Source organism: Muntiacus reevesi, chromosome 8, assembly GCF_963930625.1.
Source record: "Muntiacus reevesi chromosome 8, mMunRee1.1, whole genome shotgun sequence".
Classification (NCBI taxonomy): domain Eukaryota; kingdom Metazoa; phylum Chordata; class Mammalia; order Artiodactyla; family Cervidae; genus Muntiacus; species Muntiacus reevesi.
The window spans coordinates 54,331,715-54,475,893 of NC_089256.1; the positions used below are offsets into that span (position 1 = coordinate 54,331,715).

Genomic DNA, 144,179 nt, shown 5'->3' on the forward strand with positions numbered 1-144,179 from the left:
GGGTCCTCTATCCATGAGATTCTTCAGGCAATAATACTGGAGTGAGTTGCCATTTCCTCCTCTAGGGAATCTTCCCAACCCAAGCATCGAACCCTTATCTCCTGTGTCTCCTACATTGCAGGTGGATTCTTTAACCACTAGGTTACCTAGGAAGCCTCTCTTAAAGATCAGGTCTCTGTTATTGAAACAACCTGTTTTTCCCTATTTATGGACAAGAGACAACTTGGGTTAAGAATGTGACTTTGCAGTTGGATAGGTCTAGGTTTCACTTTTGGTTCCACAACTTTCTCCCTTTGCCAATAAAGGTGAAATGTTACAACAATTATATTAATTATTGAGGGATTGAGGTGGGAATTAAATAAGACACAGTAATGTGAAGTGCTTAGAATAGGAGCTGACATGGGATGACTGCTCACTGAATGGCAACAATAACATCAGTATATAATATTACTGTGTCTGCTAATGGCAGGCCTCCCTGGTGAGTCAGCAGTAACGAATCTGCCTGCAATGCAGGAGACCCCTGTTCAATCCCTAGGTCAAGAAGATCCCCTGGGGGAGGGCATGGCAACCCATTAGGGTACTCTTGCCTAGAGAATCACATGGACAGAGGAGCCTGGCAGGCTGCAGACCATAGGGTCGCACAGAGTCAGACTACTGAAGCGACTAATGGTTCCAGGAACAAACATGCTAACTTCATTTATCTAACACAGTCAATAGTGAAACTTGTTTTTCTTTGGACAATTAATTTGGCTATACACTCATGTGAAGAATTTAGTAAAATAATTTGATTGTTAGGGAGAGAAGATTGAATGATTTAATGAAAGGTCTTTGTAAGTTTTTTTCCCAAAGAGAATGGGTGGTCGTGAATAAGGAAATTATTTGTCATTAAATTGCCAACATCAACTAAAACATAACAGAAGAAAAGGTTCAGAAAGGTGTATCAGATATCCTGAAAAAGCCTTTGTGGAAAGAAACATAACATAATGTTGTTTAGAAAGAAGTCATCAGTACCTAACCTTATCTGAGAAGACAAGTCAATTATTTAGCCTCTTATTAGAAGGCAAACCCTGTGAGAATAGGGTTCCTTGTTTTGTATAACAGAATTAAAGAAAAAAATTCAGAATAACTTTATTTACATTTAAAAACATTTTTTTTTTTTTAATTAGGGAACCATGAGCTGAACTTGTCTCTAATACAGTTTTAGAGCAAATACATCTTAAGTCTCTTGTGAGAAAAAGTAAATGCCAAGACCAGAGGTCACTACTGCATCTTCAGTCATAAAATTGCAACTATAGATATACCAAAAGACTTTTACTTTAAAAAAAAATTACATTTAAAGCAAGTATTAAAGAGAGTAATTGATGGGACATCTGCCAACTTTGAATTAATTAGATTCAGCCTTAATTTTTAAAAGTGTTGGCTGCAGCAAAATGATAGAGTAAGACATTAATGTTCCCATTATGATTCACTTCAAATTTGAACTCTTCCCAGCTCAAATCTGTTTGGTTGGTTAAAAATGAAGTGATGGTTACAAATAACAACAGTAGCCAGAAAACTATATCCAGTTCTAAATTAGCCAAATGAAAGGCATTGTTCCCATTTCATTGTTATGAAAATCTAACCGACAGGTTCTCTAGTCTTAGCTTTAGCTTTATGAGGTGCATGTGTCTGACCACGTGTGCATGAATAGGGACGCCTGCTTTTAGTGAAATGGGCAGATATGAGATATATTGATTGGGTTCTTCCTGCCATTGAGTGAGTAGAAAACCTGTCACTTCTCCAAGTAGTGAATCATGTTGACAGAGAGCAATACATTTTATAAGGTTTTTTTTTTCTTTGTTCAGATCATTTGTAGTTGAAGCACATTTGCCACCTTTTAAAAGTGATCTCTGCAGCATTCCAGAGCCATTGAAATATTCGTCTTGACCTGGATAGTCAGTTTCTCTGCTAGCACGGAAGAAGATTTTTAACATGAACGTGATTCTATCAACCACTCTTTGTTTTGGACTCCTAACTTTGTTATCTGTAATGATCTTTTTAGAATCGGTGCATGGGCTGCCATATTTTATTCAAGGTATGTACACATGAATGCAAAATCCTACAGGTGGGTAAATAATCCTTATTCTCCTATTTGTGTTGCTTTGATTTTTCTATCATTATGGCAATAATGTTTTAAACATCAATATAGTTTAATCTTCAGACAACCCTTTAGTAGTTGCTGTTTTAAATTAAATATAATCTGTGATGCTGTTCTCAAGTTAATTAATTTTAACTGACACTGTACTAAATTAATTTCAACTGCATTTGAAATTGCATTTGAAAGGGAAATCTCTTACTTATTTCTATTCCATTAACAAAGACGGGGATGTATAAATAGTAATACAGTGCAATGCATATTTCAAAAGAACATCTTCAGGAAAAAATAAGAGTTTCATCCAGTGAGATTATTAGTAAATATCTTATAAAAGGAGAATGACTCCGAGAACATATCAAGACAACACTTTTATGTGCAGAGACCTAGGGAGAATGATACATTGGGATATTTATATAGTACTTTCAGGAGGAGGATGTTAACACCCACATAATTCATTGACTGTGATCAGATTTCTAAATACTTAGGGTACTTATATTAAATGAAATAATGTAATTTTTGACATCTACAAATACCATGATAAATTTAGGGAAAATAAGTTTCTATTCTGGTCATATTGGAACTTGATCTTTTAAAAAAATTTTTCATTGCATTCTGTAGTGGAAATAGCTTTTAATCTGGGAATCAGTGGAATTAGATTTAATGCTGATTTACTAGGCAAACAATCTAACCTCATTGAAACTTTTATATATGTCTTTACCTTTTAAAAATAATAACTTAAAAATAGTGCTGTTTAATATCTTGTCCAATTTGAATCGATCATCTAACTGACCTCTTTGTCAGGAAGAGGGAGACAGACAGCCTTTGCTTTTGTCTTTCTCAGGCAAACCAAGACAGAATTTAATAAATTTTGTTTACATGACTCTGGGTTGAGAAAAGGGATTATTTCCTCTTTCAGATCTAATCCAACTTTACTAGACCGTTTTGCCTCAAATGTGGTTTTAAAAGTCAATGAAAATTAGAACAGTTCTTTTGATAGTGGAAATAAAATTGCATAAATCCTTGTTACTTATTTATAGGAATTTTCCCTTTGAAAAACAAATACAAGCCTGGGACCTAGCTGCAAGACCTAAATACCAGCTTGGGGATAAAAGAATCTGGATTTTATCTTAGGCACTCACATTTTGTCTTTGGCCAGCCAAAATCATTGTACTTGGTAGGCCTTCATTGCTTTTCCTATGAAATAATGAGATTTTCAATGTTCTTAACAGCATAAATGTGTGAGGAAGGAAACATCTGGCCATTTACAGAAGACTCTGCAAAATGAGGATGCTAGTGGTAACTGTATTATAACTTCTGATATCATGTATATGAAATACAGAAAAATCCAACTCAAACTTTTTACTAGATTACAAGTAGATAACATCTCTAACCCCAGAACACCACACACTGATGTCCATATATCATCAGCAACATATAGGAAAGGTTTCTCTCTGGGACCCCTTGATCTCAGTTTCATTGTATGTAAATAGAGAAGACAAGTTATTGAGAAGTTTATTATTTTCTAATCTAAATTGTCCAGGATTAGAGTAAACTTCTCACTACTTTTCAAAGCAACTAAATGTTTGACTTATTTTAGTCTTTTAACACACTGTTTTCAAATAAGCATTTGTCCACTGATAGACCAAAGGTGGGGTACAATCCTCTCTGTGTTAAATGCCACCCAAGACCAAGAACACAATCTTCCAGCTTTCCTATGGTTTTGGGGTCACATGAAAGCGTGCCTCATAAGCCTGAAACTGGGCAAATTGCCTACCGTGAAACGAACAGCTGTGAATATCATGACTAGAAAGACTATTTAAAAATTTTTTTGGTATATTATCATTTGAGGGTGTTCCAGGTTTCTTTCTGGCAAAATTTCTTATCTATACCCCATAAAAATCGTCACATTCTAATGACAAGCAAGGACACAACTGTATCTTTTAAGCTTCAGTGTCTCAGGTGGTAATGAGTCTTTTTTTTCCTTGTATATTGCAAAAGTAATCACTCATTTCTGAGTAACTTTGCCATCCTTTTTGCTAAAGGGACATTGGCACTTGGGTAGTTTTTTTATTCAAACAGTTTCTTTATCAACACTAACTTTTAATTCAAAGACAAATATTAAAAGTACATGCATCTTTTCTTTTAAAGTTGTATCTGTTTTAAGACTAAAAATAAAAATGAGAAAAAAGATTTATTTTCTATTATTTTTCTTATCTTTCTGATGTCTTACTTTAGAAAAAAAATTTTTTTTTTTTAAATTTCTTAAAAAAACTTTTCCTCAGAGTTTCCTTTAAAAGGTGGTTTTCTTAAATGGTAGTGACAAGAATTTCTGAGGACAGTGTGTAGTCACTGGAAACCAAATGGGTAAAGAATGGTAAATACATTAATTTTCTCTTTTGAAAATGTTCCACTTAAACACACAGAGAAAGGGACTGTAAATTAAGCCAACAAAAGGTTCAGAAGGTAACATTTTCTAGTTACCTTCCTCCTAGTTTTATAAATTCCCTAAATTGAAGGCAATGAGTCTGTTTCTTTTATCACAGTTCTCTTTCTAAAACAAATAGTCATTATCACCTGGCTACACAGTGTTCCTCATTTTTTCAATGAAAGCATTTTAGAGATTATAATTTAACATTTTAATGAATAGATATAATAAAAATTGCTATACTATTGCATAGTTATATCTTTTTCTTAAACTAAATTATTCCTGAGGATCTTTGTTTAATTGATGTTAAACAAAAGTTCCATTGATAGTCTATTATTTTAACTACTCAAAGAAAAAAGAACCCCAGAATTTCATAAATAATTTCTATGCCTATGAAGTAATGGAAATTGAGGAACTTTAAAACTGAGGAAATTGAGCAACAATAAATGTGTTTGTCAGTGTAGAAACTTTGATGATGCCACCTACTCCAGGTCATTTATTGTCTTTATCAGCAAATCATTTATTCCTTTAATTAACCATTTAGTTATTTGAGTTCATTAATTGACATTTTGGAGACGCAGGGAATAGGAGACAATTTAAAGGAAGAGTCTAGTTAAATTATGAGCCATTTCTCTAACTGAAGCCTCAATATTCCCACTTTTAAATTTTAAACTCACTACTCTATCTTTTGTCCACACAATATCAGTTATTATGACTGAACTGGAACAGGATCTTATGGTCCTTGCCCCCTAACCCCCTTGCCCATGTCCTCAGACTTCCTTTTTTTTTGTGGAAAAACTTTAGACAAAGAATAAGTTTAATCGGAGAACTGAAAAAATGAAGAAACAAAGGGAAACAGTCAAAGGAAGCCCAGTAACAATAATGTAGTCTTTAAGTATAATCAAGGACCTTTAGTTCCTCCTCAAGGGCCATAGATAATATTCTGAGCCATATCCTGTGAGCTGTCTTATAGATACTGAAACATCAGGTGGAGAAATTAACCACCTGACAACCAGACTGTAGTTATGACATAAGCAGCCACAATTCTGAGAACTGGCCTCAAAGAAATTGAAACAAACTGACACTGGAATTGAAGATTAGCAGTACCTAAAATAAGCAAGATTACACTGGTCAGACCACTGATGACCAATTTCAAGATGACTATCAGAGCTGACATGCTTATGCATGTAGCCCCCTCCTTCAGTCTATAAAAGCTCTTGCCCCCTGACAATTAGGGGGCAGTCAGACATCGGACAGTTCTCTGCCCTCTGCAACCCTCCTGGTTGCTGGCATCCAAAATAAAGCAAACTTCCCTTTCCACTAAGCTGGCCTCTTTGAATGGCTTTTGAGTGGCAGCAGCTGGACCTGGGTTTGGTAACATGAGGAGAAAAAGAGAGGGAAGAATGTTCCTATAGAAATTATATGATAAAGGTTTGATTATTTTAGGCCACCTTACAAAGTTCATTTTGTTTATAAGAAACTAATTATTATTTTAATTGCATTACAATCCTGTTGAATCTTCATTTTTTATAGCTTGAATAAAGTCTATTGTCCTAATTTCTACCCCAGAATCAAAATATTTGGGAAAATTTGGTTGATTTTTTCTGTTTTTAGAGTGCTGAGTGAGTGGGCTGGGAGGTAAATGGACAAAGATCTAAAGCTATGAGCACAGAAAAACTAGGCACCATCTGACCACTTCTACAAGGTTGCCTTGGATGGTTCAAGGCAATTCCCAGAACACAAAATGGCTCATATTTATATGTGTATGAAATCTCAAAATCAAATTTTACATTTTTATCTTAAAAACAACTTTTAATTTATATTTTTTATGTTAAACACAATAGTAGAAAATTTTTTTTAAATACAGATGAAAAAACAAGTACAGCTTACTGTAATTCTACTAAGGCAGAAATAATTACGGGTAAATTTTAGACTGTAAACTTCCAGGTATATTCTCCATCTTTGCTTCCTTCTCTTTCTCACAATCTCTCTTTGAGGGTTCATAAACATTCAGTGATTTTTAAAACAGTTTGTCTTTTTATATTACACATCTCTCTCTATACACATTTTATTGGCAAGTATACACACTTTCCAGGTTGTGCAGTGGTAAGGAATCTGCCTGTCAATGCAGGAGATGCAAGAGACTCAGGTACTATCCATGGGTCAGGAAGATCACCTAGAGGAGGAAATGACAACCCACTCAATTATTCTTCCCTGGAAAATTCTATGGACAGAGGGGCCCAGCAGGTTTCACTATAGTCCGTGGCATCGCAAAGAGTCGTACATGATTGAGCAACTGAGGACACATACGCATTAATAGTTACCTGTAAAATCTATTTAATCAGAAACACATTCAAGTGACACAGACTGAAAAGAGCTTTCACTTCACTGAGGTAATTATTACAGGAAATGAATTGCTTCCAGATAAAGAAGATACAGATGGTGAAGAAATATTGCGGGCTTTACTGAACAAAAATTTTGGCTTCCAAAGACCTTCCAACCTTGGTGAGTTAAGAATAAAGTCAAACATTATTTATTCCATCTTCTGACCTGTTTTCTCTACATGTTAATTTATATTAAAGAAAGTAATAATTACTAATTTAAAGCTGCACTGAAGGCTTAAGTGTCTGTTATTTCATATTCATGCTAAAAGCAATGGCATTAATAAAAAACATTAAAATCTTATTTTGTTCAATTATAGTATTCTAATGGGGTTAGTAACTGTCGAGTTACAAAACAGTTATCCTTACTTATATTTTTCCCTCTCATCTGTGTCACTCCCCACAGGTACAGTTAGTATTTTCTTTTACTAAATGCTTCCAGGGTATTATTAAATGTTTTGAAATAGGTTTCCACTAGAAATATCTCAAGTTAACTGTGGTTTTGTGGCACTTTTTTTGCAATCAGATTCTTAGAATTTGGGAAATGACTGGAGTAGAAACCATTGAGAAATTTAGGCTCCACCAAGCTTTTCTTTTCTTTGAGGTACAGGATAATCCGATTTACAATTATGTATCAGATTGATCTCCAAGAAATGATAGATACTGTCAGAAATTTAGCAAGTCTAACCTGAGAGACAGTGTGACAATATGATAATGTATGCTCTCTCGGAAAACATCTCTTCTAAAAAAATGTCTATTCATGGGACAGGGTACTGGTTAAAATAATACCTTAATATATACTTAAAAATACAGGATTTAAAAGTTAGAAATAAGATGTTTCATTGAGGAAAATGGACATGATTATAAAAAGAAAAATCTGTACTCAAATTGTAAAACCCAGAGAGATTACTATTAGCATTTTGGGAAATTTCCCTCTTGATTACATTTTACAGATAAGATTTGTGGCCTACTGTTTTTTTTTTCACTTAATATTTTTTTCATGAGAATGTCCCCATGCCAGTGTAAAAATTTACTTCAAAATAGTAGTCCTGATTAGAACTATGAAAAGTCCCTATTTAAGAAAACTCCATATTTATGATAGAAATTAGATGCTTGCTCATTATATTACTGATTATATTTCAACATTACAGGCACTGAAAAAATGTTTGGGCTTTATATTGGAGATACATGGATGATTTCAAATCATACCAAAAAGATACCTTATCTTTCTGAATATGTGACCTGAAATGAATTAAATATTACTTGCAATGTACATTTTTCATATGACAAATGTGTCTTGCAGATATAGAACTGACTAACAAGTTGGAGGAACTTAACCAGGTGAGAATGTGAAACACATGAAATCTCAGTTTTCATAATTATTATAAAATAATTTATTTTGAAACAGTAGTTTTTAAAATTATGAATACTATATTTTAAAACTATTATTCTTGCTAGAAAAAGAGTGAAGTAATTCACTAGGAAAAATAATCAAATTCTACTCAAAAAAGAAGAAAAGGAAAACAAGACAAAACTATAACTGAAGTGATCATGGGATAAAATGTCTAGAAATCTGGATTTTAGATCCAGCTCTCCAATTACCTAGGAGACCATGGAAGAATCAAAATTCTCTGGATCTAAATCTCCTCATCTGTAAAATAGGAGGCTATAATTAGATTGGTGGTTTTCAAAAGCTATTATTATTTTTCAAAGTGGAAATATTTTTTTCCAAACAAAATTGTATGTGGTCCCAGTAACTGAAACATGTAAGAGTGGAGCTGTTCTGCTTGAAGCAGCTAGCTTGGGAGGAGAGGGAGTGAAGGGCTGCATTCTTGACCTGTTTTGGCCTCGGATCAGGGAACCCCTTGGCAACCTTATCCCCCAACTTCTCTCTATGAGGAAAATTGGAAAATCATTGCATTAGGTTACTTCTTAACTCTTTCAAACACAGCTACATGCAAATTCATTATCATATAAAGCATGTGGCTGTTAGAGAGAAGTATGCCCCACCAATTATTAGCAGCTAGGACATGGATACATGCAGCAGCTCAAGCTGAATTCTGTTTTGATAGAGTTAGATCTCCAGGGTTTAGGCAATCAGTGATCTTGCTAAAGATCAACTTGGCTTACACTCTGGATGGAAACCTTAAGGTCTCAAAATACTTCTCCTTTCCCACTAGGAAGGACAAATATTTCAGGAAATTCGAACATATACATAAGTCTTTGAAAGTCCTTGAAAAGGACTGATCATTTTGGGTGACATCAAATCAATTCCAGCTACACAGGCTGTGTTTACAGGCTTCCCAATAATGAACACTGAGACTTGACTTCCTTCGCCATAAACCTGTTTGTTCCTGATTGTCTGTTGAGTCATGGACCTTTCCCAGCCAGTTACTAAATGCAAGTTTCCTTTTATTTATCTGTTTAATTATTTTTATTTTTTTATTACTCATTTCTTTTTCTGTTGCTCTTTCCTCCTTCCTTTTGTCCATCTTTCCTTCTTCCTCCTTTTCTTGCTCTTTCTTCTTTCATAGAAAACAGTATTGCTGTTATTAAAGACTAATTATTTTCATATTTGATTTTTAACAGCTGGAAAAGCTGAAAGATCAGCTCATGGAAGCAAAGGATGCTGAGATGTCTTATGCGATAGATGGTCTATCTTCTTCCCATCCTAATAAGCGAGGTAAGTTTTCCCTTCAAAGTCTTAACACTGAATTCTAAGATTACTTTTGCAAGTATTTCTGAGAGGAAGAAACTAAGTTGACACTTCTTTATCTTATGTTGATGATCAGATCAAAGTTCATATTTAAAAAAAAAAATTCCAATGAAGGCTTCCCCAATGGCTCAGATGATAAAGAATCTGCCTGCAATGTGGGAGATCGGGTTTCAATCCCTGGATTGGGAAGATCCCTTGGAGAAGGGAATGGCTACCCACTCCAGTATTCTTACCTGGAGAATTCCATGGACAGAGGAGCCTTGTGGGCTACAGTCCGTGTGATCTCAGGGTAGGACATGACTGAGTGACTGAACACACAGACATTCAAATGAAGGCATTAAATGTCTGTGAACTCTGTCACATATACAACATGGTTAGCAAGGTCATATGTTCCAGATTTAAGTAAAATTAGACTCATTGTTTAAAACTGTGTCTCATCCTTGATATTTTGCTTAAACACTGGAGAGTAAGGAGTACTCTCATTGCTATAACACTTAGTCTAGGTTTTGATTCATAATATTTAATTTTAGAGAGATTTCTCTTGGATCCCTATAACTTTTTATAACATTCCTGGAAAATTCTTGTGTATTAAAAAATTGAATGTATGTCTCTTTATTCATGTTGTGATATGAGATTTGCTAAGGTATGTTTTATTCATCTTCACTTGTCCCCTCCTCTCAGGTTTGTTTTTAACTGCTGTAAAAAAGCAGTTTTTACAATGGAAGAGGATGAAACAGTATTCTTTAGATACTTAGCATATACTAGACATTTTATATTTTACTATCTCAGGTTGTTATGGTTAAGTATATAGAGTCTATAGTTAGACTGCCTGGATTTAAATTGTAATATTGATATATTCTACGTGTGTGACCTTGGACAATAATCTAACTTCCTGTGACTCATTTTCTTTGCTCCCAAATGCAAATAATAATAATCATCTTTATGGGATTGTTAGGGGGATTTTATAAGTTAATATATGAAAGTCACTTAGAACAATATCTGGCATGTAATCAATATTATGTAAGCCTAACTTTAGAAATTCATTTTGATCATTATTACTATAATTATTATTTTATTTTCATCATAATCACCATAAGATAGCTTTTACTATGCCTGTATTATAGATGGGAAAATTACATCTCAGAGGGGTTAAATAGCATGCTGAAAATAACCCAGTTACTAAGTGATTTAACCAGTGAGCCTGAAGGACATAGATAGAGGATATATTGGAAGGTGGAAGGGAGAGAATCTTCAGGCTTTCTAAGGACGTTAGCTTTTACTAACTGTCATACTGGGTAAGACTGAAGGCAAAATGAGAAAGGGATGGCAGAGGATGAGATGGTTAGTTGACATCACCGACTCCAAGAAATAGTGGAGGATGGAGGAGTCTGGTTGCTTCTCTCAATCCTTATAATCAGTTGATAGAATCACAGAGTTGGACACGACTTAGTGGCTGAACAGTTATCATATGGGAAATCACTAAAATTTGGAGCAAGTGAGTGCTAAGAAATGTTTCAACAGAACCACTTTTGATGTTTAATGGAGAATATACTGCTGCTACTGCTGCTAAGTCGCTTCAGTCGTGTCCAACTCTGTGTGACCCCATAGATGGCAGCCCACCAGGCTCCTCTGTCCCTGCGATTCTCCAGGCAAGAATACTGGAGTGGGTTGCCATTTCCTTCTCCAGAATACACTGCAAAGAGGAGCAAAAATGGAAGCAGAGAGACCTTTAAAGAGGCTAATTTAAGGATCTAGATAATAAATGGTGGTAACTTTAGTTAGGTGGCAGTAGTGAATTGATAAGAACAAGTCTGATACTAGATACATTTTGAAAAAGGAAAAAAAGTCAACAAAATTTGCTCTAAAATTATATATGAGTTGTAGAAAAAAGAGGAAGATTTGTAAATGACTCCAAGGTTTTGCTGTAAGTGACTAGGGATAAAAGGGCAATTTCTGTTTATCGAGAGCTTCCCTGATGGCTCAGAAGGTAAATATTCTGCCTGCAATGCAGGAAACTCAGGTTTGATCTCTCAGTGGGGACGATCCCCTGAAGAAGGGAATGGCTACCCACTTCAGTATTCTTGCCTGGAGAATTCCATGAACAGAGAGTTGGAGGGGGCAACATGGAGCACGGGTTTGGTGATGGAAAAGAGTTGGTATAGAGATTTGTTGAATCTTTTCATAGTCAATATGGCCTAGGCTATGATATGTTACAAATTTTAGTCCAAATCTCAGAGACTTAATATAAGGAAATCCATCAAGTTCAATGCACATAGTATTAATGCAAGCCTCTTTTAGTTTGTGGCTGTATCATCTAGATTGTTGCTGTAACTTGATTGCCTCCAAGATTACCAAGATGAAGGAGAGGGATAGAGGCTGCATCTCAGCTCTCAGCTACCTCAGTTCAGGGACATGCATCACCTCTACTGATCCACTGCCTTTAATTAGTCACTTGAGCTGCCACCAAAATATTGGAAGAACAAGCTAATAAAAACTAGAAAGCACTTATAAAAGTACATGGGGAGTACTGCCTCCACCACAGTCAATCCTTTGATCTTTTCTTAACCACATAGATTATACTCAACTGACTCTCTGTTAGAGACAAGCCCAAATTCCTTTCACTGCTGCACCCCAAACAAAGAACAGGCTCTCCAGGAGATACTAAGCTTTGTCAAATACAATGTGGCTCCACTTCATTCACAGACTTATTAGCTAAAAGGACAAATTCAATAATCAGCATGAGAATAGGGAAAGGATAACAACAATCAATCAACTTATTGATTGATTCTTTTATTGATTCTTTTGATTCTTTGATTGATTCTTTTATTCATAAAAGAAAAGAACATGAGACATGAGTGGTAACCTCTAGCAATTCTGAAATCCCACAGGGCAAATATTATAAAGGTCTCTTACCCTGGAGACAGAGAAAAGTTTCTTGCTTAGGACCTACTAGGGTGTAGGAGGAGTCCTTTGTCCATTGTGTTGTTTCTCCTTTCTCTACCTTTTCCGAAGCTTTTGCTTTTTTTTTTTTTTTTTCATTTTTCATCCTTCAACACAGCTTATGTGCTTTTGGGGGACTGTTCTCTTTGAGGCCTGAATGGTTTTCTCAGGCCTCCTCCTACTCTCACAAAATTGGAGGCCCAAGGTTTATTTCATTTTAAAGTGTCAAAGATGTTTTTAGTTCTAGGGTTTATGGTGTCTTTGACAATGATTTCTTTTATCAATTTAGACAGCTTCTCAACTATTGCTACATAGTTTTTAAAAAACTATTTTAACTATTTTGTATTCTTACCCCCAACTGAGTTGCCTTGAAGAATATACTTTGAAAAGTAACACTTAATCTAATTTTTTTGCCCTGAATTCCTTATTTCAATTGATACTTACCTGACTTCACTCAGAATCATTTTAAATCCCTTTTTATAGTTTTGGTGTCTAGAAACAGCTCTTGAAATATTTCAAGGTCTTGTATTTCTGAACTACCTTTACTTCTTTTTTATTTATTTGTAAAGGTACCATTTCCCCCCAGGCTTACTATTTCTTGTAATACCTGGCTAAGTGAATCCACCGGAAACCTAAAAATACTGCCAGTGTTCTATTTCCTTACCTTTTTCTTCTAGAGCTTCCAGAGGAACACATTCTGAATCCGAACTGTTACAGATGTCAGTTTTACCACACATTTTGCTACTTTGTAAAATGACTCTTCTTGTTTCCAGCCTGTGATATCAACTTCCTTGTCTGCCATTAATCAGTTGCTGAGGTTGTGCCATGATTTAGCTTCCTATTAGAGTAGCACCCTCCTTCAAGTTATTAAGGTATATTTTGGGATAAATTAGGCAAACTACATCAACAAAAAAACCTTAAAAATTCAGTGGTGTAACCTGGTTTAAGATTTATTTCATGTTTACATGAAGCTTTGTGTACCTTGATTATTTTCCTTTGCTCATGTGTCCCTATAGCAGGATAGGAAAGTTATGGAGGAAAACGCATCCTTACCTTCCAAAATTAGGCACATGTTCTCAATCTAACTTAATGGGATTAGGGGAGCACCTGGGAAACGTCAAGAAACCCAATGAACAGTTGGAGAATCCTATCTCTACAATAGATATTTTGAGCTTGTTATGCCATGTATAACAAAATCTTCCCAGTAGTGATTTGAGTAAACCCCTGAGTATATAAATTTGGAGCTTAGGGAAGTAGCCCAGACTGGAGATCTAAATATGACAGCTACCTGCATGTCAGTACTGCTTATTGTGATGAGACTCTCTAGGTAACCACTCTCCTGCTGCTGCTGCTAAGTCACTTCAGTCGTGTCCGACTCTGTGCGACCCCATAGACGGCAGCCCACCTGGCTCCGCCGCCCCTGGGATTCTCCAGCAAGAACACTGGAGTGGGTCGCCATTTCCTTCTCCAATGCATCAAAGTGAAAAGTGAAAGTGAAATCGGTCAGTCGTGTCTGACTCTTAGAGACCCCATGGACTGCAGCCTACCAGGCCCCTCCATCCATGGGATTCTCCAGGCAAGAGTACTGGAGGGGGGTGCCACTGCCTTCTCTGAGGGAATCACTCTAGATAGATATAAAACAGAAGACATCCAAGGACAAATGCCAGGCCACACCAAGGTTAGAGACTGGGCAGATGAGAGAGAATTAGCAAAACAGACTGAGAAGGAGCAGCTACTGTGGAGAAAGGCCACAAGGAGAAAAATGCCTCAGATGTCAAACAGAAAAACTGTTTCCAGGAAGACATAGTCTGGCTGTTCCTAAAGCTATGGTAGGTCCAGTAAAATGAGAGCTGAGAATTTCCATCTGAACAGCAATGGGAAGGGTTTTAATTGTTTTGACAAGAATTATTTGATGGGCTTTTGGTTAAGGAGAATATGATAAAGCAACAGAAATGACTAAAATAGACAACTCTTTTGAGGAATTTTGTTCTGAAGGGTAGTAAAAACTGAAATATTAGCTGGAGTAACTTGGAGGAGTCAAGGAAGCTTTGTGGTTGTTTTTAAGCATGGAGATATTAAAGCATTTATGCATGTAGTAGGAAAAAAGTAAATATTTGTGGTGATAAACATATGAATTAGATGCCCAGGTTAGGTGACAGAAACAACCCACATCACATCTGTCATTTTTATTGGGATAACGAGAAACAGTCTACCATGAATAACAATATATGAAGGTGAAATGAACTCAGAGATTCAGCTTAAAGCTAGGATATCTTAAACTTCTGTGAAATAATGTTATTTGTTTAACCATTTAATATATACTTGACAGTCACCCCATAAATCCTTCCTTTCATTAAAGATACAGCTGTCCAACACCAAGCCTCATACTAAAAACAGGGATTAGAAGAGAGAACCAGATAGATGTCAAGAGACAGAAGAATGCTGGCTAGGGTGTTCCCCCCACCCCCCACAAAAGTGATAAATGATAGATAAGCATTGAGGAGTTGATTCTACTGGTGATATCATTCATGAAGATTTCCTTCAACTGGGAAGTATATTCCAGTGTAGCAGAACTGAGCTGCTCTTGAGGTGCAAGTCTTGAATATGTGTAGATTTATATTTTCCTTCTTGATTGAGATATTCAAAGATATCCAAAGGGACAGAAAGGGACTTTCCAAAATATAAAAAGAATATTGGACTAGAGGGCCAAGTTCCTCAGTTTACTGTCTGAAAATAAATTTCTGCTTTAATAGGATTTGAATGTGTTTTGTTGACAGAAAACTCTGGCTCTTTTAGGAATGAAAAGTAAACTCTGCGTACTATCGTTAACACTCTGTGTAGATGTGGTGATGAGTACTAAGGCCACAATTTAAAGAGTAAGTGGAGTTAGGGAGAGATACCTGGGCAGGAAGATAGACTTTTATCATTTATGGCAAAGAGTGTCTTAACTGTCCTATGAGTTTTTCAACTCATTTTTATTGTGCATCCCATTAATCAATAGTGAATCAAAGACCTTTCTCCCCAAGGTCTTCATTTTATAAAACATTTAGTTTGAAGGAAAATAGAGAAATTTTAATTAACTCGATGAAGCTGATGCTAAGTCAGACAATTGATTGAGAACAATCCACAGAAGATTTAAAATCACTTATTCATGCATCTAAAGATTTAAAATGCTGCTTGAATTACTTTGATTTTTTCTGAAGAATCACTTTTATGATCAGAATGTTAGACTCAATTTAACAATCAAATTACATAAATATCATATGGTGGTTTGCAAAGGCAAGTTTAAATTCTCTTCCTTCTTTTTCCTCCAGTAAATAGAAGCATATTTATCACTGATTTTGCTTGTTTGCTTAGTCCTCTTTGGGACTTAAGTTATGCCAACTCTAAATAGAAAGTGAAAGTTGCTCAGTCGTGTCTGACTCTTTGTGACCCCACAGAATAGTCTATGGAGTTCTCCAGGCCAGAATACTGGAGTGGGTAATCTTCCCAACCCAGGGATTGAACCCAGGTCTCCTACACTGCAGACAGATTCTTTACCAGTTGAGCCACCAGGGAAGCCCTCCTAAAATAGAGGAGTACATCTAATGGGATGGCCTATTGTATTCTTTGAATTGTATTACATGCATTATAATGTGAAACAGAGCTGTCCATTAGAACTTTCTTTAATGAGGTGACCATTCTCTAACTTGCACTGCCTATTATGGTCATCTATTGAGCACTTAAAAGTTGGTTAGTATTATAGAGAAGCTGAATCTTCAAAAATTTATTTAATTTTAATTAATTTAAAGATCCATATGAGTCTGACCACCACTAAATATCTGTTTTAGAAAACTTTCTCATACTCAGGCATACTGAAACTATTTTATTTAAGTGTAATATTTTTATCAAAAATCTTTCTAATAAAAATTTTTTTTTTTTTTTTTTTAGCTTGTTTTTGGAAATACTGTGTCTAAAGTTTTTGCTCTGGGTGCAAAAAAGGAGGAGAACATTAGAAAAAGTTACATATCTACCTACTTTACTGTTTAAAGATCAAAGCTATTTCAAGCATAAAAAAATAGTGGCAGAATTTATACAACTTGCTACATGCTTAAAGTTTATGTTGTGAATCGTGGTGACAAATTAGTTGCCCTTAAATGGCATGGACTATCAGAATGACTCTGTAGAGCTAAAGTTGAGAGTTCTGTACCTAGTGTATGCTTTCCATAAATTCATTGTCTACATATCATTTTGTTCAGTGATGACTAAGTGGTTGAGCTATCAATTAAAAAATTTAAAAATTGCTTTGAAAAATTATATTGTCTGAATCTATGTGGAAAATATGTATCTTTCTTCTTTCTCTTTTTTGTGTGTGATTCTGCTGGCTACTATCTCTTTTCTGTTCATTAGGATAATTGTTAATAAGACTCTTGGTACCAAATGAATGCATTACTAGGGAGCAGAAGTCTTGTTTATCCGACTCTAGGGAAAAGTAGTACAAGGTGTTTGAGAGAGAGATATTAAGAACATTTTCTTACATAACAATTTGCCTTTGGGCCCCTTAATTCTTATCTCTGCCTTCATCACAGTATCAGAATTTAGACTTTAGCATGTCTGTGAGAGACTAGATTCAGTGTGCTAAAAACATCAAACAAAACACAAAAACTCATTGAGTTTTTTTTCACTCATTTCTTTCTCACATCTTCACATTAAACTGCTCTTGCTTATGTCTAAACAAACTTATTTAATCAATTCAAGGCTAGGAAATCAACCTCACTTTTATTTGCCACCTGTGGTGACACCGAAACATTGTCAAAGAAAGTTTATAATTTAAAAATATCAGTGGTAGACTATCAATGGCCAGATAGTCTACAGGCATTCCCTTATATCACAGTAAGGGGGAAATGTAGTTTAACTACATATGTTAATTGTGTGGTTCTTAACAATAAAACTATCTTATGACTTAGAATGAGCAATATTGCTTAAGTGAAAAACAATTTAAAAATTCATAAATCAGACCAAGTTGAGTAATATACCTGTAGTGCTTTAAATAAACTTGTTAGGAGGCACTTGAATGTACATAAATATATAGTTGTTTAATAATGCCTGAATGTTTCTCACATATTTACACCTGCTATGAACACAAGCATGATATTATTGTAAACAAAGATAAAATGCCTGTTTTCATTATTTCATGTTTATTAACTTTGGCGCAGTTGAATGATATTCAACCATTTTTAAACTTTAGGGGTAATGTTATTCGAAAAGTTTCTGATACTTTTTCCCTTTAGAGAAAGTTATTAATAGTTTTTCTTAAAATTTGTTATTTTTTTAAATTTGCCTTAAGAAGTTTAATTCCCTAACAATATCTATAAAGTAAAAGTAGAATTCCCTAGATATTTTTTGTTTTTGTAGTCAGCAATTAACATCCCCCGTGAAAAATTAGTTATGTAATTAACACCAGAATTCAGAAATCCCTATTCACTGCTTCATGAAGCTTCACACAGGAACAAAGAGGAAGAAAAGGTAATCTATTTCTTTGAAACTAGATGAAAAGTCCCTTCAAGCTGGTAACTTTCAATGACATATAGCTGGATTTAGTAATACACAATACATTGTACGAATGGATGAGATGACTTGTCATATTCTTAAGAGAAATTATTATTTAATTTCCTGATATGTTAAACAGATATCTTATTTTAAACTAGAATACCGCTCATAATTTTTCTACTCTATATAAAGTAGTTGTAGAAATTAAAATATGAAATCAAATAGTTACAAGTAGAGAAAACATTTTTCTTTTTTCTTCATGTAAATCTGGTGTATATGCTATGAGACAAATGCATTGCACATCAGAACAAAGTGTAAATCAATATATTGTGACTTCTTACTTTAGTTAAAATGGAAGCACAAAAGCATAATTTTGAATTTAAAAATTAAAGAAGATAGGAAATCAATTTGTTTAATCCAACTTTAAATCTTTACCATGATAAATTTTTAGGCTACGCTAGGTTTTAATACCTTTTGTCAAAGCATGAAACAGCAGCACCCAGAGTGTTAATCACTCAGTCATGTCCAACTCTTTGTGACTCCATGGACTGTAGACTGCCAGTCTCTTCCGTCCATGGGATTCTCCAGGCAAGAATACTGGAGTGGGTAGCCATTCCCTTCTCCAGGAGATCTTCCTGATCCAGGGATCAAAGCCAGGTTTTCTGCATTGCAGACAGAGTCTGACAAATATCCAAATGGGAGAAAAATGAAAGAGTTGCTAAGGAATGGGATACATTTCTATACATCATCACAAAGTTGGGCAAGATAAATTATAACTTAAAAATTCTTTCAAATAGTAAGTCCTGCAGGATCTTTGTCTGTGTACCACTGCTAAATTTCTAGTGCAAGAATATGAACAGAAATCAAAGAATCTGTGAGCTTTCTCAAAATTTACTTTTCTTTGCTAAGGCTCCTCTATTACAATTCAAAGAATATCTCGTTTTCAGTTTTTTTTCTAAATTAAATTTAAAGATTTTCAGCAGTTAGAAAATTTCTCCCCCAAAGAAACTACACACAAAATCACTTTGTGTACAATGCTAACTATATATGTTCATTTCTGTGTTTTGAGTTTATTTTATTCTTTGGATTGTATGTTGATTTATTTTTAGTTAAAATCAACAACTACCCACTTCTCTCCTCTTCTTCCAGTATAACTGTACCTTCTCATTACGCTCTTCCTTTTTAGCTAAAATAAACCTTTCTCTACTGGTCAAACTTTTTTTTTTTTCTCACATATCGGGTCTGCTTGACAGTGATTACTAGAGTTTAAAGAAGTGTTTTCAGAGGCTATTTAAACTTCTGCTAATTTATGCTAAATCTCTTGTTCAAGAGATAAATTCTCTGTATGTTTTTAAAGCATATACAATGCACAATGGGCTTATGCACTTAAATTACAGCAACAGTGCAGTTTTTGCTGAGGACTGCTTCCCAGAATACCAAACCTTGTGCTTTCATAGGCGAATTAAAAATAATTTGAATCATTTTAAAGAAATCATTCTCAAATATATTATACTCTTCAATGCTTTATTAAACACAATATATGAAACAGATTAAATGGATTCATAGATGGGTGGTTAACATTAAGAAGACTGCTTATTGTAATGTGCTAAAATGTACTGCGCTTCAATTAGGTGAACTGAACTGGCCCCAAGAGCTCTGGTGGTTTCCTATTTGACTTCCCCCACAATTTCATGTTATTTCTGTAAATAGCTCTCCAAATCAGCCACTGCTACTCTCAATTAACTATAAGTTATTATTTAGAGAAACGGAAAGTTGTTAGGGAACATGAGATTGTCAAACTTGGCAAATGAATAATATTCTTCGATTCCTGATTCTAAGTCAGTATGCTCTGACCTGCAGTGTTTCTCAATTTATAGGGAGAATAAAATTTATGGGCTTAATTACTGCTGTTTTTTCTTGCTCAGAGAGTTTTTCTCTTATATCTGGAACTGGGATTGTGTTTTATTTGGTTGAACTGAATTGACATTTGGATGTAAAAGAAGCCTAATTTCATAATCATTACCCAAGAGGCTCACAGACAAAAGATAAGAGAGGAGTAAAAGTCTTCGAGAGAAAATACACAGCATCGTCTTTCCTTGTTCCCCAGTGATGATCAAATGGATTGTACCTAAATTCTACTGAAATAAATCAGTCAATCTTTAGTTATTATTCCTCAATTTCATATATGTAAATGGTAAAGGCACACAGAAAGCATTTCAATGTATTGTGTTTCTTAGAAAAGTAATAATTGGGGTGTAGTAACCATTCATGAATAACTAAAATACATATTTAAAAAATATCCATGCACTGAAATTATCTGCACAATTTAATTGAAGTTATAACAATACTGTGATGTGATGAACAGAAGTTCAAGCTCTGGAAAGGATGACAGAAGTTTCCTTAGAAGTTTAATCATTAAGGAGTGTGAAGAACTTCAAAATATCTTCCATGTTTCTGTGACATTTCACCCAAGGAAGTTGTGTCTGCAAAAATGAAAGTTGAAAATGTTACAGCTAATGAGAACTCTGCATAAGGGGAAATCCACCAACTTCAGTTGAGAAGAGCTAAAACTTTAATTACATGAGGTTTCATTATAGCTTTTATTTAAGTGCCATGTCTTTTATGGCAGAGACAATAATGCAAAATGATAATTTCAGATCAAAATTTATTAAAAAGTGTATTTTAAACGTAACAGGTAGGTGCTTATGCTGTAACCACACCTCCTTTCTTCTCATACCTCTTTCTTTTGAGTTTCCAATCGTAGGTCAAAGGATGTTGCCGTTACAAGGGAAAGATAAAGAAAATTTGATTACTACTTTCTGTTTATTGTTAACATGTTGATAACTGTTGTATATTTTGCTCTCTTTAAAGGACCCAAGTATATGCTGGTATTTAAGCATAGTATTTCTGTTATTTGAGAGATATGTTGCTTTATCAGAATGATGTGTGTCAATATTGTTCTAAAATAAAAATTGTCAGTATAATGCAGCAACATGTGTTTTGCATTATTAAAAGTTTTAAGGTACTGTAGCAGCAAGGGGGAGCACAATTAATGATAATATTTACCACATTTCATTAAGTTGGCATCCTGTTTCAACAGCAGGGACCTAGAACTTTGCTAACTGCAGCTAGAGAAGCTGTGTCTTACCATTCTGAATTTGAGTTGCTTAGAACTGAAACCTATTAAAAACTCAAAAATTTGGTCCAATATATTAACAATTTGATGAGGACATTGTGTAAAAAGAAGATTATCATCCTTTCCAAAATGTGTATCAGGAAGAGACAAACATTTATTCTGGAAACTAAGTAACACACAGCAGCTGTATCTAGACTTGACCTCAAACCAAGAAAAACTTCCATGTTAGTACCAGTTTCATTATTAGTGTGAAGACTTAACGGTGAAACCCAGAAGGTGAAAACCCACAAATAAAACTGCCCCCAAAGAGTGTATATTAGCTCTCACAGAAGTGAAACAAAGATTTTCATAAAGTCTGAGATACTATTTCTGTTTGTTTAAGAAATGGATAATCAATGAAGTCAGCAATAACAATTTAGCACACAGATCTTATGGGCCATGAAGAGAATGTTGGCTTACAAGTCCAGAGGTTGGGACCTGGAGCTTGCTTTGTCCAAAAGTGTGTAAAATTTTTGGCAAATCAGTTTCTTCTCAAAGTCTGTGTTCTCATTCATTTACAAAAATGATTTAGGTTGAAGGAGACTTTATATCCTTGGATCTCAAGTGATTTCATTGCGTGATTATGTGAAAATTATTTAATTATTCATGTTATCTATTAAATGATTCACATATTACATCTCCTGTTTAAATCAAAGGAATATTGTGACAATAAGAAATAACACAGCAAAAATAATTTTGAAGAGTTAAATGGAAATTAAAAACATATTTTGATAGCCTTTATTATTCTTAAAATATAAAAATATGAAACTTTACATAAGGAAGTCAAAAAATGTCTGAGAAATCTTGGTGATAGTGGCAGGAAGTAAAGAATAGAAACAATGGTTGAGCAGGTGAACCCACAATGATTAAAGAAAGGGAAAGAGAAAAATATATGATATTAAACTCTTTTCTCAACATATTTTTATGATATTGCTATCTTTAGGTTTTAATAATAAGGACAGTGATGGGGATCTTCCCTAACCAGGGATTGAACCTGGGTCTCCTGCATTGCAGGCAGATTCTTTACCAACTAGGGAAACCCTTGATGCTCTATAAAATCTATTAAGTGAAGGACATAATATATTAATTTGTTTTTCACATAACAATGATTCAGAAAACAGTAATTCAACTCCCTTTTCATAGTTTAGTAACTCTGGAGATTTTATGGTCTAAAACATATGTAAAATTTATAGGAAAAATGAAATCCTTATATGATTTTTTTGTCATACACGTGTTTTGGTTAAACTCAGAAATATTTAAATGGGTGATAACCCAGAGTTGCAAAGGTGATGAGATATATGTGGAAAGCAACTGAATTTAATTATTTTAATCTCAGTGTCATAATGTTCTCAATACATCAAGAAACTGCAGGGTTGTGGTCCCCGATTTCTAGGAGTTACTTAACTTTTAATAGCAATTAGTTCCTATTCAAATACAGTGTGGTGATTTTTTAACATCCCTGAAGAGTAACCATCCTTCTTAGTATATCTCTAGAAATAAAAAAAATTTCAACCTGAATTTTGAAGATGGTGCTGTTCAAGTGGCAGTGTCATTGGTTATTTTCAGTAAGTCCTCCTGTAGTTATGGAGATTCAGTAACCTTGCCACTTCACTGACCAATGATTCCATAGAGGAAAAAATTATTTTAATTGACATTCTGTGAATGAGATAGTTGAGGTAAAATACTGATTTTTCATTGTGGTTGAGAGTATTTGATGAGGAGGCAAAACAGCATGGCAAATTAAGAGGGTCAGGCTAATGTGGTGCTCTGGGCCTCTTCATCATTGGTCTGAGGATTCTCTTGAGAAAAGCAAAAAGCAGTTTTCTCTCTGTAGTCTGAAATTGTCAAAACAGTTCTGAGCTGTTTTAATCTGGGAGAAAGGACGCATCCTCTCTGTAAGCCTTATTGGGAGTGCCTAGATTGTGTGTCCAAAAAATATTTACTGTTTAAAACATATAATATGTACAATTAAATACATTTAAAATATAAGCTAATCATTTAAGCTTTCTGGAATTGAATTCTACTTGTATCACTAGCTGTGGGGCATTGTGAGTTAATTAATATAAGCTTTCCACTTATTTATACAATAATAATTATTATTGAGTACTTAATTATGTCTGGCACAATTCTAGGTGCTTAATGGATACCAATTCATTTATCTCCAGGACAATGCAATGTAGTTGAAATTATTATTATCCTCATTTTATGAAGGAGGATTTCAGAATTTAAGCAAGTTGCCACAGCTAATAGATAGATGGCCCAGGATGTGACCCACAAAACCAGACCTGTCCATCTGGTAGTTGTACCCCTTATACTGTATTACTTTTCAAGATATTGGAATAGTAACAGTACTTACTTTATGGAACATGATGAGTAAATAAAACTAAGTATAGGGCTCAGCATAGAGCTAATTTTCAGAACTGTAATATAAGCTCTTTTCACTTGCACATATTGTGTGTCTAATACAATTTAGAATTAGTACAGGCATCTAATTTAATCTTCACAACACCCTAAATGTTATTATCTAAATATACAAGCTGCAGAGAAATAAGTTATCTTGATGGAAATGAGATAATGAATGACAGAACCAGGATTTGGATTAAATGTCCTGATTTCAGGCCTGATACTCTTTCTGCTGTATCATTTTCTCTCCTGGTTCATGATGATAATTGGGTAGTTTAGTTATGAGCAACAAGATGGAGTATATCACCAGAATGTGTCTTCTTAATAATAGAGGGATGGCTACATGTTTATTTATATTTATGAAAATGATTTATTGCTAATTAGAGCTTTAATCTTTGTCTGCATATTCATATTTAATATGTGAGTTTGTGAGAATAAGTCTTCTTTTTAGAGCAAAGTAAATCTAGGCATTGTTTTTTAATGTCATTTAAATTATTTAACATTAATATACTAATCAAGTAAGAAATGCTTGAAAAACTGAGTTTGTAAGCCAAGAGATCCAAAGGGGGATTTATAAATCAAGATGGATCAATTAACCCATTGTGAAATATTAATCAAAGCCTGCAGGTATTGTTATTTCTTCAAATTTTACTCACGATTGGAATCCATTAGCCTCTGGAATTTGAAAGCCGGTTTCTTCCAATCCGATCCACAGGGATACCAAATCGCCTTTTTGGATGATCAACTACTTTCCTGAAACAAACCGAAAATAGCATATTTAAGCTAATGTTCATTTAGTTTTGCTTTTTTTATTTCCCGCAGATCTGGGGCCTTTCTTCTGGAGTAGGAATGACTAGTAGTTCTTATTCATCAACACCCAGTATATGTCAGACACTATCTCTTATCTTTTGGACATCTGTTGAAGTAGGTATGCCCACTTCCATTTTACATCTGAGGACACTGAGGCTTAGAGAAATTGAACAACCTATCCAAAATCAAATAGATGAAAAGCCAGATCTTACCAGCATACCAATCTACTAAGTGTTTAGTTTGGGTAAGTCCCTTTCCCCTCTTCAGATTTGGTGTGTTCCTCTGTCAGTTGAGGGAGGTTGCACTGTCAGTGGTTTTCCCCAATCTCTTCCTTACAATGGTTTTCCTGGGGAAGGATAGTGGTGGAAGAGGAACAGATACTGAAGCCAAGACTGGATATGGAGTAAGTGAGCCCCTCAGGTCTTCACTCAGATTTTTCCTAGAGAAGCTTTGTGTGTGAGAGTCTATATTTGTTATTTATGTTCAGATATTGTTTGGGGGAAAAAAAGTTTCATTATTAAAATAAAGTTAAAAAATTCTACAAGAGGCCTTACAATTTGTGTGTTTTATGAATTATCTCTTTAAAAAGACACATTTTAATTTGATTTGTTATTGCCATTACTTGGTTCTATTGTCAAATGCTAATAGGAAAGACCCCAGAGCTGTGAATGCATAACTTTCACTGGCCTTGGATTTAAAAGTTTTTATCTTCTTAAGAAAGATAGAAATAGGGAGAAACTAAGAAAGTCATGTAAGTAAGTGACTTGTCTCACAGATGAGGGGAATTGACTTAACAGATTTTTGGGCTTTTTTATTGACATAATATGCATACAGAAAATAGGATAAGTATTTTGTAAGTGAATAATATGAGATATATACAGATTATAAACACAATTACTACCCAGATCAAGAAATACAACATTACCAGTTCTACCAGCAATCAAATATTTTAGAATAGGAAAGAGTCTTAAAGTTAATTTTTGCACCAAACATAAGAATATCAGCTCCAATTTTTGATCAGCGATGATACACCTTATCACTTGAAAATCTCAATGAGGAAGATCTAATCGCCTCTCAAGACAACTTCATCAATATTCAACAGCTTAAAGAGTTTCAAGATTTGTTTCAGAGCATTTTCAATAGTTTTTTTAATTACTTGCATTATATTGTCAGTATTAGACTACATAATTTAAACACTAAAACTACATCATCTATAACGGCTTCCAGGTGGAAAAGTGGTAGAGAATTCAAATGCCAATATAGGAGATGCAAGAGACGGGGGTTCAATCCCTGGGTTGGGAAGATCCCCTGGAGGAGGAAATGGCAAACCACTCCAGTATTCTTGCCTGGAAAATTCCATGGACAGAGGAGACTGGCAGGTTGCAGTCGATGGCGTCTCAAAGAGTCAGACACAACTGAACGATTGAACAAGATGATATACGGCACTTCTGACCTACACAGTTGTAAGATAATATATAAATCTGTGGGTTTTTTAAACCCAAGTGTTTGTGTTAATTTATTACCACAGCAATAAAAAACTGAATATGTTTGTTTGTATGTTTTAGGGCTGATGTCTGAGTGTGTTACAGCTAATACCTAAAAACAGGAAATGTGATTTTTATTCCTTGAGTCCGCAAATTCCTTCATGAACAACTCCCATTATAACTCCAGGGAAGGAATAAGGTAGAAGCCATCCTGGGATAGAGAAGAATGCTCTGGGGAAGTCCCAGACAGTAGAAGAGGAAGTGAGAAACCAGCATTTCCAGGTGTTTAAAGGACTGAGAAGAGAAAGGAAATGGCAGCTGGGAAAAGAGTAGTGGCCCACATGTGAACTGACCTCTGAAAGCTTCTGTGGAGTGAATACTGTCACCAGAAGTAATCTTTTTACTTTTTTAGAGAAGTGTGATGGTTTCAGGGCTTTCCAGGTGGCCCAGTGGTAAAGAATCTGCCTGCCAATGCAGGAGACACAAGAGGTGGGTTTGATCCCTGGGTGGGGAAGGTCCCCTGGAGTTGGAAATGGCAACTCGCTCCAGTATGCTTGCCTGGAGAATTCCACGGACAGAGAAGCCTGGCGAACTAAAGTCCATGGGGCCACAGAGAGTCCAACACGAGTGATCACAGCACAGCACGGTGCAACGGCACGGTGGTTTGGTTTCATGCATTATTATAAATTAGAACAGAACGTGTATGGGTCCATATTACCAACATATACTTTCAAAAGTGAAAGTAAAATAAATGAAAATAGCATTTTTTTCTTTCTGTACTACAGTTAATCAATCTACTTTTCCTGCTCAAGTAGATGGGAGGACACTACAGTCTTTCCTGGTGGCTCAGACAGTAGAGAGTCTGCCTGCAATGCAGGAGACCCTAGGAGACCCTAGGTCAGGAAGATTCCCTGGAGAAGGAAATTGCTACCCACTGTCGCATGCTTGCCTGGAAAATCACATGGAAGGAGGACTCTGGTGGACTACACCCCATACGGTCGCAAAGAGACACTACTGAGCGACTAAAACACACAATGGTCTGACAAAAAAAAAATAAACTCTTTCTCATTTTCCTTCATTCCCTGTTCTTTCCTTCTTTTCTTTCCCCCAGATTAGATCCAAAAAAGTAATAGAAATCAGGAGATACTGACTTGTATTCTATTTATTTCTTCTCCTTACCAAAAAAGGAGAATAGCTAAGTCAAATAATTTCTATATAGTTTTCTATCAATTCAGAAGTAAAATGGTAAGCTAACATTTATCTTAACATTTTTGCTGATATGAAATATATATAACAATACTACACTCTTCAGCACATACACTGACATGAATACAGAGTGTGTGAAACTTAAATGCTAACACAGAAAAATAATCTTAAGACCAAAAGGGAAAACTATACTTTCTAACCATCTAGTCCCTCTTGTGACAAAATAATGGAATGACATGGCTTATATATTCATTGAAAACAGTCCATCTTTTCCATTCTAAAATATTCTGAAAGTAGTATAAGGATTCAGAATATAGATCAAAGTAATATAATGAGGATGGATTATTTTAAATATAATTTTAAACTTCGCACTAAAATATAGACAGCCTAAGTCATTTATATTCTTTGATAATTCAATTTCTAAAGATGTTCACCATTCTAAAACAACTGTTGGAAAGCTTGTATTAATACTTTTTGTTTAGAATCACACATACCAAAGAGTCTATAAATTTTTCTATGTTCAGTTTTAGAAAATAAAACAAACATCCTTATTGGTAGCACCAAATTAAGAAATAAAATATTACCAATACTTAGAAGTCCTCAGTGTTCTTCCTCCCAAATTGATTCCCCCCATAACTTAGTCACAGAGGTAATCTGAAGGATGAATTTTTATTTAATAGTTCCTTTGATTTTCTTTATAATCTATATGTATTCTTCCAAACTCTCTTGATTAGTTCAGATGGTTCTAGAATTTTATTTGGAAGAAATGATGTGTGAATTCTTCTTGACTTCTTTCAACAAATATGTCTTTCATGTTTTGAGATTTGTCCATGTTCACTTGTGTAGATGTAGTTCTTTTATGTTCACTGTTGTATAGTATTTCATTGTAAGGATAATGAATAGGCAACCGCTTATTAACACATTTTACTGATAGTAATTTGAGGTATTTCCTTTTTTGTTACTTCTGTTATGTACTGTTCAGCTAATTTTTTTCATTCACATGCCTGTAATGCACATTTGAGGATTTCTCTATGGTAAATTTTTAGTAGAATTGCTAGCTATTCTTATACTTATTTTTATTATATAATGCCATACTGTTTTTCAAAATGGTACCTATTTACACAGCTAAGAGCAGTGTATGACAATTTCTATTGTTTCAAATCTATGCCAACCCTTACATTGTGGACTTTTAATTTTGCCAGTCTATTGCATTGTCAACTTAGTGGTCATTGCACTGTGACTTCTCCGTGATCTTAGTTTGGTTTCCATGGCTACTATTGAATGAATTTGCTCACCTCTTCCTTTGCTTATCGACCACTTGAATTTCTTCTTTTGGAAGTACTTATTTGTCTGTTGCCTATTTTTCTCTTGGTTTGGTTTTTTTTTAAGTATTGATTTGTAGGAGAGTTTCGTATCTCTGAATATTAGACTTTGTCAGTTATAAGCAAATATCCTTTCCCATTTGTGGTTAATTTTTTTTTTTACCGAATCCTTATGAAAATCTTTAGTATTGTTTTGAAACATCAATATTTTTACATTCGTTTGATTAAATCACCTCTAATGGCATCACCGACTTGATGGACATGAGTTTGAGTAAACTCCGGGAGTCGGTGATGGACAAGGAGGACTGGCGTGCTGCGATTCATGGGGTCACAGAGTCGGACACGACTGAGCAACTGGACTGAACTGAACTGAATGTTATAAAAGCACCCCACTCCAGTACTCTTGCTTGGAGAATCCCATGAACAGAGGAGCCTGGTAGGCTGCAGTCCATGGGGTCGCTAAGAGTCGGACAGGACTGAGCGGCTTCACTTTCACTTTTCACTTTCATGCATTGGAGAAGGAAATGGCAACCCACTCCAGTGTTCCTGCCTGGAGGATCCCAGGGATGGGGGAGCCTGGTGGGCAGCTGTCTATGGGGTCGCACAGAGTCGGACATGACTGAAGTGACTTAGCAGCAGCAGCAGCAGCAGCAAAGTTATAAAATATTTTCCTATGTTGTTCTAAATATTTTTTTCAGTTCTGTCCTTCACATTTACATATTTAATCCTTTCGAAGTTATTTTTTATTTATGCAGTGACATGGTCACGTTCCTTTTCTTTTTTTTTCCAATATTCACACTTAATTATTTATATATTCCAAATTCAGTGTCAAGTTTCATGGGAAATCCTCTTGCAGTTTTACCTGGAATTGTGTTGAATCAAAGGTATAAATCATTTTGGAGAAAATTGAATTCTTTACAATATTGACTCTAACTATCCAAGATTAGCTGTTTAGATTGTTTTTAATGCCTTCTCATGTATTTCTATGATTTTATCTATAAAAAATTTATTGGATTTGTTGTTGCTTATCATTTAAGAATATGTGTTGTAGGTTTTTTAATAGTTGGTCCTTCCTTGGTTAAAAAAGATTTCCTTCTGTTATTAGTCCACTGGTGATTTAGATCATAAATAGATGTTTAGCTTCATTGAGTGTTATTTCTGGATCTATTGGATGATATGACTTTACTTCTTCAATTTGTTAGTTCTATTAGTTGGCTTTCTAAAGCAAATCAAACTTTTATTTATTTATTTATTTATTTAAAAATACACTCTTTTGCAAAAGAAACAAAAGAGACCATAGCAAAAATCAACAAAGCTCAAAGCTGGTTTTTTGAAAAGATAAACAAAATTGACAAACCATTAGCAAGACTCGTTAAGAAACAAAGGGAGAAGAACCAAATCAACAAAATTAGAAATGAAAATGGAGAGATCACAACAGACAACACTGAAATACAAAGGACTACTACCAGCAGCTCTATGCCAATAAAATGGACAATTTGGAAGAAATGGAAAAATTCCTAGAAAAGTATAACTTTCCAAAACTGAACCAGGAAGAAATAGAAGATCTTAACAGATCCATCATAAGCATGGAAATCGAAACTGTAATCAGAAATCTTCCAGCAAACAAAAGCCCAGGACCAGATGGCTTCACAACTGAATTCTACCAAAAATTTAGAGAAGAGCTAACACCTATCTTACTCAAACTCTTCCAGAAAATTGCAGAAGAAGGTAAACTTCCAAACTCATTCTATGAGACCACCGTCACCCTAATTCCAAAACCAGACAAAGATGCCACAAAAAAAGAAAACTACAGGCAAATATCACTGATGAACATAGATGCAAAAATCCTTAACAAAATTCTAGCAAACAGAATCCAACAACATATTAAAAAGATCATACATCATGACCAAGTGGGCTTTATCCCAGGAATGCAAGGATTCTTTAATATCCACAAATCAATCAATGTAATACACCACATTAACAAATTGAAAGATAAAAACCATATGATTATCTCAGTAGATGCAGAAAAAGCCTTTGACAAAATTCAACATCCATTTATAATAAAAACTCCCAGAAAGCAGGAATAGAAGGAACATACCTCAACATAATAAAAGCTATATATGACAAACCCACAGCAAACATTATCCTCAATGGTGAGAAATTGAAAGCATTTCCCCTAAAATCAGGAACAGGACAAGGGTGCCCAGTCTCACCACTATTATTCAACATAGTTTTGGAAGTGTTGGCCACAGCAATCAGAGCAGAAAAAGAAATAAAAAGAATCCAGATAGGAAAAGAAGAAGTGAAACTCTCACTGTTTGCAGATGACATGATCCTCTACATAGAAAACCCTAAAGACTCTACCAGAAAATTACTAGAGCTAATCAGTGAATATAGAAAAGTTGCAGGATATAAAATTAAGACACAGAAATTCCTTGCATTCCTATACACTAACAATGTGAAAACAGAAAGAGAAGTTAAGGAAACAATACCATTCACCATTGCAACAAAAAGAATAAAATACTTAGGAGTATATCTACCTAAAGAAACAAAAGATCTATACATAGAAAACTATAAAACACTCATGAAAGAAATCAAAGAGGACACAAACAGATGGAGAAATGTACCGTGCTCATGGATTGGAAGAATCAATATTGTGAAAATGAGTATACTACCCAAAGGAATCTATAGATTCAATTCAATCCCTATCAAGCTACCAGCAGTATTCTTCACAGAACTAGAACAAATAACTTCACAATTTGTATGAAAATACACAAAACCTCAAATAGCCAAAGCAGTCTTGAGAAAGAAGAATGGAACTGGAGGAATCAACCTGCCTGACTTCAGACTATACTACAAAGCCACAGTCATCAAGACAGTATGGTACTGGCACAAAGACAGAAATACAGATAAATGGAACAAAACAGAAAGCCCAGAGATAAATCCATGCATCTATGAACACCTTTGACAAAGGAGGCAAGAATATGCAATGGAAAAAAAGACAACCTCTTTAACAAGTGGTGCTGGGAAAACTCGTCAACCACTTGTAAAAGAATGAAACTAGAACACTTTCTAACACCATACACAAAAATAAACTCAAAATGGATTAAAGATCTAAATGTAAGACCAGAAACGACAAAACTCTTAGAGGAAAACATAGGCAAAACGCTCCTTGACACTAATCACAGCAAGATCCTCTATGACCCACCTCCCAGAATATTAGAAATAAAAGCAAAAATAAACAAATGGGACCTAATGAAAATTAAAAGCTTTTGCACAACAAAGGAAACTATAAGCAAGGTGAAAAGACAGCCTTCAGAATGGGAGAAAATAATAGCAAATGAAGAAACAGACAAAGGATTAATCTCAAAAATATATAAGCAACTCCTGCAGCTCAATTCCAGAAAAATAAATGACCCAGTCAAAAAATGGGCCAAAGATCTAAACAGATATTACTCCAAAGAAGACATACAGATGGCTAACAAACACATGAAAAGATGCTCAACATTGCTCATTATCAGAGAAATGCAAATCAAAACCTCAATGAGGTACCATTACATGCCAGTCAGAATGGCTGCTATTCAAAAGCTTACAAGCAATAAATGCTGGAGAGGGTGTGGAGAAAAGGGAACCCTCTTACACTGTTTGTGGGAATGTAAACTAATACAGCCATTATGGAGAACAGTGTGAAGATTCCTTAAAAAACTGGAAATAGAACTGCCATATGACCCAGCAATCCCACTTCTGGGCATACACACCGAGGAAACCAGATCTGAAAGAGACACGTGTACCCCAATGTTCATCGCAGCACTGTTTATAATAGCCAGGACATGGAAGCAACCTAGATGCCCTTCAGCAGATGAATGGATAAGGAAGCTGTGGTACATATACACAATGGAATATTACTCAGCCATTAAAAAGAATTCATTTGAATCAGTTCTAATGAGATGGATGAAACTGGAGCCCATTATACAGAGTGAAGTAAGCCAGAAAGATAAAGACCAGTACAGTATACTAATGCTTATATATGGAATTTAAAAAGATGATAACAATAACCCTATATGCAAAACAGAAAAAGAGACACAGATGTACAGAACAGAGTTTTGAACTCTGTGGGAGAAGGTGAGGGTGGGATGTTCTGAGAGGACAGCATTGAAACAAGTATACTCTCAAGGGTGAAACAGATCACCAGCCCAGGTTGGATGCATGAGACAAGTGTTCAAGACTGGTGCACTGGAAAGACCCAGAGGGATGGGATGGGGAGGGAGTTGGGAGGGGGGATCGGGATAGGGAACACATGTAAATCCATGGCTGATTCATGTCAATCTATGGCAAAAACCACTACAATATTGTAATTAGCCTCCAACTAATAAAAATAAATGGAAAAGAAATGATAGTGGGTTATCTTTTGATACATTAGTAGAATTGTTTTGCTGATTTTTTTGGGGGTATAATTTATATCTGTAATTATTGATGAAGTTATTCTGTAATTTTCTTTTCTTACTCTTTTCACGCATGATTTTGGTGTTCAAATAATGCTATTCTCATGAATTGAGAACTATACCTTCTTTCTTAGGTATTATTTTGTTATTTATTGAATTTTTTCATGCTCTGAGACTATGTTCTGTATGACCACTAAGCTTTTAAAAATGATAAAGCTTATTTGTGAACAGATACTTATTTAAACAGTTGTTTCATGTGAACGTATTCATTTTTTCTCACCAATTGTAGGATACACAACAACTTGTATTGATTCTGCTTATAGTTTTGAGTTTCAAAGAAGGAAACTTAGGACTAAGTTTAGTGTGGAGAGTGTTCTCTCAAAACAATGATTTGCTACTACATCTTAAAGGGACAATAAAATACCTGGACTCTTTCAAGAAGGGCATATAGCTCCACCAACGCTGAGTAACAGCAAAAAGGGGTAAATACTGTAATGGCTAACAGAGGATGCTCATTTAAATAGTTCAGTGATTGGGACTTCCCTGGCAGTCCAGTGGTTAAGACTACGAGCTTCTACTTAGGTCCCTGGCGGGGGAACTAAGATCCTGCATGCTGTATGGTGTGGCCAAATAAATAAATAAATAGTTCAATAATATAGATTAGTAAAACACAGAATTAAATATGTATACTTTAAAGGTTAGGTGCATATAGTAGCCACGCTCCAAGATAAACTCCCATAATTCTATTATAATGCAGTCTCCTCCCACATTGAACAAGATTGACCTCTGTCACCAATAGCATATTGTGGAAATGACTTCTAGAGCTAAGTAATGAAAAATGCTGCAGCTTATGCCTTGCTTTGTTGGATTACTCACTCTAGGGGAAATCACTTACCATTTTCTAAGGCCATCCTACAGTCCTTTAGAGAGGTTTACATGACAAGGAACTAAGGCTTCCTGCCAAGATCTAGCAAGGGCCTGAGACTTCCTGCCCTTAGCCTTGTGAGTGGGCCATTCTGAAAATGGATATCCCCAGGCCCCATGCAGCCTTCAGATTACTGCAATCCTGGCCAGCTTCTTCACTGTAACCTTGAGACAGACCCTGAGCCAGAATCACTCAGGCAAACTTTTCCTAGATTTGTGAGGCACAAAAACCGAGTGAGAACATAGATGTGTATTATTTTCTTGCTGCTGCTGCTCAGTCACTGAGTCATGTCCATCTCTTTCTGACCCCATGTACTGTAGGCACCAGGCTCCTCTGTCCATAGGATTCCCTAGGCAAGAATACTGGAGTAGGTTGCCATTTCCTTATTGTCTTAAGCTGCTGTATTTGGGTAACTTGTTTGCATGGCAATAGATACCTAATACAGTAAGACTCAAAGGGCTGTGGGATTCCACAAGAGAAGAGATCATAGCCAAATTTGAGGGTTCTAGGAGGAACTTGAGGAACACATGAAAACAATAAGACAAACGGTGACCCCTGAACTCTGCAATCTTGTTTATCACAACTTAAAATTGTAGAATTAATAAATGACATAAGAAGTTAGATATAAATATAAGAGCTTAGAAAAACTAATATATGAGACAGACTAATATGAAGGAGACTCAGCAAGGGCCTGTAAAAATGAGAATGAATGAAAGGTTAACTTTTAAATGGATTTTTAAATTTAGAAGAGATCATTGGGCTTTCAAATTCAAATTCCAGAATGTTCTGATGAAAGACCACACAAGTCTGAGTGATGATGTAATCTTTTTAGGGACCAATACATAATGCCCCCCACTTTTTCTGAGTCCATCTTTAGACACAAAATAGAAATAAGATATGAATGATCAATGCATAGAAATCAAAACATCATTTTGTTTAAGCTGAATGTAGAGTAAAACTTCAATTTGCATTTAAATGACTTTCCTACATTTCCTCTGAGGATTAGACAGATTTACACAATTAGTCCTTATTATCAAATAAAAACAAGAAGAAAGGGGATGAACTGAACATGCTCAACTCTTCCTTCCAAATTAACCTATCTGGTGCATGATTACTTCTCTTTTGGGAAAGAATAAATAAAGGATTAGTGTTTGGGGTCAGTATTTTTCTAACTGGAGTTTCTCTACTTGGAAACATGAGGCTGGAAAATATGACTTAATAAATGTGATATGTTTGGAATGATGAAAGAAACTGCTACTTCATTAGCACACAGTTGACTTATGACTTTTGGAGTTCTACCTCAAAAATGGTAATTAAATATTAAGTAGATTCTATTAAATTTTTGATGATGGTGCTGACTAGGCATACTGTCAGCTTCTGAAATAGTATCTCCCAAATGGGCCATATTAACAGCCATTCAGAAACAAACCAGGAGCTCTGGAATTATATAGTGAGATTTAAAGGGTTCCAAATCAGACATGCCTGATTTGGAAACTACTGTAGATTTGTAGGACTAGGCAGAAAGGACTTTCATTTACTTGGCTCATGAGCCTCTTTGAGGGTCTAATGACAGTTGAAATTTCTATCCAGCAAATGAATTTACACAAAAATATCTTCTATAATTTTCTTTTGTGGGGAGTAAATAGTGTACATTTCAAAACCCATATATGGAATTAAGTATTATCCCTTTTGGGGGAAAGTTTTAAACCTTCATGCATGAGTTAGGTTAGAAGTAAAAGGTAAAGAGACTGTTTCTTTTCACGGACCTGAGTTGGGGTGTAAGAGGCAAGCAATAAAGAACAATTATTGGGGAAAATGGCCCAAGATCAATGCTCAAGGGCATTTCCTATAGAACAGAGTTTTGAATATGAGGATGGAAACATGAAAATAGGGCACCACATTCTGAGTTCTTTCTCTGTGTTCTTCACCATGAAATTGAGCCCATTTTGAACTATCTGCTTTAGACATTAACAATTAAAAGCTGGAAAGGAGAAAAAAATCGTGGAATAACTGGATTGGCCTTAGTCTGTGGCATTGTTTTACAATGAATTAAAAAGGTGAAATCTTAGGATTTTTTACCCTTAATCTTTGGCATGGTCAAGAAGGGCAATTGTGTCTGACAAATTGAAGTTGGAATTGCTATTCTCAATTTAGTTTAAACTTTATGTCTGGCTTAGGATAGAAACATATATATCATTGGTACAGTTTTTCCAAAATTATTTATTTAATGTAGTCACTCTAAGTGAATTTCACTTTTTCTGGCCTTGGACAAGTGCCTTATTCACATATAATTTAATTTCTTTATCATAAGCAGCTTATTTCTCTAGAAAGTTATTGAACTTGAGGTTCAAGAACCTGGTCTAGCTAGATTATAGCCAGGAAGTCATTTTATATCTGTGAAAATATACCAATAAAAGGAGGATAATATTTTCTTAGGGTGTCAGGAATTTTAAAAACCCAGTGTATTGGAATGTTAAAATGGGATTCTTTCTGTCAGAGTTTTGGCTGTGGCCCAGAAAAACCGAGGGGGAAAAAAACATGGTATTTCCTCTTGTATTCCAAAGTAGGGTGCTAGAGTTATGCAGTATTTGTGGAAAAGGTTGCTATAAACTATTTTTCCAAACTTAAACACCCCCACCCCAAAAAAAAAGAAAGAAAAAGATAAAAGATTGATACTGAATAGGTAAATAGGGAGAATTTCTCTGTAGCAAGTTATTGGAGAACAGGGACATTTCCCTCTTTTTTCATATGGAGAAAGGGCTTCAAGAAAATCTTGTTTCTCTGTCAGTCTTTATGCTTTGGCGGAGGAGCCTGGAGGGCTGCACTTCTTGGGTACGCAAAAGAGTTGGACATGACTGAGCAACTAAATGACAACAAATACCCTTTAAACCAGGGTAGACCTCATAGAACAGACTATGAAATCTAAAGGGCAGGAAGCTGTGAGAATTGGCTCAATTCCAGAGTGAAGAGATGGTTACATAAGCAACAACTTTACTTTCAGTGACCAGAGTCAAGGATGTGGGTTTTCTGTGGAACAGATGTAGAGCAAGCATGTGGGTAGAGGTGGCCTAGGTTAATTATAAAAGGAAAGTTCCCCTGCTTTTGGCCATGGGTTATGGGTGATGCGGCCTCAGCAGGATGCTGGTGGTGTCAAATGAAGAAACCAAGCAAATAGGATGAAGGTGAGGAGCAAAACTGATCTGCTGGAAGAAAAGCATTGCTGGAGGCAAGGGAATTTATGTCAGTGTTCACAATGGTTATTCAGGGACCCCCACAAAAACAGCCCATGGTGAGGAGTCAGCTTTGAGTATTCACTGAGGGCAGAGAACATAAAAGTCAAGTCATGATAGTATCAATAAAGTAAAGACTTTTCTTTGCACCCTCTTCCCCAGTACTGGAGGAGACTTAAGACAGCCCAGAGTGATAGGGGAAGGGGTGAGGGTAAATTGACACAAACCATTTCCCACTGCAGCTTTCCAGCTTGAAAAGGAAAACATTTTTAATACTTATAATTTGGTCTAAGACTGCTGCTGAAGCTGCAATACTTTGTCCACCCGATATGAAGAACTGACTCATTGGAAAAGACCCTGATACTGGTAAAGATTGAGGGCAAGAGGAGAAGCGGGTGACAGAGGATGAGATGGTTGGAAGGCATCATTGACTCATTGGACATGAGTTTGAGCAAACTCAGGGAGATAGTGAAGGACAGGGAAGACTGGCATGCTGCAGTTCATGGGGTCACAAAGAGTTAGGCAGGACTTAGTGACTGAATAACAGCTAAGACATATGAATAGTTATTTTAATTACTGAAATAAGATTGTTTTTCTAATAAAAGTGATCAGACAAATTTTTGTTATTTCAATGTGACCCACAGAGTCATAGTACCTTCTTTTGTTTTTACCCAAAAGACAGATAATAACAACTACTGAATGTGTTTGAGTGCATATGGGTGAGGGATAAAGCTGCTTTTCTATTTATGTTCTATAAAGTCCTTCTCTTTCAATTAAGTGATTATAGTAACAGTGTTAAAAGTAAAGTGTTTATTGGCCTGAATCTATAGAATGTATGTAACTGTTCTGGGTAACTTCCATCTGTTCTCCAGATACACTCTCTGCCTTTTCAGTCCAGGAAATGAACCTTTCTGGATCCCACAAACATTCCTGTACTCCCTGGCTTTGGTTTGGGGCAGGCAACGGGCAACCTTGGCAGAAGAGACTGGAAGGAGAGAGGAAGTGAAATCAGGGTAATTTTCCACTTGCTCTCTCCTTGCAAGATCACTTCCTCTTAACTGGAGGTCACAGCTTCTCCCAAGGAATCTGACTCTTCAAAAACCAGGTTCCTGGGCTATTGTGCCATACGTTACGATTTGCCTCTCCCAGAATTTCATAGTCTTGCTGTGTCTAAAACCTTCTCAAATTTTCCTGTTTCAAACGTCCTGCCTGTTTCCTGTGGAAATGCTGACTGACACCATGATATTACTTCCCTTCCTGACCTCAAAGTATTAATGGGAGAATTAGAACAATACAGTTGTGAAAATATTTACCCTAATTAAATTTAAATATAAGTATTATTATTGTTAATATTTTACAAGGCATTTTCAGTGTTGTGTGAAGAAGAGAGAGAAACCACTTTTTAGAAAAATTCCAATATCTTCTAATGTTAAAGGTCATTCAAATAGTAGATATTATTTTGCTAGGGAAGTGGTCGAAGCTACTTCCTTTTATTTTTCATAAGCTGAATGTCCACTTCAGGCTTTAAACAAGTGAGCTGAATGGAGAAAATATTTTGAATTTCAAAGCATATTTGAGATAACCCTGCTCTGAGAATTAAAGTAACTTACACATTCACTTGAAGATGAAGCTAGTGTTATAATCAGGTGGGATAAATATTAAATAAAATATAAAATAGGAAACAATAGACGGTTCTTTGCTTCATTTTACTATAATCTGACATAGACTTTGTCCTGTGTTTTTTTATGCTTGTTTTCTGTTTTATTTTTCTTTAGCTGTTCATTCATTCTTCCATTTTCATCTCTTATGGACCTTTCCAAAAGCATATTTAAAAAATTTTCTTTTCTGAATATTTTGTAGTAACTGAAAATAAACCAATGCATTTCATACGCTTGAGACAGAGCTTTAAAATCTGGGGTCATGTACCAATATAATTCAAGGATCCATAAACATGGATGGGAAATGTTACACCTTTAGTCTCATTACTCTCTAATTGAAATATAGCATCGTTTCAGTTATAAATGTACAGAATAAATTGCAATAATATTAGTAGTAAGTACACACTTGTCACAGTAGAAATCACAGATACATTCAGATCACATTTTTGTCATTACAGATGCTTCGAAAGTGCTGTGATACTCAACACTACTTGAAATTATTGTTTTTTAGACATGTCTTTCAGATCTTATTTTATACATTAATAGATTAGTATATATGTTGTCATTACAAATTCATTATTAAGTATTTTGATAATTCTGTTGCTATATAGTTTATTGATAACTTTTCAACTCTTGAAGTTTGTTTATTTAAAAACAGTATTCTGAGAAAAGGTCCATAGTGGCCTTTGACACAAAAAGAACTTATGGATTCCTAGGCTAAGTGATGGGTGAAATCTTTGGGCTACAGTACGAAAAATGGAGCTCAGATCTATAACCTTATATTGGTGAATATGAGATGATAGACAATGAAAAATTATTGAAGAAACCACTCATAATTTCTTTAAACAGTGATTTTCTTCTACTTATCACCACTAAATTCTAACTAGATTAAATTGTATGTTATAATTTCTCATTCTAGTCTCCATATCTTTGTGGTATATTCTGAGTCATTTTCTTAAGATTATTATATGATGAATGTAATTACTCTTTTGCCAGGTCTAATCTGTGGTTTATCTTATTGTTTAGTTTTGTTTCTTTACTTTGTTTTGAAATATTTCAAATACAGTCCAAAATAGAATAGTATAATGGACTCTTATGTAGGTATCATTCTAAATCAACAGTTACTGACTATGGTGAGTCTTGTTTCATTTATTCCATTCTTACTCCTGTATTATTTTGAAGCAAATCCCAGAAAAATACTTTCAGCTGAATATTTAAATGATAGTAAATCTAATTTTAAAGTAGCCACAGTACAATTTTCTTATTTAAAAGTTAACAATAATTAAAATCAAGTAGCCATAGTTCATATTCACAATTCTCTTAACACTTGTTAATTTTAAAACAAATCACTGTTTGAATAAGGACCCCGACCCCTCAAATTGTGACTGGTTAATAACTCTTTTGTTTTTGAGTCTGTAAGTCATGTCCAACTCTTTTGCAACCCATGAACTATAGTTCTCCAGGCTCCTCTATCCATAGGATTTCCCAGGCAAGAACACTGGAACGGGTTGCCATTTCCTTTTACAGGGGACCTTCCGGACCCAGGGATTGAACTCATGGGTTCTGTCATGTCGCTTGCATTGCAAATAGAATTTTTACCACTGAGCCACCAGGGAAGCATAGTAAGTCCCTTAAATCTACTTTAATCTTTTCAATCCCTAATCCCCCCATCTCTTGTTTTTCTTTAAATCTTTGTAATGTATTTATGGAAGAAACTATGTTATTTATTCTTATTTTCTACAGTCTGATTTGCCGTTTGCTTCCTTCTAGTATTGTTTTTAAAGATTTTTTTGATGTGGACCACTTTTAAAGTCTTTATTGAATTTGTTACAACATTGCTTCTGTTTTATGTTTATGATTTTTTTGGCTGCAAGGCAGGTGGAGTCTTATCTCCCTGACCAGGGATAGAATTGGCACATTCTGCATTGCAAAGCGTATTATTAACTAGTGGACTGCCAGGGGAGTCCCAGATTCCCCGTATTGTTTCTGGTCATTTCTCTGTCTTCTCATATTTCCTGAAAATTGGCAGATGGAACTCGAGGCAAGAATTTTCTTTTGCATTTCTGTTATATAAGTAGTACTGAGTTAGTCCAATATAGGGCATATAATGACTTGCTCTTTTTTCTCTTGTGATGCTAGCAGAAAATTGACAATCATTGTCTAGAGCCATCATTTCATTAGGGTTTGCAAAATGGAGACACTCTTATACTATCATTCCTCCTTCACTTATTAGCTGGAATAATTATATAAAGGAGAATTTCAACCTCATCTAATATGTGTGCTGTTTCTTCATTGCTGTAGCTGTACAAATTTTGTAAAAAGGAAATTCCACCTTTTCTTCTTTGTGTTTGCAAGCAACTATTTGTTGTAATATCCTTTTGTGCTCAGTTAATAGCCAAGAAGCAATCAAAAACTTACCTAAATTTTATATGCTCTCGCTAATGACCCTAAATTGCTTGACATTTTGCTATATGTATCTTATTAGACTGCATAACTATAATACACGACACTCTTTTTTGAAACCATCATTGCACTCTAATTCTAAAGTTATGTTTGTATCACTTCTTGTGGGGGTAACTCTAGAGTCATTTTGACTGAACAAATTCATCCACTAGCTTCCTCAGGAAGTACTACTTATGAGAACAATATTCCCTAATCTTTTAAACAGTTGTAATAGTTTATTTTTAGCTTTCAAATGTGAAATACTGTTTAAATGAATATTAATGTTCACCAATTTCCCCTTATTGTCTATAAATTGAGCTATGTTAGGTAGATTACATCTCCTGATAGCTTAAAGAAATCATTATGATGAAACCTCCATGTAGATTATATATATTTATATTTATGCAATATTATAAATTCATATACAAGTTTTACATAAACATTTACATATTGATTTTCAAATTATTTTGTAGACTGTGCTGTAAGATCCAAGAATAAAAGAAATTCTGTTTATTAGAAGGCACAATCTTTTCTCTTATCCTTTGCGCTTCCACAATCTTCTTTATAAATTGCTTTTAAATGTATCTCTTGTTTTGTGTTATAATTGGTTAAAAATATTTCTGCTTTTAATTGGCATGTGATTTATTTGAGGGAAAGAGACTATATTTTTCTTCTTTTTTCCACCATTGTCCAACACAGTGCCTAGAACATAGGTGAAACTAACTTGTATTTCTTAAATTAGAATAGGATCTAAATTTCAAAATACAGGTGTGGAATTTTTGTCAAGTATATGTAGGATAAATCTAGGCCCAGAATGATTTTATTTCCTAGGGTTGCTTTGAGAATCTTTCAGAACAGAAGTCTAGCAATTGCATCCTGTATGTTGAAAATCAAAGTGAAAGCAAAATCATTCATCAGGAACAAATATGACAAGTGCCAGAATTCCAAGTGACCAAGTAAAACTGGACTAAAGGATGTGGAGTTGAGTGCAGGAAGAAATGAGGTGTCAGTAAATGAAACTCTCCATAGGATTTCCTAAGGAGTTTGCTTTTCTCTTGTTAGCAATGGGAACTTTTTAAGAAAATATTTTTGTGTTAGATGATTCCTCTGGTAGTAAAAGATACAATTGGTGATCTAAAGAAGTGAGGATGGTGGTGGAAGAAGAGATGAGGGAAGACTGGAGAAAGAAAAGGTGAAAATATCATTTAGGCCAGAATTAAGAAAGTCTTCATGTGAAAGGCTCTCTCGGAGATATTCAACATATAAAACAAACAAGATTTAAAGAATTTAGTGAAAAATGAAGTGTTTCAAGTGAAGAAGAGGATTCCTGTGAGCAAAAGGGATCCTAGTATATTCCCCAAATTTCAGACTATGGGAACTGTGTAGTCTCTTGGGCCACTGCTAATATGAAGTGTCTAGCACAAGGAGTAGATTTTGAAGAGGTAGAAAATGAATTATGTTTGGTATGACTGCTTTAAAGTACTGACAATTGCTCAATGATTAAAGAGAGATTTAATTACTTTAATTTTATTATAATAATTAACAGTTTGCAAAGTTCCCATTTGATTTTTATGGAGGTAAGTAATTATCCCCATTTTCCAAACAAGCTGAGGAACACAGAGTGTAAGATACTTATACAAATCACATGGCTAGAAATAAAAAGAAATTTGGCATAGACACATCTGTTTTGACTCTAGGTCCTGAGAGATCTTCACTATCTTCTTGGTATAGGAGAGGGGACTTACTCATATCATTTGGAAAACTTTGTTAAAAAAAAAAGGGTAAAAATAAAAATGAAATTCTACTTACCTCTGTTAAAGGGAAAACTTAATTTACTGGAACATTTATCTCACAGTATACACTTTTGACCTTACCTCCCAAATGCTGTATGTCTTTAGTAATAATTACTTTATATCTACATGCAACAGAATCTTCTTCAGAAAATATTTTGACAAAAATATTAATGCATATTAGTGGCAAATTCAATTTTAAGTACTTTGATAATTCAAAAGTGGCAGCCATTTTGTTTCCCAAACTTTATTTCCACAATGATGCCTTTCAACTCAGAAATGGGCTAAGACACTTTCAAATCTGTTTACCTACAAGACTTTCATTGTACTTTTTTCTAGGTAGGATTCTCTCTGTTTCTCCACCCAGTGTGGAGGAATTAGAAAATGAAAATGTTCCTTCTCCAAGAATTCACTTACCTCTGTTTACCTTTATGACTTACAGAGCCAGCTGAGAGTCTGTCCAGGGGAGAACCAAACCCAGAGAAGCTTCTTTTCTTCTTTGTTTCAATCACGTCATTCTCCAGAGATACAAGTTCATCAAGAAGTAAGAGTTTTGCTGCCAGGTCTGTGGCCGACTTCTCTTCTCTGACTGTGGGTGATGACTGAACACCTAAGATTCCAGAATCAAAGGCCTATTGGGCAAGAAAGGTGAGTTCATTCATTAAGAGAAGGAGTATACATGCAATCATCTATATTTGGATTTTACTATTTTTTACCTGACATGCCATGAAACTTGGTTTCTCACGGAGCTATGATCCAGAGAGAAATACTTTTGAGGAGAAAAACACATAGGGTTGAAGTTTATCCAAAAGAAATGAAACCAACACACACACACATACACACAAAGAAAGAAAGGATGAACTCCAGATCTGCCTCTAAAATTTAGTATGTTAACTAATTATTCTTTCAGATTATTTCCCAGTAACAACTGCATTCTTATTACTCTAATAGCATTTTATCTATACTTCTTCCATCTCTACAATTATTACATTTTCCCTTGTATTATATTAACTACAACACATGTATGTTGCATATTAGATTGTGAGTAACTTGAGGTCAAAGACTATGTCTAAACAGTCTGTGCTATTTAATCCCTATTCTGATATTTTGCTCATTATTAATGCACCAATTAGTAATTATTTCTGATGAATATTTATTGAATGAATTCTGAAAAAATATAAACTTCTTGCTATTTTCTTTTCACTACTCATTCATTAATTCAAGTCACTAAACATCCACTATGCAGGTCCTGTATTTGACCGAAGAGATACAAAAATAAGAAAAATCCAATCTGTGTTTTGAGGGAGCTTACCATCTCTATCAGTGTGATTTACTAACAAATAGCAATCAGTATCTATAGAGAGTCAGAGCTATCCCAAGGATTTTATTGTCCCATGTCAAATTTCTTATTTGTATATTTACACATATTGCTACTTGGTAGTCCATCCAAGTCATAAAAGTGTAAGTGTCTGGTTTATGAAGTCTATCTTCCTTTCTCAGGCCCAATCACAGCATTTTAAAAAAATGCTCCTATTAGCAACCTGGAGTCATTCTGTAGTCCAGGGGATGTAACTTCTTTCCCAAGAGTTTGAGAATATTCCCCTCTGAGAAGAAACATTGACTACAGCCAGACTCTTGGTGTGAGCAGGACTCATTTTTTTTCACATCCTGTCTTTGTTTTTGAATTGTTTATCTCATTCTCTTTCTCTTCCGTTCATTTTTTTTCCACAATAAAATGAAAGAGTAGCACTTTCTAAACCTTTTCATCATCGACTCAAACATTTTTCTTTTGGAATTCTTGCAGTCTGCCTCAAAGCTCTTGAGACTAATGACCGTTGAACTTTCCTAAACAAGTCAAATCTACTCTAAGTATGGCTAGTTCTTCTTGGAAAACCCCTCTTGCCCTGCTCTTTCTGATTCCTATCAGGAGTGATTGATATCAGATCCTCTTGGCAGCAGAGGATGAGATGGTTAGATATAATCCCCAACTCAACAGACAAGAATTTGAGTACACGCTGAGAGATAGTGAAGGACAAGGGAGCCTTGTATGCTGTCGTTCATGGGGTCTCAAAGAATCAGACACAACTCAGCAACTGAACAACAGCAACGACCTCTTCACTCTGCACACTCTGAATCCCCATATAATTTATTTACCCCCTCTCTCTGTCTCTTTTCTATTCTGTCCTGAGTACTGCCACGAAGTAAATCATCTCCAAACACTACTTTCATCATATAAAAAAATTAAAAATCTGTATAACCCTTTGTTAGTTACAGTGTAAAGTCCAGAACTCCTTTGAAAAAGTCTTAACTTCTATTATTTCCCTACATAAACTTGGAAGCATAGAAATTAAAGAGGGAATAATCATGAGAAAGAAATTATAAAGATCAGGAGAAAAACCAAAGAGTAAAGTTAAGAGATCTTTTATTATCTCTCAGAGGGTCCTCCAAAAAATATGTGTTCATTCTTCCTACTGATATACATACAAAGTCGTTTTCTTTCTTTTTAAAGATATTCTTAATCCTCAGGAAAAAAGGCACAAACCTTTTATAACACTTGCCCTTCAGTAAAATGCATTTCGGATTCTCACTTCATGCTATTTAAGAAAGTACAAAGAATGCATATTTCTCTTAAGATCAAATGAACCAAGTTAACTTTTCTCTGTGTCAAGATGTCCTCACATTTCTTTTTCTTTGTAGTTTAGTATTGGCAGCAAGAAAACATTTGTAGAGTGATAAAATTTTGGCCAAGCGACTCAAATCCTGACATGTAAACAACTTTAAATTTCACATAAAAGCATTTCATCTTTATATAATTCATTCAACTATATATATATATATATATATATATATATATGGCTGAAATTATAATGAATTTTCTCCTAAAGTTTTTGGTTTATGGAATACCAATCTTTGTTGTTACTTACAGTTTCTTTCTTTTTTTTTTCTTTTATATATTTAAATACCGGATTTTCTCTGAATCCATTGTGAGGACACAGCATAGAAAGAAGTGTCTATTTACTTGATTTTTGTGTTATTGAAATTTCTCCATATTTGTCAGCAGCACCTGCTACTGACCTTAAGAAAAATGATTTAAGTTCATTAAAAAATACGGTCCCTGGTTTCCATTACCTCTGTTGTGACACCCACTGGGAGCACTTTTCCTGAGCTCCAGAGCATCAGTGTCATAGCCAGGATAAAATGTGCACTTGCTAATCTCCAGTCCAGCATCTAAGGGCCACACACAACAGGGTTAACATTCATTAGTTTGACATATAAAGATAGGAAACAAAAATGCCTGTAAAGCTTGTTATAGGCAGGTAATAAACTAAATTATTCAGTTTCTCTACATTGGAGTGCACCTTTGCAATGCTTAAATTATACTTAATAGAGGCTGTCAGTCTGCCAGAATGAATTCTATCAAGGTTTCATTTCCATGGAAACCTAGACTGGGGTTGTACAGTTATAATCATAATTTAACTCAAAAAAACCAAAGTCCGAGAAATTTCTAGTTTGCGGAACCTTATTCTTTGAGTGTCTAATCCACAGGCTACAACATCATGTACCTAAAGAGAAATGTGTTAAATTGACTAGGTATGATAAACCAACCCCTGCTGGGGTTTGTGGTGAACAAGAGTGAATGTGCTGTGTCTAAAAGCAATTTTATATGAAATTTCAAAAACACCACTGTTCCAATAGTAGAATATCTTTATGTCCTATGATTTGAAATGATTTTTTGAGCAAGATTCAAAAGGTGAACATCATAGAAAAAATTAACAAATTACACTATATAAAAAATGAAATTTTCCATGTGATAAGGTAAGTAAACAAATTGCAATAAATAACAAATTACAAATGAAATGTATTTTGAACAGATATAAAAAAGTAAGACTAGCATTTGAAACATTTAAGTAACTCTGATAAATAAAATTTAAAAAACAGACACAATTAAATAAAAATGGGCCAAAGTTTATTTGTATTTGAAAGTATTTGTATTTGAATTTGTATTTGTATTTGAAAGTTCACAGCCTCGTTGTTTATAGCAGTGAAAAAATGAATCAACCCAAGTACCTTACTCAGAAGGAAATGGATTTGTCTGTTGAAGTACATACATAATGTGGACTTAACGCAAATAATTTAAGTATATGTGTTATCTATGGTTCAAACAAATGACGTAAATGTTATGTGTAATTGTATGCATGGATTTAAAATAGAGCAGATTTGAGGGGAAATTAGAAATTCTAGAACAGTGTATATGCCATGCTACCATTTACCTAAACTGGAAATACATAAAGCAATTTACTGTATTTTGAAATCTATGAAAGTGAAGTTGAAAATGAAAGTGAAGTCGCTCAGTCGTGTCTCTTTGCGACCCCATGGACTGCAGGCTCCCAGGCTCCTCCATCCATGGGATTTTCCAGGCAAGAGTACTGGAGTGGATTGCCATTTCCCAAATTGGAAATACATAAAGCAATTTACTGTATTTTGAAATCTATACCTATAATTAAAATAGAGACCAATGGAAGTTGATTCATGATTGCTTGTAGGGAAAGTGGGGAAGAATATAAGATTATGAAGAAAACATAAGGGACTCAGGTTTTACCTATATATACACAGGAGAGCAAACAAGTCAAAAGGTTACATTTATTAATTCTGTGTAGTAAGCACAACCGTGTGTCATTGATACTTTTATGAATTTTTACATTAATAAAACACTATAAATTCAATTAAAGCTTATTTACAGTATAGATTAGACCTTCTGACTGCCAGTCTGACTGCTGGTTAAAATGGGAGGCCTTGCTCCTCTGGGAGAAGATCTCTGGCTCTGGGTTACTAATAAAAGTGACTTGACTTCTCCACTTAGCACATGACACTGGGAAGTCCCCCAGCTCATCATTAATAAGAATTCTCAGCAAACTTTTGTTTCCTTAAAAAAACATCATTTGAAAACCTGCAGGGAGCAAAAAGAAGAATTATTCAATCTGAATAATTGTATTTGAGACTCGTATTTGCTTTAGTAATAGTATGACCTTGGGTTTGTGTCACTTGAAGTTTATTTTCCATATTGGTGAAATGAAGAGTAATTCTGACTTCAAAAGAACTTTGAGAGGTTTGGATTAATTAATGTATAAACTCTTCACCCCATATACTGTTGTTCAGTAGCTCAGTTGTGTCAGACTTTTTGCGACTCCATGGACTGCAGCATGCCAGGTCTCCCTGTCCACCACCAACTCCCAGAGCTTGAACAGACTCATGTCCATTGATGACGCCATACAATCATCTCATCCTCTGTTCTGTCCTTCTTCTCCTGCCCTCAATCTTTCCCAGCCTCAGGGTCTTTTCCAATCAGCTGACTCTTCATATCAGGTGGTCAAAGTATTGGAGCTTCAACTTCAGCATCAGTCCTTCCAATGAATATTCAGGACTGATTTCCTTTAGGATCGACTAGTTTGATGTCCTTGCAGTCCAAAGGACTCTCAAAGGGCATTTCCAACAGCACAGTTCAAAAGTATCAATTCTTCAGCACTCAGCTTTCTTTATGGTCCAACTCTCACATCCATACATGACTACTGGTAAAACCATAGCTCTGACTAGGTGGACCTTTGTTGGCAAAGTAATGTCTCTGCTTTTTAATATGCTGTCCAGGTTGGTCATAGCTTTTCTTCCAAGGATCAAGCATCTTTTAATTTCATGGCTGCAGTCAACACCTGCAGTGATTTTGAAGCCCAAGGAAAGAAAGTCTGTCACTCTTTCCATTGTATCCACATTTGTTTGCCACGAATTGATGGGAAAGGATGCCATGATCTTCATTTTTTGAATGTTGAGTTTTAAGCCAACTTTTTCACTCTCCTCTTTCACCTTCATCAAGAGGTTCTTTAGTTCCTCTTCATTATCTGCCATAAGTGTGGTGTCATCTGCAGATCTCAGGTTATTGATATTTCTCCCAACAATCTTCATTCCAGCTTGTGCTTCATCCAGTCCAGCATTTCTCATGATGTACTCTGCATATAAGTTAAATAAGCAGGGTGACGATATTCAGCCTTGACGTACTCCTTTCCCAATTTGGAACCAGACTGCTGTTCCATGTCCTGTTCTAACTGTTGCTTCTTGTCCTGCATACAGGTTTCTCAGGAGGAAGGTGAGGTGGCTTGGTATTGCCATCTCTTGAAGAACTTTCCACAGTTTGTTGTGATCCACACAATCAAAGGCTTTGGCACAGTCAATGAAGCAGAAGTAGATGTTTTTCTGGAATTCTCTTGTTTTGTCTATGATCCAACAGATGTTGGCAATTTGATCTCTAGTTTTTCTGCCTTTTCTAAATCCAGCTTGAACATCTGGAATTTCATGGTTCACGTACTGTTGAAGCCTGGCTTGGAGAATTTTGAGCACTACTTTTCTAGCATGTGAGATGAGTGCAATTGTGCGGTAGTCTGAACGTTCTTTGGCATTGCCTTTCTTTGGGTTTGGAATGAAAATTGACCTTTTCCAGCCCTGTGACCACTGCTGAGTTTTCCAAATTTGCTGGCATATTGAGGGCAGAACTTTCACAGCATCATCTTTTAGGATTTGAAATAGCTTAACTGGAATCCCATCACCCCCACTAGCTTTGTTCGTAGTGATGCTTCCTAAGGCCCACTTGACTTTGCATTTCAGGATGTCTGGCTCTAGGTGAGTGATCACACCATTAAGATATTTTTTGTGTAGTTCTTCTGTGTATTCTTGCCACCTCCTCTAATATCTTCTACTTTTGTTAGGTCCATACTGTTTCTGTCCTTTATTGTGCCCATCTTTGCATGAGATATTCTCTTGGTATCTCTAATTTTCTTGAAGAGATCTCTAGTCTTTCCCATTCTATTGTTTTTCCTCTAATTTTTTGCACTGATCTCTGAGGAAGGCTTTCTTACCTCTCCTTGCTATTCTTTGTAACTCTGCATTCATATGGGTATATCTTTCCTTTTCTCCTTTGCCCCATAGCTTCTCTTCTAAAACAGCATCTAGGCTCTAAAAAGAGCTGATCATGATTATTTCTCTAAATTAGGACAGAAGAAAACTAACAGGAAGAAATGTAAAGGTTATCTGGCAAAAAATACCAACCAAGAACTGCATTACTTATTCTTTTAGAAAATCAGGTATTGAATCTTATTTTTCCTTCTGATCTGATTTTGCTGATGTCTTTGACTTTCCTCAGTTAAAGGTAAGTTATATTAAAAATATAACTTTTTTTTTGCAATGACCTCATATTTCTGGCATATCTTTTAAAGAATAACTCTTCCATTCACTCAAAGATAAGCATATAATTGTGATGTTTTCTTTCCACTCTTTTTTTAAACAGTTCTAAAGTGTGAAATTTTTCAATTTTATAAGCTTTCCTGTGTGGACTTTCTTCATCTATTTTTATGCACATTTTACTAACCAGGTTTCTCTTCATCTCTGCAGTCTTATAAATGGCACAGGATGATGGATGTTTATAATATTGATGATTATGTCTGAGGCATATATTTTTGTTCTTAGGTGTAGATAGGAAAAAAGTCGTAATGTGTCATCTTACAGATAACCACATCCTGATTATTTGGATAGGGAGAAATAAAAATAAATGCTGAGTTTAAATACACACATTTAATGGTTTAAAGCCATGCTTGTAGCCAGTTAACCAAAAGGTCAAGTTCCTAAATATGGCATTTGGTACACTAATGAAAACAAACACCCTGGCACCTGCCACACAAAAGACATTTGATTAACTAGTTGAAACTTGATTGCTACAAAATTAGAAACAGAGGAAATTATAGGGAGGGAAGGAAAAGACCAGGTTCAGCTCCATTTCCCTATTTTGTTGATAGTGGAAAAATATAGTCCATGACTAAAAATCTACTCAGCACCATGTACGCTGCAAATTACAGAAAGAACACTCATTGTGTTGTTCATTGTGTGACTATATGACAGTGGAGGCACCTACAGCCAATTTTCATTGAGAAATTTTTGAATTAAAGTTCTCTAATGTGAGGAGATTCCAAATAGACCGTGGGTATGAGATCTACCTTATAAGATTAGGTATGTACTTAATTTTCAGTCAGTTGGTCTATCATGTGCACATATTGTCACTAATGATTTTGCTGAATAAACAAACATCTTACATTGTGTAACATCTTAACCTTTGCTTCAAAGGCTTCTCACATGCAAGAACTCATTTACCCTGAAGGGATCACCCATTCTGTGGCTGGAGTGGTGATGGGCGGAGGAAGGAAGACATGATGTTTTGTCACTGAAGTTTGGGTTGCAGATAGGCATTTATTATAGCCACAAGGCTTCCTTTGCGGCTCAGCTGGTAAAGAATCTGCCTGCAATGTGGGAGACCTGGGTTGGATCCCTGGGTTGGGAAGATCCCCTGGAGAAGGGAAAGACTTCCCACTCCAGTATCCTGGCCTGGAGAATTCCACGGACTACAGTCCGTGGGGTTGCAAAGAGCCAGACACGACTGAGCAATTTTCACTTTCACATGTATTCGCTTAAAACATTGACAGTGCACACTGGCATATTAAAAATTATGGTTTAATTATATTTAAAATAGGACTAAATGAGAAGTCTGCTAAGACAAAAAAGATGTTTGCATTATTGACCATCAGTGCTGCAGTGAGTCATCGCTATTATGAAAAATAATCTCTAACGTGGGCTGGGCTAGGAAAAGACTGGCAACCATTCTTTGATGGTTGCCAATGTCTTTGGGGGCTGGTGTTGAAGAAAACCAAATCACTCAGGTGATTAAGGAAATTTCTCCTCAACAAGTTCTGACTTAGAGATAGTGGATCTTGCCATTAGAAATTCATGAGAGGACCAAATTTTTAGGTTGAGTCTAGATAATTTTTTGGATGTTTTATTTTACTAATTTCTTAAATGGAAATATACAAAATAGACTCTACCCACCTTACTTTAAACAGAAATTAAAGTCTTAATTAAAGATAAAGTACTTAAAAAAGTAATTAAACTTAAAAATCCCCTCCCATTGTGACGTTGCAGGCACATAAATGAGATTTAACAGGACATGTTGTGAAAGGTCCCTAGTTCTGTCACTGGGAAATGGCCTTGTGAGCCTGCACATAACAGTCCTCAAACCTTCTTTCTCTGAAAACAGGGGCGGTCTTCTAGGCAAGTGGTGGGTCAGCTTGGTCCCACAGTAAAACTGAAAAGCAGAGAAAATTCTAAAGCGTACCCTTTGCATGCTAAGTTGCTTCAGTTGTGTCTGAACCTGTGTGGCCCTGTGGTCTGTAGACCCCCGAGATCCTCTGTCCATGAGATTCTCCAGGCATGAATACTGGAATGGGTTGCCATGCCCTTCTCCTGCGGATCTTTCCAACCCAGGGATCCAACCCGAGTCTCTTATGTCTCATGCATGGGCAGGTGGGCTCTTTACCACTATCATAACCTGGGAAGCCTGATATTGTAGGCTGCTTTTACAGTGTAGCCTTTACCCTTCTCCATAAAGTCATGCTTGCCCGACTCTTTTTAATAATAGAGGAAAGCTTCCAGAATAGTTGATAATAGAGTAACTGCTTTTTTTCTTATTGTAAAGGCGAGTCTAAGGGACAGTGGTGAACACAAAGTCTGTATGAGAGAGACCTGAGCTAGGGGTTCTGAGACTCAGGTCCTGCTCTTGCTTGGCTGCTATTTCACTATATGATTCTTGGCAAACGACCTCTAAAGTTGCTTCTAGCTTTTGTAAAGACTATTGCTGAATCTGACTCTTTTCTGATGGAAGCACAGACATTGTATGGTGTTGGTGTAGGTTTGGCTGAGAAAACCTTTCTGCCCTTCCTCAAATCAGGTGAGTCTATGCATAAGACTGTGCATTTAGGTTTTCACGTAAAATTTCTCCTCATGAATTTTAAATATTTCTAGCTGAAAAGAAAGGGCCTTCAAGTCTTTGATTTTAAGATTTTGCTTGCAGTGATTCTATTTTATAAGTGTATTTTAAGAAAGAAAAAAATTCTATCAATTAAGTTATGACATGCAATCAGGTAAAAGGGCTTCGTTGTGTCTCAGTGGTAAAGAACCTGTCTGCCAATTTAGGAGACACAAATTTGATCCCTGTGTTGGGAAGATCCCCTAGAGAAGAAAATGGCAACCCGCTCCAGTGTTCTTGCCTGGGAAATCGCATGGACAGAAGAGCCTGACAGGCGACAGTTCATCGGGTCGCAAAAGAGTCAGACAAGATTGAGCGACTAAACAACAACAGCAATCAAGTGTAAGGCATTCCAACCTTAGAGATGTTGAAGGTGCACAGAATGGATGAAATATGCTGTTATCTATTTACCTTTCAATTATTTACTTGAAGTTTTTTTTCTCATCTTTCTTAAGACAGTATACTCAGTTCCCCCACACTTTAGAAATAAAGATGTTAGAGCTGAAGGAGGATCCAGATGCCCCAGTATGCGGCAGTTATATCTGCTTTTTGGGGGTGAGAGAAAGGATTGTGCATTATTTAACGCATTATTAGCTTTAAATTAAAAAAAAAAAAAATCACATAATGTTGGGAGTTCCCTGGTAGTCCAGTGGTTGAGAATCCAGCTTACAATGCAAGGGATATGGGTTCAATCCCTGGTCAGGAAACTAAGATCCCACATGCCTCGGGGCAACTAGTGTTGCCCAGGCACAGCCAGTGTTCCCAACAAAGATCCTGCATGCTGCAACTAAGACCTGATGCAGCCAGAAAATGACTAAAGTTTTTTAAAAAATCACATAATGTTAAAAAATTTAAAGATTTGACTGAGTTCCTATTCCTCTGCATTTGTTATTAAGAGTGTGTCTATCAAGGTAGAATAATCATTTGAATATTTTCAGTGTTAGTATTAGTGGATATGCCCAGTCTTTTCAGTTCTGTCCAACTCTTTGCGACTCCATGGACTAAACTCCACCAACCCCATAGACTATAAATAGCCCACCAGTCTCCTCTGACAGTGGGATTCTCCAGTCAAGAATACTAGGGTGGGTTGCTGTTTCTACTTCATATATTAATGGATACAAAATTAATATTACCAGTATCAAAAGTTCTTATTTTTAAATACAAAAATAGGAATTTTTGATAATAGAAAATTTCAGATATACAGAAAACATATATTTCTGTGATGGAGAATGGTGAGGAAAACTCAGAATCAGACTTGAAGGATAGGGATAACTGTCCTTGTTGTGTTAGTTAACCTTGAGCAAGATGCCTAAACTGTCAAGTTGTCTAATAAACCTCATGTTTGATCTCACATTTTAATTAATTAAATTTTTTAAATTTAGAATTGTTTAATTTACAAATAGCACAAATCATTATGGATTTGCCTTGTTTGCTGAATAAGAGCAATAAAACATGTACTTTTATGTTTAGTATTATTATTGAGAATGTATAAAGGTATACATTTATCTGTGGAAAAACACTGCATCTTTCTTATTTGATCATAGGTAAAACTTTTCAATGGAAACTCTAAATTTTGCATGAAACCATTTTGTATAAAAATGATTATTATTGAGTGCAGGTATTTGAAGTCAAGTCCTTCCAGGGGAAGTAAAACTTATACCCACAATGAGTTAGGGAACTTGGGGCCATCTTTAAAGTCAATCAGCAAAGTCTATGTTAAAAAATCAAGAGGATACCTAACAGTTTGACATTATAGGGATAATCTTAATGTTTCAATGAGTGACATTTGAACAGGGCATTAAGGTTGTTCCCAGTTTTGATTGATGAGAGAAGAAACCAGGTGCTTGAGACACTTCCCTGCTTGAAAGCAGAGACTTGGATGCTGGAATCTCTGCTTTATTGGTGCTGCCTTGCCACAACCTTTGGTGCAATTGGCTCCACAAACAAGAGATCTAAACTTAGAACTTCAGAAGTGGGGATTAATTTTAGATCATCTTAAACTCAAATACTAAATTTGAAGTCATCGAGGATTTTCACCCAAGAACAACTGAACTACAACTGGTTGCTTCTATCACTAGCATATGCATTGTCTAGATCATTCTCACTGAAATACGTCTGAGAAATACTCATGGTGTTTATTTTATTTAAAATTCTCTTTGTGAAATTTGCTCTTTTCAGTAGATTGCGTGATGGGCATTTGCTTGATATATTGAGTATGATTTGAAAGGAAGGTGCAAATTGAGACTGAGAAATTTAACATTTTCTTTTTTTAAAAAAATGAAAATGTCAGGAGTGCATTCTTTCTCATTTCTCATTGTTCTTCCATCAGCAGTAGTCAATTTTCCAAAGTCACAAAGCCAGTTAGAAGAGCCAGAACAACAACATAATGCTTTCAGCCTCTCAGTTTCATGCTCCTTCAAGTTTAACTTATTTGTGGAAGTATAAAGCATTTTCCCATCTCCAAAACAAATTGCTTATAAAGTCAGATGTGTATGGATGAGGTGTTCTTAATGTGGCAGACACCTGCATTTTAAAATGACTTTCCCTGAGTACTATAAATCAGGAAGAATGATAATTTACTAGTATACATGTGTTAACTGACTTTATTCTGTCTGGCACCATTTTTGTTCTTTTTCAGACACTACTGCCCTCCAAAATCATAAAACTTTGTTGTTGAATACCTCATTTTTTTTTTAATTTTGAATTTTCAACCATACTGCTAGTATCTTTCTTGTACAAATTTAAGAAGGTAGAAACCTACCATGATATTAGTAAGATCACATTATTAAAAAGCCCAGATAAGTAAAGTATGTAAATGTTGCTGTAAACTCCTTGAGGGTAGGAACTATGTCATGTTCACTATTTTATCTCAGCACCCAACATAATGCCTGGCAGGGAGTCAGTATTATGTGTTGAAAGAATGAATGAAGGAAGCAGCGCTTTGTGGTAGGTAAACAGAAATGTGGGACAGATACCAACTGATATGGAAACTAATGGGAAGAGATTTGCCCATATGTGATGAAGTTACGCCAAACTCCTGGTATGTCTGTTCATGCTCCACATCACAGATTCTCATTCTAATGAGAGGGACATGTGTCCTTATTCCCTAATCATTATTCAGTAAAGTTTAAGATTTCTCCTTATCAAACACTAATTTGCATTCTGATCCCTGAAATATTGTAAATTTCTTCATAGAAAACTATGTCCTCTAGAAATAGAAGAGAACTTCGTGTATGATTGTGTACAATACTGGTAAGGGGACTTGTTGTTTAATTCTAACAGTTAATAATGGGAGAAAAAAGAATCTTCAAAACTAGAGATGGGGAAATGTTGATAGAATTGCACATACACATGCTATTTGGTCATTTGATGCAAGCCATTTTTATGGGGGATGAAAAGGCATTCAGAGAGTAAATTTGGGTAAATGCAGTTAAATATGGCATATATATGCATCGGGATAACGTGGACTATTACCACTCCTTCACTTTTTACTCCACTTTGTACTTGCATATACTATTTAATGGGCTTTCCAGGTGGCGCTAGTGGTAAAGAACCCACCTGCCAATGCAGGACACTCGAGAGACCTGGCTTTGATCCCTGAGTCAGGAAGATTCCCTGAAGGAGGGCATGGCAACCTGCTCCAGTATTCTTGCCTGGAATTCTCGCCTCTGTCCCCTGGACAGAGGAACCTGGGGGGCTACAGTCCCTGGGGTCACACAGATTTGGACACGACTAAGCAATGGCAACCCACTGCAGTACTCTTGCCTGGAAAATTCCACGGACGGAGGAGCCTGGTAGGCTGCAGTCCATGGAGTCGCTGCGAGTCAGACACGGCTGAGCGGATTCGCTTTCACTTTTCATTTTCACGCATTGGAGAATTAAATGGCAACCCACTCCAGTGTTCTTGCCTGGAGAATCCCAGGGACAGGGGAGCCTGGGGGGCTGCCGTCTATGGGGTCGCACAGAGTCGGACGCAACTGCAGCAACTCAGCATGTATGAATACTATTTAATAAAATAGTAAATTGCATTTCAATTACATTAAATTAGACAATATAGTCAATGAAAAAAATACTCTAAAATATAAATAAAAGCCCAAAATATATTTTATAATACTCAACAACAAGATGCATTTATTAGGTATGTGCTGTTTATCAGGCACCAGGGATATAGACATGAATGAGACAGCCTTTCTGTCATCCAGTTGCTCACAGCGGGCGGAGACGAAAACTCCTTGGCCACTGGCCCTGCCCAGCCAATGATTTCTTCCTGCACGAGGAGACTTTTCCTGTAATGCTTTCATTGCCTTCAAGTACAGTTGTTGTAAATAATAATTTTTATTTTAATGTCTGCAAGGTACCTTATTATTCTGAAATCTGTCTAGCTCCTTTCATCCTCCTAATAGTCAAGTTATGATTTATATGGAAAATATTATAATTCCACTTTTTAATAGATGAACTGACCCAACTCAGGTTGCTTCCTCACCTCCTGGCTCCTGGTATTGTAGTTATACTTTCTAATCCAAGAAAAGTGAGTTAGTAGAAAGAGATTGGTTGTTCTTAAGTTACACAGACTTGAATAAGACTCTTGACAGGAAATGTTACTTCGCTTCATTGTTTTAATATCTTCACCAGGAAAATGGGGCAAAAGCTTACTTTTTAGGCTTATTATAAGGATGAGAAATAATACAGGTAAAGGGACAGGCATAATAAGTGATAGCTTATTAAATAATAGCTATTATTATCCTGATATTAGGGGCTTCCCTCATAGCTCAGTCAGTAAAGAATCTGCCTGCAGTGCAGGAGACCTGGGTTCTATTCCTGGGTTGGGAAGATCCCCTGGAGAAGAAAATGACAGCCCACTCCAGTATTCTTACCTGGAGAATCCCATGGAAAGAGGACCCTGGCAGGCTACAGTCCTTGGGGTTGCAAGAGTTGGAAATGGCTTAGCGACTAAACCAACACATCCTGATATTGCCTTCTAAAAATGGCAACTTGTCAAAATATTTCTTTTTATTCTTTTATTTTTATGAAAAAATTTTGTCCTTGTTCATTTTAAGGAATAAAATTGGACCTTGGAATCTAGCATAGTGATAGAAAATAAAATATAATAAACTAATATTGACTGAGGGAAGGAAATTTTACTAAAGAGAGTTATAAATGGCAATCACTTTTAACATTTAATGTTATAGTATACTATGCATTAGCATTAATTTCAGCCATAATATTTCTATTAAAATATTAGTGTAAAACTATGAACAATATCTGGCTTCCCAGGTGATACTAGTGGTAAAGAGCTTGACTGCCAATGCAGGAGACATAAGAGATGTGAGTTTGATCCCTGGGCCAGGCAGATCCCTTGCAACTCAGCCCAGTATTCTTGCCTGGAGGATCCTATGGACAGAGGAGCCCAGGGAGCTATAGTCTATGGGGCCGCAAAGAGTCGGAGATGACTAAAGCAACTTAGCAAGCATGCACACATGAACAAATTGTAATGAAAAGAAGGCAAAGGGAAGAAATCTGTTATACTTAAAATATAATTATTCTTCAAACTCTTATATAAACCAAAGTAAATTTTTATTTGAATTTTAAATTTATATTTTGTTTTATGGTTCATAAAATATCTCTATTAATTTTCTTTTTTAAAGAAATTGTTAATTATGTTGAGTCATGGTTTTCCCACAGTTTTTGTATTGTTGACAGTATAGCAGAGTCAGGCTGGGTAATGGAAGCGGAGCCAACATGGTTGTTATGGTGGTCAAGGACTTCTCTACAGGAACTAGACTGTACGCAAACATGGGAGCAGCCAGGAAGGGATGGACTGTGGAAGAGGAAGAGGAAGAGATGCCACTTTTTAAACATCTTAGTGCCCTGGCATGGATGGACAAGTCAAAGTTTGCAAGGAAATGCAACCACCAGTGTGGGAACACTGGAAGTCATGGAGAAGTCCATGGAAAGGCTCTTACTTGGTGGGCCAACAGCCAAGTTATCAGTGGTGGCCCAGCTGATATTTTAAAGGTGCATTTTTCACAATGGTTAGAGCCTTGTGTTGTAGGGACAAAGAGTTTTAGAAAAGAAGGAGGCTATCATCAGAAACTGGAATTTACTCTTTTCAGCAAGCGTTTCCCTCATAGCTCAGTTGGTAAAGAACCCACCTGCAATGCAGGAGACCTCGGTTTGATTCCTGGGTTGGGAAGATCCCCTAGAGAAGGGATAGGTTACCTACTCCAGTATTGTTGGGCTTCCCTTGTGGCTCAGCTGGAAAAAAATTTGCCTGCAATGTGAGAGACCTGGGTTGGGTCCTTGGGTTGGGAAGATCCCCTGGAGAAAGGAAAGGCTACCCACTCCAGTATTCTGACCTGGAGAATTCCACGGACTGTATAGTCCTCGGGGTAGCAAAGAGTTAAATATGACTGAGTGACTTTCACTTTCACTTTCATTCTCAGGAATTGGAGAGAGCCAGACTCAAAGGTAATTAACTAGTCTAAGGAAGAGGAGATGAAAGGGAGATATAAAATGGATGAAGAGGGGTAAGCAGAAAGAGGTGTGGCAGAAGAGTTGGTTCTGGAGGGAGTGTCTGCTCTGTGCTGAGACCAGAGCTGATGAGGCATTGATAAGGGAGAAAAGGCAAAACTGAGCAACGGCCAGTTCATGCCAACCAAAACAACAGTAATTACTGGTCAATGATGCTAACCACTGCTCCTGTGAGGTGCCCTGAGAATTATTTGGAGAAAGGAGGAGAACTCAGCTAGAAACATCTCTAATCAGAGAGATCTTCAGGGACAAGTTGGCCCATGTAGAGAGGTGCCCAGGGCTAGGAGGGAACTTGTGACTCCTCATTTGTATACACACAAACTCTAGTTTTATTAGGAGAGAAGGAAGCCCCTGGGAAGCTGAGGAAAAGTTGATGAAATCAGGACTGAGATTAGAAGGCTGTGTTCCTGACTTCAAAGCTTGTGTTCCTCTGATAACATTGAATCTAAGCAAAGATTGTCTGGTGGGTACAGATCACAGTGGATGAATTGTTGGTAAGAAGGTTAAATTAGATGATGTCTAAGGATTAGCCCCAAGATTCTGTGATTCTTCATTCTCTAATATAGTGAAAAGGGATAGATGTGGGAGCTTCCCAGGTCATTCTCACATTCAGTATCACTGGCACTTTTAGTTCTTTTGTCTTTTTCAATGATAACAAAATGTTATGGAGCACCGCTCTGTGCTTAAGCTTGCCTGAAGTTGCACAACTGCATAATGACAGAGTTGGGTTAATATTTTGAGACTACTCAGTTCGAGTTCTGTTCTAATCTAATTTTATTAACTAATGTTCAAATCATGAAAATATTTGAAGAAGTTAAAATTGTACCCCTAAGGTCCCCAAAACTAGTCTCTAAACATAACTGCTTCTTTATTGCCCATGATTCATTGTATCAGAATCAGTTAAAAACCCTGAGAAATACAGGGAGAAAGCAAATAACCTTAAATCCCTTAAGTAACTTACTGAATGAAGCCACATTCAATTAACTTATAAAGAGGAGACTTGAATGCATATCTACAGGAAGCTCTCCTTAGAGAAGTTCTATAAGAGTGCTGAAGAGTAATGCCAAATGAAAGAGAAGACACAAAATGTGCCTGATGTTTGTGGGAGGCCATTAAATATACTGCTATCAATTCTATAGCTTACCTGAGCACTGAAATCATCGTAAATCATTGTTTATCTAATTTCTAGAAAGATAACTCAGGAATATATAGTAATCACTTTCCTAAACCTATAGAACATATAATTGGAATTCAAAGGAGTCATATTTTGTTTTGCTAGAACTGAATTTGTAGACTGTACAGTTTCCACAGATTAAAACTTGAAACATTTTAAATTTCTTCTTAAACAGAACTCAAACGTATGTTTCATATTAACACTTAATTCAATCATTAATAGCAAGAGCACTTCAAATACTGAAGAATAAACATGACCTAAGTCTATTTTAAACTAGGTTATTAGTATCATATTTGCCTATTTGAGTTTCATAAGAATAAAAGCACTGGATAGTATAGGTCTGAAGAACATAAAGCATATAATTTGGTTAAGTTAGGGATATTTCTTAAGTTCTAATTTTAATAGACATAAAGATAAGAGAGAAACTTTCTTTTCTACCTAGGTCTTTAGAACCAGGCCAGTTTGTAACTTTAAAAGTTTCCTAACACTGGACATATTTGATAAAAGCAATATTAATATATCTAACACTCTTACAGGATCACTATTTTGAGTTCCCTTTCTCTTTATTTTGAAACAGAATATAAAAGCAAAAATAATATAATAAATATAAAATGCCTGAGCAAACAATTATCTCTACCCTAAGTTTGCATCACAAAATATCTTAGTTTACTCCTTTTTAGAGAGGATAGTATTCCCAGAAACATTTCTAATTTTAACAAAATCAAGATATAATGAAAGCATTTGAAAAGTATTCAAAAACTTTAAAAAGACAATTAAAAGGGAAAAGCCTAACTCTTTATCAGGTTTTGTATTTAACTTACCTTGTGAAAAATCAGGAGAGTCTAACTTTAGAGTCCTGTCTGTGCAGTTTCTCCCAAACTCAGCTCTGATGGTGAGTTTTCTCTCTGCGTTTTTATAGTCTCAGTTATACACCCCTCACTCCAATCCCTGCCTTTGCTTTCTCTTACATCATTTCTACAGATTTTCCACTGAACATTTTCCCAAGCTTCTTCTCAATCTCCCTCTCTCTCGCTCTCATTCCTTTCTCTCTTTCTTTCCTCACCTCTGTCTCTCTTTCTCTGTTTCCCTTCCCTATTCTTCTTTTTCATATTTATTCTATCTATTGCTTTGACCATGGAATTTAAATAGTCATGGGAGCGTGAGCTCTGGAAAATTTAAGTGCACATTTAATATTGTGTTCAGTCTTAGGCTCATCACCTCTTCCTGAGGTTTCAGTCCAGCTCTAATAATTACAAATCACATTTGTGAAATAAAATGCACTAGTATTCATTAAATAGAAAGTCACTAGGCCATTTCAAAAGAAGATTTAGGGAAGCAAAATCAGAAACACAAGCTGATTTATTGGTGTATATTTTGGACTCTTAAATTAAATGATCATGTGTGGAAATGGTGAATTGTTTCAGCCTCAGTCAGGTGCACAAGTTTGAAACTGACAGCTACTTCATAATTAACATTGCTATACTGGGAAGGCTGTCACTTACAAACCTATAAATACTGAACTGTGACATGTGGGCTATAAATGCATACATTGTGCTCATTTTTATCTTGCTTTTGTTCTCTTGTATTTTAATTTCCTTTTAACCAAAACATTCCTGCCTCTGTCTGAAAGTTTCCTTCATTCCCGTTTCTTACTAATCACATTTGAAACTTTACATACAGGAATTATAAAAAATAAGCTATTAAGTCCTTAAAGGAATATGTTGTCAGATCATTATTAGCTCACTTAAGTCACCAGTAGATCTCCATTTGACAAAGACTGAGGCTAGATAAGTGATTTAATGAGATCACACAACTAGGAAGCAGCATTAGAGCTAGATTTCAAATACAGATCTTCTTAATTCCATATCCAGTTCTTTCCCCACAACTTCATGCTGCCTCATTATTTAAAAAGCTGGAAAAGAGAATCCAAACCAGATTAATTGGCACAAATAGAAATAAATTTGTTCTTTTTGGTTTTACTTAAAAAGCCATTTAAAATACTACTTGCTTGTGTAGGAACTATTACATGGTTTACTTAGATTGAGATGGAGAACTGACCAGACTATACTGAATTGATTGGACAATAAAATGCTTCATTTTTATGAAGGGTTTCCAGGGATAACATATGTCTCAACAAGCTTGAAATTTGAGTAGTTGGCAGCAATAGTTCACAAGTCAAGATAAAAATACAACCTAATTGTGGATCCTTGTTTAGACATTACTGCAATAAAGTGATTATGTTAACTTGAATCCACATGATGGAAAACTCTCAATATAGATTTAATGGATTCATCATAATGTTACTAGAAGCTGATATTTTTGATGTACCTTCTACCCTTATTTGCAAGGCCTCCCTTAGAGTGCTGACAAGTGATATCTGTGGCTGATTTGTTCCAGATCTACCCCTGCTTAGACAGTCCAAAGATTCCACCCTATTTGTGGATTTTGTTGACCTAATTCAAAAATTTGACTTAACTGTTCTGTAGCAGTAGAAATAGCAACAGTTTATTCCAGGAACATAACCATGGTACATTTAAGCCATTTATACAGGCTTCTGCACATTATAAAGCCCTATGCAAATTACTTATGCATTTATGCATAATAAAGAAATTGTTACTTAAAAGAGAGAGTAGGAATAAGAGCACATGAAGACGCTGAAGGAGAGTAAACACCCAGTAATAGAGAGACTAAGATGAAAAAGGGAAAAAGTATTACTAAAAACTTACATCATTATTTAATTCTCATAATAACCTTGCTAGTGAGGCATTATTATCATATAACAGATGGAGAAACTAAATATCAAATTTGTGGAAGGGTAGCCAAAGTGCTCGCACTTAAAACGCTACACACTGCTGTGTATAAAATCGATAGCTGGTGAGAACCTAGTCTATAGCACAGGGACCTCGTCTCAATGTGCCGAAGTGATCTAAATGGGAGGAAAATTTTTTTAAAAATGGGATGTATGTATACATAAAACTGATTCATTTTGCTGTACAACAGAAACTAGTACAACATTGTAAAGCAATTATACTCCAATAAAAATTTTTTAAAAAGTGATGAGGCCAGAAGACTTAGCTTTTTGTATCATTCAGGATTCTGGCAATAAAGAAATGATACATTCAAATTAAGTAATTTGAGAATAATTTATTGTGGGCAGGGTGTGAAGGAACCAGAAAGGATTGTACAGTATACTGAACCCCCAATAATAACAGGTATTAAAAGTGAGATTACAGGGACCCAGGACAGAGGGATCTTGGTAGAGAAAGTTGCTTGGGAGAAGTGTAGCTTTTCATCAAGGGACACAGGTAGCTAAGAGTGACCTACAAGGGAGGGAAACTGAGGGAAACAAACACTGAGATTTCACTCTGCTTCCTGGACACAATCTCCTGTTGTATTTACCTCTGGCCAAACCTGACAGATAAAGGACTCACCATGTTGTTTAACCTCAAAATTGCATTAAGAGGCATATAAATGGCATTCCTTATAAAGATCAACTTGAGTGTGAATGCCACCATTGCCCACACTGCTATGCCATACTTCCTGATGCTTTTTTTTAAGTCAGGTTTATTGAAGGAGAATTTACATAAACTAAATTCACCTTTTTAAAGCGCACCGTTTGATGAGTTTTGACAAATGTAGACAGTATGTAGCCTATGCTACAATCTAGATAAAGACCACCCCCACCCCCACTGCCCTTTACAGTTAATCCTCTATCCCACTCCTAGGTCCTGGTAACCACCCATCTGATTTCTGTCTCTATAATTTTGCTTTTTCCAGAAGGCTTTAGGAAATTATACAGTATGTAGTCTTTGGTGTCTGGCTTCTTTTACTCAGAATAAAGCTTCTGAGATACATCCATGTTACTAAATGTATCAGCACTTGGTTTCTTTTTAAAAATGGGAATGTTCTATTGGGTGGATGTGCCACATTTGCTTAATCATTTACCAGCTGGTGAAAATTTGAATTGCTTCCAATTTTTGGTGATTCTGAATAAAGCTGCCATAATTATTAACATAGAAGTCTTTGAGTGGACATACATTTTAATTTCACCTGGGCAAATACAAAGAAATGGGATTTCTAGATCACATGGCAAGGGTATGTTTAACTTAATAAGAAATAGCCAAAATGATTTCCAAAGTGGCTCTACCATTTTGCATCTGCACCAGAAATGTTTGAGAGTTCCAGTTACTCAGCATCCTTGCTAGTATTGGACAGTCATTGCCATTTCCAAAAATTTAGCGTTTCTAATAAATGTATACTGGTATCTAGATGTACTTGAGATTTCCTCAGGGGCTCAGAGTCCATCTGGAATGTAGGAGACGTAGGAGACATGGGTCCAATCCCTGGTTGGGGAAGATCCCCTGGAGGAGGGCATGGCAACCCGTTCCAGTACTCTTGCCTGGAGAATCCATTGACACAGAAGCCTGGCGGTCGATAGTCCATGGGGTAGCAAAGAATCAGACATGACTGAGCACAAGCACTATATACTATCTTACTGTGTTTAATTTGTATCTCCATAAAAACTAAGGGATGTTGATAATCTTTACATGTACTTACTTCTCCGTGTATATCTTCTTTGGTAAAGTGCTGGTTCAAATCTTTTGCTTAATATTCAGTTGTGAGACTTCTCTATACATTCTAGATACCAGATTTTTTAAATGAGATTTGTGTTTTGCAATTTTTTTCACATTCTATAGCTTGTCTTTTCACTCTCATAGCAGCTTTGTTTCATAGAGCAGGCATTTATAATTTTGATGAAATACAATTTGCTGTTTTTAAAAAACAGAGCATGCTTTATATAGCCTAAGAAATCATTTCTTCACTCAGATTTGCAGTAATTTTTTCTTGTGTTTCCTTCTTGAAATTTTCAAAATTATTTGGCTATTCTAAGTCACTTCCATTTCCATTTAGGTTTTAAAATCAGCTTATCAATATGTACAAAACAACTAGCTAGGATTTTATTGGTATTTCTTTGAATCTATAGATCAACTGGAGGAAAACTGACATTTTTCAAGTATTCTGATGTGTGAACTTAGTATGCTTCTCTTTTATTTAGCTCTTTGATTTCTCTTTATGATATTTTTAAACTTCTACTAACCTTGTATTTATTTTGTTAAATATTTCACTAATTGTTTGATATTTTTGATGCTGTTACAAATGTAGCTTCTAAAATTTCAATATCTAAGTGGACATCTCTAGTTTACAAAAATACAATTGATTTTTGTCTATTGATCTTTTATACTGTGACCTTTTAAAACTTATTGATCAGTCCTAGTAGGTTTTTATAGATTAAACAGGATTTTATGTACATATATAAAATCCTATGGTTCAGGAAGGAAACTTGTTTTGTATCTTCTACTTCAATTTGTATGTCTCTCATATTTTTGTAATTGTTTATTGCCTCATCCAGCCCCTCCAGTGCAATATTCAATAGAAGGGGACGGTGAACATCCCCACCTTGTTCCTGATCTTGTGGTTAAGAAGGCATTCATTTTTCATTAAATATGAAATATTTACATTAAATACATTAAATATGATAATGTAGGGTTTTTATAACTGCCCTTTATCAGGTTGCAGAAGTTTCCTTCTGTTATTAGTTTTCTGAAAGTGAATTATAACCTCGCTCTTCTGAGATAAATTCCACTTGATCACAATGAATACATTTAAGGGTATTTATTTGTGAGGGAGATAGGCTTTTTACTTCCTTAAAATGTATTTTTCAGCTTTTGGTATCAGAATTACAGTGGTCTCGCAAAATAACTGGGAAGAATTATGCCCTTGTCTTAGTTCATTCAGGATGTTATAATGAAAGTACTATAGACTGGAAGGCTTAACAACAAATATTTATTTCTAATTTTCTGGAAGCTGGGCAGTCCAAGATTAAAGTGCCTGCAGATTTGTAGTCTAACGGGAGCCTATTTCCTGGTTCATGTGTGATGAACTTCTCAATGTGTCCTCACATGGCAGGAAGTTTGAGAGAGATCTATGGGGTCTCTTTTGCATGTATTCTCAGACTCTCAGTCGTGTCCAACTCTTTGAGACCCTATGGACTGTAGCCAACCAGGCTCCTGTGTCCTGTGTCCACGGGATTTTCCAGGCACGAATATACTGGAGTGGGTTGCCATTTCCTTCTCAAGGGGATCTTCCTGACCCAGGGATCGAACCTGTGTCTCCTGCATTGGCAAGTGGATTCTTTATCACTGAGCCATCTGGGAAACCCACTGGGTCTGTTTTGTAAGAGCACTAATTCCATACACGAAGCTTCCACCATTATGACCTAGTCACTTCTCAAAGACCAGCTCCCCTCCCCCATCTCCTAATACTGTCACGTTTGGGGTTAGGATGAAAAGTGAAAGTGTTAGTAGCTCAATCCAACTCTTTGCGACCCTATAGACTGTAGTCCGCCAGGCTCCTCTGTTCATGGGATACTCCAGGCAAGAATACTGGAGTGGGTTGCCATGCCCTTGCCCAAGGAATCTTGTCAACCCAGGGATCAAACCAGTCTCCTGCATTGAAGACAGATTTTTTACCCTCTGAACCACCTGGGAAGACCCTGCAATTATTGATATACTTATTTTTAAAGCTATAATCTTAAAACTGGTGTTTTTGTCTCACCTATTTTCTACTATTCAACTTTAATTTGGATTATTGTTCATACCTATGTTTTAAGTTGTTGCTATAGATTTACAATATGCCAATCCTTATATTGCCACAGCTTACCTTCAAGTCATATTTTTTCACTTCACATATAGGGTAACAATCTTAATTTCATATTATTCTTCTGATCCTTTGTAGTAGTATTGTCACACTTTTTAATTTTTACTTTTATAAACCCAATTATTTTTTCTATATTTATTTTACAAAGTCAATAATTTTTAGTGATTTAAAAGTTTTTAAATTTATATTTGCCTATATTTACCATTGCTGATACTGCTTTTTGTGTTTGTGTGTGTTTAGATTTACACTTCTAAGTAATATTTTTCTTTTGCTTAAAGAACATTCTTTAACATTTCTCATAGCATTTTTGTTCAAGAGAGTGTTTAACTTATCTTCATTTTTAATTTTTATTACTGCTCATGATATAATTCTGAGGTGATAGCTTTTCTTCTTGAATGTGTTAAAGTTATTATTACTACTTTTTGCTTTGCATAGTGTATGTTTGGAAACTTGTTCATCTGTGATATACTTTATGATGTGCTTAGTTGTATTTTTCTTTCCATTTGTAATCCTGAAGGTTTCTGAGTTTCTTGATTGTTTTCTTTCATTAAGTTTGGGGGAAATTGACCATTACCTCCTCAAATATTTTTTGTCTCATTCTCTCTTTTTTCTTCTGCGACTCTAAGTACATGTTTGTTAGAGCATTTGATATTGTCCTACACCTCTTGGAAGATCTGCTTTTTAAAAAATATCTTTTCTCCATATTATTCAGTTGAAATGGTTTCTATTGACCTAGCTTTTAAATTCATTTACTGTGTGTTTGTGTACACATGTGTGTGCCCATGTGCCTGTGTGTATTTAATTTTAGCATATTATAGACGTAGCAAATGAATGAGGATTTCACTTATATATTGACTTCTCGGAACTCTAAACTCTCATGCCAATGACACATTTACTTTAAGAATTTGTTAAAATTTCAATTGTTCTTTTGTTCTTAACCACTTTTATGTTGGCTTCCTATTTTTCAAATGCTGTACCCAAGATGAGACAATTTGTGCATACTCTCTCCCCTCAGAAGAACTGCAAGAATTTGAAATATACCAATCCTGATTATTATTGACCTCAGATCCCTGATGGTCTCAAACAAAGTTAAAATTTTGCATGATTTTGTGAAAGTGACATTTTCTTATGGCTTCCATATACCAAATGAAAGTATGTTTTCTTCCTAATATTTTATGCTTGTTTGGCTATATAACAATATTTCAATAATTCCTTTCCATTTTGACAATATTGTATTTATTATCCTTCCAGTTTTGTAGATGTTAAAACAGATTTTAAAGCACTCACACAATAGAAATAAGATGCACAGATTGTCTCTTAGCTATGTCCTTTTCCACTGCATTTTTCATCTGTATAAATCATCCCTTTAATGATGAAATTCAGAGGTGTAAGAATTGCATTCACAAGCCTCCTCATATTTCCTTTGTATTTAGCTTGAAGTGAACTTGAGAAGGCTAAATTTCCATACTCTTATCTCCCACATCAGAAGCCTCATTTCTACTTCTAGACTCTATAGAACACCTTGTGTGACTCTGGTTTGCATTGATTTTTGATGTACCCCATGCCTAGGGCACACTGCATTTATATGGTTGCAGTGGTGGGGGCTTTAAAAAATAGACTGGAGGTTTACAGGTTACTTTGGAGCCAAAGTACATTACCTTTCACCTTTATTTTATGGGGCTTGAGCCTCAACCTGACTTGCTGGCCTTATTTCAAGAACTGTTTTTGTAGCCATGACATTTGCTGACCCTGATTGAATGCTCTTGTTTTTGATATTCCTGTCCTTTACATCCTTCCTTTATTATGATCACCCTACTGTTATGTTAACTACAGGAGTCTATCTGCTAAATTATAACAGTTCAAAGCACTGACTTGATCAATTTAAAGGAATACCAGAAGCCACACTAGAAAACCAAACTATCATATATTTCCTCAGTTTCATCACACACACACACACACACACACACACACAGGGCTACAGGAGGAAATCACTTGCCTGTAATGATATGCTAATAAAATAATAATAAATAACCTATTAACTTCTCTGGTAACTCAGCTGGTAAAGAATCTGCCTGCAGTGCAGGAGACCCCAGTTCAGACCTTGGGTCAGAAAGATCCCCTGGAGAAGGGATAGGCTACCCACTCAGTATTCTTGGGCTTCCCTGGTGGCTCAGATGGTAAAGAATCCACCTGCAATGTGGGAGGCCTGGATTCGATCCCTGGGTTTGGAACATTCCCTGGAGAAGGGCATGGCAACCCACTCCAGTATTCTTGCCTGGACAGAGGAGCCTTGGCCATGGGGTTTCGAAGAGTTGGACATGACTGAGTGACTGAACACATTAACACATAGCACTTCAAAATTTATAAATCTTTTTACCTCTATGCACTGGAGAAATTATTATTATCTTCCTTTACCAGAAAAGAAATAAAAATTTAGCTAAAGTCAGTAAACTAGTTAGTGGTAAAGCCAAAATTTAAAGAAAAATTTTCTGACCTTGAAGTTTATGGTTTTAACAACTACACTGTATTGTCTCTCCATCTAATCCTTGATGCATCTTACAAGGTAGGAATTATCCATAATTAAATCATGGGAAAGAAGGTTTGGAATATGTTCAAAGTCATGCAGGTATAAAGGTGAGAGCTGGGATTTGTGTTTGTGAGTGACTCCTCTAAAACTTTTCTTTAAAACTTCTCCAGTACTGCTTTCCACTGTGCTATACCAGTGATGCTGAGAAGTCAGCCTGACAGTCCTGGGTATCCCCGATATTCCTGGAATGATCTATTTAGGTCATCAACTTTCATCATCGTGGAGAAGTCATGTCTCTATGAATTATATACACTTTAAATTCATCTCTACAAATTCACACTGGGAAGGAGACTCAGGTATCACAAAATAAATAAACTTTGCTCAATGTGCAATAGTAAATAAGAGAAGTAAATTAGAACCTCTTAAGTAAGTAGGAAATGCCGCTGGTGGACTGCACCTTTCAGACCTTACAAGTCCTGCACTTGCTCAGCTTCAGGACCAACAAAACAGCCTGGAGTCTGAGGCTGAGATGTCAATGGCCTAATGGATGGAGGAGCTTACATGTCGGAAGCAAGGTCCTAGAGTGACATCCCACTGTGCGTGGCAGATGGGGCAGGACATGGCAGGAGACTTCACTCTCTCTCGAGGGTGGGGAGAAGTTACCAGTTCTGAGGGAACTGACATCAAGTGGGTCCACAGGTTGGGCTTTCCTGGTGGGTCAGTGGTTGAAAATCTACCTATCAATGCAGAAGCCATGGGTTCAACCCCTGAGTTGGAAAGATCCCCTAGAGAAGGAAATGGCAACCCTGTCCAGTGTTCTTGCCTGGGAAGTCCCATGGACAGAGGAAACTGGCAGGGTCTATGAGATCACAAAAACGTGTCCATGGGGTCACACAAGAGTAGGACACGAATTAGCAACTGGACAACAGCAACGACAATGGGCTCACTGGTTACTGGAAAACCGGAAGAGAGGCATGCCTCTTACCCTTCCTTTTGGTAAGAATTATCACTAGCGGGGGCCTGGGGCAAGTGTGTAGAAAAGTCAGTCACGTGAGCAGAGTATTGGTGAGGTATGCACTGTTTGAGCAGGGGATGTAGGGAGGGCAGGAGAACAGCCACCTTAGGTGGCCTGACTATACAGCCAGTAACAAGGTACAAGATTATTAAATTCTCTGTCGATTGTTCAGTCACTAAGTTGTATCTGACTCTTTGCACCTACTTGAACTGCAACATACTAGGCTCCCCTGTCCTTCACTGTCTCCTGGAGTTTGCTCCAATTCTTGTCCATTGAGTTGGTGATGCTATTCAGCCTTCTCATCCTCTGCACCGCCCCCCGCAACCCCCACCCAACCTTGCCACCTTTTGCCTTCAATCTTTCCCACCATCAGGCTCTCTTCCAATGAGTCAGCTCTTTACAACAGGTGGCCAAAGTATTGGAACTTCAATTTCGGCATCTGTCCTTCCAATGAACATTCAGGGTTGATTTCCTTTAGGATTGACTGATTTGATCTCCTCGCAGTCCAGGGGACTCTCAAGAGTCTTCTCCAGCACCACAATTCAAAAGCACCAATAAAGCAAGACTTTAAGTAGGATAACCAGTGCAAATTAACTGTAGTATGAATGCTTAAAAACCTCTAACATAGACATAGTATCTAAAGGATGAAGGTAATCATCCTACTCTACTCTACGCTTGTCAGATTGTACCATACTTTGAGAGAGTTGCAGACAAATTTTGAGTGTCTCAAAATGAGGACCCAGCTCAGGGTGGTATCTGGAAGACGGTTGCGTTAAAAACCATATAGAAGAATGCATATGTTTAATTTGAGGGGCAAAAAATAAAAACAAACTAACAAACTATAGAGGGTCCTAATACTGATTATGGGTCACGAAACACAGGAAGAGAGATTATTTTAATTCGATAGGAATAAAACACTGTCAGTAATATTTTATTTAGATCTTTTGACAATAGAATTATTTCCCTCAAAGAACAATTAGTACCAACATCAAAAAGGAAAAGTGAATCTGTTGAGTGTGTTGAAGAAAGAATTGCACTTCTAATCTCTTAGATTAGAGAACTAGTAAGGTTCTAAACCCGATTCTCTTAACAAAAATTGAAAAGTATATATTGCTACAAACTTGTATTCAAATATACAGAGTGACTTGTTTATATCATCTGTCATATATTGATCAAAGTTATTACCATGTGGAACTTTTAAAATATAAAACACACTCCTTAGTGTGGTTGCCAGACATATTGGACAAGTTAAAATAAATTTTCATTTGATAATGGCCATCTTTGCCCTAAAATCAATTTATATCTTATTACCTAAACAAATACACTAGTTGAATAAAACATACATGTAATATGTGATACAATCATTAATCTCTTTTGCTTCAGAATCATTCTCTTACTATACTTGCTCACAAAATTATAAATATTTTCATTCTAAATGGGAGTAGATAAGGTATAGGCATGAATGTAAGTCCTAGTCAATAATATTTCTTATCAGATTTCACTCATCTCCCTAGTTACTACCTCCATATATTAAATAATAGTAATTTACTCTTACCTCAGGCAGATGGTTCTACAGTAATCATTTTTCGCTTTTTAATTAATTGTTTTCTCAAGCAAAAAAGTATATAAGTTTAGTTTTCTTTGTCTTTTTAATAATGAATTCAAATTGAGGAAGGAGGAGGGGATGACTTACAAGTGACTTTGAAATTCTTCAAACACCAAATTTCTTTTCCTTTCCTTTCAGATTTCAAATTAGGAGGTATATTAAAAGATTCAGTGTTTAGGAATCAGAAATATATTTTAAAATATTCTCTGTATTTATTTATGAAAATAAATATTTAAATACAGGTTAAATATATATTTAAAATTTATTGAGTACTTACCATGAACCATATACTGCTAAGGTGTTTTACATGTATCAGCTTACTTAAAATCATCACAGTAATTCTCTGGGGTTAATTCTTTTATTATGTTAATTTTGAAAATAAGGAAACTGAGATATATTTAGGTTAGTTAACAGATTCAGTTTGGTTCAGAGGCCAGATCCCTGTCCCTCACTTTTTACTGATAAAGTGCATTGTGCCAAGAGAGTGACAAATGAAAATTTTAGCTGGAATGGCAATAGGCTTTAGCCATAAATATTAGGAATTAGTAAAGGTAATATTTTCCTTTTTGTTTTAAAAAGATATTTGTGCTATTGTTTATTTTTATATTTTCACAAAACTAATTTCACATCCAATCTTGTTCTTTTTTTCACTTTCTCTCTCTTTGTTAGACACACAAACACATACTCTAACATTTTTAATGTTTTAATAACTTTGTGACTGGAGGCGAGTAGATATTTAGCAGAGGCAAACAAGTTACCTTTTTCTTCACGTAGAATCTTTACATCCCATGGCCTCTACAAAACTGGACTTTCGGCTGCCAACATGATTTAATTGAGGAATATCCCACAGGTTTTCCCTTTGCATATTAAAAGTAAGATACTCACTGAAAAAATTACCCCTGGCTACCATTTGGTCTTCCATGGACTGGCATAGTTGGGATGGAAGAGTAAGACTGTCTCCTGTCCTGTGCAGGTCCTGGACAAGTCTTATATTTTCTGGGCTTCTAGTTCCTCATCTGTGAAATAAGGAGCTTTTTTCAAGTGAACCCTATAGCATTTTCCAGTTTTCAAATGTCTTTGACTCACTAAGTCAAGTAACTGCTTATCTGCAAATGTGCTTACATTGACAATACAGTGTAGGGTGTTCATTTCCACAAATATTTCCTTAGAGTCTTTTGTGGGCCAGGTCCTTAGAAAGTCAAAGTGTAGGATAAACAATTTGTATGGGACAGCCCACATCCTCAAGTAACTTAAGGTCTTGCAGAGAAGAGTGTTAATTTGAAAAATAATGGCATTTCAATGTGATTAGTGCTATACAAATAGTATAAGAACAGTTTTATGGAAGCATATTTTAAATATGATTTGAGAGATTTACCTTCTGTCATATTATTTTACTTGCCAGGGTGCCTGAAGAGTGACTGACAGGTCTCACCCTAACATTAAGTATGTGCACATATGTTTTCTGAATAAGGATGTATCTTACCATCCGCAAGCTAAGATTAGAAAAAGCCTTCAAGGTCCATGCTATTATGATTGTAAATGAACAAAAGTAACTTTTTTAACATTCAAGATCCATATTATCTTTCGGGGTCCATCAATGTAAAAAAAATGAAGCTATAAAGTCCATTCTTAATATATCTTACCTACAATTATCACCATGAACTATTTTCTTGAATAGAAACAAAATGTGCTTAGCCTTCTTTTATATTTTTTAGTATATTAAAAAAAATTCTGTTTATTTTAAAAAATGTTCTTGGCTATGCCACCCAGCATGTGGGATCTCAGTTCCCTGACCAAGGATCAAACCTGTGTCCTTCACACTGGAAGCATGGCTTCTTAACCACTAGAACACCAGGGAAGTCCCTAAATACTCTTTTTTACTCTTTACATTGAGCCTTTGTTTCAACATTTGTGAATCGTGCTCATTATCTGCAATAAACTCTCACTTACTAGTCTGCAAGGTACTAGAATTCACTTATCTGCCAATGTGAAGCAGAACTATATACCTCTGACTAAAGCATACACTTTAGCCTTAAATCTAATTATAAATGTGAAAATGGTAATGAACTTGAACATTAAGTTGTGGAATTTGATTTTGCAGAGTTGACAGTGAAAATCAAGGTTGTGAGCAAAACCATCCTTGTTCCCAGTCTGTCCCATACTACTTCCCAGTTTCACCCAGTCCTCTCTGAGCAGAACTGGGGCACTAAAATCTCATATTTAGTTTTTACTCATATTTAAAGTCTAGTATGAAATGACAACAAAAATAGGCTAAATCATTGGAAGAAAATTACTTTCATTATTTACATAAAACAGTGAAGTGAAAATCACTCAAAATGATAAATATTGAGGTTAACTATTACTGCATTAAAGATTACTTAATTACTTAATTAAAAATTAAAAATAATGTTTAGCTAGTTCAATTATTAAAAGTTTTAAAACACTTTTTCAAGATTCTGAGTTTGTTAAGCAACAAAACTTCCAATAACATGCTTAATTATTTTATTCATGTATCTTTGAGCATAACCTTATTAAATAATTATGATTTATTAAACTTTGTCTCATTGAAGAAAAGTTATCTATCTATTTAATTATCTATTTGGTTATGATTATTTAAAAGCCTCAGGATCCCCCATCCCCATTCCTGTGAACTGAAGGGTGATATTTGATTAGGGAGAAGGAAATTGGAACAAAGAATAGTTCATTTTCATATTACCAAAATAGGTGTCTAGTAATAATCATAATAGCCATTAACATTTATTTAATTCTTCCTCAGAGTCAGCACTCTGCTGATAGTGTCAAATTCCTTGTTTCATCTTCAAGTAATTTTAAGAGATGGATATTATTATTAGTAATCATAAGTTTGCAAAGCACTAACTTTTCTATGGAATGCTTAAATGCCTTAAGAGAGGTCACAGCTAGTAAGTGGTAAGTGGTGGGGTGGAGGGAACGGGGGAGGATTCAAACCTGATGTGTTTACAGCCTATATTCTAACTACATATCATAAGCCTCCTAAATATAAATAATTTCTACTCACCCTTTAAACTAGAGCAAGTTACCTAGAAAGTATCTTTTCATTCTTTCTTTTCTTTTGAGAAACCTGCTAGGATGAAGAAAGCATCTGCAGAAATTAAGAGAAAGGGAATGGAAGAGGATATACTGATTACATATGTGTATAAAAATCTCCTTTTAGAAACAGGACTGGATATATTAAGGAAGGAAAAATTGGAGGTAGGGCTGTAGAATCTGGCCCAGTGTCTGTTTACTTTGGTCCAAAGAATTCAAGATCCCAAGGAGAAAGCTCTCTACCAATGCAAGGGCTATTGGTATATCAAACTACTCTGAAATGTGTCTGTTGGAAATGTTTTTCTACATTTAATGTCTTAACATTAAAGTTTCATTGATTGAATTAACTCAGGAAGCAAAAATTGATTTTTAATTTAGGACTTTTTAAAGCTCATTTAAAAATACTGATTCTGGGATCAAAACGTAATATCTTAAAAAATAGCTTTTACTTTCTCAAAAACCTTGTTTTCTCTATCAACATACCCTTATTGGGGCAGAGAAAAAACTTTGACTTTCCAAATGCTTATTTTAAAAGATAGGTTTGCACCTACTATAAGAAGGAATTTGCTTCTAAGGACCCTATAAATAGGATAAGTAGACTTAAGTTAATACATGGAAACAAATGTAAAAGGTGGTTTTATTTCTGGCATATTGCTCATATCTCCTAATAAGAAGAATGAGTAACTTTCTGTTCTTCTGAGGTTCTATCAGATGCTTTTGACATACAAAACCCTTACCTGCCTTGGGTTTGGTTACCAGACCCAACCTTGCTCCATTCAGGAGCATTTCCAGATCACTTCCGTTTTGTCCCCTCCACAACTTTTTATCCTTAGTTCTTCTGGTTTCTCAAATCACAAGTTAGTTTTGTTACTCATTGTCACTGGTCACCTTGTTATTTGGAATGACTATTTGGTTTTTAAATTTCATTAAATTTTAATCTTTGATTTGTGACGTCTGGGATCGTTCCTCTATTTGCAAGTTATCAAGGTAAAAGTTTGCCATTTTGAGCTCTACTTCAGTTACAGAGAATGTGTCCTTAACTGGGATCACCTTTCACTCATACTCGATCTGACAAAGGGATAGAAGTTATTGTTTTCTTCACCAGCATGGAGTAAGATATGTGAAGAAAGTGCAGGGGTAGGGTTTGGAAAGAACTGATGTGAAAAGCTTTAATTTATTCACTAAATATTAAGTTATAATTATGGAATTTAATTAGAATTATGGAACTGATTCGATGGACCTGAATTTGAGGAACTCCTAGAATTGGTGATGGACAGGGAATCCTGGAGTGTTGCAGTCCATGGGGTCACAAAGAATCGGACATGACTGAGCAACTGAACTGAACTGAACTGAACTGATGGAATTTCATTTAATTCCATAACTAATTTGCCTTCAAAAAAACAGTCTTCTTACTTCTTTTTACATAGATCTTATTAATACAGAAACCAGGTATGGTTGTTTTGCACTCCAGACTTGGCTGAATTTCAGGGAGAAATGCAAATCATGAGCTAAATTTGTATCTTTACAGGTTTCACTTCTATCTGGGGATGTACTTTTTAGATAAATTATGAAACAGGATTTTGTTCTGTGGTTTAAATTCTGATGATTAATATAATTTGGTCATGTGATAATAATACCTTACATTGGCCTTGAATTCCATCTTGAGGGGATGTGTCTTTTGGATAAACATTAAATAGAATACAGCACATAATTATTTTTGAAAAGACTAGATCCTCAAGAAGATATAGTCTCCTATACACACACACACATATTTCTGTAGAAAGTGGATACCAATACTTATTCCGTAATACTGTAGGAATGATTAAATTTAATAATGTATGTAAAGCAAATGTAAATATTTAATATGTATTCAATAAATGGTGACTATGATAGTAGTTTCACATTGAATTGAATTTTATAAAACAGGTAGTATTTTGAGGTGGTTACTCTCATTAATCAAATTATCTCATGATTTTTTCAATTGAGGACTCGAGACAAAGTGAAGATAAATGGTCAGCTCCAAAACACATACCCAATAAAGTGTAGAGATTGTTTTGAGCTTTGAGCAAATTGTTCTATCTCTCAGATAATGTGCACATTGGAAAGTATCAGCAGAGAAATTAAATGGTTTGATTTATTTCTAACACGCAGAGAAATTAAATGGTTGACCTTTTTCTAAGTAACTGCAGGTTAATGTAGGACTAGACTAGGCAGTGATGGAAATAAAGACACTCTGATGGAAGAGACTCTGGCGACCCAGGCAACTCTCTAGAGTTCATTAAAGACAACAGCGCACAGTTCTCCTGTATTGTCTGTCAATGAATGTCTTCTGTCGTAGCCAAGAGAGAGGCCATGCAGACTGAAACATCTCTTTGAAGTGAACTATTGTAACAAAAAATATGAAATGGTAACTATTCCTCTGTGCCTGAGGCATAATGAAATGCATATGTGGTACTGGGGTGAGGTTTTATGAGATAAGATCCAGAAGGCAGATTGGCTCATTTAACGAATTCTAAAAAAAATTTCTCATCTATGTCCCAGAGTTAGGCTAAAGAAGCCAGTTCTGCACATGAGAAATTCAATCCAAGAGAAGAGAAAAATTAGCACACTCTTATAACAAGTGCTATGGCTGCTGTAAATTCAGGAGGAACATGAAGGAAGTCACTTAACTGTCTTTGCCTGGAGGGTGGAGGATGGTTTTGTAATATAGGAGGTACATGAGTTAAGATATGAAGGATGGTACTCAGTGATGAGAACCACAGAGAGGTATCTGTGGATAAAAGTGCATGTTCTAGGGGGAAGGGGTATTATATTTGGGATGGAATATACAATGATTGCATAATTTCTTAATATCAGAAATGGAAAATAAAAAAATCTTAACAGATAACAAGATGGCCACCTAATATTTAAGATAAATTTAACATACCTCTCTTACCAAGTCCATATTTAATGCACACTTGCCTCATGGCTATTAGAACATTTTATCACAGACCTGGGTTTTCAAACCAACCTATGAACTGATCAATAATCACAACTTGCTTATTTTCATTGAGCTACCTAATACACTCTATTCTGAAGCCAGGAGAACAGAGAAGTATGAGCTATATATAGTCGAAAGACTAAAAACCTCAGTAACTAGAACAGATATTTGCTTATTGGCATAGGTACGCTGAAGGATGTTCTCTCCTCACATTACTAACATGTCAGGATTTTTAACAGATGTTATTAAGACGCCACAGTAATGTGGAGATGTATGTAAGCTGAGAGCATAATCACTATGAGGCCTGAAGGCTGGTGATTTGACTGTGTTGAAATTACGCTGGTGCCCCTCTAATTTGGCACATGACTTAATGTCTAACTCCATTATATGGTTTTAAAAACCTGGGTTCTTGATGATTTCTTTTTCTTTTCATGAAGTGGATAATGATTTGTAAACTGACTCTTCATGTTCCTAAACCACTGAGCATTTAAAAAATTAGTTTCCATGAAATAGATGTGGTTTCGAAGGAAGTCTTGGCTCAAGCAGCTTCTGTTTGTGGACTTTGACTACCAGGATATCCATTGAATGAAAGATGGTGATTTCTAAATTATTCTATTTTTACTTTGATATCCTTTCTTAACTCTTTGGTTTTCTTCATGCTACTTCCCAGGATCTCCTTCTTGTTTGTCCTCATGATATGTTACCACTAGCAACTGTTATTACTGGCCCTCTTTTTTCCATCTACTACCAAATCTTAGGGTAAAAGTGGAAAAACCTCGCAAGTATAATTGCTTAAGGAGATATTTCCACACATAGGGGCAATCTTCAGCATTCTTTTTTTAATATGTTGAAACATGAAAAGCAGGTGAAAATTGAAAAATGACCTGGATTATTTAGCCTAAACTAAGCCAAAAAAATTAATCGTAATAATAAAAACACAACACTGGATTTTCCTGTTGCTCTTTTAAGTGGAATTAATTCTCTTCATTTCTATGAAAGATTGAGCAAAAACATTAACTGAATGCTTATTTGTACTAGGCACTGTGTTAGTGCTTTGAATATGATTAGAAAGTCAGAATAAACATTCTGCTCTTGAGAAATTCACCAGTTAGAGGGAAAGAGAGACACATATAAAAAGATGATTTTTTAATAAGAATATTAGAATAATTAACATGAGGCAATGCTAAATTTCTGTTCTGGGGGTAGAAAAACAAATTTCTTTTTTATGTATGAGATATTCACATATTTTAGCATAAACTGTTACTGAAGATTTAGATATGTTTGGGACATGTCTGGAGATCAATAGTAGGGACTCATCTGGAAATTCTTCGCATGACAAACCAAACAGTTTTATAAGAAAGAACTCTGAGTAGCAGAGTGGGTTGAGATGTGTAAAAAAATTGGTTCAAATCTCTTGGGGAGAGGGGATTTTTCTTTGGCTTTCTCTTGTTAATGTGTTCTTGAGTCTTAATGAGAGGAATAAAGAAAAAAATAAGATCTGAGTCCCTAACTTTCTGCTTAGGGACAGTGCAGAACTTGGTAGATAGCACTTTAGCTATGGAGTCAGACTTTGAATATGAACTCTGCCATTTTCTACCTGTGTGCTCATGGGTAGTTTAGTTTATCTCTCAAAATTTTGTTTTCCTCTTATTTAACACGGAGATATATATAGATTTCACTCGGTCAAGTCTGACTCTTGTGACCCCATGGACTGTAGCTGTCCATGGAATTCTCCAGGCAAGAATACTGGAGTGGGTAGCCCATCCCTTCTCCAGGGGATCTTCCTGACCCAGGGATCAAACCCAGGTGTCCCACATTGCAGGCAGATTCTTTACCATCTTAGCTACCAGGGAAGCCCGGAGATATTGATACTTTACCTTATAAGCGTGTGAAGATGGTTAATATTCACAAAAACCTAATGAATGTCTAGTCTGTAGAGTAAATTATTTTAGGCAAGGAAATAAAAATAATAGGAAAGTTAGATGTGAAACCTGCACTTTAGGGGAAATAATATTGATGTGGGGAATAGAAGAGGTACATGAGATAGTTTATATATATAGTCTCAATTAAGTCATGTAGGTGTATTATGAAGTCTACTGTTTTAGCACTGGTTAAATACTGTAGCCTTTAAATATTTGTTCAGTATTAATTTAGAGGAGATGCTTGACTATTGTGTCAGGGGAGGGATCTGGGCCAAAGAAGAGACGACAGCTGGTACTATTTCCAATCTAACTACCCAAAATAGACTATTTTTAAAAGGAAGAGATTGAGACACCTTTATTTGTCAAGGTCAAGTGCTGACAAATAATTTATCAGTTGCCATAGAGCTTGATAGTATGCTTATTTCAATTAGTGAAAGTAAAGTTGTGTCATATCATACTCCATATTCTGATTATGTATATATATTTTCCCTTATATATAATTATACATTCCTATATATAAATTTAATATATGACACATATATGAAAATAATGTAGAAAAAAATTTATTTGTGGAGTTGAATTAAGTATCACAAAGAGAGCATCTGTGTAATCATCACCCAGTTCAAGAAATGGAATATTACCAGCACCCATTCTACCTTCATTCACTATTTCGTTCCTGCCTCTGAGTAAACATGATGATAATACCAATTTCTAATACTACTCTTTAGTTTTTGAGTTTTGTATAAATGGAAGTATATATATAGTATTAACATACATTATCCCTGACTGAGTTCTTTTGATAAATATTAGGTTGGTAATATTCAAATATGTTGTTGCTTTTGGCTGTAATTTGTTTATTTTCATTACCATATACTATACTAATATATAAATGTATTCTCAGTTAATAGCCATCCTTTTGCTGTTGGATTCTCCCCAGTTCTTGACCATTATGAATACTGCTGCTATGAGTAATTTTATATGTGTCTTTTTGATGCTTCTCTGTATGATTGTTATAACAATGTAATACTAGTGGAATTCCTTTGTCATAAAGTAAGGACATGTTACTTCAACTTTAGTAGGAATTGCCAAGAGTGTGTGCTTTAAATTACTTTGTTTAGTCATTTTCTATGGATATTCCAGAGCTTCCCTCGTGGCTCAGATGGTAAAGAATCTGCCTGCAATGTGGGAGACTTGGGTTCCATCCCTGGGTTGGGAAGATTCCCTGGAGGAGGGCATGGCATCCCACTCCAGTATTCTTGTCTGGAGAATCCCCATGGACAGAAGAGCCTGGTAGGATACACTCCATGGGGTCACAAAGGGTATCAGACACGACGGAGTGACTAAACATGGATATTCCAAGAGTTTTTGAAAGAAGGTATTTTCTACAGGTGTTGGGTGCAGTGTTGCAAATATTTCAGTTGGATCAAGTTTGCTAACCACATTGTTCAAATTTTTTCTATATATACTGGTTTTCTTTTTAAAATTTATTCTATCAGCTAGTGAATAACTTGCATTGAAATATCCCCTTATCATGTATTTGTCTATTTCTCTTCCATACATTTGTTATTTTTTGTCTTACAAATTTTGAGACAATAGCATTGTGTACAAATGTATATTTTTTGTCTTTATAATCCTAGTGGGTAACTTTTTACCATTTGATGTGTCTGACTTTATTTCTAATAATGATTTTTTTGTACTAAAGTTTGCTTTGTCTGATACTGATAGAAGCTTTCTTTCAGTTAGTGTTTGTATTCTATATCTTTTTCCAAATTTTTAACTTCAACCTTGCAGTACCTATATATTTTAAAAATGCTTTGTGGGACTTCCCTGGTGGTCCAGTGGTTGGGGGGACTCTGTACTTTCACTGCAGAGGTGTGGGTTTGATCCCTGGTGGGGGAACTAAGATCCTGCCATGCTGCATGATGCAGCCGAAAACAAATAAGTAATTGATTAATTTGAAAAGATTAGCTCTTTGGAGCTCTGTTGTAAAAAAAACCCCAAAAAACAGTAAAAAATGCTTTTTTTGTAGGTTGTATATTATTATTTTCTGAGTCTTATAAAAAAAAATGAAGTCCGTCCGCCGTGTCCGACTTTTTGCAATCCCATGGACTGTAGCCTATCAGGCTTCTCCATCCATGGGATTTTTCCAGGCAAGAGTACTGGAGTGGGTTGTCATTTCCTTCTCCAGGGGATCTTCCCAACCCAGGGATCGAACTAAGGTTTCCTGCATTGCAGGCAGACACTTTACCATCTGAGACAACTTAAATTAGAACATAGTCCACATATAAGCACTAATTCTATTGATATAGTTGTTTTAAAATCTGTCACTTTCCTATTTGTTTTCTATTTATTTCTCCTCTCTCTTATCTTGTTTTCACCTTCTGCTTCTTTGGGGTAGAATACGTATTTATCTGGTTCCATTTTTTTCTGTGTTAGTTGAAAATTACTTTTTATCCTTCTTTTTGTAAATACTTTAGGGATACAATATCCTTGACTTAGTCTAAATTAATTGGAACTTATATCTTAAAAAACAAAGGGACATAAAACTTTTTAACTCCTTTTACCTTTACATTTCATCTATATGCAGTTGATACATATTTTAATTTTCTTTCTCTCTATATATCTAGCCTAAGACATTATTGTTTGATATAGTCAATCTTTATTTAGACTCACCTTGATATTGACTACTTTTATTGCTCTTCATTCTTTCTTATATCTCTGATTTTCCATCTGAAATTATTTCCCTTCTGCTTAAAAAATACTCCTTTGTAATTAATTTTGTCTGTTGGGAAATATTCTTATAAATTTTAGTTACATGAAGATAATTTTATTTCATATTAATTTTTGAAGATACTTGTTCTTTTTTTTTGAACATGCTTGTTTTTATCATTTTGTTTTTCTGGGTACAGCAATCTAAAGTTTTATTTATTTTATTTTAGTACTATAAGAGTATATGTTATTGTTTTTATTTTATTACTTCTGTTGGGATTTCAGCTCTCAGTACAATTATTGCTCCTTTGAAAATATTTTTTTGTGTGTGTTTTTAGCTTCTTTTATGCTCTGTTATTGTTTCAGGTTTTTAGGAATGTCAGTAAAATGTAATTAGGTCAGAATTACTTGGATCACTTGGATCAGTTACTTGGATCACTTGGATCACTTGGATCAAACATACCTTCTTAACTTTTGTGTCATTTATCATTGGAGAATTGTCCTGTATTATCTCTTCGCATATTGCTGCTGCTTTTGTTCTCTCTTCTCTCTTTCTGAGATTTCAGTTGTACTTATCTGAGACTGTCTCACTAGATCTTCCTTATGTTTTACCCAACTATTATGCCTTTCCACTCACTTTACTCAATGATTGATTAGGATTTATTTCTTGTGATTCACCTTCAAGGTCACTGATTCTCTCTTCAAACCTACTTATTCAAAAGATTTTGAGTTATGTTTTGCTTTTTGTGTGTTTGGTTTTAACTTTTTCCTTTTTTTCTTATTTATTAGGAATATGTGTGGGAATCAGTTGCTATATAAGAGTAAGACCGCAGATAAAGACTCCATATTTTGCCATATTGCTTATTATGGCAAACACAAGCTCTGCTTTTATGAGAGTATTAGCAGGCAATTGGCACAAATTAAGTTAGTAAGGATAGAAAATTATAAACCATTTTTATGATAGGAAAGTGTTATGATAAGAAAAATACAGAAAGCAAAGAGGAATGAAAGAGCCTCCCGATGAAAATGAAAAAGGAGAGTGAAACAGTTGTTTGAAACTCAACATTCAAAACACTAAGATCATGGCGTCCAGTCCCATCACATCACGGCAAATAGCAGGGGAAAAAGCGGGAGCAGTGACATATTTTATTTTCTTGGGCTCCAAAATCACTGCGAACTGTGAGTGCGAAATTAAGATGCTTGCCCCTTAGAAGGAAAGTTATGACAAACCTAGATGGCATATTTAAAACAAACCTAGATGGCTTTTTAAAGCAGAGGCATCTCTTTGCTGACAAAGATCTGTATAGTCAAACCTATGGTTTTTTCAGTAGTCTTGTAGGGATGTGTGAGTTGGACCATAAATAAAGCTGAGTGCCAAAGGATTGATACTTTTAAAGTGGTGTTAGAGAAGACTCTTGAGAGTTCCTTGGACTGCAAAGTGATCAAACCAGTCAGTTCTAAAGGAAATCAACCTTGAATATTCATTGGAAGGACTGAGGTCAATACTTTGGCCAACTGATGTGAAGAGTTGACTCATTGGAAAAGATCCTGATGCTGGGAAAGATTGAAGACAAGAGGAGAAGGGGACAGCAGAGGATGAGATGGTTGGATAGCATCACTGACTCAATGGACAAGAATTTGAGCAAACTCTGGGAGACGGTGGAGGACAGGGGAGTCTGGTATGGTATAATTCATGGGGTTGCAAAGAGTGGGACATGATTTAGTGACTGAACACCAGCAAGGGGGCAGAGGCAGAAAAATCTAAGCTAGCCTGAGGATTCAAGAAATACTTCTCTAAGGAAGAGTAAGCTAACCAATCATAAGAACGGACATGGGTGATATGTATTCCCAGGGATAGAAGCAATGTAAGGAAAATCTGAGAAGTGAGCATGTGGTCCATTTGAAAGTCTTGATATTCTCAGCCATTGACAGAGGTTATCACGAAGGAGTAAGTGGCTTCAGGATGTTAAAGAAGAGACATACAGATCATTACAGCCTCATTGATCTTGGTAAGAAATTGTTTTATAACAAAGGCAATAGGAGACTATTGAAAAATTTTAAGCACATGATGAAAGTGGTCCAGTAAGTGATTTGCAAAGATTGTACAGCTGGAAGGAGAATAAAGTAGAAGAGAAATACACTAGATACAGTAAAAACACTTATAAACCTTGTATGTAAGGGAGGAATGTTAGTAACAAATCAGAGTAGTGGAAGTAGGGACATGAAAAACTGGAATGACTTGAGAGCTATTTAAGAAGCAAAATGACAGGATGAGGTGGTTTGTTGGTAGGGTGGATACTGTGCCATTCAAATCCACTTTTTAGACTGTACTGCTGCTAAACAGCCCTAGCTTCAGCTGGGAAGCTCTCCCTTGCCCAAGATTGTACCCCTTTCTAGAGTGGCCACATCCAATGAATAATCAGGGTGGGGATATAAATATCCATCCACGATTAACCATAGGATTGGGATGGAGCCAGCATCCCAGCCCAACTATTCCCTCTACTAGTCCTGTTTACTTCTTTCTGCCCCCATGCCCTCCCTCCCTTCCCATCCTAGTCACACTTCCTAGTAAACTTCTGAAGGCTAGTTTCTGCCTTAGAGTTTGATTTCTGGGTTATGAGGCTGAAGAGTGTAGTGAAGAATGATGATTTAATAGACTTTTGTCTTGAAAACTTTCAAGATTTCTGTCTTGAAAACTGGATAATAGATAGGTTATTTAATGAGATAGAGAATCCCAGGAAAAAAGAAGGTGTATGTTAAAATGAAGTTTTAAGTGCCCATGTGACATCTAAGGAGTTATTCAGGCATCTCTTAGCTCTTCAGGTCTGCATTCTAGGAGAGAAACCATGGAGTTTGAGAGTAAAGGAGGTAGGTAAGGGAATTAGAGAACTGACTAGTGTTTGAAATAACGATTAAGTGGATGGGAAAATAAATTGACTAGAATATGAAAACACAGCATAAGCTCTGAACTCCACTGTGAAGAACTGTAATTTGGCATTTTTTTTTTTTAATGTGAATTCTTATAAAAATGAGAGGAGTTAAGATGTCATGTCAGGCTAGTTCTTTTTAACATAAGATTTAAATTTCAATACTTTGGTAAAAATACCTTTTACCTTAGCACTCTCTGCTTGTCTTGAGTCCAGTTGAAATGTTAAGCCCAGTTAAATGTTAAATCTGCAGTGCTCAGATTTAACCAGCAAAGAGGGACAAAGAAAGTACTTCAATTTATTTGACAGGAATCTTCTAACAACAAGAATGCATCCCAAAATAAATGTCTCTGGATGAAAAAAACATTACAATACAGTGGAAGTTTGATCCTGTATTTTAAGGTCAAGAGCATATTTTGGCTTGTGTTTGATTCTCAATTCAAAACATCTGTCTTTATTAATAATGTGGTAAAATGGGTCATGTAAGATTTGGCACCAGGGGGTTGACTCCCTAAAAGCCAAAAGAGAAGATACTCTTTAGGTGTTTCTTTGGATCTGCTTTGCTGAGAAAGAAAAACTTTATATATATATAAATATATATGTATGTGTGTGTGTGTACATATATATATATGTATATATATATATATATATATATATATATATTTGCTGCACTGAGAATCGCATGGTCTGAAAATTTTTGCTGCATGGAAAACTATCTCAGTCATTCATGACATTTTTTATTGACCAGAAACTAGATCATAGACTCAATTTTCTAACCCAAGGAAAATAAAACAAGACCTGTGAACGAGAACTCTATCTGAGTGAATAGAATGTGGTTTTTCCATTTTATTTGAGAATATACTAGATACACAGAAGATAAAGATTGTAATTTTGGGTCAAATAGAAACTCAGAACCAACACATGGTATTTACTAACAAAAAGGTATTTATCTGCCTCCCATGGAAAACAGTGGACATAGATCATATTCTTCCAGCCTTGGAAAGTAGAGTCCATGCTGGGTAGTTTGTTTGCCCCTCCAGAACCTCTGTCCATCTTCCTCCGTTTGCACTTTGGCAGGGAGGCTGACCTCTAAGCTCTATCAGTTGGTTCCGTTTTCTAGCATTCAGTTGATTGTGAGGGGTAGCTTGTCCTTAAGGAGATTTGGTGAATGGGAAAAAAGTATCTTTAAGGTTTTATTGCCCCAGTCAGTTTTCCTCAGGGGTTGTTATGAGCTAGCTGTCTATCCAGCAGGTTGCATCTCCCGAAAAGTAGCCTTCCTGTTCTCTCGAAACTCCCTTCACCTCTTTCCCACAGGACTCAGGGTGGTGGCAGAACTCCGCTGTTATTAGTCTTAGGATACTGTGGTGTCTCTTACGGTCTCCCTACATCAGACCCATGGCTTTGACAAGAATCTGTTTTGAAACTCTCCTCCATTTACTCAATTTGAAAGTGCCAATTTTTTTTCCTTTTTTTTTTCTGCCAAGACTCTAGATTTAACTACTCAGATAAAGGTTAATACATTATTCTTAATTGTTCTTCAAACCTCTTTAAAATATTGGCATCAAAAGTGGTGTTTAATCAATCTTAAATGCTATGTTTAAAGTATTTTTGCAGTCCTCTAACAAGGTTTCAAAATAGAGTTGACCCTTGAGCAAAAGTGTCCACTTTTGAACTATTTGGTTCCACTTTTACTGGATTTTTTTCAGTAGTATTTGCTACAGTACTCTGTTGTTCATCTGCATCTGTGATTGGTTGAACTGAAGATGTAAAACTGCGGATACGGAATCGCTAAGGAAAAGTGACTATAAATTAAAGGCAGATTTTTGATTATGTGAAAGGTCAGCACCTATAATGTCAGCATTGTTCAAGGATCAACTGTATATACATTCATCATAAATTGAGAATTTATTTTTTAGTGCTTACTTGGGTGCACGTATCTCAGCAGAAATATACATCAACCATTAAACCAGCTCTCAAGATGCCGACAGTAGGGTAGGAAACATGGAAAATATTGAATATTGTAGATGACAGGCTTTGGAAATTTAGCACACATTCTGTAGTTCTGATTTCTAATTTTATATTTGACTTTGTTTTCAGTGTTTCTTTTGATCTCATTTACTTTTAGTCCATGTTAGTGTTGCTTTATGTGCTTTTGTTTTTATATTTTTCTGGTTAATTTGAGCAGCTGTATTCTGATTGTAATTACTTCTTTATTTAAAACAGTTCCCTAGTTAAAAAAAAATTTGAACACTATCTACTGTTTCTTGCTTTAAAAGAATTAGAAATTTGTGTACATATATCTTCCTACCTCCTCTGCTTGCTTCCATCATCTAAATTTTTTTTGGTGGCATGTTTGCGGGGTACATCCTCTTCAATAACCGTAATTTTCAAAGCTGTTTAATATGATTCATATTTAAAATAATTCAGTGCTAACACAGTTTTCTTTTGTAGCATAACTTCTCCTCTTTAGAGTTATTTGGGATCATTGTTTATTGTGGTGGGTTTCGATACTAATAAATTTTAAGGGCTCTTTTTATACTCTCAAGATAAGATAGTTTTGTGCCATGTGATCAGTCGTGCCCAGCGTTGTGACCTCATGGACTGTAGTCCGCCAGGCTCCCCCGTCCATAGGATTTCCCAGGCAAGAGTACAGGAATGGGTTGCCATGTCCTCCTCCAGAGCATCTTCCCGACTCGGGGATGGAACCCACATCTCCCGGGGCTCTTGCACTGCAGCAGATTCTTTACCTGCAGAGCCTTCAGGGATGCCCATGTTGCAAATATCTCCTCCTAGCCTCTTCCTTTTCTATTAACTCTGCCTATGACATCTGTCGGGCTTCCCTGACGGTTCAGCAGGTTAAGAATCTGCCTGTAATGCAAGAGACTCAAGAGATGCGGGTTTGATCCCTGGGTTGGGAAGATCCCCTGGAGGAGGAAATGGCAACCAACTCCTGTATTCTCGCCTGGAACTTTCTGTAGACCCAGGAGTCTGGCAGACTACAGCCCGTTGGGTCGCAAAGAATCAGGCACGACTGAGCAAAAGGCACATGGCCTGACATCTGTCATGAACACAGCTTCTCAACTTTAAGCCAGTCAAGTTTGTCAAATATATGCCTTATGATTTATATTTTTAAGATTAAAAAAGAAACTTCATTACCTTTATACTTTTGTTGTTCATATTTAGTTTAAAAATTCACCAGTAGTTCTTTGTATCTTTTTTACTAGATAGTAAAACAGTATGCACAATACCATCTACTAAGGGGTACACATTTTCCTTTCTGATATGTACTTATAATAAATAAGGTTTACTGAGCACTTACCCTATGCCTACAACATTCTAAGTGCATAGTTCAACTAATTTTTATAAAAACCCTGTAACAAAGACTTTAAAAAAATAGTAATGTATGTACTTTTAAAATTTCAGATTTATTGAGATATAATTGACATATAAAATTGTAAGCTGTTTAAAAGATACACTGTGGTGATTTGCAATACCTGGAAATCCTCCCATTTAGTGAAAGGATGTGAAAGGATTCCTTCCATCTAGTTATTTAACCACACCCATCATTTTACATGTTTACCTTGAAGAAATGTCAAGTGAAATAAACCTGACCCAGAAAGAAAAATAACTGCATGTTATCACTTTTATATAGAACATACAATTTTAAAAAAGTTAAATTCAGAAGGATAGAGTATAAAAAATTATTTAGTGGGACCTGGGGAAGGGGTGGGTAAAAGGGTACAAACTTTCAGGTGTAAGATGAATAAGGTCGATATGTTCTTTATTTCATATTATTTACTTGTTTTACTGCTTTCCTTATCTTTTGGTTTAAACATAAATATAACTCACACCTGGAGAAGAAAATGGCAATCCACTCCAGTATTCCTGCCTAGACTATCCCATGGATGGAGGAGCCTGGTAACTAAAATACGCATTACTCACATGGAATATATATTTCCTTATTATCATCTGAATGTTCAACATACAGACTTATTATTTGCTAAGTAGGGGAATGAAGGGTTGGAAGTGGGCACAGGGGACAATGTCAGCTAGCCTACATTTTTAGAACATGCTTCACATAATTTGTGGATATATTCAATTTGAGTCAGATTACATTCATGAAGGTCATTATGTCTCACAGCAAACCCTCATAGAACAGAATTCTCTCCCATTACTTAATGATTATTTGTATCTTCTCAGTCATTTTAGTTTAGGGCAGCATAGCTGATTTAACGTGAAGATCACATCTTTGTGCTGTCCCTCTTACAGGTTCATCTTCCCTAACACTCTGTTGAGTGGAAATAGTGGTGTGACCCAACAGGAATTGCTCCTCTTCCATTGTGACTCATTGATAGCTTTCATTTTCAAAAGTAATTATTCCAACAAAGAATCCTGATTATATTATTTAGAAACTTCTCACGAACTTTTAGTAAAATCTGTAAACTCCTTAATTCCAAAAGCAAATATTTGTTTTAATGTACTCCTATGGTTTGCTTCAAATTCTGGCATTAGCGTGAAATTTTGTGACATTTAACAAAATCTGCACTTTAGTTAATGGAGAAGGCAATGGCACCCCACTCCAGTACTCATGCCTGGAAAATCCCATGGACAGAGGAGCCTGGTGGGCTACAGTCCATGGGGTCACGAAGAGTCGGACACAACTGAGCGACTTCACTTTCACTTTTCACTTTCATGCACTGGAGAAGGAAATGGCAACCCACTCTCGTGTTCTTGCTGGAGAATCCCAGGGACGGGGGAGCCTGGTGGGCTGCCGTCTATGGGGTCACACAGTCGGACACGACTGAAGTGACTTAGCAGCAGCAGCAGCACTTTAGTTAATAATTCCCTTTTATTGTTACAAATATTTTCTAATTTTCCTTTATATGGTTTTTTATATTCACCCAACATTTAAAAGTAGATATTTAATTTTCAAATACATGGGGTTTTTAAGTATTTTTGATATTAATTTCTCATTTCAATGTTTTCTTCTCTACAATCACCTTCTGTTTTTTCAGTCTTTTAACTTGAGGCTTTCAATGGCTAAGTGAAAGATCTCTTTCGGTAAATGTCACAGTGCACTTGAAAATGTGTGGCTTTTTTTCACATATCTTCTGATATTGATTTCTAACATAATTCCATAAGTTTTGAGAGTTTGATATTGAAACTCAACTAAAAATCTTAATTTATCTACTTAAAAAATAATTGTAATATATAGAACTATACATAAATTTGTTCTGTATTTTCCAAGTCTTCTGCAAATGTATTATTATACTTTTGTAATTTAAAATATCAAAAGAAAAAAATCAAAAAGGAAAAAAGGGTGCTTGATTACATTTGAATAAATGTCCCCAGAAGGTGAACTGTTTCCTCTCTTTTTAGGTTATGTTCCTTTCATGCCTAAAATTCATTATTTTAAAAATCTGATTTTTATTAGCATTCAAATATAAATTGGTTGTTTTTCTCTTAATCAGTGAGACAATTGAAGATTATATGTTGGAAATTACGTTTTCTTTCAAACCTTTGTTGTTTGATTTACCATATTTTAGTGAAAAAATGAATTTGTTTCATTTAGTATTTGGTATATCAGAACTGGGCTTCCCTGGTAGCTCAGATGGTAAAGCGTCTGCCTACAATGCGGGAGACCTGGGTTCAATCCCTGGGTCGGGAAGATCCCCCGGAGAAGGAAATGGTAACCCACTCCAGTATTCATGCCTGGAAAATCCCACGGACTGGGGAGCCTGGTATGCTACAGCCCATGGGGTCGCAAAGAGTCGGACCCGACTGAGTGACTTCACTTCACTTCATACCAGAACTAGAAGTTGAAACTTTATATTCTTGGGCATAACCACATTTATGTACAATTAGCCCAATTAGCCCACTGTTCTTGTATGGAGAATCCCAGGGACAGAGGAGCCTGGTGGGCTGCCGTCTATGGGGTCGCACAGAGTCGGACACAACTGAAGCGACTTAGCAGCAGCAGCAGCAGCCTCGTGTAACCTGTGGTGCAGTTGAAAGAACACTAGGTGTAGGAAATCTGTGTCCTATTCCCTCAGGTCAATTCACTTCAGTAGCTCAGTAGTGTCCGACTCTCTGTGACCCCATGAACTACAGCACGCCAGGCCTCCCTGTCCAACACCAACTCCCAGAATTGGCTCAAACTCATGTCCATTGAGTCCAACCATCTCATTCTTTGTTGTCCCCTTCTCCTCCTGCCTTCAATCTTTCCCAAAATCATGGTCTTTTCCAATGAGTCAGTTCTTTGCATCAGGTAGCCAAAGTATTGGAGTTTCAACTTCAACATCAGTCCTACCAATGAATGTTCAGGACTGATTTCCTTTAGGATGGACTGGTTGGATCTCCTTGCAGTCCAAGGGACTCTAAAGAGTCTTCTCAAACACCACGGTTCAAAAGCATTAATTCTTCAGCTCTCAGGTTTCTTTATAGTCCAACTCTCACATCCATACCTGACTACTGGAAAAACCATAGCCTTGACTAGATGGACCTTTGTTGGCAAAGGAATATCTCTGCTTTTTAATATGCTGTCTAGGTTGGTCATAACTTATCTTCCAAAGAGTAAGTGTCTTTTAATTTCATGGCTGCAGTCAACATCTGCAGTGATTTTGGAGCCCCCCAAAATAGTCTGTCACTGTTTCCACTGTTTCTCCATATATTTGCCATGAAGTGATGGGACCAGATGCCATGATCTTAGTTTCCTGAATGTTGAGTTTTAAGCCACCTTTTTCACTCCTCTTTCACTTTCATCAAGAGGCTCTTTAGTTCTTCTTCACTGCCATAAGTGTGGTGTCATCTGCATATCTGACATTATTAATATTTTTCCTGGAAATCTTGATTTCAGCTTGTGCTTCATCCAGCCCAGCATTTCTCATGATGTACTCTGCATATAAGTTAAATAAGCAGGGTGACAATATACAGCCTTGAGGTACTCCTTTTCCTATTTGGAACGTCTGTTATTCTATGTCCAGTTCTAACTGTTGCTTCCTGACCTGCATACAGATTTCTCAAGAGGCAGGTCAAGTGATCTGGTAGTCTCATCTCTTGAAGAATTTTCCACAGTTTGTTGTGATCCACACAGTCAAAGGCTTTAGCATAGTCAATAGAACAGAACTTGATGTTTTGGGGGCACTCTCTTACTTTTTCGATGATCCAACAGATGTTGGCAGTTTGATCTCTGGTTCCTCTACCTTTTGTAAATCTAGCTTGAACATCTGGATGTTCACAGTTCACGTGCTGTTGAAGCCTGGCTTAGAGAATTTTGAGCAATACTTTACTAGCTTGTGAGATGAGTGCAATTGTGTTGTAGTTGAGCGTTCTTTGGCATTGCCTTTCTTTGGGATTGGAAGGAAAACTGACCTTTTCCAGTCCTGTGGCCACTGTTGAGTTTTCCAAATTTGCTGGCATATTGAGTGCAACACTTTCACAGCATCTTTTTTTAGTCCTATTCCCTAGATCTGCAATAAATGTCTGCATAACCAAATTATCCTTTACCCTGTTCTAGGCCTTGGTTTTCTTATATAAAAAATAGAGAGTGGGCCAAATGGTATCTGATTCTTGTTCTTAAATCTATGAGCTTAGAGTGTAAATATACTATGGAATTAAAGAAGAAAATTTTAAAAAATCTTTTTCATTTTTTTCTTGAAAATTCAATAGCCACAATTTTTATATTGAGTGTACAAGATTTCAAGTTAGCAGGCAATTGCTTGGAACATTAAGCACACTGTTTTAGCTATCAAACTTACATGATGAGATTTTCCTGGAATAAAGTCTACCTAAACAAATTTCCAAAGCACTTTATGGGATTCTAATCTGTGTCTATAAATTATTATACAGACCTAAGTGTTTAAGAGTCCAAGTTATTTTTACAAGGTGAATTGACATTCAAAAGTATGCCATGCTTGCAAGCCAGTAGCTCAATGAACAACTGCATACACATGATATTTTTAACTCTTTTTATTCACTATCCAGACCACCAAAACACTTACATCCTAAATGTGATGCTTGACATTGTAATCCAATTTAGGAATCTTTAACTAGTAGAAATAACAACTGCCCTGATAAAGATATAAAAGTTAAATGAGCTTCCTCATAAAATCATGTTCCAGGGTTGACATGGTCTTGTGGCTTGCAGAGAGTTATCATATAAACTGACAAGCGAGACTAACTAGGTGTGAGGGATTGTTCCAAAAAAATTTCCAGCCCCAACCATTCTAGCTAATTGAAGAACAAAAATAGGGTAACTTCTCTTCTGTATCTAAAATTACAGCTTTATTGTTTGAAAGCTTAAGCAAAACCCGTAATCTGTGTCTGGTGTAATCATTTCAGAGTCACTGGAGGGGAACAGAAAAGGGTGAACACTATACCAGGTGCTTTTCTGGCTTCTCAAATATGGGATAAAATGATAATCAGGTAAAACAAATCTGGAATAGACTAAAACTGGCCTCTCCTCCAAGGAAATTTCCAGTTCGTGTTGCCCTAAGTGATAAACAAAAACAGCATAGTCTGGGAAGATAATTTTTGTCAGGAATTTGAGTTTTGTAGAAGTTCTAGTTAGTTGTAAAGTCATTGAGATTATTACTTTAATTGATGATGTTTAAAAGGATAAAGAGATATACTTAAGGTCAAACACTAAGTTGAATAATGAGAATTGCAACTATAACTTTTCTTGTATTTGGTGAGACATTCTTGAATCTTGATTTTTTGCCCCAAACCTGCATTAACCTGAGTAATTGTACACTGTCCTGTTATTCCTTCAAGCCCTTTGTCCTGGTGCTTGCAGGTCACTGGCTGATATCTACATTGATATCTTTGAATGGGAATTGATATCAAATTTGGGATGTGGTACTATTTATCCATGTTCTTTCTCTAAACTCCTCTGGATCCACCCTTGTCATGTAAGTCCTTCCACAGAAGAGACACAGACAAAAGAGATCTTCCAGCTTATTTTCTGCCATCAGGAAGGGACTCAGCGCTAACACCTCACAAAGGCTATTTGCTTTCACACTAAAGTAAGGAGACCCTAGGCTAGATATATAGCTATATCACAATGATATAAATCTAATACCAGAGGTACACATGTTGAAGAAAAAAAATTCTATAAATTTCAGCAAAATTTATGAAAGGAGAAAAAAACCCCACCCTTTTCCAGATTTCCATATACTTACAGAATAGATAGACAAGAGAAATAAGATTAACAGATAAGGATTACAATAAATATAAAATGATCATTTCCCCTCTTTCAGAAATAGACACTTTTGAATTGGGTAAAATCAGGTTAAAAAGTTAATGAAAAAACTTAAAAAAAAAAAAAACCCAATTAAACACTGTTCTGAAGAATACTTATAATTTTTACAAAGTTGAAGACGAAGTTAAAATATAACATTGTGTGTGTGTGTGTTAGCCTCTCAGTCATGTCCCACTCTTTGGGACCCCATGGACTGTAGCCCGCCAGGCTCCTCTGTCCATGGGATTTTCCAGGCAAGAATACTGGAGTGCGGTGCCATTTCCTTCTCCAAAATATGACATATGTAAGGCAAATTCTGATCTATATTTAACAAATTCTAACAAAATACAGAAACATCAAATGAGGGATAGAAGATATTTTTATTGTTCTCTTGGGAAATTTTTTTATTTCTTCAGAATATATTACTCTTTGATTTTACTACTTTTCAGATTTTTAAAAACATACTAATTTTAGGAGGTTTTGAATTTAAGCATACAAATGGGATTTTGTTTAGGGTGTGTGTTTGTGTGCATGTTGATGGTTTTGATACCTAGTATCTTAAAATGATTGAGCAGTTTTCTGTCTATAATTTATGATTTAGAAAAGCTTATGTAAACATAGGACCTACTTGTTTCTCTGGGTCAGAATATATCTTTAAATATACTTTCCTGTTCATTCTATGGTATTGAATTTTCAGTTTTACAGCCATTTTTTGTATAAACATTACTCATTTATATCTATATATTTAAGTATTTAAGTATATATGATATATTTAAGTATATATAGATACATAGCTATAAATGAGAAACATTTGTATATTTTAGACATCTATTTTGCTAGATTTTAAAATATATTATAAAACAGTTTAAAGGAGTAGTGCCTCATTTGCTCATTTGTAATTTCATAAGGAACCAATATTATAGAACAAATTGTAGCCTTCTTTTCTTTGGAGATCTGAGAGGATGAAAATTTATGTATTTTCACCTGCTGGGCTTAGCATTTGGAATTTGATAGAAGCAAACAATTTTATGAAGTCCTTATTCAGCGGGCATTTGATTTCTGCAACCAAACGTATGCCTTGTGGAAGTAAGGTATTACTCTTTTTTGTTGCTGCTTCTCTTACTTATAAATTAATAAATGCAAGTTGTTAATTCTCTGCCTCAGTCTTGTACATTTTCTGGAATTGCTGTCATGCAAACTTTTCAAAGAAAACTCCCCCCCCCCTTTTTTTTTTTTTTCATTTTATATTCTCAGAACCAAGCATGGTACCTGGAATATATTAGGTGATCAATATATATTTATTATTTGAGCTATAAACTGACAAAGTGTAAAATGCAGGTTCAATTTCATATTTTTTGAATAATTATCAATATAAGTGATGACAATGGTATCTACTAAGATTATAAGTTCAGAGACTGGAAAGATCATTGTAGAAGAGGTGAAAAGCCAATTACTAGAATATTAATCCCTGCTTCTGAAGGCCTCATGTGCTGGTGCTTTTATTTTATATATCCTTGTCTATTGCCAACTTTGGTGTTTAGTAAACTTTGCCAGTTTATTGAAGGATTATGTATTGAAGCCAGTTACCCTTAGGGGAAGTCAGAAAATCAAACAATCACTTGGGAGCTATTTATAAGTTTGGGTTAGAGAGTGTTTGAGAATTCAGCAACATCCTGAATGTATCATACCATGGCTTCCAGGATGTAAAAATGCTTACTCATCTATAGATATTTATTGCTGTTTAGGTGTCCTAATTTCATGCCATTTCCTGTAAGCCCTTTACATTTTTCAGGAGAGGAAACAATTATTTTGTCTTCCTTTTCAGACCTTTTTTACCAATCACAACCTTAAAAGGAATTTTTCACCACTGTAGTTAGAAGATTTATGAGATGTGGGAGAATCTTGGCCTAGAAACTGAAGCTATTGGCGGAGCTACTAATTCTTGTAGATGGAAAGTGGACAACATTTGTTTTAGCCAAATGTTTGAACAAAAACAAATGGGTTTCCAACCTTAGCTAGGTGCTGGGTTATCTTTTTCAATTTTTTTCCTTTTCTGAGTTTTAGTGTTATTGGTTTATATGATATGCAAGATTTTGGACTACTGTATTATTTAATCTCCTAGGTCACTACTTGATTTCAAGTGACTTCACATTACTTACTTTGAAAACTTTACTCATGTTAAAAGAACAGTAAACTTTATCTTGCTACTCTTCTCTGGCTGAATAATTGATGAGAAGGATTTAGAAAATTTAGGTTGTTTGAATGCTACAAGAATAAAAATATCTCTGGTGCAATAGTAGAGAACCTGTGAAACTAAACTGCTAGTTTCAGATTTTAAAATCATTTAGAGACGTGAAAAGAAGTGCTGCTCCTCTCCATATTTCTGGACCTATGAAGAAAGCATCAGTGTAGGTAACACTGTGGCATTCAGGGGACATTTATCACATCCTAGAACTTTTAATAGGTATCTCCCTCAATGTTCAATGTGGGATTATACTGTTCAAGCTTGAATGTTTATAAACTGGGAGGTGCCCGTCTCTAGTTATGGTAAATATTATTTGGTTATAGATACTTAAAGCTGTAGAAATTTAGAGGAATTCTATATGCAGAGTACATCATGAGAAACGCTGGGCTGAAGAAGCACAAGCTGGAATCAAGATTGCCGGGAGAAATATCAATAACCTCAGATATGCAGATGACACCACCCTTATGGCAGAAAGTGAAGAAGAACTAAAAAACCTCTTGATGAAACTGAAAGAGGAGAATGAAAAGTTGGCTTAAAGCTCAACATCCAGAAGACTAAGATCATGGCATCTGGTCCCATCACTTAGCAGTGTCAGACTGCTTTTTTGGGCCCCCAAATCACTGCAGATGGTGATTGCAGTCATGAAATTAAAAGACGCTTACTCCTTGGAAGGAAAGTTATGACCAACTTAGATAGCATATTAAAAAGCAGAGACATTACTTTGCCAACAAAGGTCTGTCTAGTCAAGGCTGTGGTTTTCCAGTGGTCACGTATGGATGTGAGAGTTGGACTGTGAAGAAAGCTGAGTGCCGAAAAATTGATGCTTTTGAACTGTGGTGTTGGAGAAGACTCTTGAGAGTCCCTTGGACTACAAGGAGATCCAACCAGTTCATCCTGAAGGAGATCAGTCCTGAGTGTTCATTGGAAGGACTGATGCTGAAGCTAAAACTCTAATACTTTGGCCCCCTCACGCGAAGAGCTGACTCATTGGAAAAGACCCTGATGCTGGGAGGGATTGGGAGTAGGAAGAGAAGGCGACGACAGAGGATGAGATGGCTGGATGGCATCACCGACTCGATGGACATGAGTTTGAGTGAACTCCGGGAGTTTGTGATGGACCAGGAGGCCTGGCATGCTGCGATTCATGGGGACGCAAAGAGTCGGACACCACTGAGCGATTGTACTGAACAGAACTGAAGCCTCCAATAAATAGGGTGACTTCACCAAAAAATTATATATGTAATTTATCTTTATATAATCAAATATTTATGTATAATAATATAATAAATATCTCTGAGACATAGTTTTCCACTTACAAAGTAAGGGGATTCAATGATTTCTAATGAAAGAATGGAATTTTCATGGCAAGTGCTCGTGATGAGCAGTGATGAAACTGGAAGAGAGGCAAAGTGAAAGTTGTCTCACTTGGGGGTATAAAAGAAGCAGAATATTAAAAAGGATAAGAATAAGGTATATAGAATTGTGAAAATACCTCCATATCATTAATTATCAGGCTCTAAGGGTTTGGTCAACAGTTAGCAATTTCCTCTGAAATCTATGGTGCAAATTTTCACCCAAATCCCTTGATGATTTTACTCTTTGCTGGTCTTGGATTAAATCCTAATTCCCAATGAAGACAAATTTCATTCAGACCTTTGCTGGTCCTTGAAACACATCATTTTGGTGCTTAGCAGAGACGAAGACAGTGAACAGTGGTTTTATTTTGGTTTTATAATATGACATTTGGTCACTTCACCAGTCCTCACATCTGGTTCCAGTTTGAGATGAAACCACTTAAACCTCATGCACCCACTGAGAGCTATGGTTTTGTTACAAAACTTTGTCACAAAATTTACAAAAATGTATAAACATAGGAAAACCTGGCCAATTTTGTTTTAAAGTTTTGGTTTATTCCTTTGAGTTCAAATGAAATAAATCCAGTAAGAACTGAACATCAAGAAATTATGCTAACCAGACCAGACACCGATGTGCCACAACTATCCTTGAAAATCAATATAGAGGTACTAGCATTCAATATATTAATAATTTTGTACCTATTTAATGTTGGCCTAACAGTATATTAACCAGCTTCTATTTTGGGCAATAGTATCTTACATTTTATTCCTGACTTGGAGAAACAGGATAACTGCTTTCATTTTTTTGGTATGTGGATATTCATAGTGAAATTTTAGTGATAATTTGCTTTTTTCCTTCTTTGCATGGAGTCATCACACTTTCAGACATGGAGCAAATCCTAGAATTATCAAATATGTCCATCTCCAACCTGCCACTATATAAATGTGGAACTGGATTCAAAGAGAATCTAAATGCCAGATGATACTGGCCAGGCTCTGGTTTTGCTCCTATCACATAATTGTTAATCAGTTTCAGTTGTGAGAATGTAATAGTGATGAGGCCAATGTTTCCAACTGGGTTACTGGAAAGGAAGGCTCATTATATACTCTTAATAGGCAAGTATTTTAACAACAACATCAATTTAAGTTGTCACTCATTTCATGGGAGAGCAGTGTGACCAAATAAGTTCAGACTTATTAAAACAAGAGAACACCATTCTCTTAGACACAGGCAAACATGCTTACTGTACACAAACAAGCATACACACATACAGACAAAACCTCTGAAAGTACACAATTAAAACTTTTAGTGAATACTCATTACCCATAGAAAAAAGGTCCAAATTCCTTAGGTTGCCATTCAAAGTTACTCGCAACTGGCTTCAGCTTCTAAGTCTAGCCTTATTTCCCACTATGTCCCCTCTAGCATCCATGCTAAGACGTATCCAAAACAGCACTATCTACTAGACATGTCATATTATTACACTGCTTAGATATTAAGCTTTCTCTTCTCTCTACTGAGCACACCCAGTTCTACCTTCGTCTTTTTGGAAAATGACCACTTAGCTTTCAACCAACGATTTTGTCTTCAGTTTAATTTTTCCTTTATCCCTCAATTTTGCTCATTGCAGAACTGTCAGAATTGTTCAATTCCCTCTCGGTATCTATATAACATTTTGTGCATACCTGTGACACAGCGTTTATCACATCTGGTCAAAATTATTTACTTACAAGCCTATCTACCTTATTTGAATGCCAAGTTCTTGAGACCGTGCATCCAGTCTGTATGTTTCTTTACACAACCCAACTTCTCCTCAGTTTTTGCATTTGCATTTTTGCTCTGTAAGTTGTTTTCAGACTGCTCATTTTTCTCTCCTGCTTCAGTTTCTGTCCACATCCCCTTCCCCTGATTACCTGTTTCAAAGTACTTATCATGGCACTTTTCTTAAAAATTTCAGTGTATCTCACATACTCTAAGATGAAATCTGTGGCCCTTATTTCATATATTGGAAATTAATCATTTTATCCTGATTTCTTTACTGCTTTGTAAATGATTTCATTTTTTTGTCCAACTTTGACTAGTCACTTTGAGGAAAACAACTAGAATTTATCAAATATGAGTAATCATATCTTCAAACCCACCAGCTCCAAATCAGTCTTCCTTGCATCTAAACTCCAGTATTCCAGGAACTATACTTTTTAGATATTATGTTTCCACTGTACTTATATCCCCTATGTCTTCAAATAGCTTAGAATTCTTCCATGCATCATACGGCCCCTCACATCATACTAATTTTACAAAATTAAAGTTGATTAAATTCATTACTGCTTCTGCAATCATAATGAGTAAAACATATTCTTTACTTAATGACACCACTTTTAAATACATGCTTGCTAATCTTAGACATTTTACACTGACTTATAGTCCATTTAGGGAAACGTCCATTTTTTTCTTCCTACTTCTTTAGAGGTCTCCTCTAAATCTTCTCTATAACCACCTCCTTTCTGGCCTCGCTCTCAGCTGACAAAATCGCCTTCTATTTCAATGAGCAGCAAAAAGCAATGAAAAAAAAAAATTCTACAAACATTTTCTACCCCATCTGTGTGCGTGCTCAGTCCCTAAGCTGTGTCCAACTCTTTTGAAGTCTGTGGACTGTAGCCCACAAGGCTTCTCTGTCCGTGGGATTTCCCAAGCAAGAATACTAGAGTGGGTTGCCATTTTCTTCTCCAGGGGATCTTCCCTACCCAGAGATCAAACCCACATTTTCTGCATGGTCAGGCAGATTCTTTACCACAGAATCACCAGAGGGGTTAACTTTCAATAATTCTTCTCTATCTTTTCTGTCTTATTCCTACTTTGGTGCGGTTTTAATTATTACCACTCCACTCTAACTGTTCTTGCCAAGTCACTAATTACTTCCCCAATACCAAATCCTATGGGGACTTTTCAACTCTCAAGTTACTTAAATGCATTTGTTGGTGTTGATTACTCTTTGCTTCATTAATCTATTGGCACACTAATTCCTTTTGACTCACTTTTTACCTACTTCGTCATTAGAACTCCTCTCCTTGCTGATTTTTCCTTCTCTGTTTGGTACCTTAGGACTCAAACTTCGTCTTTTCTCCGTAGATTTACCCCACTGTTCAGATAATCCAGTCACGAGGTGTTAAGGCCATGTATCTCCTGATGACTCCCCAACTTTTATTTCCAGCCCAGTCATTTGCCCTGAACTCAAGACCCTTACATTCAACTGCCCATCAAAATCTCTACTTAGTTACAAATTGGCATCTTAAACTGTGTTTATAACTGTCATTTAGATTGTCTAACAAATCCCTGTTCTTCTGGGGTTTTCCTCTTCTGAGTGAATGTCAACTGTACCCTTCTAGTTACTTCAGCTAAAAACTTGGTGTCAATCTCACTCTACTTTTATCAGTATTTGACCCATTGTTAAACTTTATTGTTCAAAGTATTTCCACGATTTGACCTTTCTCTTCACTTCCTCCACCATGATCCAGATCCATGTCACCACCGCCTCTCACCTGGATAATGTCCATAGCCTGCTGCTTCTGTTTCACGCTCATCTTCTCACTGCATGTGTCCTAGTGTCTCTTGGCAATGAAAGCCAGAACACTCTACCATTTTGTTCATTGCCCTCCACTGGCTTCCCAACTTGCCGTCACCTACCAGATGCTCATGTCTATATCCTCTCCTTCCCAAAGCACTTCTGCAACCTCATTTCCTGTCACTTTCAACTCATCCAATACTGTAGTTACACCTGTCTCTGTACTTGAACACTCCTGACATGCCCTCACTTCAGGGCATTTCTACTGTTTGCTTCTTCTGCTTTGATACTCTTCCCCTGGTGTTTGCATGAGTCACTCTCTCATGTCCTTTAGGTCTTTGCTATAATGTCACTTATTAGACAAGTCTTTCTGATCACCCTTTGTGAAAGTTTAACTACCTATAAACTACCTTCTCTTGCTTTCTGCTTGATTTTCCTCCATAACATTTACTATCACCTTGCAATCTGTATTTACAATAAATAAATTTATTTATTATAAATATAAATATAAAAAATAAATTTACTTACAATAAATAAATATTTATTGTCTACCTACCCGCCCTCCATAAACTGAACTGCTCCATAAGAACAAGAATGTTATCTCATTCACTACTGCTCACTAGCAGCTAGTATGACACCCTTTACATAGTACTCGCTCAATACTCACAGAATAAATGAGTGAACTAACAAGTTTCACTTCATTGTCTCATATATAAGGCCAGTATCAGCAACATGTAATTAAATGCTGTTCACTGAATTCCATAAAGTGTCTTGTATTTTTCCTTCTGTCACAATCCATTTTCCAGAACCTCCCCATGCCCCAATTTCCATACTCAACTCATCTATATTTCAAGGCTCAATTTACATGCCATATTATATGAAAAGATATTACTGACTGGAAGGTATATCAGCCTTTAGATGATCCAAAACATTTTATAAATGTGATCTAATATGCTTGGAACTTTTAGTGCTTTTCTTCTATCACTCTATAAATTCTTAGAGAGTAAGTACTGAGTCTATCCTCCTGTCTACTTTCTTCTCTAATTCCAGACTCTAGCACATAGGAGTTCTTCATCCATTGCTGTTTGAATAAATATAAACATTAAACTTTCACTTCACTAATGTATACAAAAGTATGCAGACATCCTTACCATGACTTCAAATCAGGGCTTTACAAAATAAAATCCAAACTACTTACATATACTACACAAATTTGAAAGATCTTCCTTACATCATCTTAAATGATGTTGCTAAACCCCACAATTACACTTTGGAGCACCCCCCACCTCAGTCACCATGCTTCTGCTCTACTAGCCATTTTTATTTTTCCCCCTGGAATTTTCCAACCTATGTTCTGCCTTAGGGTCTTTGCCCTATCTGTATTTGTGCTTGGATTGTTACATGGCTGTTGTTTTGTAAATTGGTTACTCAGGCATCAGCTCCAATGTCACCTTCTTATATATGACTCCCTTCCATACCCACCTAACTAAAGGTCTCTGCCAATTTCCTCTTTATCAGATAACCCTGAGTTATTGTCTTCATAGCACTCATCACTATTTGAAATTAAGTTTTGAAATTTGTTTGCTTGTTAATCAGTTGCCTTTTATCTCCTCTCTTCTCCAACCTCTTACCTTCTCTCTTCTTGTAACCCATAGATCATAAACCTGCAATGTGTCTTGTATGGACAGCATGGACCATTTGCCTATTTCACTGTAATGTCCCTTGTGCCTAACACTGTGGCACTTTTAGGAATTAAATAAACATCTGTTATTTTTTTAAAAAATCCATTGCTCTGCTTGACATTTCAAAAAAAACGACTATATTTATCCTTCGTTAATGACAATGTTCCAGCATGTATTAATTGAGCAGGATTTCTTGGTTGCTTCTCCCTTCATCACAGGAATAATTCTATTTTTTTAAAGAAGGAAAGTGCATCTGGAGTAAATCTCTTAAGATACACACTAAAGGCAAGAGGAGCCCTGAAATGAGTTGTAATTGACTCATAAAGTCACCTCTAGCCCTTCCCATGTGTGAAAGACAAATATAGCTCCTGAAATAAGCGCTTAACCCTCCTACTCATGGACCTATTTTGTGTTGATGAAGTCAGAGAACATCAATAGTTTCTGAGGACAAGATAATCTGAAAATAATTCCCCAAATCTCAAAGAGAGAACTATTCCAGGATAGGAATACACACAGTAATATTCTGAATCACTAATATTTAAGAGTGCTGTTATCTTGTGGCAAATGCAACTTTCAGTGATTTTGTGTGCATAAATTTATTAAAATCTCTTTCATGAACCCAAGAAAATAGTCTATATAAACATATAGAATTGACACCATGGAAACAGATTCATGATGAAGGGTTTTATACTTAGATGTCTTAATGTTTTTCCATTATGGTTGACATTTGCTGAAGACAAATGGAAACAACTTGCTTTAATGCGAAGCTTTCTGGGATCCTCCCAAGCAGGCACAATCTTTCTTTCTCTCTCTTTTACAGTATGTCACTGTCTACTTTGTATTATAATTATGTCTCTCTACTCCAAAGAATGTATTAATATTTTTTCCATCATTTTGAATTACCATCTATAATTTGAAGTACATGGAAGGTATTCAATAAATGTTTGTGGAATATACAAATAATATTTGTGTATGCAGTTTCTTTTTATTCCTCAAAGGTCAAAATTTCCAGAGGAACAAGTTGAAAATGATTGCATTTTTTTCATTAAACTTACTTCCAGGAAGAGAAACTTACATAAAATCATGTAGAACTTTGATTTCCAGATTCCTAGAAAGCCAAAATATCTGTTTAACTTTGTAAATTTTAAACAAATACCACATTGTACTTAGTATTAATTTATAAACCTATGGAAGAAAGCCCATCTGTGTGTATATTCCTTTCTATACGCTAGTACAATGCTAAGCAAGATGATTATAGCACACTTAGATGTGGCAGAGTGCAATATAGATACATAGAATTGCATTGCAACCAAGCAGACTCAGTGGTTCTAGGAACTGGAAATTTTAGGTTTTTTCAGGAACGGCAGGTTGCCTGTTTTGTTTAGAGAGGAGGTTGAAGAAAGAAAAACAGTGCAGGACACTTGGAGAAGGAAGTTGCAGATGTTACAGGCACTGGACTGTTTGAGTGAGGTTTTTGGGTTCACTTCTCAGGCCATGAACAACTCCTGTTGGTTTCTGAGCAGGATTGTGATGTGATCAAAGATGTGCTTTAGGAAAATAATCAGGGAGTATATGCTTGATAAGTCAGCTAGAGACAACTGATGAAAAACCTTTTCATAAGCTTTTTGCAATACTTCAAGTAATTTTTTTTCATATGGGAAAGTATATGAACTAAGATTTTGTTGCTTTTTGACTCCCAAGGGAAAAGTGACAATAATGAATGGATTGTATATGTGTATTTTTCTGTGTATTCATACATGTATATAACTATATTTTGTTAGAAATATTGCTGACTACTTAGACTTACAGACTAGAGCATTTGACAGTATATAAGATTTAGATCTTAGGTATAAATATCAGAAAGTTTTTGTTTTAATGGATTGCATGACTCAGAGCCCTAGTCACAAAATCAGTTTTAAATTTCATCTGATTTTGTTTTAGGAAATTTCATTATGAAGTTGCTAATGGCAATTGATCTAGAGTAACGATTTTGCATTATGTGACTATGTCAGATGTGATGTCCATCCTCATAATAAAGGATTTTCACAGCTTTTTGAAGAATCTACTATCAAAGGAAAACAGGTATCAGGCAAGAAGATTTAATTAACGAGTCAAGTTAACTATACCATATGTGTGTGCGTGTATGCTAAATTGCTTCAGTCATGTCCTACTCTTTGCGCCCCTATGAACTGTAGTCCACCAGGCTCCTCTGTCCATGGGATTCTCCAGGCAAGAATACTGAGAGGATTGCCCTTCCCTCCTCCAGGAGATCATCCTGACCCAGGGATTGAACCCACATCTTCTGTGGCTCCTGCATTACAGGCAGATTCTTTACCTCTAAGTCACTGAGGAAGCCCAACTATACCATACACAGGCCAGTAATATTATTTAGCTATTTTCTGAAAGGATGGACATATTAAGAGAGTTGATTTTACAGATTTTATAGCTCAAAGCTCAAACTTAGGTACCAAAAAAGTCTTTATTAAACTGTTATTGAATCACTACTCCATTCGGATCTCTTGTCAGATATAAAGTGCTACAGAACTTTGCCAAGAGAAATACCTAAGAGACTAGGGTAGAAGTCATAGGTTTCCAGTTAGCGTTAGTAGCTTATTTTATTATTATTATGTTTTTGTCTTATCAACACATGCATCAACCAGTATTAGCTTATCTCTTTGCTTTGTATTTATTTTTAGTTGGGGAAGTGTATGCCATGCAATTTACCTTAGTCCTCTAATCTTGACTTTTAAAATTTTTTTAGTATTTTTAATTGTGGTATGCTAGATATAATATAAAATTAACCACTTTAAGTGTAGAGTTCTGTGGCATTAAATATATTTACATTGCTGTGCAACCATCATTATCATCCATCTCCAGAACTTTGTCATCTTCCCCAACTGAAACTCCATACCCATTAGAGGCTAACTTCCTATTCCCTCCTCCCTAGCCCTTGGTAACCACCACTGTACTTTGTTTCTAGAAAGGTGACTACTCTAGTTACCTCATATAAGTGGAATCATACAACATTTGTCTTTTTGTGAGTGGTTGTTTTTTGCTTAGCATACTGTTTTCAAGGTTTATCCATGTCATAGTATGTGTCAGAATTTCCCTCTTTTTAAAGACTGAATAATATTCCATTGTATGTATATACCATATTTTGTTTATTCATCGTGTTGCTTCCATGTTTTAGCTATCGTGAATAATGCTACTATGCATGTATGTACCTGTGGAATACCCATTTCAATGCTTCGGAGTGTATACCCAGAAGTAGACTTTCTGAATGATACAGAAATGCAGTGTTTATCTTTTTGAGAAACTGTCATACCACTTTTCACAGTAGTTGTATATTTCCATTCTCACCAGCAATGTATGAGGATTCCATTTCTCCACATCTTGGTCTGTCTGTTTTAGATGGACACTAGCTATTTGTTTTACACATGGTAGCATATGTATAAGGTCCATCTAGTCAAAACTGTGGTTTTTCCAGTGGTCACGTATGGATGTGATAGTTGGACCATAAAGAAACCTGAGCACCAAAGAATTGATGCTTTTGAACTGTGGTGTTGGAAAAGACTCTTGAGAGTCCCTGGGGCTGTGAGGAATTTAAACCAGTCAATCTTAAAGGAAACTAGTCCTGAATATTCATTGGAAGGACTGATGCTGAAGCTGAAGCTTCAATACTTTGGCCACCTGATGTGAAGAACTAACTCATTGGAAAAGGCCCTGCTACTGAAAAAGATTAAAGGCAGGAGGAGAAGGGGACGACAGAGGATGAGATGATTGGATGGCATCATTGACTTGATGGACGTGAGTTTGAGCAAGCTTGGGAAATTGGTGAAGGACAGGGAAGCCTGGCCCTGGTGTTGCAAAGAGCAGACATGACTGAGCAACTAACTAGTGTATATACGTCAGTGCAACTCTCCCAATTCCTCTCACCCTCCTCTCCCCGTTTCCCATGTCCACATGTCTGTTCTCTACATCATTGTTTCTGTTTCTTCCTTGCAAATAGGTTCATCTCTACTATTTTTCTAGATTCCATATGTATGTGTTAATAAATGATATTTGTTTTTCTCCTTCTGACATACCTCTCTCTGTATAACAGGTTCTAGGTTCATTCACCTCACTGCAACGGACTCAAATTCATTCCTTTTTATGGCCGAGTAATATTCCATTGTATATATGTATCGCATCTTTTACCACATCATTTCAAGTAAGTAACTGAGTGATTAAATGATTTAAAAAAATCAGTATAGTAAGAGATTTGATCTATTCCTTCTCTCCGTTAACCAGATGAATGCTGCCTTGAAGCTGTGAACGGTGTGCATCCCATGTAGCTACAGTGAGTTTTGTTCATGATAACAAATAGAAAAAAAGCAAAGAATTGTGATGATACTAACACCCACATAATTTTACTGATTGTTCTGTTTATCCTTGCATATTGTCTACCTGAATATTGCCTAAAATAATGAAACCAAAAAAAAGGGTAAATAAATATGGGAGGAGGACTTACATATCTATATAAAAGATAAGGTAACTGAAACTCAGATTGCTAATTAATGAAAGAATTAGTCTTAAAGATCTTTTAATTTCTGATCTGTGCTCTCTCCACTATTATGAATGCTTTCTCCATAATATTATGAAATATTTTGACCCTCTGTTTATAGTTTTAGGCCCTCAAATGCTGAACTCTTAATTTAAACAAGTATCTTAGAAATTTCCCTAATGGTCCAGTGGTTAAGACTCTGTGTTTCCACTTCAGCAGGCCTGGGTTCAATCCCTTGTTGCAGAACTAAGATCTTGCATGCTATACTGCCAAATAAATAGATATCAGAGATAAATCAAAAGCCTTGGAACCCATTGCCAATTGTTTCTAACGCTGTCTTCCTTTCTGTATCAAAAAAAAATGTCTCTCCATTATCGTGTTTATTTCATTTGACTCCTCTTGCCATTGGTTATACACACCTGCCCCGTATAGCTCATCACTCATTGTGGCATAGAGGTGATTCCTTACCCATCACCATGAGATTCACATAGTGCTGAATACATTGTTTGGCATATACGTTTGTTATATATTTTGGTAGGAGCTCAAGAGACATCAATTAATTTAGTTCAAAAGCTTCAGAGGTATAATTTGTTTTCTAAAATGTAAGCATATACTATGTTTTTTCTTTAGTATAGTGATGGTTCAGAGGGTAAAGAATCTGCCTGCAATGCAGGAGACCTGGATTGGATCCTTGGGTCAGAGAGATGCCCTGGATAAGGGAATGGCTACCCACTCAAATATTCTTGCCTGGAGAATCCCATGGACAAAGGAGCCTGGAAGGCTACAGTCTATGGGGTCACAAAGAGTCAGATATGACTGAGCAACTAGCACTTTCATTTTTATAGTGGTAAAGAACACAGATATAGGACTGAAATGCTGGGACTTGTATCTAGATTCTGCTGCTTACTAGTTGTGGAAAATTTGGAGATATGTTTTTTTAAATTATTATTTATTTATTATTTTAAGGGGAGGTGGTAATGTAGTACTTCCTCATATGTTATGAAGAGTGGATAATATTTATAAAGCAATTATTACAGTATCATGTGGCAAAGCACATGATAGGCACTATCATGGTTAAACACTATGTGTTGCTACTATAGTTGTTGATTTCACCTTGGCACCTTCAGAGATGCAATGATGCTTCATATACAGATTTCACGGACACTTTTTCCATTAGAAGAATGCTGGTTCTACATTTCTGAAAAATAAGCCTAACTCTGAGGCCTCCATTTTCTTGATGAGTATAACACTGTTGCTTGTTGCTTCATATTTTGAAGTCTGGCAGATATGTACATATCTCAAAAACAAACAAACAAACAAATCTATGCTGTTAATTGATAGAGAAGTAGTTACATTGAGATGTTGGTTCTGAACCGTTTTTTGCTTTTCCATGTTGGAGAGTAGTAACCTACGTAAGACAAAGAATTACCTATCTTTTCCACCTTTTTCCAGTTTTGATTACTTACCATTGTGCTCTTTTGCAGGAAGAGTAAGTTTGCAAACTCCTCTAGCAATGACAAGACTTCCTTTCCCCTGTTTGTGTGTGTGTCACTCAGTCGTTAAACACAGTCTGAGTTGGAGGCTTTGAAGCAAGATAAATTCTCCATACAAACTAAGAAATGGAAGCTTAGCTCACTTTTTGGTGAGAGAAATGATCAATTCATCCATTCAGTCAGTATTTTAGCAAGCATTACTTTTAATGTCTTCTCTGAGCCCAAGTTGGTGATGGACAGGGAGACCTGGCGTGCTGCGGTTCATGGGGTCGCGAAAAATCGGACATGACTGAGTGACTGAACTGAACTGAACTGAGCCTCTTTTTGGTATGAGGGTTGAAGAGACGAATAAGAAATATGAAAGTCTTCCTCCTGAAGAATTTAATTTATTGAAAAATTTAAAAATTCTCTCATGTATTTTAGCCAAATGCATATCAATGCATGGCTCCTAGGTCAGACAAATAGCTCTTGGATTTTGATGGGTGCAAAAACAGAACAGAGGGCTGTGATAGGTCAATGTGAACTTAATTACCCAAATTTAAGTGAGTTACCCTCTGCAAACAAATAGGAACTTACCATAATGTTTCAGGACTAAACTCAAAGAAATCAAGTCCAAGTTGAAGTACTTATTAAAAAAAAAAATCAGTTCCTTCTCCTTAGAATGCTAAGACCCTCTCCTCCATCCCACTACTTCCCTCTTCACCCACCTTCCCCCAGACCCTTTTGCTCCCCTCTCTGAGAAACACACACCCTGAGATTTGCCTAACTCTTGATGAGCAGACTTGTCAGACTGTTTCTAGAGTCTCAGACTGTAAGGGACTAGACATAATCAGAAAAACCATAACATATGAGAAAAAAAATGACTTTACCACAGAGAGTAATGTTTATAGTCTTTAGGAACACTGAACACTAGAGGTGGGAGTAAAGCTGGGGCTCCCAAGGAACAAAGTCCTAAACCAATAGAGTTCTACGTTACTTTCTAAGGACAGTGAGTCCAGACAAATGCAAGGGATATAAATTTCTGTGTGGAATATGAAAACTTGGACAGAGCCAGATTGTTCATGGCCACAGAGGAGTGGCTGGTTGCTTTTGTGAGTGTCCCCCAGAGAGTACTTAGTCAGCTCCTGAAAATAAATGGTAACAGCTATCCCTGACCAGCATTTACTATGTGGCAAGAACTGTTCTAAGTTTTTACATGTATTAACTCTTGAAATCCTCACAGAAATACCTCTGAGGTAGGGGCTAGTATTATGATCTCCATTTGATAGATGAGGAAAATGAAGCCCACAGAGCTTTAGTAACTAGCCCAAAGTTACACAGATAATAGTAGAGTAGAGTCTGATAAAGAATTTACCTGTGATACAGGAGACTCGGGTTCAGTCCTTGGGTTGGGAAGATCCCCTGGAGAAGGAAATGGCAACCCACGCCAGTATTCTTGCCTGAAAAATCCCATGGACAGAGAAGTCTGGTGGGCTACAGCCCACAGGGTCGCAAAGAGTTGGACATGACTGAGCATAGCACAGCCTGAGTCCAGTCTATGTTATTAGCCACTCAACATGTTGACTGCTAAGGTTGTCAGATATTTAAGGAGTATTTGCCTGAAAGGGCTTTCAACTTACTAGCTTATTCTGAAGACCAACTTCTATTCATGCTTTGAGTATGCATTGAAGTCTCTCTTGGACCACTTCAGGCTATGTTGGGTACCCCTTTCATCACAACCACAACGTCTAGAACACCGTGCTTTAGAAATGTGACTTACTTTTGGAATTCCCAGTGCTTGACACAGCAATGGGGGCTAAAGAGGAGCTTGTAAAATGGCATACTGCAGTAGGCAGGATATTTAAGCATAAGTGGTACTTCGAGATCCAAAGAAAATTGAGTATGACCTTAATAATTTACAGTTTGTGACCATTCTAATAAGCAGTTAGTATTTACACTAAATGTATGTTCATCATCGTCATCATTTACTCTTCAAATTTCTTCAGTTTATAAAGTAGACAGATATTAACTACTACTTAAGTATTAATGCTGTTAATGTTTCAGTATTAGATACTAATATTAATGTTTCAACATTAGATAATAATACTGTTAATATTTCAGTATTAGATACTAAGATCAGTAGAATTTTGCCCCTAGAAAAATAGAATCTACTTTATTAGTTACATAAAACAAAACTCTTCTGCTTTCCTTTTATAGAAAAGGAAATCTATCCATCCATTTATCTAGTTGTTGTTTGACAATTCTCTGTAACTGATGATACAGACTGAAACTTTTCCTTTCTTCCTATCAAAATTAATCCTGAGTCCTCTTGTTTCAAAGTTAGCTGTCACCTTGAGAAGTAACATGATAAATAATAGAATGATAATCTATTATCTATTATGATAATGGCTCAATATATTTCAACATTGACATATCATATATTCAAAAAGGAAAAATTTTAAAGAAAACTCAGAATTATACCTAGGTTATTAATCTTTAAAATAATTATCACCATTCAATAGGTAGGCCCTACCGATGTCTTTGACACACACAATGGTTAATTACTATGTGTATCATATTTTCACTTCCCTAAAAATTCTCTGTGCTTTGCCTATCATCCCCACCTCAACCCATGCCCTAGCCACTGGAAACCACTGATATTTTTATTGTCTCCATAGTTGTGCCTTTTCCAGAATGTTATGTAATTCTTTTCATGTCTTGAAAACTCATTTTTAGCACTGAATGACATTTAAGTGCTTGGATGTATCACAGTTTATTTATCCATTTACCTACTGAAGACATTCATGATTGCTTCTAAGTTCTGGCAATTATGTTCTCAGCAAAGTTTTAAGTAATTTTTGTTATTAATTACAGTAGCATTCAAATACATTTGATAAGCATTACCCCAAAATATTCAACATATTACTATATTTTGTCTAAAGAAAAATTTTGACAAACATTTTAAACCTTTTGCACTGGTAAATTTGGAATATTGGTACAGTAGAAAGAATCCAGGACTTGGAAAGTTTGTATATATATCTCGATCAGTCAGTGAGTTTATTTTCTCTTAAGTAGAGATATGTGCTTGGGAAACTGACTTGATGTCAGATTTTTGCTTGATTATGAAGCCAGCACAGAGTGTGTGATATTAAAGGAAACTAGCAATAAAATAGACATTTAATGGAGAAAGTTTTGTCATGGATCTCTTTCCTAATGATTCTGGTCCATTCTTACTCTTGGTTCTTCTTTTTTCTAATTATTATGGACCATAGACACCTGCTCTGATAGATACCTCCTTCCACCAAGGATTTGGAGATAAGAAGAATAAAGTAGTTCTCTAGCTAAAACTAACCATCCTTTATTGGAAGAGGGCAGAATGACTCCTAGGCTTAATCAGTGTTATTTAAAACTCTGAAGAAATGCCACACTAACCTAAAGCCCAGGATAACAACAAAGTATCATTTAGAGAAATTCATGAGGTTGTGACAGCACCATCATTCTGGAAAGAGAAAGAGATAGAGAGAGCAAAAAAGAAATTAGATCAAGCCTGGCCGATGCATGTGTGTGTGTGTGTGTGTGTGTGTGTGTGTGTGTGTGTGTGTGTGTGTGTGTGTATGGGCTCATGCAGCAAACCCACTGAGAGGAGGTGTAGAGTTTGGGCACAGGTATTCAGCCCCCTTTCTACAGGGACAGCAGATGCCTAAATATGCTAAAATTTATTTTGCATGATCTATAAATTAGTTCTGAGTTTAAATAGAAGCTAGGTACTTAAAATGCTCTACCACAAATGATATAATTTAGCATTTTATTCTATTGGCCAACCTTATAAATTTAGTTAACAAGAATCTGTAACCAAGAGTTTGATAAACTATTTATTACAAAGTTCAAAGTAATTTTAAAAAATGCATTTTAAGTCCTCTCCGAAGGTGCCTTTTTAAATATGTGACTATGTATACCCAAATTCTAGGCCAATGTTTTGATTCTTGTAGCTTCTGGAAGACAAATTCTAAGCACAACATAATTTTTTAAAGTAAAAAGTAGGTATAACATACTTTTTCATTGAGTTTGAAGGCGATGTTCATAAAACATTGTGATTACTGTGCAAAAATGTCTTCCTGAATTCAATTGTGGGAAGAAAGAATTGGATAGTTTGGTGAAACTTCCCAATTTTTAATTCACTGGGCATGTTTCTTCTTTTCCTTTAACAAGTACTTTTATTTTCCCCAGTATATGCCACTGTAAATGTATATAGAAAAGAATCATAACTGAAAATAATTCTCAACTGCCCTGACTTCCTGCTAAAGAAGAAAAATAAATATTTGCATTCCTTTCATTTTACAAAATAAATTTAGAAAGGAGAATCTATCTAGGTAGCCTGTGTTTTCATTCAATGATTCTGACATAAATATGCTTTAATCATATTTGAAATTTTTCTCTCTTATACAGAAGATGTTGCATACCTCTTCAGGTGTTTATTACAACATACATTTGGGTGAAAAATAAAATTAAATGAATTTCAGCCAAGCAAGTGACTTCATAGCACAGATCTAAAGTTCTATTGGTACTGGATTAAGTATATGTTATAAATGGGAAGTTTTACAGTGGTTTCTAATCTATTTGGTGGAGAAGTTAACTTTCAGGCTCTTGAAAACAAACCAGAACATAGTTTTATACATTGCAGCTCTCTGCTGTGTATAACCGATTCACTTTGCTGTAGAGCAGAAAGTAACACAACATGATAAATCAACTATACTCTGATAAAAAAAAATAAAAATACAACCGTGCCCATCACTAAAGGAACAGAGCTAACGTTAGAAAAGCACTTAAGCTATGACCTTTTCTTTTGCCAGTGATAAGACCTAGCTTTCCAGAAGGGCAGTTGGAAGTTTAATATATCTAGGTGCTCTAGACTACAAACAAGCAATTGCAAAGAAGATGACCACTGTACTATTAAGCAGTCTGGAAATGCTATCATATGAGAAAGACAGAAAAATGAGGCCTCTAAAATATCCTCTGACATTTTTCCCTTTTTGTGCTCATTTTAATGTAGACCTGCATCATATCATACTTGAACTTTTATAATATCCTTCTAATTTATCTTCTCTCTCCAACTTCAACATATCTCTAGTCATCCTTTTTGCCACCAGAATTATGTTTTCTAAATTAGGAATCTGGTAAAATTACTTCCCAAGTTGGTGAAGCAATCTATCAACTCTTGGTGAAAGTTCCATCTTCTTTCCATAACTTTCTCTTCAACTACATTACTATTTTTTTCTTCTTTCTTTACCCTAACCTACAATAATATTTAACTGTGAGTCATTTATCAAGTGTTCTTAGCAAATGCATCTCATGTAACTGTGAAAAAATTTCAATACTATATACATTAGATATTTCCTTCCTTCCAGTTTGCCTAAAAGTTTTTGGCCCTACACAAAAAGTATAAGCTCTCATGGTCTTTTCATTTGGATTAATTACTATAATATTTTGTCACATTTTCTTTCTCTCCAGGTATGTTTTTCTCCTTCTGCTCCTCTTCCTTCTTCATATTATCAATGAAACATTTGGAAGTAAGTTACAGGCATGATGACCCTTTGCACCTAGATAATTCAGTGTGTATTACCAAAGAAAAGGATATTTAATTTACATTACTAAAGCATAATTTCCAAATTAAGGTAACAGCAGTGCAATAATATTATTTAATATACAGTTTGTAAAACTTTTCTAAGTTGTGCAGTTTTCAAGTTCTGATGGCTATAAATAAATTTTGACCCTCTTGGGGAGAATTTATAGAGACCGATTCATATGGGAAATTATAAATAAAGCATTGACTAGTATTTGAGCTCTTACTGCCCTATATTTGGTACAATGTTGATGATGGTGACTCACTGGAGAAGGACAAACTACCCAAAGAAATATAGGTACATGTTTGCAGGCAGCTCCACCACACTAAAAAGTCCTCTAGGCCTTATGTTTAAAACTGATGAAGAATGAAAAGATGCTACCATGAAAATGGATCAGCAAATGCCCCATATTAAGGTAGATTCTTTTTTGAAAAGCTGTCATTGTGTGATTCAAGTTCAAATAAGACAAAGAGACAAAATCCTAGTCTCAGATGGAAGCAAAATGGCTATGACGGCTGAATGAAAGTCCTCTCAAAACTGGAATAGATGGTGTCACTAATGATGACCTTGTTTCTCAATATGTAGAGTTTTGGGTGGACAAAACATTGGAAATTCATTTGGTTGGGTTGCAAGCAGTTGCCATGTAGCACAAAATGGAAAGTGAAAGCACTTGCTTCCTGGCATATAGTAGCTCGCCTACCGTTTTATCTTGATTTCGGTCACTTTAAAGAGAATAATGCTGAATTCTCTGAGGAAACTATAAGCAAAGTGAAAAGGCAGCCTTCAGAATGGGAGAAAATAATAGCAAATGAAGCAACTGACAAAGAATTAATCTCAAAAATATACAAGCAACTCCTGCAGCTCAATTCCAGAAAAGTAAGCAACCCAATCAAAAAATGGGCCAAAGAACTAAACCGACATTTCTCTAAAGAAGCCATACAGATGGCAAACAAATGCATGAAAAGATGCTCAACATCACTCATTATCAGAGAAGTGCAAATGAAAACCAAAATGAGGTACCATCTCACGCTGGTCAGAATGGCTGCTATCAAAAGGTCTACAAACAATAAATGCTGGAGAGGGTGCAGAGAAAAAGAAACCCTCTCACACTCTTGGTGGGAGTGCAAACTAGTACGGCCACAATGGAGAACAGTGTGGAGAGTCCTTAAAAAACTGGAAATAGAACTGCCATACGACACCTAGCAATCCCACTGCTGGACATACACACTGAGGAAACCAGAATTGAAAGAGACACGTGCACCCCAATGTTCATGGCAGAACTGTTTACAATAGCCAGGACATGGAAGCAGCCTAGATGCCCATCAGCAGACGAATGGATAAGAAAGCTGTGGTATATATACACAATGGAATATTACTCGGCCATTAAAAAGAATGCATTTGAATCAGTTCTAATGAGGTGGATGAAACTGGAGCCTATTATACAGAGTGAAGTAAATCAAAAAGAAAAACACCAATACAGTATATTAATGCATATATATGGAATTTAGAAAGATGGTAATGATGACCCTATATGCTAGATAGCAAAAGAGACACAGATGTAAAGAACAGACTATTGGATTCTGTGGGAGATTGTGAGGGTGGGATGATTTGAGAGAATAGCACTGCAACATGTATATTATCATATGTGAAATAGATCGCCAGTTCAGGTTCGAGGCAGGGTGCTCAGGGACGGTGCACTGGGATGACCCTGAGGGATGGGGAGGGAGGTGGGAAGGAGGGTCAGGATGGGGAACACATGTACACCCATGGCTGATTCATGTGAATGTATGGCAAAAACCACCACAATATTGTAAAGTAATTAGCTTCCAATTAAAATAAAAAATAGATAAATAAATAAAAAGAATAATACTTAGGGGCAGGACAATTTCTCCCTGTCCCCAACGTGGACTAAAATTCAAATGCACTGATTTCAATATGCTAAAAAATATCAGAAAAAGGAGAAACTCATACTTTTGCAACTCTATTTGCCTCAGGTGCCAGAAGTCAGCATCTTACCCAGTCCCATTGTGGGAGGAGGTGTTTAGATTCACCGTATGGGAGTTTGGGCAGGGCTCGTGATGTGGAAGGGAAACTAACGTGACCTTGTGGAATAGTATCTTTGGGCCAACTCAATGAATGTTTGTTGCTTATCATACAACTAAATATATGATAGGGATTGATGTTTGTATGCTTCTATTTCCCAATTCCATCTGTGACCAAATGGATTCTCTCAGTTGGACAGAGTAACATGTAGAGAAGTGCTAGTACCTTTGGTGAACCACAGTTGTAATGACTACTTTGTGACTGATGATTTTGCCAACTACAGACTCAGGCAAGTGAAGCAGCTTCACCTGGAGGCTCCCCTTGAGATTTTGGACTAACTGCCCCTCTGCCATACCTAACAGTTATGTCCACTTTGAAAAGTAGCTATTGACTTTCTATAGAAACACCTGACTCATGGGTTCCTTGTTAGTCTTCAGCCTGATAGTCTGATAAGGTGTGTCAACTTGAGCACAATGAATAATATGGTAGGAAGGGTTCAAAAGATCTTGCTCATCAAATGGAAATAGTATATCAAAGAATGCAGCTAGCTTCATCCCAAAGGCATCTCAGCTTTACCTTTTGCATTTGGGAGAAAGTCTATTTTACACTCTGCTGTCTCATGCAAAGTCACTAGCTTTATGAAGCCCTTGATTGACAGAAGACTCCTAAAACCTAGTCCAGGTACACTGCTGGTTGAATTAAATTGCTGTTCAACAGTGTGTTCTGGGCTGCTGCAACTGTTCAACCACAGGTGCTAGAAATGGAGAATCCAAATTGCCTATGTTTGCTACTCTCTGTGGGCAGAAATCAAGTCCTTTCTCATAGCTCTGGCCATATTCCCCTGAAGGAACCTTGTTATATTTGGTTCTGTTGGCCATGATAGAGCAGTTTGGTCTTCCACTTGAAGAAATACAGAGTAACAGATTTCAATTCAGTTCAGTTCAGTTCAGTCGCTCAGTCTTGTCTTACTCTTTGTGACCCCATGAACCGCAGCAAGCCAGGCCTCCCTGTCCATCACCAACTCCTGGAGTTTACTCAAAATCATGTCCATCGAGTTAGTGATGCCATCCAGCCATCTCATCCTCTGTCGTCCCCTTCTCCTCCTGCCCCCAATCCCTCCCAGCATCAGGGTCTTTTCCAATGAGTCAACTCTTCACATGAGGTGAGATACTCTTATTTGGAACTATGCATTATTGAAACAATTTGCAATTTTTTAAAAACAAAATGCAACTATACTGCTCACTGAATGCCCCTAAGTAAAATACAAGAGCCAAAGTGGATGACATAATGAATCTCTGTAAGTTTTACAAAAATGTCTTTGTCCTTCCTGCACTTGAACTCTCTTGATCACAGGTGTGGCATGAACAGGTAACTGCTGAAAAATAAGTGTTATAGCAATGGGATAAACCAACTTGGCGGCAATGATGGTGAAATGATAAACCAGGTACTTATGGAAGGAACAATAAAAACCTCCAGAATATAGCAGAAAGAGATACATTAATGATCTTTTTTTTCTTTAATATCCACCACTGTCACCTTCCTCATGAAGGAAAATGTCCAGATAAGACTCTTCCACACTGCTGCAAGCATCCTAACTTCAATAGGAAAAGGTGACAAGAAATGTGTCCTTGACTTTAGCTGAAGTGATTGATGATCCCTTTAAAGGCTCATTATTCTTCCTATCACAGTGAGTGAAGGGAGCCAGACATGCATTGGACACACTGCATGATTTCATTTATATGAAGTTCAAGGACAAGCAAAAAGGAATCTATAATGCTAGAAGCCAGAATAACAGTTACCCCAAGGATAGAGGCTGGATTGGCTGGGAAGAAGTAGAGGTTATTTTCTGGAGTGATAGAAATATTCTATATTCTCATCTCGGCTGTGGTTGAATATGAAATTCAAACATCTGTACACTTTAGATTTGTGAAATTTAATATATTCAAGTTATCGTCTATTAAAAATGTTTAAAAAAAGATTTCTAGGGGGATATCACTTTTTACTTCCCTCCCATCTAGTGTCAGAGATAATAAATTCAAATCTTATTGATTGTGCCATATGTCTGCTTTTGCTTCATCCTTACTTTCTGTAGAGCTCTTTGAGGTCCTAGTTTTATCTGAATAATGTCAACTTGGGAGTTTCCTGAAATTCACCTTATGCCCCCATATCACATGTAGTCATCAAAGTGTCTTCTCTGAGGTTTGGCAGACACTCTCAGGGTAAATGGCTATACTAATGCTATGCATCCCAGGATTTGTTTTATTTGTTCATTCTTCTCAACATATTCCTATTTTTCAGATCACTTTAAAATGAGTTTTATTATTTATTTTTAAAGTCTTTATTGAATTTATTACAATATTGCTTCTTTTATGTTTTGGTGTTTTGGCCATGAGGCATGTTGGATCTTAGCTCCCAGACCAGGGATAGAACCTGTACCACCTGCACTGGAAGGCAAAGTTTTAACCACTAAACCACCAGGGAAATTCCATAAAATTAGTTTTAGAAGATGCCTGTGAATGTGCATGTATGTGAGTACATGTGCATTCCATCATTATATGGTTTTATTCAAAAAGGTCACCCTGGCTATCTATGCTGTAGTAAAAGAGTGACTCTTATTCTTACTTTTCCTTCTGTGCTTTAGATCTTTTGTTTTCGAGCTCAGTTTGAACAGGAGGTTTTTGTTTGTCATTTGTTATATTGCTCCTGATCTCTGTAGTCCTTGGATCCAATATATCCATTTTGCAGATGCACAGCTATATCCTCATCTCCCATTCTGGTATGAGATCCAATATTTACACCTGGGCCCTTCTCTCCTGTGACAAAACCATGAAAAGACTTATTCATTCACTGAACACCAGATCACTTGAACCATGTCCTATGTGTATGGCTTTTTTTCTTTCTCTCACCAACCCATTTCTACTGGAGACATAATCACAAGTGGGCACAGTGTTTTAGCCTCTCTTGGAGCAACCAATTCTGGCTTCTGACTTAAAATGATAAACATGGCTTGTGTCACCTGACATACATACATACCCTGTAGTTGGTGAAATTGATTGTCTCAGTCTATTTCTGGAATCAGAGTGCAGAAAACACTGGCTGAAGTCCACAGTTGCAAATTTTTGTTTCGGTCAAACAAACTTGCTTCTGTTTGAAATTTTTAGATGTATATTTTATCAGTCATTGTGATATTTAGAGGGAAGGGAGCAATAGCAAATGTTATCTGACAGTGTGCCATCTGAATTCAAATATCTGCCTCTGAAGGGATCTGCCTCTGGATTTTTATAACTGCTGATCCCTCCACAAGAAATGAATAGTAAACCATTACTTGGTCTTAATGCTCAGACCAACTGCAACCTGTTTGGGAAACATTTCTCCTCTCATTTCCCTAGGAAGATTGAATAAGCCTTAACCTTAAATCCTCACTGTATTTTAAACATGCCCTTTTTATAGCTCTTATCATATAGTATTACCTTGTTTTCATGCATCTTTTCCCTATGAAATTCTGAATTCCTTGAGAGCAGATATTACATCATGTTCAAATCTGAATCATTTGTACATAGCAATGTGCCTTCTGAAGTAAGTACTCCAAATACTGTTAAAATTATTTAGCTAATTAATTAAACACCTCAATTTGATTTTCAGAGTTTTATAATCTGACTCCATACAAGTTCTGCATTTTTTTCCTACTCTGATTTTAAACAACCACCCTCTGCGCCAGCTAACTTATTGCCTCCTTTCCCAAACATGCTGTGACATGCTTATTCCTTTTCTTGGGCTTTTCTCTTAACTTAGAATGTTGTCTCTCTGGTTTGAAACTTAGTAGTGGACATGTGGTATATTTAGCAACTCTCTATTTATAGCAGTATTTTTAAATATTGAAATGCAATGACCAATGTATATATTTTTAAAGGACATATAAATGAAAAGCCTCAGAGAAATTGTAGGGAAACTAGGGGAAGTGATTCAAACCTATGTGACATTAAACATAAGTTCAAGTTTCATTCTGCTTGCATTGGTCTGAATTTCACAGAACCGGCTGATAAATGCCAGTGATTTAATGGGCAACAGAGAAATATAATGTCTGATGGGCATCATGCTCTAGTTTGCTTTCCAGAGGTTAGAGGGCTAAGGAGCTTATTTGGAATTTGCTGTTGCAAAACCACACAAACATTTTGCTGACGTTAGTGTCTACAATTTGACTAAAATGTGTGTTTAAAAAACCATGTGTTTGTTCCATCCAAACATGATATTAGATAAAACAAGTAGCACTAGAGCAACTGCGCATGTGTTTAAAGCGGATACCAATGTGGTGTTTGGATTCATCCCACACAGTTTTCACTTTACATTTTAAGACTATGGCAGGATACAACCACAAATGGAATTTTGAATGCTGAATCTATTAACTGGCATGTATTTTTGTGAGTGACAGGTTTCAGATAAAGGAGGAATATTCTCCTTAAAAAATACACTACATAGGAAATTCAAAGCGACTAATCAAATTCATTTCTCCCATTGCTTTTAACAGCTAAATTTATGAAAGTTATACTAGAAATGAGATTTAATTTAAACTTAATAAGACATGCCTCAAAACACAGGAAAATATGTATTATATATTTGCCAAAATATCTAAATAGCCAAAATTAGATATTTGGTTAAATGTCCATTAGCTACAGATGAGTATTAGGTATTTATCAGTTTACTATTAACTAATCTGACTAAAAATATATCTATAGGTAAATATAGCATAAAATTTTAAACCTAGAGATTTTGAATGTGTTTGCCATGATTTCAGCTCCAGCTTCACCACTCTTGGCCAGATTACTTTTATACTCTGTTTAAGATACTTCTTGCATAAAAGCAATGTCTATAGCATAGTATATTTTAATTTAAATGCAAATAGAATAATTGAGCTAATTTCACTTACACATATATTTTATCTAAAAATACTGTTGTATACATCTGTGTACACATATACCTAGTGTTGCTAGAAAATGAAATTAGTTTATATAAATATATGTATGTGAATTTATAAACATTTAGACATAAAATATATATACTACATGAATTCATATGTGTATATGTGTGTGTGAGTGTTTTGACCAGTAAATACCTGGTTTCTAGTAAATAATATAAGCATTACTAATTATTATCACTAATATTGCCATTATGAATGACTGTCTATGTTTTTAGCTAAGGTCATCATCTCCATTTGCACTTCAATTCACATCCACAGTAGCCTACTCCAGCTCATTCTGTTTTCCCTTTCCCTCATCATCGTCTTCCCCTCTCTACTGGATAGTTTCCTATCAGCATTCAAACTTGCTGAGACTTGCAGCATTTTAAGCAAATGTCTCTTTTACACATAGTGCCACAGCAATGGAGGACAAAGTGCTTTTACTATTCCAATAAATGGTACTGAGACAGCTGGAAACCCGTATTAAAGTAAACTTGACCTATACCTTAGAGTTTACCATTTCCAAATGGATTGCAGAAATGTATGTGAAAGATAATACATGTTATGATACAGAACAACAGGAGAACACCTTCATTACTGTGAATGGGCAAAGATTTTTTTTAAGTAAAACCAAATAAGATTCTAATCATAAAATTAAAGACTTGAAAAATTGAACTCTATTAAAATTTAGGGGTTCTGTTCATAAGGAGATAGTAATAGAGTGAAAGGGCACAGAATTGAATACGCTGTTTGTAACTCATATGACAGTGCAGTTTATATTCAGAATATATGATGAGTTCCTATAATTCAGTAAGAAAAAGACAATAAAATTACTGGCTAAGCTCTTCAGAGGAGGATATTCACACAGACAACAAAGTATTCAAATGGTGATCAAGTAAAAGGAAATGAAAATAAAATAAAATACTACTTCACACTGACCAACACAACTAGAAATCAAAAGATAGACAGTACCTGCTGTTGGTAAGGATGTGGAGCAATGGGAATTCTCATACACTGCTGCTGCTGCTAAGTCGCTTCAGGCATGTGCGACTCTATGAGACCCAATAGACTGCAGCCCACCAGGCTCCCCTGTCCCTGGGATTGTCCAGGCAAGAACACTGGAGTGGGTTGCCATTTCCTTCTCCAATGCATGAAAGTGAAAAGTGAAAGTGAATTTGCTCAGCTGTGTCCAATTCTTAGTGACCCCTTGGACTACAGCCCACCAGGCTCCTCCGTCCATGGGATTTTCCAGGCAAGAGTACTGGAGTGGGGTGCCATAGCATGGAAATATACAGTCACAACTACTTGAACAACTCTTTGTTAGTATTGACTAAAGCTGAGCTTATGTATAACCTACGTCCAGTGATTCTAGTATACTGGTTTACATTTTACTTTATTAAAGTCTGGTTTTTTCAACAGAACCACGAGAACGAGGAATTTTTTGTTATCTTTGTGGCTGAAACCTAAGTGCCCAGAATATAGCCTGGTCCAGTGTATACACCTGGTAACTCAGCTGGTAAAGAATCCACCTTCAATGCAGGAGAGCCAGGTTCCATTCCTGAGTAGGGAAGACCTGCTGGAGAAGGGAACGACTACTCACTCCAGTATTCCTGGGCTTCCCTGGTGGCTCAGTCAGTAAAGAGTCCTCCTGCAGTGCAGAACATCTGGGTTCAATCCCTTGGCTGGGAAGACCCCCTGGAGAACGGAACAGCTACCCACTCCAGTAATTCTGGCTTGGAGAATTCCACAGGCTGTGTAGTCCATGGGGTCTCAAAGAGTTGGACACAACTGAGTGACTGTCACTCATTCATTGCCTACATTTGGTAAATGACTTTCAATTCCTGTATTAATATGTAAGGAGATTTCTGAATGGGAAGGCTTTAATTTAGTACATAGTACCTTTTGCCCTTATGATTATTCTTCTGTGATTTGTCAGGACAAAGAAGTGGTTCTACCTAAAAAGTAGTAAAGTTATAGCAGTATAAAATGAATAACTATAATAATCAACACTAATTCTGATTTAAATAACCTCAGTAGGTCAAAATGAAAATGATAAAATATAGCACTTTTAATCTCTCAAGTCTTTTAAAGTAACTCTGAGTCATAATTTTATTTTTATGGCACCTCAGTAATGTGGACAGGGAATTTGTTTATTATCATTTAATCCAACTGTGGCCTAGGTAATTGATTCTGGAGAAATTTAAAACTGAGTGTGTTAAAATTATTATCAGGATGGCATTGGGTAGATTGATTGATTGATTGAATATTGTAACCTCAGAGAGAAGATGTTAAGACTGTAGAAAGAGAGATTTATATCAGAAATTAGAAAGCCTTAAAGCTTTAAGTTAAGTCTTATGGTTGACCTTTGTTATGGGTATGAAAATTTCCCTGAGAGTTTTTAAGAAAGCAACCAAGAAAAAATATTTGTGGAACAGCTGCAACATAAATAAATTACAATTAAAGCTTTTTCCTCCCAAGTTTGGGGTTAAAAATGTGAATTTTGGTGGGTTTTTGTTTGTTTAGAATTTTATGATTTGCTATGACATAGTACACAATCATTTGTACAAGTCGAATGAGAAATTTACATTAACAGTTTTCATGAAAGTGAAGGTTGCTCAGCCATGTCCGACTCTTTGCAGCCCCACGGACTATACAGTCCTTGGAATTCTCCAGGCCAGAATACTGGAGTGGGTAGCCTATCCTTCTCCAGTGGATCTTCCTGACCCAGAAATGGAACCAGGGTCTCAAATTCTTTTCCAGCTGAGCTACAAGGGAAGCCCCCAAATTTTCATGAATTAGCACAAATAATATTTTCCTGAGTTAACACAAATAATATTTTTTCATGAATTAACACAAATAATATTTTTTAAGTATTTGGAATTCCCCAAATGTGAATGTGTTTAGTATTAGGTTGAGATGGTTGGATGGCATCACTGACTCAATGGACATGAGTTTGAGCAAACTCAGGGAGATATTGAAGGACATGGAAGCCTGGTGTGCTACAGTTCATGGGGTCACAAAGAGTCAGACATGACTTAGTGACTGAACAACAAAAAATTTTGATATAATTACATATATTTTAAGATGGAGTTACATTCAATAATTCACTAGCCCTAATTTTACTGAAATGTCTACTAGCTTTGTGATGTAGTTGATAATTAGTAGACAAATACACTTAATATTGAGAGACATTATGAGGTTATTTAAGCTCTCATAAATATTCATTTTGGATCCAGATAATGTGGAAAATGGCAATGAATATCTTATAAAGAAGTTTTGATGGTTACATAAGATCAGGTTTGTATAGCATTTAGTGCTAGGCCTGCTACATGGTAGCATACAATAAATATTCATTATTATTATGTTGTAAATATTCATAATTGACATTTTAAGTACTTAACTTAATGACCATGACAAGACCTTATCATATAGCCTCTTCATATAACTGGCTATATTTTGTAAAGAAAAGTTCATAAATTCTGCAAAGGAATAAAATGAAAATGTGATATTTTAACAGGTTTTTACTGATTCTAAGCATACTAAAAATATAAGTATTTTAAAAAAAAGAAAGCGTTGTCCCTCTCCCAGGGAGCAATTTTGCTTCTGAGATATAAATATCTAAAAACATTTGCCTACAAATTGTTGTCAGTGTAATAGACTAAAGTAGCTAGAAATTAAATTGAAGTCACACACTAGGAAAATATTCATTTTCTAATAGAACCATTAATGTATCCTTTTATGGTCAATTTTTGAAATTAATAAAAATCTCAAGAACACTATACATATAATTTTTAAAATTATTTTTTATGGAAGAATAATTGCTTTACAGAATTTTGCTGTTTTCTGTCAAACCTCAACAGGAATCAGCCACAGGTATACACATATCCTCTACCTTTTGGGCCTCCCTCCCATCTCCCTCCCCATCCCACCCCTCTAGGTTGACACAGAGCCCCTGTTTGATTTTCCTGAGCCATACTGCAAATTCCTGTTGGCTATCTATTTTATAAACAGCAATGAAAGTTTCCACATTACTCTTCCCATACATCTCACCCTCCCCTCCCCTCTCCCCATGTCCATAAGTCTATTCTCTATGTCTGTTTCTCCACTGTTGCCTGTAAATAAATTCTTGAGTGCCATTTTTCTAGATTTTGTATATATGCATTAGAATACAATATTTATCTTTCTCTTTCTGACTTATTTCACTCTGTATAATGGGTTCTAGGTTCATCCACCTCATTAGAACTGACTCAAATGTGTTCCTCTTTGTGACTGAGTAATATTCCATTGTGTATATGTACTACATTTTCTTTATCCATTCATCTGTTGATGGACATCTAGGTTGCTTCCATGTTCTAGCTATTGTAAATAGTGTTGCAATGAATATTGGAATATATGTGTATTTTTCAATTTTGGTTTCTTCAGGGTATATGCCTAGGAGTGGGATTGCTGGGTCACACAGTGGTTTTATTCCTAGTTTTTTTTTAAGGATCTCCATACTGTCTTCCATATTGGCTGTATAAATTTATTGTCCCAGCACCAGTGCAAGAGTGTTCCCTTTTCTCCACACCCTCTCCAGCATTTATTGTTTGTAGACTTTTTGATAATGACCATTATGACCAGTGTGAGGTGATATCTCTTTGTAGTTTTGATTTGCATTTCTCTATTAATGAGCAATGTTGAGCATCTTTTCATGTGTTTCTTAGCCATCTGTATGTCTTCTTTAGAGAAATGTCTGTTTAGGTCTTTCCCCCACTTTTTGATTGGGTTGTTTGTTTTCCTGGCATTGAGTTGTGTGAGCTGCTTGTGTATTTTGGAAATTAATCCTTTGTCAGTTTTTTCATTTGCCATTCTTTTCTCCTCTTCTGAGGGTTGTCTTTCCACCTTGTTTATAGTTTCCTTTGCTGTGCAAAAGATTTTAAGTTTAATCAGGTCCCACTTGTTTACTTTTATTTCCACTACTCTAGGAGATGGGTCATAGAGGATCTTGCTTTGATTTACATCATTGAGTGTCCTGCCTATGTTTTCCTCTAAGATTTCTATAGTTTCTGGTCTTACATTTAGGTCTTTAGTCCATTTTGAGCTTATCTCTCTGTATGGTATTAGGAAGTATTCTAATTTCATTCATTTATATGCAGCTGTCCAGTTTTCCCAGCATCATTTATTAAAGAGGCTGTCTTTGCCTCATGGTATATTCTTGCCTCCTTTGTAAAAAACAAGGTACCCATAGGTGAATGGGTTTATTTCTGGGCTTTCTATCTTGCTCCATTGGTCTATATTTCTGTTTTTGTGCCAGTACCATACTTGATGATTATAGCTTTGTAGTATAATCTGAAGCCAGAAAGGTTGATTCCTGCAGTTCCATTCTTCTTTCTCAAGATTGCTTTGACTATTCAGGGTCTTCTGAGTTTTCATATGAATTATGAAATTTTTTTGTTCTAGTTCTGTGAAAATGCCATTGGTAATTTGATAGGATCACATTGAATCTGTAGATTGCATTTGGTAATATAGTTATTTTCACAGTATTGATTCTTCCTCCCCAGGGACACAGAATATCTCTCCATCAGTTTATGTCATCTTTGATTTCTTTCATTAGTGTCTTATAATTTTTTGTGTATGTTTTTTTTTGTTTCCTTAGGTAACTTTATTCCTAGATATTTAATTCTTTTTGCTGTAATGGTGAATGGGACTGATTACTTAATTTCTCTTTCTGAGTTTTCATTGTTGGTATATAGAAATGCAAGTGATTTCTATGTAGTGATTTTGTATCCTGGAACTTTGCTAAATTCACTGATTAGCTCTAGTAATTTTATGATACTATCTTTAGGGTTTTCTATGTACAGTGTCATTTCATCTGCACACAGTGAGAGCTTTACTTCTTCATTTGGATTCCTTTTATTTCTTTTTCTTCTCTGATTACTGTAGCTAAGACTTCCAGGACTATGTTGAATAATAATGGTGAAAGTGGACACCCTTGTCTTGTTCCTGACCTTAGGGGGAATGCTTTCAGTTTTTCACCATTGAGAATAATGTTTGCTGTATGCTTATCATATAGGGCCTTTACTATGTTGAGGTAGGTTCCTTCTATGCCTATTTTTTGAAGAGTTTTAATCATAAATGGGTGCTGAATTTTGTTAAATGCGTTTTCTTCATCTATTGAGATTATCATATGGTTTTTATTTGTCAATTTGTTAATATGGTGTATCACACTGATTAATTTGCATATATTGAAGAATCCTTGCATCCCTGGAATAAACACAACTTGATCAATGTGTATGAGCTTTTTGATGTGTTGCTGAATTCTGTTTGCTAAAATTCTGTTGAGGATTTTTACATGTATGTTCATCGGTGATATCTTTTGTAATCTTCTTTATTTTAAGGTCTATTTTGTCTGATATAAGGATTGCTACTCCAGCTTTCTTTTGCTTCTCATTTGCATGGAATATGTTTTTCCATCATTTCACTTTCAGTCTATGTGTGTCTTGAGGTCTGAAGTGGATTTCTTGTAGACTGCATATATATGGGTCTTGTTTTTACATTCATTTAGCCAGCCTATATCTCTTGGTTGGAGCATTTAATCCATTTACATTTAAAGTAATTATTGACATATATGTTCCTACTGCCGTTTTCTTAATTGTTTGGAGTTGATTTTGTAGATTTTTTTCCTTCTCTTGTATGTCTTGACTATAACATTTGTTGTAAAATGTTAAACATTTGTTGTAAAACTGGTTTGGTGGTACTGAATTCTCTTAACTTTTACTTGTCTGAAAAGCTTTTAATTTCTCCATTAATTTTGAATAAGATCCTTGCTGGGTACAGTAATCTTGGTTGTAGATTTCTCCCTTTCAGTCCTTTAAATATATCCTGCCATTCCCTTCTGGCTTGCAGAGTTTCTGCTGAAAGATCAGCTGTTAAGCATATGGAACTTCCCTTGTATGCTACTTGCTGCTTCTTCCTTGCTGCTTTTAATATTCTTTCTTTGTGTTTAATCTTTGTTACTTTGATTAGTATGTGTCTTATTGTGTTTCTCCTTGGGTTTATCCTGTATGGGACTCTTTGTGCCTCTTGGACTTGATTGGCTATTTACTTTTCCATATTGGGGAAATTTTCAAGCATAATCTTTTCAAAATTTTTTTCATACCCTTTCTTTTTCTCTTCTTCTTCTGGGACCCCTATAATTCGAATGTTTGTGCTTTTGATATTGTCCCAGAATTTTCTGAGATTATCCTCAGTTCTTTTCATTCATTTTACTTTATTCTGCTCTTCAGAAATTATTTCCACCATTTTATCTTCCAGCTCACTGATTCATTCTTCTGCTTCAGATATTCTGTTACTGATTCCTTCTAGAGTATTTTTAGTTTCAGTAATTATGCTGTTTGTCTCTGTATGCTTATTCTTTAATTCATCTTGGTGTCTGTTAATTGATTCTTGCATTTTCTCAATTTTTTTTCAAGGTTTTTGATCATTTTTTATCATCATTATTCTGAATTCTTTTTCAGGTACTTTGCTTATTTCCTCTTCATTTATTTAGATGTCTATGTTTCTAGTTTGTTCCTTCATTTGCATAGTATTTCTCTGACTTTTCATTTTTTTTTAACTTATTGTGTTTGAGGTCTCCTTTTCCCAGGCTTCAAGGAAAGTTGAATTCTTTCCTTCAAGAAGGTTGAATTCTTTCTTCCTTTTGATTTCCACCCTCCTAATATTGGTCTTGATGAAAGTGAAAGAGGAGAGTGAAAAAGCTGGCTTAAAGCTCAACATTCAGAAATCTTAGATCATGGCATCTGGTCCCATCACTTCATGGGAAATAGATGGGGAAACAGTGGAAACAGTGGCTGACTTTATTTTTCTGGGCTCCAAAATCACTGCAGATGGTGATTGCAGTCATGAAATTAAAAGACACTAACTCTTTAGAAGGAAAGTTATGACCAACCTAGATAGCATATTAAAAAGCAGAGACATTACTTTGCCAACAAAGGTCTGTCTAGTCAAGGTTATGGTTTTTCCAGTGGTCATGTATGGGTGTGAGAGTTGGACTGTGAAGAAAGTTGAGCACTGAAGAATTGATGCTTTTGAACTGTGGTGTTGGAAAAGACTCTTGAGAGTCCCTTGGACTGCAAGGAGATCCAACCAGTCGATCCTAAAGGAGATCAGTCCTGGGTGTTCATTGGAAGGACTGATGCTGAAGTTGAAACTCTAGTACTTTGGCCACCTCATGCGAAGAGTTGACTCATTGGAAAAGACCCTGATGATGGGAGGGATTGGGGACAGGAGGAGAAGGGACTGATAGAAGATGAGATGGCTGGATGGCATCATCGACTCGATGGACATGAGTTCGAGTAAACTCCGGGAGTTGGTGATGGACAGGGAGTCCTGGCGTGCTGCAATTCATGGGGTCGCAAAGAGTCGGACACGACTGAGCGACTGAACTGAACTGAATATTGGTCCAGTGGTTTGTGTAATCTTTGTATAGGATGAGATTTGTGCTAAGGTTTTGTTTGTTTGTTTTTCCTCTGATGGTCAAGGCTGAGTGAGGTGGTAATCCTGTCTACTGATGATTGGGTCTGTAGTTTTGTTTGTTGTTTAGATGAGGTGTCTTGCACAGGGTGCTACTGCTGGTTTGGTGATGCTGGGTCTTGTATTCAGGTTGTTTCCTTTGTGTGAGTTCTCACTATTTGATACTCCCTGGGGTTAGTTATCTTGTAGTCTAGGGTCTTGAAGTCAGTGCTCCCACTCTAAAGCCTCAGGGCTTGATCTCTGTTCAAGAACAAAGATTCCACAAGTGGTTTGTTATGGCATTAAGTGAGATTAAAACAAATATCCAAAAATGAGAAAACAAAGATGAACCCCATACAAATGGCAGTTATAAAATCAGGCAAATAATAATTGAAATAATGTAATGTACACATATACATATACACCCATGACCAAAATCAAAATAATCCAACAAAAATAAAGTACAGTAGATTGACCCAGTGCACAAAGGAAATCAAAAATTATATTTACCTGTTAAGAACAAAACTAAAAAAAAAAAACAAAAAACTAACCTGTGCTTTCCAGTTAAAGCGCAAACTGGAAAATGAAACTAAAGCAAGCCGACAAATGGGGGAAAAAGCAATGAGAACAAAACTAACAAATATGTTGAGAAGAAAGGAAAGAAAGAAAAGAAAGAAAGAATAGATACGCAAAGCTAAATAGAGGTAGATGAAGATTTATATACATTAAAGATTAACTGTAAGGGGAAAAGAACAGTAGGAAAAGAAAACAAAGGACTAAAGGCAGAAAAAAATTATAGGTTTAAAAAATTAAAATTAAAAAAAGAGAGAGAAAAAAAAGGAAAACTCCACAGAACTGCAAAAGCCCAATGTAGAGGCAGAGGTTTATAACAATAGTAAAAAAAAATGTGACTGAGATAAGAAATAAAAAAAAGCTCAAAAGCTCAATTGGGTTTCTTAGCGCCAATAACATTGACAACTACAAAAGAGGATGGAAAAAGGAAAAAAAAAAAAAAAACCAAAAGAATCTACAGAACAAGTCAAAACATAAGAATACTAAGTGTTTCTCTTGAATCACTGGTGTCAGAGTCCTTTGCCTCGCTGGGAGTCACAGTCCACCTCACCTCCCCAGGATTCCCTCCAGCACTGTGCTGATCTCTGGACCTGCTGTGGGGGCAGCTCAGATTTTGACCTGGTCCTACTCCTGTGTGTTCTTGCCTCCAATGTCCACAGCCATCAGAACTAGTGTGTTTTCTTTTGTGGGAGCTCTTAATGGCCTTTTATATATTCCATAGACAGAGTCTGCCTGGTTGATCGTGTGGATTTAATCTGCAGCTTGTACAGCTGGTGGGAAGTTTCTGGGTCTTCTTCCTTAGCCACACTGCCCCTGGGTTTCAACTGTGGTTTTATTTCCACCTCTAGATGTGGGTCACCTACTGGGGTTTGCTCCTAAGGCCGCCCTGGAGGGTTTGGGTTTGCCCCTGTGAGGGCCAGGTGTGGAGGTGGTGCAGCTGCTTGGGTCGCAGGGGTTCTGGCAGCACCAGGTACTCAGGGGGCTTGGCGGCTAGGGCAGCAGGAAATATAGTGCTCTAGAAGGGTATGGGAACCAGTATTGGCCAATACAGTCCAGTATTCTTGCCTGGAGAACCCCCTTCCCTGACAGAGAAGCCTGGCAGGCCACAGTCTACAGGGTCACAAAGAGTTGGACATGACAGAAGTGACCCTGCCCGCATAGATGCAAGACTCCTTATGCCTGTGGCAGCTCTGCCCCAGTGAGACTGAGCATGAAAGGGGCGCAGCTGCTTGACTTGTGGGGACCCTGGTGGCACCAAGGGTTCAGGGACACGGAGGGCCTCCACCACAGGAGTTGCGGTCCTATCGGAGTCTTTTTTCAAGCCTCTTGTACCTGGCGATCAGAAGGCCTCTTCGGCCAGTCTTTCTCCATGGGCCTGCCATTCAGGCCCTTAGAGGCTTCCCTTGCCTGGGGTCCTTCTCTGTTGTTTGGCACATCAGGCACTTAAAGGGGCACCCCGGGTGGGATCCCTCTCTGTAGTTCAGTGCATCAGGCTTTTGATGGGCCAGCCTCTCTACTGTTCAGCTGCCAATGCTGGCATGTGGGGAGAGAGAGGTTATGGTGATGGCTCCACCCGCTGCATGCGACTCAGCAGTATCGCCTTGCTTCCATGGCTGCCTGGCTTTCCTCCACCAGCATTTCCCACCATGATCTCCTCCCTCACATCCCCTCCATCCGTCTCTCCACAGTCAACAGCAGCCCTTGCCCTGGGATTTCTCCACAATCCCTAAACTCCAGCTCCCAGCCACTGTGCCTTCTAGGGGACCAGCGTTCCTGTCCGGGATATGTATGGCTGTGGCAAGGACTGTCTGATTCTCATTCCATTTAGGCTGCTGTAGATCAGCTGTTTCACTGTCAGTCTTAAATGTTTCTCCTCTGACTCAGACAATTGCCCCGATGTGGGGATCAGACCCCTGCTTCAGTTCCCCTACCCCCCCAGGGCAGGTCTAGTCTTACTAACACTCCTGTTTTCCCCCTAGATCCGTCATCCTACGAAGTTTTTGTGGTTCTATATATTTTTTTCCACTGGTCAGGTACTCCTGCCCACTCTCAGCTCATGTTCTGCATGCACTTCTGTGTCAGAAGGTATATTCCTGATGTATCCATGGAGAGAGATGTACTCCACGTCCACCTACTCCTCCACCATCTTGTTCTCTCTGGCACATATAAATTTTAACAGGGACTTTATACCTAAGAAATGCACCTATATTTGTGGAAAAAATGGACCATATAATAGTTGATAAACAAAACAACATAAGATTTACCTTATTATTAGCTTAATTTGCTCATGAGTTGCTTTTTATTCTAAAAAATAGGATATTTAGTTGTTTGTATGACAAACAAGCAAGCATAATAGAGGCACTTGAAAATTACATTTAATTTTCTTGATTTAAAAGCAAATTTCTAATCACTCTTATTTTCACTTATTTTTTTTGTTTTAAGTTGGAGAGAAGATAGTTACGAAGATTCAGTATCATCTGATCCATAGCAAGCTTTCCATTTCCTGGGGAATAAAATGATAGGAATAAGCCTATCATAAATAAAACTGATGGACATAGTCACAGTTCCTTAGCAATTAGTGGGGATGGACACAGGGAGGAGAATTATTTGCACAGAAATCAAATTTAGTTTTCAAACCTGTATTTATGATTTTGAAAAGAGCCAAGAACAGAAAAAATTTAAATAGTTATTAGGGGTTTTATGGAAACAGAATAAATGAATGGTTTCAATGGTAAGCCAGATGTAAGTATTAAAAAAAGATAACTTAGCATTAGCAGGAAACCCGTAGATCTTAAAATAATACATTTCAAAAATGAAGACACCCATTTTTGAAAAACAATGACAAAGACAATAAAAAATGATTATTCCATTCTAATGCCTCTCTGGAGTTTTAAGACATTACTTCTTTATTGGCTTTTTTTTAATTTTATTTTTAGTTTGACATTCAACTTTATCAGAGGTAAAGAAGAAATGTTGTTACTTCCTATAGACTTTTCTATGCTCTATTTTTATTATTGAAATATGTGTTAAAAATCTTAAATGTCCAGGTAACTCCTTCTCTCTGTAAGTTATTCTAATTATTGTTGTTATTTAGTCACCATGTCTGAATCTTTTGCAACCCCTTGAGCTCTAGTCTTCCAGGCTCCTCTGTTCATGGGATTTTCCAGGCAAGAATACTGGAGTGGGTTGCATTTCCTTCTTCATGTGATCTTATTGACCCAGGAATTAAACTGGCATCTTCTGCATTGAACCGCCAGGGAGGCTCAAATTATTCTAACAGTATATAACAATCTTAGTATATAACAATTTTATTATAGTATTTAAATAGCATAAATTATTCGCTCTCTATGTGACAATCACTATATTAGGTGCTATGAATAAGTGAAATAACTAGATATAGTTTTAGGCCTGAAGGAAGCTTACAACTAAGGAGGAATAAATGAATATAAAAAGAAATTACATGCATATGAATATCTGAATATATACATACATCTCTTCAAAGGATGAGATGGGTGATGGCATCACCAATGCAATGGACATGAACTTGGGTGAACTCAGGGAGATGGTGAGGGACAGGGAGGCCTGACTGCTGCAGTCCATGGAGTTGCAAAGAGTTGGATACAACTGGGTGACTGAGCAATAACAACACATACATATTCAAGATAGAGATGAAATAAAAAAAAAACAACAACAGTGAAGTTGAAAAGAAGGATATTAAGAAATAATACTTCAAACAATATCCCATAAAACACAGAACAAAACTGAAGGAAGCAGTCAGAATTCTGGGGGATTTGGCCAATTCTAGGGATGAACGGTCTTATCTCTAAGTTGTGACAGTAAAAGGTATGAGAAGTGAGGGGGAGAACAGCACTGGGGATACATACAATGCACCAGGGAATGGCAAAGGAAAAGAAATTTTTGGTAAATGAAATAGCATAGGAAAAAGATGGTTTTCTTGAAAAAAAAAATGAAGGTATATAAATAATCTAGTAATATATACTTGTGTGTGTGTGAGTGTGTGTGTGTGTGTGTGTGTGTGTGTGTGTGTGCTTAGTCGCTCAATCATGTCCAACTCTTTGTGACCCCAAGGACTGTAGCCCACCAGGCTCCACCATCCTTGGGGATTCTCCAGGCAAGAATACTGGAGTAGGTTGCCATGCCCTCCTCCAGGACATCTTCCCGATCCAATATATATAAAGCATTCTAAAAACTTCACAACAATGTAAGCAAGTGCTATTAGAAGAAAAGTTTGAAAAATTTTTAACGCTGTATGTTTTTTGAAATCCCTTTGATTGTTTTTCAAAAGTATGCCCATAGCCTGAAAGTTGTCTTTCTGTAGCATTTGCAGGGCTGGGGCAAGAGTACAGAGGAGGCATACATATCACATAGGGAGTTGTTCTCCTATAATGAACTAGAAGACCAGGTTGAAGCTAAGAATTACTACCCACTAGAAAAGTGGTGATGCATGAAGAGCTGGCTCTTGCCCCTAAAGAGTAGACCACTCCCTTCTGTCCCCACCCCAAATTCCATTGACCTGTGCCATGAGGGGCTGTGCTTGAAAGTGGACACTCCAGCCCACACACCCAATATCTCATTATGTAGCTACAAAAAGGCACCCAGGAGTGTAATTCATCTCTGGGAGAAAGGACAGGAGGAGGAGGCCCAAGTAAGTTTAGACAGTCAGTTTGAAATTCCAAGGTCTTGTGTGCCCAGATCATGGGTCTAGAAATTGGGGTGTATTTCTGGTTGGGTGTGTCTCCTAGGTCCCCTGGGTTTCTCACCCCATGGGAGGGACATGGCTGGAGGAAAGCCAGAGTGGAAATCCAGAGGATCTCTAAAGCAATATTACTCATAGAAGAGTACTGCAACTCACACCATGAACTATTTGTTACTGGTCCATGATGAGATAAGATGTTTCACCAGAATGTAAATGAGCTACATCCCTAAGCATTTGTTTGTTTTTGCTGACATTTTTCTTTTTCTCTTTAGGATGGCTTGGTAAAGAAACCAATACTAATTTATATTCTGATACAAATTTCTTAGCTCGTCATGGGTCCACTCATAAAGTGGCACTGCTCTAAAATATGGGGCATTCTTGACCAAGTCTAGAAGTCAGAGCTATAAGAGACCACTGCAAGCAGACAAGCTGATTTTGTGATGCACAATATATTCTGGCGATCTTCCCGACCCAGGGATCAAACCTGGGTCTCCCGCATTGCAGGAAGACTTTACTATTTGAGCTACTGGGAAAATCCAACATATTCTAATATTGCTTTAAATATAGCAACTGTTCAAGACAATTCTGTCAGAGGCAAAGTCTCTAATGAACTCACATTATATTCTTCCCAGTAACAGCATCGGTTTAATTGAATTTGAATATATAACATGAATATTTGGACTCTAAATTTTTGTTCCATAAAGTCAGTCCTAACCTTGTGTTCTGTTTTTTTCCAAAATTAGTGCTACTAGTTATAATTAAATACGATGATTATATGGAAAATATTATGGTAATCTGATGAAAAATCAGATGTGAAAAAATTAAAATTTTCAACTCAGCCTCGTTAGCTTACAACCAAATGACAAAAGTGATGAATTATAAGAATACTGTAGATCCTACCTGAGTTCTGTAACTAGAAGCTTTTATTTAAATACTATAGAAAAGACTGAGTTGGGGTTATAATGGTTGGTCCAATACCTTCTACATTAAAGGAATCAGAACTCTTAGCATTCAGATTTATAAAGCTAATTAATTAGGAGTTATCTCCAGAAACTAGAGTTTTTCCTTTAGGAATCACTCTAAGAGAAGACATTTAATATATTTGTTTCTTTGTTTTAAAAGATGTATTTCATGGAGAGGCTGTCTATCAAAGAAATTTAACCTCAAAAATCGTTCCCTTGACAGTTATCAAAGTTTTATTTAATACTGGGAATTGCAAAGTAGTTCCATCAGAAAATGAATTTAATTTATATACACTTATTTTGCACACGTTTAAGAACAACACCTGTTAGTGTTTTACAATAACAATGCTATTGAAGTGTTTGATTTAATATGTGATTATTTTTTATGAAAGAGAATTCTATCAGCATAGTGAACATAAGGAGATGATTATGAAAGAAACTAATTTGAGCTCAACAGTTGTAAAGTGCAATTCATTCTTACATGGGCTCTAGTAGGCAGATTAAGGAAAGAATAATAGAAACCTCTTTATTTCTAGCTCTCGGCCCTAAAACTCATTTGGCTGCAGGGATGATCCCTATGTTCAGGTTCATTTTAGGTCAAGAATGAATAAAATATAAGAAAAGAGTTCAAGAATGCCCCCACTGTAAGAAGTCAGGAAGACTGACTTATTGACAACTTTCTTTTCATAGGTATAAACTGAGTTCTGAAGAGAGTAGGCAATTTTTTCAACACTCAGGAAAATGAACCATGATTTTCTTTCTTAAATCAGAATGCACCTCTGTCGCTGTTGCCTCTAAAATGAATTTTGTCAATTTAGCCACCCAAGCTAATTAAGAATGATAACCTGTGACTGAGTGAGAAGCTCATTCTACCTAGGAAGGACCATTTAGGTCTTGGGTACATAGCTACATCATTATTCAGTTATTCAGCCAAATATATGCTGAATAACCTCTATGTGCAAAGCACAGTTGGGCATTATGAATCACAGAGAGAGGACTAAAGCATATTCAGTACCCCTACTATCATCAAAAGTAAGATAGTAAGCTTCTGATAACAGTAAGGTACTGAACATGGTTTAATCTTCTCTCGGCTATTTGTAACAACATAGATAGACATAGAAGATGTTATGCTTAACAAAGACAAATACTCTACATTATCGCTTAAACTTGAAATCTAAAAAATAAAACAAATGAATGTATATAACAAAACAGAAACTGACTCACAGATATAGAGAGCAAACTATGGTTACCGGTAGGGGGAAGGAAGGGGAGAGGGGAAAGATAAGGATATGGGATTAAGATATAAACTATTAATGTATAAAATAAATAAGCCACAAATATATATTGTACAGGGCTTCCCAGGTTGTACTAGTGGCAAAGAACCCACCTGCCACTGCAGGAGACATAAAAGACCTGGGTTCTATCCCTGGGTCGGGAAGATCCCTTGGAGGAGGGCATGGCAATCCACTCCATTATTCTTGCCTGGAGAATTTCATGGATGAAGAGCCTGCTGGGCTACAGTCCCTGGGGTCACAAAGAGTTGGACATAACTGAAGTGGCTTAGATACACTTATATTTATTGTACAGTACAGGGGAATATAAGGGCTTCCCTGGTGGTTCAGTTGGTAAAGAATCTGCCTGAAATGAAGGAGACCTGGGTTTAGAAGATCCCTGGGTTGGGAAGATCCCTTGGATAAGGGAATGGAATGGCTACCAACTCCATTATTCTGGCCTGGCGAATTCCATGGACTGTATAGTTCATGGGGTCTCAAAAAGTCAGATATGATTGAATGACTTTCACTTCCATTTTCACAGGGAAACAAAGTCATTATTTTATTCCTCCATTATTTTAAATGGAGTATAAGCTATGAAAATATTGAATCCCTATGTTGTACACTTAAAATTAATATAATATTATAAATTAATTATACAGCAATTGAAAAAATAGATACAAATACCCAGTATGATTTTAATTCTAATACAAAAATGCTGTATTCTTTGATGGATCAGTTTATAAGTTATTAGAAGTAAAGAATGTATTCCATGGCTGGCGGGTGAGAATCAAAACTTCAAAGAGGAAAGGTGACTGAGACTCAAAGAATTTTCCTTGGAAAGAGCGAAGATGGTGGCAAGTTGCCAAGGAAAGCTGGCAGCTGAAGGATGGAGCAGAACGGATTATACAATGAAGATACCAAACCTAGCTGAGAAGGAAATTTGATAAAAAAACCTAACTGAGAGAGCAAAAGGAAAGGAACCGGCTCACCAGAGCTACCACTAAGGAAATTCAGAACTGAAATAATGTCAGAATGAAAGCACTTCTTGGTCAAAACCATCTTTATTTGGGCATGACTGGCAGGCTTAATATTCTATTCTGGGTATTTGTGTTCAGAGTGGGGAGGCAGCATTCAATGATTGCTATAAAGACCTATACTTCTGCTTTCTATCTGATGGGATCACACTGCATGATGATATCCAGGCTTGGTAAAGGTTTAAGGATATGGGCAAATGCTGGTAGAAGTATGTTCTTATTAACATCGTTTAGAACAATCCAAAGATTTTCAGACAGTTTTACTATAAACCAGGGATGTATAAAAAGGAAGTGACATGAATATATACAAAACTTTCAGTTCAGTTCAGTTAAGTCTCTCAGTCGTGTCTGACTCTTTGCAACCCCATAAATGGTAGCACGCCAGGCCTCCCTGTCCATCACCAACTCCCAGAGTTTACTCAAACTCATGCCCATCGAGTCGGTGATGCCATCCAGCCATCTCATTCCCTTCTCCTCCTGCCCCCAATCCCTCCCAGCATCAGGGTCTTTTCCAATGAGTCAGCTCTTCGCATCCGGTGGCCAAAGTATTGGAGTTTCAGCTTCAGCATCAGTTCTTCCAAAGAACACCCAGGACTGATCTCCTTTAGGATGGACTGGTTGGATCTCCTTGCAGTCCAAGGGACTCTCAAGAGTCTTCTCCAACACCACAGTTCAAAAGCATCAATTCTTCGGCGCTCAGCTTTCTTCACAAAACTTTAGGAATACACAAATTCACTGAAGTAATATTAAAATGTTAAATGATTTTAAGCAACATGATTTTTAGTACTAATTAAGTAAATGATGATATGACTGTGTGATGTGATAAGGTACTGCTATGGACCATTGTGAAGTGGAGCATGATGTAATTATGGAGTAAAATGTTACTGAAATATGTTAAACTTTAAAGGTTTGAAAACTGATGTGTCAATGTGTGTGTGTATGTTACATCAAATCGTTTAGGACATACATAGGTATTATTTGGTTGTGAAGCAATTTTATTAAAATGATAAGAACTAAACTGGTATTTCAGAGATAAAGATAAAACTTTTAGCAATGTGGTTAAAAATACAGTTTGATGTGAAACTACTCTATAAGGATAAGAAGAAAAGCCATGTGAGCAATACCGTATCCTATATCTTTGTCTTCTATTTCTTCATTGTGTGTGTTTATGCTATTTTCTACATTGGTGGATGAGGTTTTTTTTTTTTTTTTTTTTAGTTCTTTTATCTTGGTGGCAGAATCAAAGCTGAACTCAGCTCCCCTTTTGCCAACTACAAAGCAAATAGCAGATGGAAAGATTTTCTGTATGAGGTTTTTGTCTCTGTTCAAGTAAACTCCGTGTTCTATTGAAAAATAGATTTTATTCTGCCAAACTTAGAAATCTGAGTTGGACTTGCCACTTGCATTTATTAACAGAGTACAATGGAATTGACTCTTTCGGACTTCTAAACCCAGGTCTTAAATGTAGTCACTGAATCATCTGCTTTTGCTCAGGAAGAACTCAGACACAATATAAGATGTCTAGGTTATATACGTGATTTGAGAGAAAGGCCATGTGAGGAAGATCTGAGGGCTCAGATATGTGTGGGAGCCCTTCTGACACCACAAGAAAAGAGAGGCCCAGTCCTCTCAACCGTCCCAGCTCAGTGAGACAATTTGGAACATTCTAGCTGAGCTGATGTTCTCTCTGTGTGTGTTCAGTTGCTCAGTTGTGTTCAGCTCTTTGCGACCCAATGGACTGCAGTCCATCAGACTTCTCTGTCCATGATATTTTTCAGACAAAAATATGGAGTTGGTTTGCCGTTTCCTTCTCCAAGGGGTCTCCCTGACCCAGGGATCAAATCCTGTCTCCTGCATTGACAGGTAGATTCTTTACCACTGAGCCACCAGGGAAGCCCATTTCTGTATACGCTATTTCTTAAAATAGGATTTTGCCCATAAACTAACGTCTTATATGCTATTTCTTATAACATTTTGCTTATAGGGTTTTGTCATGTTTATTACTAACATAATAAAGCATGTCTTATGGTTATGTTATATTCTCTGCATAGGATGTAAAGTAAGTCATTTAATGAACTAAGCTGACATTTGGATCTAAGTGCAATTTACGGCAGGTTGAACATACAGTGTTCATGAGAAAAAGGTTTGGATTGGAGGAAGAATCCTGCTTCTCACAGGGATTTGAGGATGTAGGCAAGTGCTTGGGGAAGCTACTTACTCTTCCTAGCCTCTGATTCCTCATCTCTAAGCAAATGGGAAGAAACTCGTTGACATCTAAATTCCTGTCTAATCAAATACTAAGAGTCTGGACTTTGTTAAATAACTAAGGCTCACATTTTAGATTAAACATCTGTTTTAATTTCTTCTCTTAAACAAGTTTCATAATGTAATGAAGGATTACAAATATAATTTTTAAATTTCTAAAAGTTAGCTTGTGTGATTATATGGGATAACAATGGGGGAGAAGACTGTCATAACTTCGATTTGGTGATTAACATTAATTATTTTTATCTAGAAATTTTTCTAGAAGCCAGAATTATATGTTGTTGTTTACTGGCTAAGTCGTGTCCGACTCTTTTGTGACCCTATGGACTGTAGCCTGCCAAGCCTCTCTGTCCATGGAATTCTCCAGGCAAGAATACTGGAGGGGGTTGCCATGCCCTCCTCCAGGGGATAGTCCCAACCCAGAGACTGAACTCAAGTCTTTTATGTCTCCTGCACTGGCAGGTGGGTTCTTTACCACTAGTGCCACCTGGGAAATTATTTCTAAAAGCCAAAATTATATGAGTAAACCTAATTCACAGAACACCAAGATTCTGCTTTATTTTGTAGGAGTATTTCAATGCAACCCAGAGAAAATATTTTTTTAAATTACAGTAAGTACTATTAAAAGATGAAAATTAATCTGGTCACATGCAGGAAAGAATGGTTAAGATGGTAAACTACTTGAAACCATGTTAGGTGAAATAATTGGAGTTGGAATATTTAGTCTGGAATAGAGATTGGGGCAGGGTAGTTTATTCTTTGTGGCCCTTAGAGGAGAACAAGAATAAATGGGTAGAGAAAGGGAGACAAATTTGACTCTGTTATGTGGATGAATTTCTTAAGAATTCCCTCATAAAGAAGTTAATCAAGCAGAGATTATACAATCATTTGAGAGAAAGTCTTCCAAGTAAATTTAAAAACAGATTTCTGCTTATCCTAAGACTCTAGGTGACAGTCTATATGCATAAAGATACTTCTGATTTTAGAATGGAGTTTGGATAGAAATTTCTCCTCCTGGGCCTGGGAGAGTGAAAAGGCAAAGGTTCAAGGTTACACTGTGGGGATGGTTTCATGTGGCTCATCTCTTAAGGGACAGAAGTATCATCTCCTAGGTGAATAGTCCTGTTACAGGTATGAAGCCTTCACAAGGTTGGCCAACCTTCAAAGACAAACACACATTTCTCTGAACTCTCCTGCACCAAAATTACATCAATGTGTTCTTTAGTTCTTGTATTTTAAAACCCATGATTTTCTTGTGGTGAGTGCCTCCATGCCATTGGAGACCTTAAGGATGAGGACTTGCCAAAGCCAATTGTGGCCCAAGCACATTTGCCAGCTGGATGGTCATGCTTAACTTTGGGTTTCTTATTTTCCTTCTTCTTGCAACTTTGAGTAAAGAACACTTTCTTGGTTTTCTTGGGTCACAAATAAAGGACTCTGGACTGAAGTCATCTTTAGAACCAGGCTGTCATACAGTACCCCTGAGAGAAAGTAAAGTTTGTTTTTACTTTCTAAGGGATTTAGCCAAAGTCGTTTTCCATCTCAGAGCCTCTGTTAAGGAATTCAGAGCTCCTTTTCTGATCCTTCACAGTTCTAAAAGAGAATAAAAGTTTTTCTTTGCATACTTCCCAGCTTGAATATAAGTCCTTATTAAAGCTATGGGTGTCTGCTGTGTTCATGTAGTTATAGATTCCTGGATAAACTGCTGATGAACTGAAACATAAGCTACAGTTATACAAAGGAAATGACCAGTATCAAAGTTTTACTAAAATTCTGGCTTTTCAGACTGGAATTTTAGTCCTTCTGATTTTCCTATAATCCCCCTCAAACAATGGTAGAGACAAGAGCTGAAGAATTTAGCTTTGTAAAAATTTCTCTACTTGACCCATAATCATAGAACCCAAGGTAAAGAGGAGAAAACTTTAAAATCACACATTACAAATCCTCCAATTAAAAACTGAGAAAATATTTGCCTTGCGGCATTGAATAGCTGAGCACAGAAGACAAAGATCTTTAGTGCTTGTCCAGGGCTCTTCCAACCACACCCTACTTATTCATAAGACATGTTCT

The 144,179-nt window shown here is 36.1% G+C and overlaps 2 protein-coding genes across 3 annotated transcripts; one reads left to right on the top strand and one right to left on the bottom strand.

The window, feature by feature from the left end:
• The first annotated feature begins 1,971 nt into the window (after positions 1–1,971).
• On the top strand, positions 1,972–16,552 carry UTS2B (urotensin 2B). The gene is made up of 5 exons (XM_065942186.1): positions 1,972–2,074; positions 6,966–7,064; positions 8,244–8,281; positions 9,530–9,623; positions 16,527–16,552. The coding sequence occupies exons 1-5, from the start codon at positions 1,972–1,974 to the stop codon at positions 16,550–16,552; spliced, it is 360 nt and encodes a 119-aa protein (XP_065798258.1).
• Positions 16,553–18,797: 2,245 nt separating this feature from the next.
• On the bottom strand, positions 18,798–61,542 carry OSTN (osteocrin). Of its 2 annotated transcripts, none has more exons than XM_065942898.1 (5): positions 61,431–61,542; positions 46,160–46,240; positions 43,430–43,644; positions 24,360–24,456; positions 18,798–20,608 (listed from the first exon to the last, which is right to left on the bottom strand). In XM_065942898.1, exons 2-4 carry the CDS (start codon positions 46,238–46,240, stop codon positions 24,372–24,374), a joined length of 381 nt encoding a protein of 126 aa, XP_065798970.1. In that variant the 5' UTR covers positions 61,431–61,542; the 3' UTR covers positions 18,798–20,608; positions 24,360–24,371. The 2 variants fall into 2 exon arrangements, with proteins under 2 accessions (XP_065798970.1, XP_065798969.1); XM_065942897.1 differs by having other exon boundaries at positions 19,596–20,608; positions 46,142–46,240; positions 61,431–61,517.
• Between the last annotated feature and the right edge of the window lie 82,637 nt (positions 61,543–144,179).

Bases quoted from the DNA above. Each gene is read 5' to 3' on its own strand.
- UTS2B (XM_065942186.1), top strand. From the start codon at position 1,972: ATGAACGTGATTCTATCAACCACTCTTTGTTTTGGACTCCTAACTTTG. The intron at 2,075-6,965 runs GTATGTACACAT...TAATTATTACAG, and splicing joins GCTGCCATATTTTATTCAAG to GAAATGAATTGCTTCCAGAT. The intron at 9,624-16,526 runs GTAAGTTTTCCC...TTTTTTTTTTAG, and splicing joins TTCCCATCCTAATAAGCGAG to CTTGTTTTTGGAAATACTGT.
- OSTN (XM_065942897.1), bottom strand. From the start codon at position 46,240: ATGCTGGACTGGAGATTAGCAAGTGCACATTTTATCCTGGCTATGACA. The intron at 43,645-46,141 runs GTAATGGAAACC...CTTGCCCAATAG, and splicing joins CAGTGGGTGTCACAACAGAG to GCCTTTGATTCTGGAATCTT. The intron at 24,457-43,429 runs GTAAGTGAATTC...GGTTTGTTTCAG, and splicing joins AGTCATAAAGGTAAACAGAG to GAAAGTAGTTGATCATCCAA.